A 144,179-nucleotide genomic window follows, 5' to 3' on the forward strand; every position below is an offset into this window, starting at 1 on the left:
GCATTGTGCCTGTGTTACTCTGTCAGTCTGCATATGTGTAATTCCTTAATGGGAGTTGCATCTGTATTTCCAAACATCTCATTTCATTGTATGCCATAAGATAGGTAGACAGTAATTAAAAATTTGTGACAAGAAAAATCAAATCACCAATAACACACATTTTCAAATCCATGCAGAATACAAGGTGCCGTGTCCAGATAAATGAACCATGAAAAGGATCATGGATAATCTGACTGGGATGAAAGTGGCATAAGAAAAGAAATAAGGTTAGCAAAGATGCTGCATGCAAAAAAAAAAAAAAGTAACCACAGAATTCAAATAAAATATCAAAATAATTTATTCTTTGTATCTATAATGAGCTATTGGCATGACATGAAAGCGCAGGTCTACAATTTTTGTGTATGTCATCATTGTACAGTGCCTTGAGCTAGCAGAGCCTGAGTTGAATGCACAATGCAGTTTTGTACCTTCACACCTTCCCATGTTGGCTGCCCTTAGACTAGGAAATACAAGGGCCAGGTCATAAGGCTGAGCACCATCCCATGGTAGCACACTCTCTAGCCTGTTCCCTAGCAGGATGTTGCCTATAGTGCCTCACCTGCATCAGAAAGCAGCACAGGTTAGAAATCACACTCCCCATGGCAGTGCCAGCTTTTCACCCACACAGAGGGAGGAAAGGATTTCAGCGTGAGGATGTCAGCATGGCCCTTGGGCATTAGCATGGGGCAGGCTTATCTGCTTCCTTGCAAATTCCTGCCTTGCGAGCATAGCCAGGCCGGATCCTGACACCACTGTGCTCTGGCCTGTTTCGAGCTCACGTGGATATTTCTGCAAAGCATTCCCTCCAGCTATTGTTCCTCAGTAAGCACGGGTACAGCTGGATCAGATTTAGCTACCTCCTCTCTCTCCCTGTTCTTCAAAGGTAAAATCATATTTGCTCAAAATGGATTGGAGGGACAGCCACTCGCTGTCATGTTTCATAGAGTACATAACAAGCCTAGATCTCTTGTCAAGAAAATGAAATGAACTTACTGTGTCTGGATGACCTTCAGGAAAATGAATAACTATTTTGTAAGCTTCTCGTGACATATACCTAATATTGAAGAATAGTGGATATTCCATCAAAAAAATCCCAAACCCCTCTGCTGCTGTTCTTCACATTTTTCTCCAAATTCTGTTTATCATTTGGATCATTTGAAACACACGTGCCTACATATACCCCTGACTTTCTGTTTCAATTCTATGACTCACATTTGTTGGATAATTGGTGAAATTATGGATTCTACTGGACAGAAAGTAAGACTGGTGTTTGTAGTAGTTGAACTGAGTGGAATATAATGTCCACAGTTCACTATTATACAACAAACATAGGTTTTATAGCATGATTTGCAGGAAAGTATGTTATTTTAAATAAGGATGTTTTATCATCACTAGCACCTTGTGTTCCCAAGAAATTGTTACAATGTTCCTGATAGTAATACTAAAATTAGATGAATCAGACCTGACAGAAAACTGCAGTGCAGGGAGCTCTACATTAATTTCAACTACTCCTTTGCTGTGTTGTCAACCAGAAAAAAATAAAACCTACCCCACCTTTCCTGAATGTTTTAAAGAGAAAGAGAGAGGAAGTGGGGGGGAAGGGAGGAACCAGAAAGCAAGAGAACAATGAAACAATAAAAATTCAATGTTAACAGAATCTGTCAGACTTAAAACAATGAAAAGATTCAGAGTTTGGAAAGCCATTGTCTGCCATTTGTACAGAAGGGAAGAGGGAAATCAATATTTATTTCTTGGCAAGGGCCAGTCTCAGCATGTGGTATTGATATTTTCAACAGCATAGAAAGGTTTTTCACGAAATGCCTTTCACTTTTCCACCATTAGTGTAGGTCTGTGCATTAGCTTGAATATTGCCTGATAACACCACTCTTGTTTAATGTTTTCTTTTGGGGAGTGTTGTGTTATTTTTGCTAGCATTACCAATAAAACTTCTTGTATTGCCAGTGCTGTTTCAATGCAAGTGAATGTGTAAATAGAAGGCTCCAACTGCTGCACTACACAGGTGACTGCCCATGAAAAAATTTGCAACCAATGAGTGCTGCAGCAAAGTCACTCTGGCAGGGGGTGACAGGAGCCGCTCTGTCCACATCAAAAGCCTGAGGTATTTGGTGACTGCAGCACTTTATAGTGCACCCTTTTCATAATTTTCTGATCTCATCACTGTCTTGCAACCTCCAGAGACACATCTATGGATTAGAGGCATAGCAAGGGATGCTTTTTAGTTGCTATTCAACTTCGATGCAGCTGGGACCTCTCTAATAGCAGCTTGTTTTCTAAGCTCCAACTCTGAACAGAAGGAATTAATCTGAAAATTAAATATATCCTGAAATGGTACTATACCTGCCTTTGAAAAATTCTGTTTGTGTTTCTTTGACCACTGCTTTCAGTGTATCATATGACCTGATTGGTTTTATATAGCTTCTGTATCGTCACACAAGCACTGCTGTGAGGGGGTGCTATCTCCCATCTCAAGAAAGGGGGGAAAGTAAAAACTTGTGACCTCTATTCACAGGAGGAAAAATAATTGACCTCCATTAGAAAACAGTGAATAGGAAAGGATATGCTGATGTAAACCATGTGACAAACAAACTTTTATCTATTAGCAACTAAAACCTTATCCACCTTTCCAGAGTAAACTTCTACAAAAATCATCAAGGTCATAGGGGTGGTTTTCACATAGGGAGGCTCTCACAGCCTCTCCAGCTGGTTTGAGCCCTGCTAATCACTCCATGGCTCTTGTGTCCTCCCCAAGAGGGGTGTAAATTGGGCTACTGGAGCACACAGCAAGGCAGATCTTCTCCATATCCTCCTCCCACAGCTTCAAGCATTCTGTTTTTATACACTATTGTTTTATTGAGTTCGTGCCTCCCAGTGTGCTTCAGGCGCTCTTGAACATCCTTTGATTCAGGAAGATATTTTTCCATTGCTGCAGGCTTGCAAGATCAACTATGAGTTATTTTATCTTTTCTCCAGAGAGCTAGGACTGCTCTGGGTCAGACTTGCAAAATATTGTTCTTTAAAGTCCAAAGACTGTATTCCAGTTCTTGTTATTGCAATCTGCGCCAGGTAACACTAGATGAATTACTGGAATTTAAGCATATACCTTGCCTGAAAAAATATTCAGATCAACCATAAATAAATATTTCTTCTTTTTTTTCAAAGAAGCAAACAAAAAAACAAAGAAGAAAAACTAAATGTAGTCTCCTTGTGACACCAAGATTGACCTCCATTAGATTGTGTTCAGTTTATGAAAAGAAAGATCCACAAAGAATTAGCCATTTACCACAACTTTTCCAAAATTTTAATTTTCGGTTTCCATAGAAATCATCCAGTGAATTCAACTAGAATTAAAAAATAATTCCAATTCCCCCAAACATGATCTTCTGGGAGAAAAAAATCTATTTCTCCTTCCCAGGCAAACAGAGCCCTGGGAGTTTTTGACTGAAAAATGATTGCCCTAGGATATTATTTCATATGCATCTCAGGAGCAGGCACAGAATAATGCAAATTCGGAACAGGTGTGTAAAACTGAAACTAACATATGACTAAGAGCATTCATAAAGTGACCTAGAGAAACTGATTAGATTTGTGTAAATTAAATGGTCAACATAAACACTAGAACTTAATCTTCCTTTTCAGCAGACATAAAAAAAAATCCCCTAATCGTTACGGATAGTATTGTTAACAATTTCACCCAAGAAGGAGTGATCCTAGTCTGAAAAAAACTGATCAATGACATTTTGAGGTTAAAATTAGGTGCTAGAAAGGTGTTTCTGATCTAAATTAAACTAAAATATAGCAAAACTGATTGAATATTTTATCCTAGAAATAGGAGAGGAAGTAAAATCATCTGAAGGAAAAATGTGACATAAACTTGTAAGGCTGAACATCCAACCAGCCATGAACCTGGTGCGAAAAGTTCCACCTGCCCTGAGAGGTTGTTCACATATACATGTACCATTACGTGTTTGTGGGAGTGATCTGTAGGGGTTTGATTTATCTGTTCTCTTTTTGAAAAATAAAGCCATTAAGGTCTTTGGAAATCTAGTCCACAAAACTTGAATGGTCTGAAGTCATTATGAAAAATCTTGGTTGTTACCTTATTGAAGTTCATATAAATCTTTCAAACAGAAATGTTGAATTCATGTTGTCATTTGCCTTGCTAGAAATATTAGTTTAATTTCCTGATACTCTATGACTATTGATTATGTTCAGAACTGATTACATGCATGCTCAGTTCCCACCCCTAGGGTTCCCTGTCATACTACCAGTTAAGAGGTGGGAGAAAACAAGTGAAAGAAGCTTTGTGGGAAATTCATCCTTGTTCAACAATTTCCTTCAAAGATTCCCAAAGAAAAATGCCTTAGGAAGTGCTCCCTCATTGTTTCTGATCAAAATGCATCTGCTGGCAGCCGATCTTCAAACACTTTGCACAACAGACACAGGTTGCTTGTTGATTTTGTGCTACTTACTACAAGCAGCAGCCACAAGACACACACATGTTCTTTCATCAAAGGACACAAAGAATGACCACCTGTGATGTCTTCAGCAGCAACACCAGCTAGAATGAAAGCACAACCAAATTTGCTTGAAAAGCTTCCCAATAACCACAGAAACATGGTCTTTAGAGGAACAGGGGTATTTCTTCCAGGCTCACCCTTACTAAAAAATTGAAGATGGAGGAAACCTCTTTGGTCTTGCTGACATAATTTTCCACTGCTACAGAGTCTCCTTGTCTCACCTCAGATTTGCGTTCTCAAGAACTTTGCCATTACATGTGTATCTTATCCACATTGAACAACATACACTTTATGTACAATTTGTTTACAGCCTGCAAGATGCGGACCATGGATGGGAAAATGCTGCCACACTTCAGAAATCTGATGGTTGTCTGCCTGGCTGCTATCTCAGCACAGGAATAAGTGGTTTCTGACCTACTCCAAGAACTCAGAGAACCAGTCTTCCTGATGTTAAGTTCATGCCTTCATCTGGTGACATTTTAAAACTGCCATCAAAACAGCAATTTGTCAGAATGAATATTCACCTCACAAAGTCTTCAGTGGGTGACCCTGCCAAAAAGGAAGAGTAACTCATGAGAGTGGTTCTGTCTGTTGCCCTTGTTGAGGTAGCCAGGGTGATTGTTCATGACCACAAGGCCAGGAGAAGATCAACACAGGGTCAAAGGCAATCAGGACCTACAAACTATTACCCTAGAAGTTCTGCAGAATGTCAGAATTACATGGTAGTTTTATGCAGATCCTGGGCTTCACAAGACCTCTTTGTACAGCAAACAAGTATGAGTGTGTGCCAGGCAAGAGCTTTGGCCTCTCTAGAAAGAAGCGATGTGGTGTGGCAAGACCACATCAGGACCAAGGCTGGAGGCAGAGGTCAGGGTCAGACTGGTCATGCAGTGCAGCTTAAAAGTTGCTCACAAAGGAAAACTGGGGTCCCTCTCTCTTAGTGAAGGTAAATGGAGGGGAAGCAAAGACAAAAGAAAAAAAGAAACCCATCTGTTGCAAGCCACATTAGCTGCTCACTCATTGTACCATCTTCCACATGCCAGATTACCAAGAAGTATGTATAATATGGACTTTGGATGCACATTTGTGCTATATCTCAGTAATGTTATAAGGCTCTGAAAAAGGTTCCAGCAGAGGTGTCATCATTACTGATTTGAATGTCTTACTGTTACATTTGTCTGCCTCACATCTTTAAATACTTCTGAGACCTCACTATTGTAATTAGAGGCCACTTGCAGATCTTTTTAAGGTTGAGGATTGGAAATTACCAAAGATCCATTTTCTGATTTTATTTTATGCCTAACTGTAGCTCAGGATCTTTTTTCTTAATACTTTGGAGATCACAGAATCATAGAATCACCAGGTTGGAAAAGACCTCCAGGATCATCGAGTCCAACCATTCCTATCTGCCACTAAACCATATTCCTGAGCACCTCTTCTACCTGTCTTTTAAACACCTCCAGGGATGGTGACTCAACTACCTCCCTAGGCAGCCTGTTCCAGTGTCTGATGACCCTTTCTGTCAAAAATTTCTTTCTGATGTATCTAGTTTGATCCTCACCTGGCACTGCTTGAGGCCATTCCTCCTTGTCCTGTCCCCTGTCACTTGGGAGAAGAGGCCAGCTCCCTCCTCTCTACAACCTCCTTTCAGGTAGTTGTGGAGAGCAATAAGGCCTCCCCTCAGCCTCTTCTTCTCAAGGCTAAACAACCCCAGCCCCCTCAGGCACTCCTCATAAGACTCGTTCTCCAGCCCCTTCACCAGATGAATAATTAAATATTTAAATATATACTTTTGCATACAATTGCTTGAGGGATCTGTTATAGTTTATTTCTATTCTTGATCCATATCTAAGATACTGAAATAATTTTGGTAGTACAAAATCTTTTCCAATGTCTTTCAATGGCCTCGAGTATTGCATTCACATAATTCTCACGCGTATTATATACTTGTCAAAGCAACCTCAAGCAAGGAAATCTAATGTTTAAAACATATGAAAATATTAAAAGATTTTAGGATAAATAGGACTGCTCCTCACCCAGCAAACTGCTTGCCTAAGGGAATTTGGGTATACAACTTCACTCATCACAGAATCACAGAATCACTAGGTTGGAAAAGACCCATCGGATCATCGAGTCAAACCATTCCTATCAATCACTAAACCATGTCCCCCAGCACCTCGTCCACCTGTCCTTCAAACACCTCCAGGGAAGGTGAATCAACCACCTCCCTGGGCAGCCTCTGCCAGTGCCCAATGACACTTTCTGTGAAAAATTCTTTCCTGATGTCAAGCTTGAATCTCCCTGGTGGAGCTTGAGGCCATTCCCTCTTGTCCTGTCCCCCGTCACTTGGGAGAAGAGGCCAGCTCCCTCCTCTCCACAACCTCCTTTCAGGTAGTTGTAGAAAGCAATAAGGTCTCCCCTCAGCCTCCTCTTCTCCAGGCTAAACAACCCCAGCTCTCTCAGCCATTCCTCATAAGGCCTGTTCTCCAGCCCCTTCACCAGCTTCATTGCTCTTCTCTGGACTCGCTCCAGAGCCTCCCTAGCCTCCAGCAGATCAACACTTCCACCCAGCTTAGTGTCATCTGCAGACTTGCCAAGGATGCACTCAATGCCTTCATCCAGGTCTGTGATAAAGACATTGAACAGGGCTGGACCCAGCACTGAGCCCTGGGAGACACCACTTGTTACTTCACCTCCAGCCGGAGTTAACTTCATTTACCACCACTCTCTGAACTAGCTTTGGTTAGCTTTGCTTAACAAATCATTTGAAACAGGGTAATTGCAAAGACTAGGTGCTATAATAAATATTACGGTGAATAAGAAACACTAACATGTATAAGAACATTAGCATAAATTTTAGGACCAGCTCCTCAGAGGAAATTTAAACTAGATGATGCTTCCCTCCTACATATTGACTTAGACTTTCCAATTAAAAAAATTGTTGAGCTACACTTGGGGGGCTTCTGAATATTTCTTGATTTTAAATTGTATTTGTCAAGATAATTCTGTCGTTTGACACTTGAGCAAATTAGACTGTTATGTGCTTTCTGAAGTATGTAAATTGGAAACATATGAATGGGTACAGAGTACTCATTCATTGAATAGAATTTAGACTGTAATTAACTAAACTAGCATTTATTTATTTTTAGGTGCATACCTTCTAACAGGATGCTTCACACATAAGTTATTAAACTTAACATTATGTCACAGGGACTAATGCAAGTATTTGTGATTCATTCGTTGCCACACAGATTTTTCTAGTGACAAAAAATATGGTGTGTCTCCTCGTATCTCTATTAGAGTTTCTGCTTTCTATGTTCTGTTTACTATTTGTGGTAAATTAAACAATGTCAAACTGACAAGCTGCAGTTTTTTTCCTAAATTTACTGTCTTGTTAGGGGTGGAAAAAGTTTTGGAAAAAAAAATGAATGTGCTTTTTCTGCAGCAAGACTTAAATGAAAGCAATTCTCCATGCTGTTAGCATAAACAAATTTGGCTCAAGTGAAATGCAAATTAAAGCTATTGTGTACACTTCTTTTTTATTTCTAGAAGTTGTAGATGGTGTTTCCACTTATTTATGTTCATTTTGCTATCCAACAGATTACACTGAGTTCAATGGCCTAATTCCAACTCCTTTTGCATCAGTTCCATATTAATTCAAATCTACTGGGTCAAGTATCAGGTTACAGTAAAGAGTATTGAAGCATCTTATAAGCCTAAAATCCCAAGGATGGGACAGGACAGAGCAACCACTCCTTTTCTGTTTAAGGCATGCATTTGTAGATTCTAGTGGTATGTTAGTGTTGCATTTTGTGGTTATATATACAAATCCATTCTTCCAGTTTTCTGACTTGAAAACAAAAATATGGGACTGTATTAATGAAGTAATCCATGCAAGTCACAGGAAGACATGGAGGAGAAAATGTTTATTGCTATTGCCATTAGGACACTTATTGTTTTTGGAGTCGATTCAGGATAATTGAATTGCTGTGCTAATAAATCTCAATAGAAGCTACTGATATTCCAAAACACTTCCTACAATGATGGTTTTACCTGAGATAGTGACATCTGTCTGAGGTCAAACTCAAGTCCCTGACATTCAGATGTTCTCTGATTATTTTAGTAGCCTCATCCCACAAATACATATTGTGTCTGGTCCCATTTGTTTCTGCTCATGCATTCAGGGCCAACTCCACCTCATTTGCATGGGGTCTGTGCCTTGCACTGAGTCACTGTTTCCCATTACTATGCATTTTGTAGTCTATTGGTCAGGGGCTTTGAAAGCATCTAGGATTTAGCAACCATTAGAAACAGTCAGCTAACTGGGGTGTGCCACATAATCCTTGCCTGTACAATTGAGCGTGCAGATCTTTCCAGACACCAACTGTTATTTGTTTTTGTTTTGAGGGGCTTTGTTTTCAACTCATAAAGAAATTCTTGTTTGACTGTCTGATGCTGTGATTGGTTAATTTAGTTCTGCAGTTGTGGATTGCACACATTTGCATTTCTAATGTTAATTGCTCCTTCCAACAGCATAAGGAACACTAATATGAATGTTTTCCTATGTAAAATGTGTTGAGTGGTGACTGTTGGTCTGGGTGCCTCTTCCTTGATGTCCCAATTCATTAATAATAGTCTCAATTAATTTAATTGAGAAAGTGAATTGGGTTCAGGCAGTAAAAACATTTTGTAGATACTACAAATCCGAAACTGTAACCAGCAGATAATCAAATGAATGGCAGATGTTTTTAGTTCCTTCCTTCCCAAATATGAAAGGCTAGTTTACTAACATCCTCTAGGAAAGTGTTGTTCCATTCTAAAACCTCTTGGTATTGAAAATTGTACTAATAGATATATAAAATATTTCTTCTGAACTTTGATGTGTCTCACACATTAATCATTAAAATTCTTATTGAAATCTTGATGGACACTAGTGTTGAAATCACAGAATTTCCCTGCCAGTCCAAATACATTTATTTGCCTAAATGAAATTAAAATTAAATTTGGAGCAAATCTAGACAGGTCTATATAGAAAAGAAAAAGATAAAAAATTAAGATTCTTCTACAGTATTGATAAAAAATGTCACATGATCTAATCACATACTGTGACACATCATGTTTATTAAACTTCAATATTTATATATTTTATCAGTTTCTTATCAAAATGTTATTGATGGATACTGGAAAGAAAATGTATAATGTTAATGAGTCAAAACAAGAAAGACAAACAAAACATTTGGATATTTTTCTGACAAGAATTTTTAAGGTTCTCTGGTAAATACAATCATCTTGTACAAGAACGTGATGAAACTGCATTTTGCTACAGAAAGCTGTTTAGTCATAGTATCTGACTAGCTCTGTCCAGTGATTTCTAGATAATTACTGTTGGCTCAATTAAAGTAGTTTTTCCAGACACAGTGTATGAAAACTACTAGTGAGAGAGAGAGAGAGAAAAAAAAAGTGAAAAGGCATTTACAGATCCTGAAATTTGGTTTACTGAGGTATTTAGAAATGTGCATAAGCACATGAACTGCACAGATCTGTGTCAGTATTCATCTAACGAAAGGATTGAAGTAAGCTTTAAAAATATGACGGCTACAGGGAAGAACTAGTGATAAAGTTTATTCAGAAATCAGAAGAGAATTTGTTTTTTTCTAAAATTATAAAAGTATATTTGCTTGTGTCTAACCTCTGCCTAAGGCTTTCTGAGGCTCAGCCTGGGGAATCAACTTCAGTCAAATCCAGACGCAGATGAATCTTTCAGATAATCACACCTCATCCTCTCTACTCCTCTGGCTCAGTGAGCTGGTAGAAGGAGTTCTCTCAACCTGACTCGTTATCCATTGGGAAACCATTGCAGATTTTGACTCCTATTGCTATATTTGGCAAAGGTCATGTGCTTGGTGCTCTTTGTCTTACTGAGCTGTGAAAAAATAGATATGCATATATGCATATGTTTGGGTGTGAAGGCATGTGAACAGGCGATTCATCTTGTTCACTGTGAAAGCAGGTGTGAAAAATTTGAAGAAAAACACTACTTTTATACAGAAAATTCAATACTAATTGCATAGAAAATCGGTAAAGAGCTGATTAACGAGGAAGATTACTTAATGCTTCATAATTAGATTGATGGAATTTACCCTGTGCCCTTAATTCATTGTGCATTAAGGAAAAATGGCTACGGTTTTCATTCAAATGCTTTGTTTATTCCCAGTCCTTAATTTCAATGTTGTCATCTGTGCAGTGTAATTTCCTTTTGTTTCTTTGTGTTAATAGTTCAGTGTAAATAACTTATCTGGTTAAAACCAAAGGAGAAAGAAGTCTCCAATGGTATCATGGTAGAAATCAATGTGCAGATATAAAATTAAACAAACAGGAAAAGAGAAAACAGCATTGCTTAAGAGTTGCAGTGTTGTAAGTCTAAAATCAAGGGAATGAGGATGGTGGAATCCAACAGTGGCCAATATGATTTGATGATTATGTAATTGCTGGAACTTATAAAGCCATTACAAGAGGTGGCAAAAATCTCAAAGACATAGATTAAATGCTTCTGGATCTGAATCTTGATTTCACCGATGCACAGCTGCTTACAACCTCTGTTCTAATTCACATCCATCTAAAACAAAAGATGAAACTACCAGGATGGCTCAGAATGGCTTTCCTTCCAGCCCGATTAAATGGAGCAGGAAAACAGACAACATAAATGGTAATATATTATAATTAGTAACTTGTTTCAATGTAATAATCTAAGGCATAATTTGTGGTATAAATCCTATTTCAAGAAAGCACTTAAGCATGTATTTGAGACCATCTATATTGACACAAGGTATTTAAACACATACTTCAGTTAAAATGTGGGCTTACGTTCAGGTTAAGATTAAGCATCATATTGAACTATATATACAAACTCACAGTATTTTGGGGGGGAAGATTTTCCAAGTGATGGTAACTTTAAAAGCTTTTTATTTGGTCTTGAAATAACATTAATTTCCTTAGCAAGAATCAACATAAGCAATTATCTACGGCATTTCATTTCTATCTTTCTAGAGAACTGTTTGGATGGACCAGTGTACTAGTTTTTAGCTTTGCTTTCAGTGTTACAAAATTTTATTGTCTCCTCTTCTTCGAAAAAGAAGAGCTTCTTTGGTCTTTACATAAGTAAAAGAATCATGCACAAGAATCATACATCACTAGGCTGATAGCAGGAGCAAATAAAGTTTCCAGAGGATTATTAGTGTACTTCAAAACACGTAATTTATACCTGTGTGCAAACTGGTAAATTCTTTTTATTTTCTTTGGTATTGATTTCTATACACCTTTACAGTAATAAGACATGAGTTTGAAGATTTGTGTTGCTGAAATTTTATAATTCCTGATAGATGTTTTGAGGTGTGTATTTAATTGCCAAAAGATTTTGCTATTGCTTGTTAAATGTCTTCCTCTGAAAGGACAGAAGAAAGCATAAGACAAGTATATTATTTAGAAATCAGTGCCAAAGACCCTGACAAAGGTTAATTTGTGGATGTATCCATGAAGGAAATGTCTAGTTACCAGTTTCTCAGCACTGCATAAAATCAACATTTGCACAGCACATTGCCAGTAGCAACTCATGCCTGCAAGTTCTTAACAAATAGTTCCAAATGCAGGTTGTTTCCATGAGTCCTTCTTCCTTGTGAACAAGTGACATTGCAGTGCTTTCCTTATCACTCCTTCTATCCCTTTCTTCTGTAACTGCATTTCCCCAAGTTTTCATCAGCTTAAAAATATTTTAAAGACAATTGGTTAAATGAATAAGGCACCTAGTAATCAAAAATACGCCCTCAATCAGTGTTGTTTTTCTTCCAATAGACAGATAATTTATTTTCTATTCAAACCATATTATATCACGAATCACATCAGAGGAAAACTCAGGCAGTATATTATCCTCAGCCACTGAGCTGACTACAATTTGTCTATCATTCCCTCAAAGATGTGATGTTTAATATATTTGTGTCTTGACAATTACTCTAATACACTTATCTGTCTCACACTTGGTTCCTTTCTGATTCTACTTCTCTGATCCTCCAGTAGAAATGAGAATGAAACAACCTCTGATGACAAAAAGAAAAATAAACAGAAATTAATAATCAACTAGGATGAAATAAGATTAATAAGTTAAATACTGCTTATTTTAATTTGCAACAAATACTCTGCTTGTAAATAAAGACACTACTTACCACACAGAAGTGTGTGAAAATATTGCTTGTATATAGGAGAAGAGCTAAAAAAAGACATCAATTTTGTAATTATAAAGGTTGTCTTGATTTTATTTTCTTTCTTTACCATTTTGACTTTTTTTTTTAATTTTCTTTTTCATGTTATTTTCCACTTGAAACAGTAGGAAAACTGACTGAAAAAGATAAGAAATGAAAATGCTACTGATAAACAATCCCTTTTAAAATAGTTATATAAAAGCATGAGCTGAGCATCCAAAATGTTACTTCGAAGCATTTTTTATTATAGTAGCCAGTGGGTATGACAGGAAAATAATGAAAAGCCTACATAGAGCACTTCAAAATTTGCCTACTCATTTTAATTCAACTTCTCTATGACTTTTGCACTATTAGAACTTGGAAAAAACCTTTCCCTAACTGAAAGCAGAGCCTTTATTGTACATCTATAAACCCTACGTATACGTGTAGAGACCCTCATAGATATAAAAAAATACTTAGACAAATGCATAGATATGTTTATGATATGTCTATAAATATATACACACATATGTGCATATGTGTGTGTATAAAAGATTACATACATTTAATATTTCTTTCTGTATTTAAGCATTTCTTATGTAGAAAAGAAGCAGTATGTTGAGAACTGTTCTGTCCCTGTTCCTTCCTGTGGTCAAAGTGCTGTAGCAGTGAGAGTGCACACAGAAGAGCTGTTAGAACCATGCAGGCTGTAAAAAGCCAGTCCCAGTACATCTGCACCAAACCTTAGAACTACCAAAGCAGACACAAAAAACACCCCTGCAAGGGTCTCTCAGTTAGACTCCCTGTCAGAGGGAGCATGGCTGGCTTGCACACTGCTGACTCCCTGCTGCCTGGTTCTGATTGATTTAATAGATATTGAGTGTGACAAGGTAAGTCTCATGGACCAACCAGTTCATTTTGATTTGATATAAAAAAATCCCTATTTCTGCCAGTACTGAGCCATACCCTTACCTAGTTCTACCAGTGTAGATCAGCTGAAGTTACTGAACCCGAGCTTTACTCAGTTAAGGAACTAGAGCCTAGTTTCAGAAATGCTTCATTTTTCTACCTTTTGATACAGCTTGTGAACCTCCCTCCTCAGTAAAAATACAGGTAAAGACTGAGAGAGCATTAAACAAATCACAAATATTATGCTTTAAAACACTCTCTAGGAGCAAGCAGTGTGAAGGGCACATTCAAAGAACAAACAATTTCTGTTAGAAATTGATCTAAAAGATCTATCAGAACTTTCTTTCTAAAAATATTATAAATAATTTAACTATATTTAATTATTCTCATTAAATAATTTGTAATAACTTGAAAGACTCTGCATGAAGATAACACTTTTGCTTTTAAAATATCAAACAGATTTAGAGTAATACTTCAAAAGTCCTCTATTCAGCAGCAATGTAATGTGAACAACATAGTTCAATAGTTCTGTGAACATAAAAGTATACCATTTGTAAGCGTGTCTCATGGTAGAAGCTAAGCATTAAAATAGTATAGAAACTTAAAAATAAAAATAATTAGGTAAACAAGTGATCAGTTCTTTATTACATAACAAAAATATCTCAAAATTTTGTTTAAATATATTTGCTTCTTTACAAGCATATGTGCATGTGTGCATATAAAGCAAAGAACATGGACTCTTCAAATGCAACAGATGTATGTTTCGTGTCTTTAGTATCTAACCTTGCTAAATTGGATTGAGTTCTACCATTGATTTCAATAGTACCTGGCTTAGGTACTATTGGATTCAAGATTTAAGTCTTTCATAAAATTCAGACTTTAATAACTTTAATTCCCTGATGGCTGCAGAGTTGCTAAGGAAGCAGCATTTGACTTTATGTTATAAAATGCCTCCGGATCAGCAATGGAACTTGAAGGATTCTGAGCAGAGAGCGTGGGGTTGCCTACCTATCATATACATTCACCCCATCTTCTGTCATATCAGCCGACCTCATCTCCAATGAGTCACAAATTTCAAGAGTAAATGGTTTTCTTGCCAGTGTGACAACAAACAGAACTCTGTGAGAAAATGCTAATTTTAAATATGAAGACCTTTAATGGATATTCAAATTTCAATTTCTGTTGGGGAGAAAAGACTGACATGCCAAGAGGTTTGTTTATTACTTGACACACATATATAGAAAGGCTCATGTCTGCTGTCTAGAGGCTAAATAGTCAATCATCTTGCTGGTGGAACTCTAACTTTCTATAAATAATTCCACATTCTGAATAGAAGAGAAAGGACTTGGAGGTCCTGTGGTTAGGAAACTTACCTGGCATGCAGGTGGCACATTGAGGTTCACATCATTGCTCTAACTGGACTGAGATGGCTTATACAGCCTGAAACACCTCTGAAATAAATGAAGAGGTCTGTGATTAGAACAGTTACCTGGAACATGCAAGGTATAGCATAAATTGTCAGAGTGTGAGGAGTTCATTTCTTCCTCTGAGCCATAGTGAGCCACAGCCACTGCATCACTGATGTTCTGGTGTGGGGATCAGTCTCTTGCTGTATTGTAGAAGCCTGTTTTCATTCCAAAATGGAAAACAAAGAAGGTTGTGGGATTTTTTTTTTTAATATTACACTTTCTTCCCTAGTATTTCCTTCCCATGTCTTGTAATGATCCCACTGAGAAACTGCTAACTCTGTGCCTTTGTAATCCTTGGCCTTTCTGAAATATGTGAGGTGAAACCTATATTGGAATCAGATCAGCCATCTCTAATCACACAACTATAACAAAAACTTACTGTGAACCAGACTGACATTGTAACACTCATGCTCTGCTTGAGATGCTGTATGATTAGTTTTCTATCCAGGCTATAATCATTTGGCAGACACTTCTTACACTGTAATCAGTTCAAAATTTGATGCTGTAATAGCGAAAACTTAGAGCAATCAACCCAAAACAGAAAATGTTCAGAAATCAAGAATGAGAAAATTAATGAGGTGGTTCTGTTTTTCAGAAACTAACAGTATTAGAAGTCAAAACAGCAAGGAAGATGTCTTGTGGAAAGAGACTGTTCCTAGGTTCTATCCAGTACTTCTCACATCCTCTTCCTTTTGGCTGTTATTATATTGGTTTCACGAGTTCTCAGGGTCCATTTTTGTAGTCTTAGTGTCTTATACAATCATAAGTGGTCCTAAGAGCTTCAAGGTAGACTTTGTTTTAAATCCAAATGTGTCACTGGGCTGTTTGGATTCAGACCAAAGCACAATCCACACTGGGTTTTTTTTTCTGTATCTTATTTCCGAACTGGCTAAAAGCAGGGAATTGAACCACTTCAAAATGCATAGCTAAAGTAAAACACACACACGTATACTTACTTTTAGCAAGTATGAAATTGTTATATGCAACCAGAAGATGGCTCTGTAATCAAGCCGGGCAAGCTGAAACCATAGAGATGCAGCATTCAAATTTTTTATCCTTTCAGTTCCCTTCTTCCTCAATGGAAATACTTGAGTACCTGTAAGCAGGGATTTTGCAAAAAAAAATTTCTTTTTCCAATGGCAAAGACTCAGTTTACCCAAAGTCTGAACAGTCTGATGTCTTTAACCAGCTTCCACTGAAGTCAGGTGGTATCTCACTAATGATTTCTGTGGGAAGTAATTAAAACCAAATGTAAGCTTCCTTGAAGATCCTTTCTTTAAATCACTGTGAGTGGTGTGGATAGCAGATTTCTACATTTATCAGTCTGTTGTGAGCTGGTTTTCTTTTTAATGATTGCTAAGGAGCTATCAGTGACTGTTCTTTGAAGTTATACAGGGATATTGTTCAGAAATAGTGTTGAAGATGACATGGCATTATTTTCTAACTGTTGGTGGTTTAGTATTTTGTGTCACGACAAAGAATCTATATTACAGCATGTGTCTTGTATCTGTCTTTGCCCCTTTGATAAGTTACCGACAGCTGTAGTGCCATTTCAAAAGCATGCATGGAGTAACTGCTCACATCCTTGACACAAACTTCTGAACAAAGCCTGCATTTGGAAAAGCTAACATGGTTTTTCTAAACAGAAATGTTAATTGGCAAAAAAATCAGGGAAATCGATAAAGTAACTCTGTGGCGAGTCTCAGGTTGAATCAAAACAAGGTCTACCATATCTATTCTTAGCATTTGTTTTGAATTACTGATGTAAAACAAAAAGAAGGAAATTGTAGGTGCTATCTACTTTATGAGAATTTTAACATGTGGAAACAAATTGGTTGTTGTGTACATTCTCCTGCTGTGGTAATTGTTTAGAATTTCAAAATGCTGATTATGGGGAACTGCTGAGTGTTTTTAATTTCTGTGGGAGAAGGTTATACCAGCAAGAGAAAACCCCCCTAGCAATTGTTTGAATTTACATTAATATAACAATCAACATTTAGCTAGTTTGTCCATGTACCCTGTTTTTAAATATGAATATAGGAGTCTAGTTAGCCACTGTTGCTCTGTTTTTCAGCTAGTGGAGATCCACATCAATGTCAGTTCTGTGGAGTTATAAAGCTATGAAGTAATGCAGCAGTGAATGTGGTCAGTTCACTTTTACACGCATAGAGCCTCAGACTGAAAGACAGTGCTTTTATTTATTTATTTATTTTTAACATGTTCTCTGTGTAATTAAATGGACATACTTGTCTTAAAGGACAGGTGGAACTTTCAGGATCTCAAACTGCTTCCTTGTAATTTATTCATTTCATTATGAACCTGCAACCCTCCAAGGGGTGTGACACAATATTATGATACATAATGTTCCCGAGTACTAAATTTTCATTTGGCTTCCTGATTTATCTGACAGATGCGGAGGGGTGGGGGGTGGGGAAACACATGTAGCTGGAAACATCCCCATGGACTACACATATGCGACTACTAAAATGCACAGGTTATTTCAGTTAACGCTGACATTAACTTATGTTGGATACGTTCCCTTCTGATTTTACTTTCTCTGGTGAAAGAAGATGGTTTAACATTTTATTTCTGAGTCTGCTTCCTGTAACTGTGCTCTGCCCAAACAAATATATCTCAGAGCTTGATATCAACTGCTTTCACAAAAGATGTGTGCAATAATGCGTTCATGAAACTGCAGGTTGCCTTTGCTCTCACAAAAGTTACAGAAACATAGATAGGCTCTACAAAAGATAGCACTTATTTGCAATCCCAGAATACATGCAGGATAACAGCTGCTTCCCCCCCCAACCTAAATGGAATTGAATTAAAACCTTTGGTACTCTTAGGCCAATACTTTTCAAAACCCCTTTAGATTAAGCCTCTTTTCAGACAAAGTTAAATGAAGACAATGAGGCTTCTTCATTCTATGCTTTGGAATACTCGTATTAATGGAACTAGTTATTTTGTCAGTCTTTTACTACAGAAAAACAGGAACTGGCTCATCTGTTATCTTTATATCTAATATTTATATATAATAATAATGCTGTCACACATAAAGAGTAATTGCTGCAAGACTTTGTCCATTAAAATGTGAGTCAGCAATTTAGCCTTTCTATTACTGCAGTACCTTGGAAGGTGTGGTACTCGAAACTGCCCCCAGTAAGCCTCTCAGTCATGAAATGCCACTGAAAATCAGCATATTTTTCACAATATAAAATCAAACTCTGGGTGCTAGACTGAGACAATTCCATTCTCTATTTCTCCTTGTTCCCTTTGTAATTTATAGTTTGCCTTTTTCTGGAGAAGGAAATCACTGATGATAAAATCAGAAGAATACAGGGGCATTGAGTTCCCCAGTCATATCAAAGTTACTGTGGACTTAGTCTCAATTTGCATTAGAAGTTGCTTATATGTCACATGGTTTACAAGGATGCAGAATATGGATGAATGGACATGAGGCAAGCTTCAGCCTGTCAGAGCACAGAGAAATGCTGCCTTAGGCTCTCAAAAATTTCCTCAAATCACCACTGGTTGCAATTAACATGTTCACTCTGATCCGCAGAAGACAACAGCCTTACAGAAAACATTAATTTCTTCCTCTAAATGGATCAAGTTAATTTTTGGCACACAGTTTAGGTGGGATATTACACCCACTGCCAGGGTCAAATGTGACATCTTAAGCCTCATGAGCTGCTGTTTTTTACTTACCCTTTTTTACTTACCTTTTCATTCTTAATGAGGAAGAGAAAAGTGCTTATGTAAAGCAGAGAAAATTGCAAAAAGTAGATCTTACCATTACTGAACACATTAAATTCCACTCAAAGTAATATAGACTGTACTACCCACTGCAAAACCTGAGGCCTCTGTAAACAAAATATACCACAGGTGCATGTACAGCAACTCTTAATACTTATTTTCTTCTTGGAACACCTGCTCAGAAATATATTAGGGAGCTAACTTGTATCAAGAAACACAATTGCGATTTTTCTCCCTGTTTATGCAGCTTTATAGCCTAATTGGAAGCATTTAGGTCGTAAGTTGTTGCCATTACTACCAAGTCATTCTGGAAGCCTTGTTATCTCCATGGCAACTAGTCTACATGTATTAAGAATTTTGATACAACACCAATGTTTGATGGTATTCTTAATTTGACATATTCATTTAATATATTGGAACTTTACACTGGAATTTACATGTTTTATCTTTTTGCTATAATCATGGGAAAAACTTGATGCTGAATAATGTCTTGCTAAAGCACAACACCTACAGTGAAGAAACTGTCACAGGATGAATTAGTATGGACTAAGTAACACAAGGTCTTCAATTAAACAGAGTATGAAAGCACTAACTTACTCAGGTCATGTACTACAATGCTTTTTGTGGGTCTAGGTAAGGTCCTTTACTTCTAAGAGAAATCAGTAGAATCTTTTCCAGTTATATAAATGTTGCAAGGACAATTCACTGTGCTCAGGGAAATCCCACAGAAATCAGCAGCTGGGATCACTTTGGCCAGAGGTATTTTTCCTCGCAAAATATTCAGAGAAGGGTTTGAGCCAGGACTAAACCCTGCTACAAACACAAAATGTGGGATACGATACTGCAGTATATACTCTGGTGTACACAGGAGGACCTTGTGTTGAGTGTGATGAGAAGAGACCAGGCAGTAACCTAACCCTCATGGTGAGACAGAGAGGTGGGACTCGGGAGAGCATTCTTTATGTTTCCTGTGGATCAGTTGTCTAACAATTCCTGGACAAAAGCCACATCTAATGAACTGGGACAGAGACGGCTGCTGGCCCTAGGAAAACTCATTTCAATCATCCACGTGTGTAAGTGAGGTAGAGCCTATATTGCATCCATGGAGCTAAGCCAGACAAATGAACTGTACTGGGTAACAGCCCAATAAAGAACAATTTTTCAAGGGCAGAAAGAGCCTGGAAGACAGCTGCAGCCATGAGAATTTTTCTGGAGCAAAACCATTATGCTTTTGCATACAGCTATATGAAAGCCCCCTTGATCTCAAAATTACAAATACTTATTTTATCTTTATCTTTCTGAATGAACTTGAAAATAATGTGCAGTGTAGTAGAAATATGAAATATTACCCTGCTTTAAAGTGCATTAATCTTTCCTGAACTTTTCAGTATATGTGTTACTAATGCCATTGTAGAGAAAAGGCATTGTGCTGGGCTAGGCGTGGAGATGAGGAGAAAACACAGCAGTATTTACAAATAGGTTCTGCAAACTGCAGTTCAAAAGAGATGACAACTTCTGTAATTGCAGATGAGTATTTTCTTATTTGTTTACTGCCAGAAATATATTAAATTATACCCACTGCCCCTAGCTAGTCTGTAAGCCTTTTTTCTTATTGGCTGGAGTCCCATTCCCAGCAATCCTTTAAATTCCTCATTTTTCATGCAACTACCTTGATTATCTATGCTGCTAGTGTGCTCAGTGGATGCTCATTGGTAGAGAAGATCCCAAGAGTATCATTCTTTTCATTACATTTCGCTGATGTGTGGATAGAATAGTTCTTCCTCTTTAGAGGTCAGAGAGAAATGATCTATTTACTTCCTTTTAAATGGAGGATAATTCTGTTTTTGCTTGGCACTGAAACTTTTCTATCAGATACCTTCCTGGAGACAATACCATAAAAGACAGATTTTTAGCAGATTTGAACACTTTCTGCAGTTCCCCATTGAAACATCAAATTAGATCTGAAATTATTTCCTTCTGCACTAGTGTGATTTAAAGAGTGCTTTATGCCAGTTCCTTTGATGCTAAATTTCATCCCATGGTGAATTCTTACATGTAAACTCTAAAAAGCAAATTTTAGAATAGAGTTGGTAACTGGCCCTTGGCTCCAGTAGTGCTGCTTGCAGGCTGAGTTAAAAAGCAGGCTCAATGGGTATAAGGCTATAAGCACATACTCGTTTTAGAATACAAACCTTAAAGCTGCTCTGCAATTTCTACTCCCTCAAAGCTCCATTTTGCTCTTGCCAAATGTATATAATAAGATGATGACTATACATCTTATTAGCAAATGTGAATGAAATGAGGAGTGGATTGGGCTGATTAAGACATAGTCACAGATTTCTGTGTACTGCGTCTGATAAACTAAAAATTGCTTGGTGAGCTGGGGATTTGGAATGGATGAATACAGCTGCCTAATTGAGATTTTGTTAAAAAAATCACTTTGAATATACTTGTGACTCCCTCTTTTTGCCTTCTCTGAACCTTCATGCTTTTAGACAGTAACCATTTTTGACTTGACACAATCTCACTGTAATCAGTGGAGAATTTTAATTAAATATAATAGTGTTTAGAACAGGATCCAAATGCTTAGTATTGGGAAAGCAAAATAGAAATCTTTGTGCAGTCCTCAAATGAATTTTCATTCCACAAATGCACAGATACTGTGAAACTGTGGGTGTTCTCCTGATAGATCTGTAAATGGCACCATATGACCTTGGTGACCAACCTCAGCTTGCTATGAACAGCAGACAATGAAGGCAATAGTTACTCCAACTGGTGTTTCCTGAGTTTCCTATGTGCTAAACCAGATTTGAATAAATCATTCATCAAAGCGTTCCATTTTTCTTTCAAAATACAATATTATTTCACAAAGATTTTAGAATCTTCATTTCTTTTTAAAAAAATAATTAATAATAAAGTCTAACTTTGCAAGGCATGTTGTTTGCTTCTGTACATTTTTTTCAAGTGTGAGAAAACCATAACCAAAAAGCTTTTACTTTTTACCCAGGATACACTCTTCAAGTTTTATTTCTCCTCTCCTTGTAGATAGGTGTATATAAAGTTTAAGATAAAATTTTAGAAATTCAATACAAACTTTTCGGTTCCAGAGAGTACAAACATACTAAATAAATAATGCATTAAAAAATTGCAGCAAATTTATCATGGGATTGTGAGGCAGGTTAATCTATAATATGAAAGATGGGTCTCTTGTCCAGTTCCAGTAAGGCCGAACTAACTCCCCTTGCTTACAGTAACTGGGAAAGAGTAGGATATAAATGGTTAGGGTACAGCAAGATGATGTACAGTATAGCTACACAGCAGCTTATAGTATTGCAGCCTTTATCTCTGCTGCATACATTCTGTGGCTTAAAAATTATGCTTAATATTAATACAACTTCCATGGGGAATAGAAGTAGAACACTATAACTAAGAAAGGGAAATATATTTATGAACTAATTTTCTTTCCAATATGTCATATTAATAACGATAATCTTTCTTTCATTTAATATCTAAAAAGCACAAAAAAGTATGAGCAGAATTTATACCTATTAAAAATGTCTTTGACCTATACCCAAAACCAGTCATATTACTGCATTGTTTTTTTCTGTTGAAAAGACACAAACTTGAAATCTAGCAAGACCATTTTTTAACTTGAAAGTCCAAAAAGGAGATGTGTTCACAGTAAGAGGGGGGCGTATTGCCATTTCATACCAGTATCACAAAATCATAGTGTTTATGTGTATCTGGTGTTTAGAATTTACATGTTATTCTCGTTAGGGAGAAAGTTAAAGCATAAATTTTACACTTCATCTGTGCCATCGTGGGATACCATTGGCAGAGTCTTGCTCTTTTTGCTCTTACTCCTGCTGTTTACTTTCAGAAGGATTAGCAGAAATGCAACCACAAGAACAGTTAGGTTCAGCTTGTTGAACTATTGGAAAAGTATTTCCTTTTGAAAAAAAAGGTACGGTTTTGATAGCTGGACAAGGCAGGGGAAGAGAAGGAAATTGCTGAGACACCCTTGGTATTTGACTGTTATTGCACCAAACAAGGTGGGTGTAAAACCTAATCCTAAAATGAAAACAAAATGACCTAATGTTGTAGAAACATTGTGCTATTAAAAAAGACATCCATATGTTTCTCTTTAAAATGAGTGCTTCTAGAGCATTTTTCTACAAAATGGATGAAAAATCATCTTCCTAAGTGAGTCATCGTTATCCAATCTTTCCAGTATGGTTTATTTTAATACCTAGTACCTAGTGAAACAAAGCAGGAAACTTCACTTTGCAAGAAAATATTGATATTTCAAACATAGTATTTTATCCCACATGTAAGAACTTTTAGATATTTGACAGAAAAAAAGAAAGAAGTCAATAGCTCAGAGTCAGAGACACTTAGGGAGACGTAATGGACTTTGTTGTGCCTGATTCTGTCATATTCATTATCAAACTGCAAATCTATCTTCTTTAATGCAATTTTCTAGTATGGAAGCTGAATTTTTCTGAAGAAGGATGAGGACATCACCAGCAAGTCCTGCTACGAAAAATGAAGCAGATTTTTGTAGAAGTTTGACACTACAGCTGCTTACTATTTGGTACAAAATACTGATCTTTTAAAATGATTCATGCCATTGAAAGTCAAATCTAGATATAGCAATACTAGGAATACAGACGGAGTGCATACTGGCAAGCAGAATATGTAGTATTGAGGAATCCACAAAATAAATCAAACAAGTGTTTGTGAAGAAAATAAACAAAATAGTCATAGAAATACTTATAGTTATGTTTAATTCATAACTGAACCTTGAAGGTGGCTATAAAAAAATCCGCTATTAAGTATAGCAATGCTCAGGACTAATTTTTGTTGCTGTTATTAATACAAAATATTGATATACATTGCACATATTTTTTCTGAAGTGCCAAAGGGAATCAGAACTCTGTTCACCAAGTTACTGAACAAGCATGTAGAGAATTTCCAACCATGAGTAGAAGCTGATAATTATATATATTAAAAAAAACCAAACCTACCCTAAACCCAAACTTGAGCCAATGCAGTATTTGTAATTACTTGGAAGTGTTTAGGCCGTAGGTTTCGCCTTTTGTAATTTGCATTTCCACGTGGAGAGTTTGTTCATTTACTTCCATCTTCAGACTTGTGTAGTGCAAGGTCTTCTGAAAGTTGATGAGCTGACTGCTCATCAAGAGACCAACTCTATCTATTTCTCAGAGTGTAAAACTATGTTCAGAAAATACCCAAATATGCCATTTCATTGACATTGCTTGCACGCTTAAGTGACAGATGGAGCGAAATAAAGAAAATTAAGCTTTCAATAGAAAAAAATAACAATGAATATATAGTAAGGATTCTGGAAAGAACACCAGTTTGCAAGAATGCTAGCATCTGTAAAAGGACAACAGTCAGCTTGGATGGGAGATTTCTCCATCATTCATTTGATTAGTAACTGCAAGCAGCATAGTGACCATGTTTCCTACTAGGATCTTTTACAGAAGTTAGCTTCCCTCTTGTTTGAAGTATTGGATATCTTGTTTCTGCCTGTGGATTAGGAAATCTTAGAAAATTTATTAAAGGTTGAAGAAAAAAACCATTGATTACCAACCTAAGAGTAAATCATAATTCTGACAATGAGCTTCCTTTGGAAAATAGCATATCATTTCATTTTATGACTTGTTCCATCAAACAACAAGGTGATATTTGTCACAGTACATCATCCTGAGGTCTGACAAGAATCAGAAAGGAAAACAGCAAAGCAAACTAAGCCTCTGAACTTATAAGGGGATCTGCATGGGCAGAGAAAGACGGATGTCAAACAAATACACAAATGACAGTGTCAATCCTTTTGCCAGACTGGTACAAAAGTATGTTGAAATGGCATGAACTGAAGGAATTAAATGCAAAAAGGCATACTTCGGTAAAGCATGAACTATTTCTACTGCTTACTCTGAAAACAATGAGTCCTTTGTAACCTCTTTTATATAAGTAGCCTGCAAAACATAAAATACTTTCTAGCGATCTAGCTAATACTATAAATATTTATATTCAGAATGAATTTCACAAGAGAGGGAGATAATACATTATGAAATATGAATACCAGTTTCATTTTTTTATGGTAATAATAGATGAAAAATTCCATCACAAAAAAGAGAATTGATCAATGAAACTCTTGGCATATTCCTGAGCAGAAATCTTTGGAGATGCAAAGTCAATGAAGTTTGTCTTTATTTCTTTGCCTTTTAACTCTGTGATGATTCCCTCTTTATCAATGGTCATGGCAACACATCACTGTAGCAGATTTTTGTTATAAACAGCAGAAGCTTACTCAATACTATATCCACTGAAGGAGCTCTAGTGAACTGGTAAAACCATGTGGCAGTGTATTTACTGTGCATAGCGGGGCCTGTCATCTTGTTTCATCTCTTTTTTTAATCCCTTTGTGCTTTGGTCCTTCACAGGGAATTACAGAACACAGATATATGTTAAATGGAAAAAAAAATGTTTATCACTTTAGGCTGGTCACTCAACTATTTCCTTTGAGTTAGATATTGAAAGCATTGTTATATCTTGTATTATGAGAAAATATCTGTATCTGATTCTTGCATCATTCTGGTAAACTTTCTTCATTATGAACATTGATGATCTACTACTCATTTGCTGTATTTTACGAGCAGTTGTTTTACTAGAAGTTCCTCTTTTTTTGCCCTATATAGAGGGCTCTTGCCAGAAAATGGAAGAATTGATTGCATCACTTTTACTCATGCCTGTTTGGACACTTTCAAAAACTGCAAGCACTGACTTGGAGAAGATGGAAAAAATTACTGTAAACTGGTTTCTAAATAATATGGGTTTTTCTGTTCTGTGGGTACAATTTTCAGTCTGATGGTCTGATATTTAAGTAAGACTTCTCTCAATTTGTAGTCACGTGAAGCCAAGCTGGAACCCTTTTTGCTTAGACCAGTTTCACAATTTCCAATTGCTTTCATGCTTTGAAAGTGTATTTTAAGCAAGAGATTGAGGTCCACAATAGAGCTGCTGTGTGTGTGCTACCTCATTATGGCTATCAAAATATTAGTTAAATTATTGATTTGCTATGGAGTATCTTCTGTTGAGCTTTCAACAGTTTCATCTCCCCTGAAGACTGTCTCCAGTCTAGGAACCTTCCTAATTGCCTCTCTAGAGAAAATAATGCAAATAGTTAATTTAATTCTCCTGCAACCACCTTTGGTTGTTCTCTTCTCGTGTTCTTTTACACTTTTAGTCTCTATCAGTTTCTCTCTGCACAGTGAGCATGTTTTGCCATACCTGTGAGTTTACCTGCCAAGGCTTATGCCTAGCTCAGATAGGGTGCAGGTGTCTGGTGGTAGCACGGCTCATTGGAGGGTGATGTCTCCTCTGCTTCCCACCTGCTTCTGACTGTCACCCTTGCTTTCTACCTGGGTTGCAGATAGCCCTGTACCCCTTGTCCCCTGATCCTGACCTGTCAACTTGGCTTCCTTGCTTAACCCCAGATCAGTCACCTTAATACAGACTTGCAGATGATGTCTGGACATCCAGCTGCCCTGTCCCTTCCCTACTTGTATCCAGCAGGGCTATAGTCTTGCTGGGCAGGACCTTGTTTAGTCAACATGGTATAATGTTGGGCTCTTGGCATGCCCTTTATGAATTTGTCAGGCTGCTCCTCAAAATACATTTTTAGATATTTTTACTTCTAAGAATTCCGCCTGCTGTGCAGTTGACATATGCAGCATTTAAGGGAGGAGGTTTTGTAAACTGCATTGATTACTTGCCTATGACTACTTTTACACATTTCTTTTTGGGGAATGACACAGGGACTTAAAAGTTAGGTTAAAATCTTATAAGTAAGTCTGTATCTATATGTGTGCACATATATATATACAAAAAAGTAAACCATTCATAGTAAAATGTCACTTCAGTATTTTTAAGACAGATTTCATGTATTGTATTGTTTTCTATACTACATATTTTAAGTATATTTGTAGGTTAACATAAAAACTATAAATAAATACAGCAAAGCAAAAGATTACTACCATAAAATTGCTTTATTGTTTTGATACTATGAATCATACCATTTATGAGAAATCAAAATTAATTTTGAGGAATGCCTCATTGCTTATAATTATTTGTTCAAACTTTCTCTTTCTCTTAGCCTCCAGATCTAAGGACGAATTCAAGCCTATTTCATTTCCAAGACATTTTCTTGAAGAAAGAATTTTAAGACCTTAAGTAAAATTGTCATTATCATACAGACACAAATATTCAGAGGTCTCTTTATGCCATTCACACTCATATGGAAAGCACCTAAATCTGCAGGTAGACCCATTTCTTTTATAACTTTATAAATATTTAAAAATATTTATTAGTTTTCTATCTCATAAAACTTGAGTTTTGGACATGTTACCTTATAAGTATTCCAGTAATAATAATAAATCTCCCACATTTATTTAGCACCTTTCCTCCTAATGCTAAATGAATATAAATTTAGTCCTTAATGATATAAGACATTATTTAGTGCTTTCTGAATTTCTGTGATAACTCTGAAATGCCTTAAGTCACTACTAGAATTTAAATTAAATTATCCAGTTAATACTTTTATGTTGTTCAAGCTAAATGTCCAGTCAGAGTAATTTCATCAAATCATAGAATCATTAGGTTGGAAAAGACCTTTGAGATCGTCAGTTCCAGCTGTACCTGCCTACTACTAAATCATGTCCCCAGGCACTTCATACACCTGTCTTTTAAAAAATTCCAGGTATGGTGACTCAACCACCTCCCTGAGCAACCTGTTCCAGTGCTTGATAACCCCTTCTGTGAAGAATCACAGAATCACTAGGTTGGAAAAGACCCACAGGTTCACCATGTCCAACCATTCCTATAAACCACTAAACCACGCCCCTCAGCACCCCATCCACCTGTCCTTTAAATACCTCCAGGGACGAGGACTCAACCACCTCCCCGGGCAGTGTGTTCCAGTGCTCAATGACTCTTTCTGTGAAATTTTTTTTTCTGATGTCCAGCTTGAACTTACCCTGGCGGAGCTTAGAATCATAGAATCATAGAATAACCAGGTTGGAAGAGACCCACCGGATCATCGAGTCCAACCATTCCTGTCAAACACTAAACCATGCCCATTAGCACCTTATCCACCCCTCTTTTAAACACCTCCAGGGAAGGTGAATCAACCACCACCCTGGGCAGCCTCTAACAGTGCCCAATGACCCTTTCTGTGAAGAATTTTTTCCTAATGTCCAGCCTAAATCTCCCCTGGTGGAGCTTGAGGCCATTCCCTCTTGTCCTGTCCCCTGTCACTTGGGAGAAGAGGCCAGCACCCTCCTCTCTACAACCTCCTTTTAGGTAGTTGTAGAGAGCAATGAGGTCTCCCCTCAGCCTCCTCTTCTCCAGGCTATACAACCCCAGCTCTCTCAGCCGCTCCTCATAAGGCCTGTTCTCCAGCCCCTTCACCAGCTTCGTTGCTCTTCTCTGGACTCGTTCCAGAGCATCAACATCCTTCTTGTGGTGAGGGGCCCAGAACTGAACACAGGATTCAAGGAGAGGTCTCACCAGTGCTGAGTACAGAGGGAGAATAACCTCCCTGGACCTGCTGGTCACACCATTTCTGATACAAGCCAAGATGCCATTGGCCTTCTTGGCGACCCGGTCACACTGCTGGCTCATGTTCAGTTGGCTGTCAACCAACACCCCCACGTCCTTCTCCTTCAGGCAACTTTCAAGCCAGTCTTCCCCAAGCCTGTAGCACTGCGTGGGGTTTTTGTCTCCCAAGTGCAGGACTTTGCTCTTGACTTGCTAAACCTCATCCCATTGGCCTCAGCCCATCAATACAGCCTGTTCAGATCCCTTTGCAGAGCCTCCCTACCCTCCAGCAGATCCACACTTCCACCCAGCTCAGTGTCATCCACAAACTTGCTAAGGGTGCACTCGATGCCTTCATCCAGGTCATTGATAAAGACATTGAACAGGGCTGCGCCCAGCACTGAGCCCTGGGGAACCCCACTTGTCACTGGCCTCCAGATGGATTTCACACCGTTTACCACCACTCTCTGGGCCCGGCCATCCAACCAGTTTTTTTTGCAAGGGAATCTGGGAGTGAAGACAGTACCAACTCATGGTGCAGGAGGGGGGCACTGCCTGCAGCCCAGGGTCTGGGTAGCTGCATGTGCCCACTGAGGCTCTGGCGGGCTGGCTACATCCATCTTGGCCGCTTCCCCATGTCAGGAGCCCAGCGCCGCCCACCCCGCTCCCGCCTGGGTTTTCCTGGGCTTTCCCCGGCTCTGGGAAGCACTGACCACCTCAAATTGCCACCCTACTGCCTCAGATTGCCACCCCACCGCAGTATTCAGTGTCCTGCTGCTGGATGTCACCGAAAAAGCTTTGCTATTTTTTAACAAAAATTTTTGGCACCTTCTGAACTCCAGAGACCACACCTTGGGGAGCAACAGGCATTCTGGACACTTGAGTGCTTCCACCCATTTGATGCCAAGTCACAGACTTCTGTTGCACAACCCCTGTATGCTCAGTGCCTTGCTGCACCACAGCCCCTGGTTGTGGAACAGCAGCCTGACTAGCTTGTGTCTGGCCATCCTGAATTATTCCTGGTCCCTGTCCAACTGCTTCGCCACGCTGTGCTGACACCCCCATCACTGGCACTCCCACCAGTGATGGATTTTGACCGGTCACCTGCCCCACAGGAAGGCTGGAAGCCACAGTACTTGGAGCAGAACCTGCAGAGACCTGTTGAAGAGCTCCTTGACTGCATAATTGTCATGTACTGCAGGTATTCGGTCTGACCCGGAGGCTGCATTGGCAGTAGATGCACTGGTGGAACCTGGGACTGAGAATAAGCAAACTGCTGCGGCTGAGCCACTGGTATGTTGGCCTGATGTACCTGCTGCTGTGCCACAGGAATGCTGGGCTGCCCTCCTGTCACACTCGGAGGTGCCATCCCCTTCGCTCTGGGTCCAGCCTGTGCAACACCCTGCATTTTTACCTGTGGCTGCAATTGCTGTGGCACCACCATTTGCTGATTTGCTACTGAAGCCCCAGAAAACATAGGTTGAGTGGTACTTTGAGGCATGGCCCCACGTATGGGTTGTTGTGGCTGCTGTTGTTGCCCAATGACAAATCTAGGTTGCTTAGGGAGGACGGTTTCATTTTCTCTGTCTGGAGCGGTTATGACAAGAGAAGAAATACAAATTGTGACTGATTCAATAAAGCTTCAGTAAAGCTTTACTTTTAAAAATATATTGTTTCCTCCGCCCCTGACATTACAACTTAAAATACTTGGATTTTTGAGTTATTTTATTAAGATGCATTTATCTCATTAAGATGCAGTCTTAATCAAAATTGAAAGAATTTACCAATAATGGACTAGAATAGGATGATGTTCTTTTCACACTACAGATATCTCTCTCAGTATCCTGCTTAAGAAGTTGACTGCCTCTGGCCTGCACAGGTCCACCCTCTGCTGGATTAAAAACTGGCTCGATGGCCGGGCCCAGAGAGTGGTGGGAAATGGAGTTAAATTCAGCTGGAGGCTGGTCACGAGTGGTGTCCCCCAGTGCTAGGTGCTGGGTCCAGCCCTGTTCAATGTCTTTATCAATGACCTGGATGAAGGCATTGAGTGCACCCTTAGTGAGTTTGCGGATGACACTATGCTGGGTGGAAGTGCTGATCTGCTGGAGGGTAGGGAGGCTCTGCAGAGGGATCTGAACAGGCTGTATTGATGGGCTGAGGCCAATGGGATGAGGTTTAGCAGGTCAAGAGCAAAGTCCTGCACTTGGGAGACAAAAACCCCATGCAGTGCTACAGGCTTGGGGAAGACTGGCTTGAAAGTTGCCTGAAGGAGAAGGATCTGGGGGTGTTGGTTGACAGCCAACTGAACATGAGCCAGAAGTGTGCCCAGGTGGCCAAGAAGGCCAATAGCATCTTGGCTTGTATCAGAAACAGTGTGGCCAACAGGACTGGGGAAGTGATTCTCCCCCTTTACTTAGCACTGGGTCGGCTGCACGTCGTATCCTGTGTTCAGTTCTGAGCCACTCACTACAAGAAGGATGTTGAGGCTCTGAATCGTGTCCAGAGAAGAGTGACAAAGCTGGTGAAGGGGCTGGAGAACAGGCCTTATGAGAAGCAGCTGAGGGAACTGGGGTTGTTTAGCCTTGAGAACAGGAGGCTGAGGGGAGACCTCATTGCTTTCTACAACAACCTGAAAGGAAGTGATGTTTCATGTGTACTTTATAATATTGTTTATTTTGGGCATTCAGGAAAAGTAAGTTTCTTCTGCTATAAATGTCTGATCCATCAGGCAGAGCAAGCAGGCTTTACATGGTTGTTTTTTGTCTTGTGTGTGTGGTTTTTGTTTGTCTGGGTTTTTTTATTCAGAGCTAAGAACTGCAGAGAGGAAAAAAAAGGTATGTTTTTTAGTTTTCTGCTAGAAAAGTGTTTCTTGCACTGCCAAGTTAGCCCATTCAAGGTTGTCTAAAGTTTGTAATGAGGCTATATGAAAAGGTTAATTATCTGTCAAGGATGGTAATTTGTATAGAGATGTAAGATTCTATACAGATGTGCACTGTCCATCAGAAAAGCTGCTTCAAGGTGATATATGTGTCTGTTGGACAGAGGATGATAAATAAAGCACAATTTAACATAAAAATAACAATGAGAAACTCATCCAACACAGTTCATAGGGAGAGGTATGACAAATTCCCTAATCACCAGGTCAGTGCAGTCAGAGGACTAGGATAATAGTAAATAAAGAAAATATTTGAGGACTGAGAGGTTGACCTTTTAGTTCAGAGCCAACCAGTAAACTTAGAGCTTCTGGAAATACGGTCATAGACGTTCAACTTTCATGGACATTGTCCAAAGTGGTTCTTACTTGGATAGAGGAGTCTGGGTGTGCTTTTGCTGCCATGGTACTGATGGAAATCATATACCTATTCACTAAGCATAATTAAGGCCTGCCAACCACTTTCAGAGAGTATAATAACAAATGTTTAGCCATACACAGGATTATAAATAAAAGTTGTCATTGGAGATTTTATCCCATCATTATGTCTGACTCCCACCTATGTGACAGTTGCTGGAATGCTGATTTCACTGCAACAGCAGAATTCAACTTCTGCTCTGTGGCAGGGCACTTTGAAACTTTTAATTATGATGACTAATTGACAAAATACTAGAGATGTCAAAATCCTAGTTCTGAAATAATTCTGCTTCATTTTAAACCAGAAGTCAACTCATATAATTGTCTGAATGTGACATAGACAGTTGACTTCATGTGTTAAATATCATAGGGCTAAAACAATTGGGAGAATGTGTTAATGCCAAACCAAGAAAACAGCTGTTGTAGCTTAATTGTCTTCAAGAGCAGCATGATCATCTGACAGTCAAATATGGTGCTTATGTTTTGGCCTTTTGGGGAAACGTAAACTTTTGCAGTCATATAAACCTTTCACACAGAAATAACGTGTTTGGTTTTGATGCTGCACAAAGGCTAAAGTTTTTTTATTTATAATGTATACCTGATCTTTGAATGCCGGACTTCAGCTTGTGACAGTCAACTGATAATTATTTTCACAAACTGCAGGTAAAAATGCATATGTATATTTTGATAAGTAGCTGCAGACAAAATAAAAAAAAAACAACCAAAAAATAATTACTTTTGTCTTTAATTGAGTTGGTTTTACTAAAGAAGAATGTTAGACAACAACTGCTGATTTGAGAAGTAATTAACCTTCTTATGCTATATGCATTATTAATGTACCAGAGTTATCTTAATGTCCTAATGATTCTCAATTTCTAGTAATGTTTTCTTTGCTAAATAAATATAAGTGAATCGAGTAAAGAGATGACATTTGTTTAATTTGTTGATCAGGCTACTTTCTTCCCCCCTCATCCAAAACCCTGATACTCTGTTAAATAGAAACACTTAAATGGATGGCATTTCATGATAGGGTTTGAAACTAATTATATCAAATGTCATAGCATTATTTATTTAAAAGGCTTTTCAAGATTACTGAACAAGGGGAAAAATGTGATTTCTTCCTTTTAAAGTGCTTAAAAATTTCTATTAAGTTCTTCTAATTCATTTAGCACTTTCACAAATGCCCTCAATCAAGTTTACTCTTAGAATCCTTTAAAAACATTTCCTTTAAAGGTAGTTAGCCTTGTAATGCTGTTTACTGCTACCTCCTTTTATGAAAAGATCTCCTAGAATCAGAATCAGCAAAATGCCCTGGTTGCTCCAAAAACCTTTGCATGGTATGCACATATTGGATGGAATAAATGTTTTCAAGTCATAGAAGTGATGATCAATGTAATCTATGTAATTTAAAAGGATTCTCTTTAATTAAAAGACAAGTAAATAAAAAAAAATTAACCCCTATGTAAAGCATGTATACTTTGGTGAGGGAAGAAACTAATTCTTAGTATATTAGTATGTGCATTGGCTGTACCTTGGGCCTTCTACAGCTTTGAGGGAGAAAGAAAAGCCTAAGGACTGCTGAACATATAGAAACAGCAAGACTGCTGCTTCAACAGAACTGTGTGATGGGAGCAAATAGAAGGAATTCTGATTTAACTGTCTTATTCCACAGCATTTTAATTACTCTGCCAAGAAATGAGGTATTCAACTATAACTTAAGAAAAACTGGAAAAAAAACAGGAGAAAAATTGTAATTCAGCTTTTAAGAATTTTTATAGAAAGCCAAGAACTCTTCTCTTTTGAGAGGTTAAAACTAATTATTAAAACAAACATTGAGAAATAGAATGCAAAAAGTGTTTTCAACAACACGCAGACCCACTCCCAAATAATGACTGAAATTTTTCTACAAAAATGGGTTAGTGATGTAGTCACCCTCCATTGAAGACACTGACAGATACTTCACCCAGTTCTGCTGGCATTGCATAACATTTAATTCCTTATTAATCCCTAATGTTTCCACGGGAGGTGTCTTTAATAATTCTATAGTGCCCTGCTCAGAAATTTCCCCGTGGAAAAACTCAATTAACTGTAAACCACAGAAGCTTAGTGGTTTCTTTTTTCCTCTTTTCTTTGTCTGTTTTTTTTTTTTTTAGTGGGCTTCTTATGACACTAAAGAAATGCTTTTATGCATGAGCAGCCTTCTCCTTGGGACTCTCTAGCATTTAGTGAACCCCGCTCAGTATGTCTGACTTATTTAAGTAAAAACGCCAACAATTTGTGTGGCTTCCATCTTCAGATCATCAGGTGACTATTATAGTTCAATCCTGGCCAGTTCTTATTTATTGCTGTAATCCCAGAGTATCTTCAGAGAGTTAGTCTCTAAATTATTTTTCTCAGATTCCTCCTCAAAGCTTCTACACTGAAATCAGAGCAGCTTTGCTGATTTATACCTGTTAAGTCCCCCTTTCAGAATTATACTTATTATTCTACAATAGAGTAATAGTGTTGTGGTAAGCTGCAAACATAATGGTGAAAGCTGGATGAAATAAAGTACACTTTCTTAATATTTTGAGTCCTTACTTGCTTTGAAATCTGAATACTTGTTTTATTTCTCAAGTTAGCACTCATAAAAAGCACATTTAATATCATATATTTCAGCACTTTTAGTTTGTGCATAATATCTTATTTGCGACTTTGAAATGCAGCTAGAGAGGCTCCCAGCTGTAGAGAGCACAACGCAGCAATGAATGTCTATATTATTTTTTTATAGTATTTTATCATTAAAGATAAGAAAGAGGTCAAAAAATCTAAATGTCAAAATCTATCTAGTAAATTGCGCAAAGTATTTTAACTGTAGTAGGTGTTTGCACCAGAACATTTTATTTTTAATGTTATGTGTCTTTCCATTCTTAGTTGTCATACTGTGTATAAAGTCAGGTCTATTTTGTTAGGATTGTCTAGTCCTTCAAGTTTTGAGCAAATGCCACCCCCCTAAAGACTTGAACTAAGAGCTGATGGTTTGTGTTGCCATGTTTCAATGTTACTCTGTTGGGAAAAAGACAGCAGGTTTCTTAAATAACCTTAGCTAGCCTTTACCTTTCAGCTTTAAACACTTATATATAAAAGTGTTGAACTCTTTACCAGGAGAAAGGTTCTCTCTCCAGTTCTGTCTCACATGAGTCTGCTTCTCAGTTGATATTAGTACTGAAAAACTATTGAAAACTACATGTTGAAAACCATTATAATAGCTGTTGGTATTCGTTTAAAGCTCTGTGGCTAGAAATGAACAATTCATTTTGGAGGGGATGCTATTTGAATTCTTGCTAATTATGACTTGAAAGGTTCTACAGTGATCGGTGATTGTTTCCCTGCTTTCTTTCCGAACCTTCTTCAATCGTCTTTTGGTTTCATATGTTTACCCTTTTCCAGATCATACCAGAATCAAGAGTCTGTTATATCCTTAGAACATCCTGTTCGTAAAGATACTATACTTTACTGCTATTAAATTATGCTACATTTGTTCCAAATATCATAAAGACTTTAAAAAAACATGTATCATTATATTTACAGAAATACTTTAGTCTCTAGGGTTAATAATTTATGTATCATAGTAGCCTGAATGGATCTAAATTTCATGTAGCCAGTTCCTGAATACATTTTATTTTGCGGGTTGGTATTGAGATAATGAAGAGAAATAACAGCGCTTAACAATTTCCCTAACTCTTTGTGGAAGAAATCCTATCTGCAGTAGAGAAAGCAGTGGCTGTGCTGTCCCAAAGCCTGCTGATGTCAAGGGACATACCAAACACTTGTTAGAGGACACAGGTTTTGATAATTTATGATGAAGCCACACCTAATTAAGCATTGCTTCTGCTGCCTTGACCTCTTAGCCATAACACCGGATCTGGCTTCAAGCTACCTGTGACAATTTGTCCAAATCTTTGCTAGACTAGCTTTACAACTTAAAGAGGTCCACAGACATATGGGAACAAAATCTGTTCGTGAACAGGGGAGTAATCAGAAAGCTGCCTGGAGGAGAGGGACCTGGGGGTGTTGGTTGACAGCCGACTGAATATGAGCCAGCAGTGTGCCCAGGTGGCCAAGAAGGCCAATGGCATCTTGGCTTGTATCAGAAACGGTGTGACCAGCAGGTCCAGGGAGGTTATCCTCCCTCTGTACTCGGCACTGGTGAGACCGCTCCTCGAATACTGTGTTCAGTTCTGGGCCCCTCACCACAAGAAGGATGTTGAGGCTCTGGAGAGAGTCCAGAGAAGAGCAACAAAGCTGGTGAAAGGGCTGGAGAACAGGCCTTATGAGGAGCGGCTGAGAGAGCTGGGGTTGTTTAGCCTGGAGAAGAGGAGGCTGAGGGGTGACCTCATTGCTCTCTGCAACTACCTGAAAGGAGGTTGTAGAGAGGAGGGTGCTGGCCTCTTCTCCCAAGTGACAGGGGACAGGACAAGAGGGAATGGCCTCAAGCTCCACCAGGGAAGGTTTAGGCTAGACGTTAGGAAAAAATTCTTTACAGAAAGGGTCATTGGGCACTGGAACAGGATGCCCAGGGAGGTGGTTGAGTCACCTTCCCTGGAGGTGTTTAAGGCACGGGTGGACGAGGTGCTGAGGGATATGGTTTAGTGTTTGGTAGGAACGGTTGGACTCGGTGATCCGGTGGGTCTCTTCCAACCTGGTTATTCTGTGATTCTGTGATTCTGTGATTTCAGAATCATGACATAATTCTCCAGACCATTTGTTCTTAGGCTTGTTAGACCTACATGAGTGAACCACAGGGAAAAAAACTTATAGACTTTTTTTGCCTCCTACAATTTTGCCCATTCTCTTTCAGATCATACTGGCAACCTGAAAAAAAATGTTTGGATTTTTTTCCCCTCTAGTCATAAGCACACCGACAAATACCTGTACCTAAATGTTTGATTTTTATTTTGGTAGCAGTTGTCACAAGAATGAAGGGTTGAAATGTTACATTGAAAGAGAAAAGTGAAGAATTGACAGTGGCCTGAATTTTAAAAACACAACAATATTCTTTAGTTTCTGTGAAAACATCTCAGGCCTTTCCAGCACCATTCAGAAATCCTGTCATCTAAGCTTAAGCATGCTAGAAATGAAACTGCTTCTTAACTCATCTTATCATATCACTTCCTTTCCATGAAATCAAACTATTTTCAGATTGACAACTGGCAAAATATCTGTGTAACATCTGAAATATTACAAGTATTTCTGTACAACAGTTTTCTCAGGGTTATGAATTACAATGTTATTCCTTACCTAGCAGAACTGATGTGCAAGTTCAAAGAATTAATTTCACAATATTTTTAGATTGACATTTTAAATTCTGAACCACATCTGCAGATCTTCTGATTCTCAGAATCAGCACCTTTGAGAATAATAGGAAGAGGGGTAACATTAATGCCAACTAATCATGCCACTGCAGAATAAAACCAAACCATCAGTATCTCGTTGGATTATTTCTTCCATTGCATATAATACAAACATCTCCACAATCTGAGGCACCTGTTACTAGTGGAAGAATTGAGGTAAATTGCTTTCTGAAACACTTAAATAGCAGGACACTGAGTCAAAACACATCTTTTGGATTAACATTAACAGGCATTAAATGATGTGGACTGTTTTTGCGATGGAGCTTATAATCACACCAGGAGGATCAAATTTATACTATGCAGGCCCAGACACCTGAGGAAATGTTGATACCATCCTCATTCATTAGGGATGAGTACAGTTGTCAGTAAAGAGACTTTCTGTGTACCAGAACTTTTTCGTTTTACTGCATCAAGGAGAGAAAGGGCTAAAGGAGATTCTCTGCTTGTTATTCCCCAGTTTTCTCCCTGCTTTTGATCTGAATGAATTCCATGTCACCTTCTTCCATTTTCACACATCCAAATAAATTTCATCAAAGATAGTAGAAGGGCAAAGAAGAAACAGAAATTCAGTTGAATCTCAAACTTTACATGTGAAGATTCAAATGAAAAAGCATTGCTATGGGAGCATCGTAAATGTTGTTTAGTCAAATTGAGATAAAAGATATGTGTTGTATTATTTATCAATCTAATATTATTTAATCTAATGTAATTTAGGAATAGATACAATACTAAAGAGAGAAAAGGACATCTGCATTGATTCTGAATCTCCAGAAAGCATTGATTTAGAAAAGTATGTAATTTTCTGTCATCATACTTGGGGATAAAGGTCTGAACCATTCTCTGTAAATTACTGTAGGTATATTACTTTATGAATTGCAGTTGTTTGCTTAAAAACAGATGGTGCTCTGAGAATTCCAGGAGGCGTAATGGGGATCTAAAAAAATTATTTTCTTTGTACAGATATATTAGGCTAATTTATCAGAAGGGCACTCTTAGTATCCCAGATCCATGAGTGAGATCATCACATATTTGCTATGGGTTTGTGCAGATATACTGTCCAGTGACAAAGATGTTCAGGCATTGCTCCCTCAAAATAAAGACAATGAGGGTAGAACACTGCAGAAGGATAGTTCCTTTTTATTTCCTGTGGGGTCCGTATATTTCAGGACACCCACCTCCTTCTTGGCATAGAAAGACTGGTAGATTTAGCACATTTCTTTTCCAGGATACTGAAACTAGTGTTTCCCTGGCAATAGCAATAAACAATTAACATTCCCTGCCAGTCTTTGTACCAACCTATACCAAAGTGGAGTGTATATAGAAAGCAAAGAGTACTCTCCAGAATTTGATTCAGTTCATATTATTTATTGCTATTGTTGTTCTGAGTGACCCTCAGAGGTTTTATTGAGTCTCTTTGGGGGTGCGGGAAACCTCAGTGTCTCCTCCCCAGATAAACATTACACTGGTTTATGAATAATGTAATATAGTTTTCTAAAAAAGCCAAACTGCAGCATCTATTTTCTTGATATTTCAGGGATGTGAGCTGTATGTGGGAACACATTTTGGAATTTTTGGTACTGCAATTATAGCTGTCGTCTTTAAAACGTTTGCAGATTTTTCAGAGTTGATGGGTTGCTAAAGTGTTTGCATATAATAAATATGAGATTACATAGATAACGCAAAGCATTTCCAATTCTGGGCTGATGTCCCCACTCCCATCACTCACCTTTCTTGCCTTTCTACAAAGAGTGAAAATAAACAGAATGTACATATATTGAGAGATATATATATATCTGTATATGTAAAGACAGCTCAGATTTCCAGGTGATAATTCATAATGGAAGAGAATATTAACTTTTAAATCTTAATTTTAGAATTTTTTTTAGATATTTTTTATTTTCCTTAAAGTGAAGAATTCATAGAATCACCTGGTTGGAAAAGACCTCTTGGACCATTGAGTCCTACCATTCCTATCTGCCACTAAACCTGAGCACCTTGTCTATCTGTCTTTTAAACACCTCCAGGGATGTTCACTCCTTGGCTTTTAAACACCTCCATGGGCAGCCTGTTCAAGTGCCCAACGACCCTTTCTGTGAAAAATTTCTTTCTGATATCTAGTCAGAACCTCCCCTGGCAGAGCTTGAGGCCATTCCCACTTGTCCTATCCCCCGTCACTTGGGAGAAGAGGCCAGCTCCCTCCTTTCTACAACCTCCTTTCAGGTAGTTGTAGAGAGAGCAATAAGGTCTCCCCTCAGTCTCCACTTCTTTAGGCTAAACAATCCCAGTTCCCTCAGCCATTCCCCATGAGACTTGTTCTCCAGCCCCTTCACCAGCTTCGTTGCTCTTCTCTGGACACGCTCCAGAGCCTCAACAATCTTCTTGTGGTGAGGAGCCCAGAACTGAACACAGGATTCGAGGTGCAGTCTCACCAGTGCCGAGTACAGGGGCAAAATAACACTCCTGAACCTGCTGGCCACGCTGTTTCTGATACAAGCCAAGATGCCATTGGACTTCTTGGCCACCTGGGCACACTGCTGGCTCATGTTCAGTCGCTGTCAACCAACACCCCCAGGTCCTTCTCCAGGCAGCTTTCTAGCCCGATAACTTCTAGTCTGTAGCACTGCACAGGGTTATTGTGCCACAAGTGCAGGACCCAGCATTTGGCCTTGTTAAACCTCATGCCATTAGCCTCAGCCCATCAATACAGCCTGTTCAGATCCCTTTGCAGATCCTCCCTACCCTCCAGGAGATCGATACTTCCACCCAGCTTAGTGTCAACTGCAAACTTGCTAAGGGTGCACTCAATGCCTTCATCCAGGTCATTGATAAAGACATTGAACAGGGCTGGACCCAGCACTGAGCCCTGGGGAACCCCACTTGTCACTGGCCTCCAGCTGGAGTTAACTCCATTTCCCACCACTCTCTGGGCCCGGCCATCCAACCAGTTTTCCACCCAGGAGAGTGTGCGCCTGTCCAGGCCAGAGGCTGACAGTTTCCTAAGCAGAATGCTGTGAGAAACTCTGTCAAAGGCTTTGCTGAAGTCCAAGAAGACCACATACACAGCCTTTCCCTCATGCAGTAAGTTGGTCACCTTGTCATCGAAGGTGATTCTATGGTATATTCAACAGTATATTTTCTGCCTTGTATGCTATAGGAGAAGAAATGGCACAGTAATCATGCAACTTTCCATTTTCTCTTGACAGTCTGGTACCCAATAACAGAAGGGTTTTTTGTATGTATTCACTGCCTATTTGAAGAGGTTGGTTAATTCTGCAATAAAATTAAAAAGCTAGATAAATTAAAGTTTAAAGCATGCTAAAGCAGTGTTACACAGTATGTCTTAGTAACTTCCATGCTTTTAATATTACAAGGTCTGCAATAGCAGCCATGCTTCTTTGTCAGGAAAAAGAAAAAAAGGACAAAACTACCTTGATTTTTGACAAACAAGACAGAGTATATCAATCTGCCTGAAGGATATTTTGATCGCCTTAAATAAATATAGGAAAATTAAGCTATCAGTTTCCTATCTTCTTGTAGTCCCCAGTTACTGGTCTGTCAGTTTTTTGTGAAGTTCAGCAGCATTCCACTATCTAGAATGGCACCATTGTTCCTCAGCAGTGTTTTACTCCTGCACTGTAATTTGCTTCCATATGACAACAAATTCTTTTAGGTCAGCTTCAAAGCTGAATTTTGTGCAAATCTGTGTCTGATTTATAGATCAACACCTTAGGAAATTCTGTCTGGGAAGCTGTTTTGATGGATGGCATTTCAAGATAAAACAGACATAAGCACATGTAACACAAGAAGAAAAGTAAAGAACTGAGTGCTTATAACATGTCTTCTTGCTAAATGATATTTTGCTAAACCGAACCATCCATGAGAATATTGCTTCAGTTTCTCTCCACATTAGATTTCATGTGCATAATTACTTATAATGAGGATATCTGGTAATTTTTGTTTTTATACTATAAATAATTGTTATCACATTACATACTTACATTGACTCCAAATGGTGCTCATTGCAAGCCATCGAGCATGTTTAATGTGCTTCTGACATGTTAACACAGCTGCCCTCAAGAGCTGTGACAATCTAAGCATATCAAAAGCGCATATGATCAAAACCTTTATTTTAAAGAGTGCTTCAGTATCAGCGATGTTCAAAATCACTCATCTTTAGTAAAGTGACAGCATTGTACTAAAAGCTTATGTATAGGCACAGCACAGGCTCAAGTTGTTCTGAATATAAGCATGGTCTGAATATTTGAGCTTGGAAGATATCAGTAATAAGACACTTCAGAGGAGAGGGGCAAACAAACATGCTACATGCTCTTCCCCAGCTATTGATCATACACATTTTTCAAGTGTCTGCTAGAAAATATTTTTTGCTGAATCATAACTGCAGTCATAATGTTAGCTGGTCAAATCGAGTCAATAAATATCATACTGAGAGGGGCTAGAAATAAATTTACACCAGTTCTATTAGAGGAATTCCTTGCATCATATCACAATGCTTATCTTTCAGCCAAGCTATGCTGCCACACAAGGGAAGGAATAGAAGTGAAGGAATTCTCTCTTTATGGTTACCTTTTCCCTTTTCATTTTGCCTTGTTCTGTCCATTTGTCTCACCACAAATCAATATAGAACAACATTGGCTTGCTGGACAGTTAGCTGGTAGTGGATGAAAACAAATTGTATGAAAGCGGAAAGCAAAAACTAGAGGAAAATCTCTTATATGATGAAAATAATTCAACTTGTTAGCCATGATATTAGACCTCCTTAAAGAAAACAGCTGAAAAAATCATCACTGCTTTCAGATTCCATAACATTACTCAGAACATGTAGGATTATTTTAAAGAACAAATAACATTAAAAATGTGGGGGTTTTTTTCCTTTGACTACGTTAAACAAATGTATACAATCATTAGCAGTGTAACAGACTTTACCATGTTCAGCTACTACACTGGAAGAGTTGTCATATTCATATCATAAATAAAATACCCACCCACTCAACCTTAAATACCCATGGGCTTACTTTTCAGCAACTGATGACGTGTTCTATATGCATGACTACACTGAAGTTAGGTTTATTGTGTGCCATAATAATGCATATTAAAGATGTATATCATAAAAGGAGAAAGGGGGTGGTGATGTGTATTGTTTTCCTCAACATTTCCAAGCCTGAGGGATTAGTTGATGTAAAATATACAGTATCTCCAAGTTTTGTAGACGAGTTCATGAAAAGAAATACAAACAAGATCATCCAATATGAAAGTGGCTGAAGACTTTATTGACTAGCAAAATCAATTGTGTGGTTCACACTGTTACAATAAACTCTTCTTTCCTTTGTGGCATCTCTTTCTTCTCTGACATTGAAGTATTCCTTTTCTGAGTAGCAAGAGACTTATGCTTCCGTAATGTAAAGGTACCATTGTAGCATCTAGTTTGACTTCCGCTGTATCACAGGCCAGTTATGTTTCACCTAGCCCTTTTGATAGCTTCTCTAAACATGTATTCTTCATCTATTATGATCTATTATTCATCTACACATGAATAAACCTATTCAAATATTCTTCATCATGGGGCCTACAGGAAAGATGGGGAGGGGCGCTCTGTCAAAGAGTGTAGTGATAGGGTGAGGGTTAACAGTTTTAAGATGACAAAAGGGGACATTTAGATTAGATACTAGGAAGAACATTTTTATTCTGAGGGTGATGATGGTCTGGAACAGGTTGCCCAGGGAAGTTCTGGATGTTCCATCTCTTGAGGTGGACAAGGCTTTGAGCAACCTGACCTAATGAAAGGTGTCACTGCCCATGGCAGGTGGGTTGGATCTAGATGATCTTTAAGGTCCCTTCCAAGCCAAATCATTCTGTAATTCTGTGATTCTATGATCTTATCTCAAGCATATAATATTTGTATAAAGAATATAACTTTGGAGACAGGAAGGTTAAAAGATGTGACCATCAAACTGATGTTCCTTAAGGTATTTGGAACTGGCAACTGTGTAAAGCAAGCCGCTGAGCTGGATTTCAGTCCCCTGTGTCCTCAAACTCCAGATGGTGAGCTGAGTCCCAAGCAGAAGATAAGCATTCAAATATTCAGGTGTTATTCAAGATATCAGAATATCCCAAGTATGAAAATTCACAAAAAGTTTCCTGTCTTATGAGCTGGAGGTGATTTAAACACTTTGGAGATGATTTATACATAATTTGGGGTGATCTAAACAGAACTCTCTACAGATTTCCCACATTTTTCTGAAATGTGTAAATGGTGTTTAATCTGTGAGGCCATTTGTAAACAAAAAATCGTTATGTATGTTCAATAAAGAAGAATTCATTTGTTCAATATTTATAAAAGACATCCTAATTTCACTGAATAATGGCAATAAAATCAGAAGAATATGCTTCTATTTTTAGTGGAATTTTTATAAGTCTTTTCTTTGCTAAGTCATATTTGATAGGATTTTCAGCTGTTTCACCAGTAGCTGCAGAATGCAGTCGGCTTAGAACCCTGAGTGACTTTCCTCTAATTCAATAAGCTGTTCAACCATAGAACATTGACAACTGCCTTTGTGAAATCCAGTATGAATTGACTTGTGAAAGTCAATTAGAATTCAGTATTTGGTTAGAGATTCTTAAGCACACAACATCCAAACACCTAGTCAGTCAGATTCTGTCAACACTGATGTGTGTGGATTTATTTTACCTGTAATTTGTTTATTTACCCTATCACAGAATGAAATCCTTGCAACATTTAATCTATTGTCTTTCAACACTAGAGGTAGCTTATTCAGCCCTTTGCTGCCTCTTATTATCAGTGTGCTGAATTCCTGTTGTAGATAATTGTAGTACAATATGCAGTAAATCCACAGTGGCAGAAATAGCCTAAACCCAGCTCAGTACTTCTGTTTTCCTTCTTAGTGAGCAGTGAAGAATTGACTCCTACACTCCTCTTACCACAAGTCATTAGAAGTCAGTTACAGCCTTTCCTTGGCAAACACTCTGGATGCTTTTATAGGCACATAACAATCATGGAATGGCTAGCGGAGATTCCATCAGTGCAAACCTAACGTGCATGGGGATTTCTGTTTTGTGATAAGTAATTTACTATTGTAGATACAATGTGGACCACGAAACAAGATTGAAGCAACGTTCTAGATTTTCTTAGATAAGAAAAAAATGAAAAAAAAAAACCAACAGCAAAACAAATTGATTCCAAGTACATCTTCTCAGGATTTCTTCTTGAGAAGCTGTGTGTTAAGACTGTATTTTCAGACTGTTGAAATGTTTTGTTCTCTAGACGGTGTTTCCTGTGTTCCCCTCTTTCTGTTTCTTTGCTCCCATTTTTCCCTTCAGCATGGCAGATGAAATTGCAGCATGCTTTGAGGTCATCACTGTCACTAACCTTGTTTCTTTTGCTTTTGTATTTTGGGAACAGAAATTTACCCCTTCTCAGCACTGTTACAAAACAAAATCAGCTGAATATTTCTGAAAGCACTGCTCCATACCAGGAAGCAGCCCCTCAACCATGGCCATCCCACCCTCCCAGACAGGGAGCACAGCCAGCTGGAGTAAGCCAGGGATAGCCCCAGCCCTGGGCATCAGGCGCTTTTGCTAGGGACAGGCATGGGCCCACATTTGGATCATGGTACCTGACCCACTGACTAGTAGTTCTGGAAGAAGACTTATTCCAGGGCCATAAAGGTACTTTTGAAAGAGCACCACAGCAAAATATTTCCGAAATATAGGGGTACTAGCTTCAATAGTATATAAATAATGTTTTTGAAAATCAACCTGTCTTCCTCTGGTGTCCCTGCCTCTTTTTGAGTCTGACTGAGAATGTCGTCTGAACTATTGCATTAGGTATTTTAATAAGACCTGAATATATGCTATCTACCCACAGAAATAGGAATGACACTCTCTTGATGCAGACCCTGGTTTCACATAGCCTCTATTGTGGTGCAGATTGTCTTAATTTCTACTCTGTTGATTATACTTGTCAATATCTCTTTTAATTTGCTCTCACATTCTTCACAGATAAAAGCTTTTCTTATGTCTTTGATATATCTCTGCAAACCTTAATAAATAACTTCAAGGCACCTAAACTTATCCCATTTCTTCTCCCATTTTCTTGTAAGAAAACATCAGAATTACAAATGTACATTGTAAAGAATCCAAGATTTCCTTGCAAAAGAAATATGAACAAACCATAGTACAGCCCAGTCTAGTTTCCATTTATCTGTTACTGAAAACACCAGGTATTTTTAAAAGTGCAGCTTTGCTTGGCAATGTTACAAATAGATGGGTGTATTTCCAGCCACTATGTTTTTGCTCTTGGGACAGCCATATTGTGCTTTGTTGAACTAAAAAAAAACATTTGTGCACATAGCTGCACAAACCTGTCGGTTTATCACTGTCTTTCACAATGGAAATTGCAAAACTTAATACAGACAGTGAAGAAAACTGCATATATATACACTGCATGCATCTGATTGTGTCTCTGTTTTCTTGTAACCACACCATCTCCAATAAAATGCAACAGAGAAATTTTATGATGGTAGTCAGAAGTGTTTATCTAGCTCATCAAGGATCTTCATGGTGAATTTACTTCCTTTTTTTTTTTTTTTTAATCTTCCTCAAGTGTATAGGAACCACACATCATTTTTATAGACAAAAATCTTCTTGGTAGAAAGCTGCCCAGAGGCAGAATTTCAGTTATAACCTCTAGCAAACATTTGTGTTTGCAAGTTGCTTAGGTGCAGCTCTTTGTCTTGTGGCAAGAAATATTATTGTAAATGTATGGGTACAGAAAGAGAGAGGGTAGAAGAGAAACACTTATGTAAGTGTTCCTGTGTGGCAAATGCATAGAGTCAAGGTCAGAGTCTTCAACTGGATACGAGGGAGTCTGGCTAGACATCCTCACCAAGGGGGACTATTTTAAGAAGTGTTTTGTTATCTTCATAGTTATCACAGAAGTAGGCAGATGAAGAAGAAGATGGCCTTGCTGAAGATAAATAAGATGGGTAAATTTCTCCTGAATTACTTCACAGGAAAAGTCTCAAAGAAAGAGCTTAGGAAGAAACCTCTGGTATACGTGTAGCCTTGTTAGAAAACAAACCAACCCCATCCTTTCACAGTGGAAAGGCTGTTAAGATACACATTGATAAGTCCAATTGGAATAAGAATTACAGGTCTTGTAGATGCCCTGGCAGGGCAGGTTAGGAGTTCAAGAAAAGCGTGGCCTAAGCAGTGAGTGGGAAGTATATGAAACAGCATGTTGCTGCAGACTGCTGAATAAAGTGGTGAAAAAATTCTACTCAGGAATCCTGAGGTGACTGAGATGTTGCTCCAGCTGACACCTTGTGGGGCTTTTCAAAAGGTCTCTGGACTGAGTGCCTTTGTAGCAAGCAGAGAAGAGAGTTTTGTGATGTTTTCTATTTCTATTTTGCACTGCCCGGCACCCCTAGGTTTTTGATGCTAAAAATTATATCTATTTATGTTCTGATAAAACCTTGATTTTGCAATACAGAACTGCTCTTGTCTTTTTGATGTCTTCTGTTTTCACAGAAAAGGTGCAGGCAAATCCCCACCAAATCTCACCATGTGCTCCAAGATTTCAGAGCACCTTCCTCATGGAGGTTTCTGCCATACTAGGAAAAGGGTTAGAAGTTTTTTGTGGGATTTCAGACGTAAGACAGCAGAACTGCAGAAAATCTGAGGTGCCAGCCCCAGGCTATCTGAGGTTCCCCACTGTGACATCAGGTTTCCAGATGACATGTCCTCCAGCTTCTCTTTTGCAGCTGCAGTCTCAGGGGACTTCACAGACACTGGCCCTAAGCTCCTCCAGCCCCAAGCTCCTCCAGCCCCAGCTCCCACGTCTGGCAGTGACAGGGGAGGGAATGCTCTGCTGCAGCTAGGGCACAGGCTGTGCCTGGGCAAAGCATGGAAATAATTCACTGTAACAGTAACTCAGCTGATTTTAATTATCTGTGCTTTTCGTTGCATGAACCTGAGCCACTCTCACGTGGGGAACTGACCTTTCACGTGAGTGCAGTGCCCCATGCAAGACCTGGTTAGGAGAGTGGGGGTGCTCACTGGAGCTCATGAAGGAGAAGAGGGGCAGCTGGAGCTGCCAGGTCTTGGGGCCTCTTGGTACCAGCCTTACTGAGAGGTCTCCACGTCTCCACAAGTTGACTCTTCTAATCTGGTAAACGAAAGTTTTGATAGGCATGGACTTTAATGGTTGTGGATGGGGTGATCTGCTTGTTTCCTTCCTCATGAAGTTGAGGCAATGCACTTTCCTGCTTGTGTCAGGCACTTGCTGTACAACCTGAGGCCACTCTCCTGCTGGTTTGGCTGGAATAACTGCAGTGCAGCGTGAGCAGCCACAGGAGAACTGAGCTGTAGTTCCTGCTGCCTTGTGCTGTGTATGGAAAGTAGAAGGTAGGAGCATCGGTGTTTGACTTTATTATTATTTAAGGTTATAGCAAATACTGAGCATGTGCTGAGATGCAAATTGTAATTGTTTACCTTCCCAAAATACATATATAAATACTATTAACCTGTGTCCTGTTTATTTCTTCTAACTCCATAATTTACTGCACTGGTTTTATAGTGCCTTTTTATTATTATAGTGTCTAAGTGTAGTGGGAGAACATATATTTTGGTTTTTTTGATAATGAAATTATTCTCCCTAGCATGGTGATGGTGGAATCTGCTTCTCTTCTTTTAAAGAACTCTGGTTTTGTTTATATGGCTTCCCTCCTCCCTCTCTTTTCTGCCTAGGCTTTCTCACCTGCTGCTTTTAGTAGGAAAGCAATGTACACCTGAAAGGCTAAAACCCAGCATAGTTTTGACCTTTAATCAATATTTCCTTCTTTCTATCTCTTAAAAACTCTTTTTTGTTGTTTGGTTGGTTTTTTTTTTTCCCCTAGACACTGTGTGCTGCCTCTTTCTTGAAGTTTTATGTCTGTCTTGGATGCTTATGGCTAAAAAGGCTATCCCTGATACAAGCACAGCTCTCTGCCCAGATGGGGACTGCTGGAGAGGATCTGGGACTGGGGGTGGAGTCCTGGAAGTTCTTCCAGGAAATTAATCTTATTTGAATCATGATAACAGGGATAGGGCATGCAAGTCAGGGTGGTGAAGCTCTAATGTGCAAGTACTTGCAGTTTTCCCTCAGCAACTTACAGTCAAAGGATACAGTCCTTTCTTATCACTGTCTCTGAATCCTCTATCTGTGTCATGCTCCTTCAGCATGTTTCCTGTTGTAAACATCGATATTTTTTCCTTGCTTCCATGTTCATGATCTTTCTGTGACTTTCCGTACATGATAACCTTTCTGGAACTCTGTCAGCACATTCAGACATCCAAATAGTGATAATAATCATATTGAAATTGTAGGTGCTGAGCAGGCGAATGAGAGATGCTTATGCCTGCCCTCTGTGCTCAAACCTGCTTACCAAAGCTTCACTCAGACTTTGCAGATAGACATGTCATTAGTGGTTTGTTGTTGTTGGTTTTGCATTGACAAAGCAACACTTCCCTCTCAGCAGACTTAAGCTGCTGCAGAGCAGGAAATGTTGCTTTAGGAGGAGATGTGCCAGAGGGTACTTACATCTATATAGGATGTGCCTGTTCTAGAACAGATATCTGCATCATCATGCAATAAAAACTTATAAACTGCCCCAGTGCAAGTCATGCAGTCAGTCAGATGTATTTTCAAGCACAGATATTTATATACTGAGTGGTGACCTGCGGTACAGGCCAGAAGGGAACAATGAAAGAGATTGGTCTAATAACACACACAGTAGCTTCTGTTGAATCTGCTGGGTGAGAGCAGCACAAAAACTCTCTGCCCTTCATTGAAAAGCGTAATTTTTGTTGTTGTTTTTGGAGTTGCTTAATGGGCATAAGCAAGTCTCTCAGTATCTTAATACCTCTTTTACTAGTCAACTTAGAAAAGTTTTAGTGTTTCTTTTTCTAGTTGTCATCTGCACTTTTGAACTGTTGTTCAGGCTGCCAGGAACCTGCACAAGTGTCATGGGTAGAGCAGCTGCTCACCTGTTAACTAGCAGGAGCATCTCACCTTGTGCAAGTTGTTAGAGGAGGCAGGAAGTCAGCTGCTGTCTGGTTGAGGGCTTGAGGGGATGAAGCTCAGAGGGATTGTGATGGAAGAAGGGACAGGGTAAAGTGGACAGGCTTTCAGTTACAAAGGTAGGTGTCTGGGGGTGTAGGTGGGTATTTAATTGCTTTAGGTGCTAATGGAAACATCCAGATCTTTTGTCTCTGACTTACTCTGTAATTCCCTGGACCAACACCAAGTAACTATCTTCATCTGCAGGTGTCCAAGTAAATGAAAAAAAACTTAAGCAGTCCTTAATTGCTGATGTGCAGTTTCTCAAACTAATTTCATAATTAAATGGTCAATTTTTTTGTAAATCATGTGATCAAGTGTGTGTCATGCAGTCTCCCCATATTCTGCTCAGAAACTGTCTCAAAAATATTGAAGACTAGCTACAAACTTCATGAACACTAATTAGTATGTTACTGCTTCTTGTTAAAAACAGAAGCCCAAGAACGTGGCAGTGGCAAATAGATCTTACACTCAGTAAAATGTAAACACATTGTAAAAGAAATGGTACTCTCCTTTTCATGTGGCTGGCTTGTCTCTCGACTTCAGGCTAGAAAACATTTCCAGGAACGTTTCCCTGCTGCTTGTATTTCTCTTTCTCTCTTATGTTTTTGAACCTGATGCTAATACTGTATTCTCTGGTGACTTTCATTTTGTACTTTACACTTACCACTTGAAAAAAGAGGTCTGATGAGGTTTATTTTCTTGTAGTCTTCTTGAGCTGCAGCTCTTTGTATTTGAGACTGCAAAATCCTAAATCATGCTGACAGGATGCCTGAAATGGACACTAGTGGAGAGGATAAAAAAAACCAAAAAACAAACCAGAAATGGAGCTGATACAGATGGTATCTGCTATTTTTAGTTCCTGACAGCCCAGGATTGCTCTAAACCAAGGACCATTCACGTTTCTTTCTCTTCTTTTTGCAGCTATCAGTTCTGTAATGACTTAGAAACCAAAATTCAAAATAAGGGTATCCACGCTAGATGGACATTACTAGAATTAGAAAGCAATTTGACAGGAAACTGATCTGCATGATTGTCCTCCTCTGCAGAAACTGTAGTAGTGTGATTGCAATCCTTTCTCCTGGTCAGTGTTTTTAGCATTAATGTAACTACCTAGAAGCCAGCCAGGCTTTATATAAGACTTTCTCTAGAATCGAAAGAAAAATAGGAGCATAAACTCTCTGTGCTATTTTACTTGAGCAGTTTCATGTGCTATTGGTGGCACGCAACACAAACAGATTTCATATTTAGTATTTACTTGAGGTGCTAGTACTGTAGATGTACTAGTTGTGAGAGCTGCTTCTATAGAAAGCTGATTTTTATTATTTCCTGGTTAATGCTCCCTGTATTCTTTTTTTAAAAATAAACCTCCTAGTCTTTTACAGTTGTTTGCAGAAATATTTGTATCCCTGTTGTGAAGTTCATCAGTGTTATACAACACTAAATATGTCCTAGATGTTTCAGTTCTGTAGTCAAGGTATGCATGTGGTACAATAGCTGTATACAAAGCAGGGTATGGTTGGCTGGTACTCTGGGAAAAGGAGGGTGTTCTGCCCTTTGTAGTGAGTATAGCTAAAATTGGTCACATGTAACTTTTTAAATGACAGGCATCTTTAGTGGAAAAAATACAATTTAGAGGTTTGGGTTTTAAATCTTTTAAATACATAATGTAAACATTTAGCATATTTTACAAGCCCACATTGGAAAACGGTGCAATTAAATGCTGCATCCTGAGGAGAAGAGGAGTTATCTCTCAGATTGTATGTCTTGTGTTTAGTGCACTGGGTCTGTACATAACAGTAAACGTGGACCTATGGGTGCAGGTGGGATCTCTTTGTCTATCTTGGAACTGAAGCTCATAAGGAGAAAAGTCAGTGGTGTGCACTTGCCTTACATTGGTTTAGTGCATGTAGTGAGCATCTTACTTGAACTAGAATTTGTGAAATCTTCAAAGCTCTTTCTCTTTTTCTACTTAGAGAAATGAATTGCTGAAGTCTCTGGAATGCTTTGTTTTCATACTTATGCATGATACTGAGGGATACATTCTTTTCAGCCCTTAGGTAATTATTTGCTTTATTATGGCACTGTAGTGAGATAGGATTAATGTAAGTTACAAGTGGTAACAGAATATGAAATAAGACAACAATAAGAACAAGACCAAAAGATAAAAATAGACTCGGGAATTAACCTAGTATTTTGAGAATTGTATGCATTTGTAAAATGCTTGCAACTGTGCTTAAATGTATTTTTCTTTCTGATAAAGGCTGTGTTTTTAAATATTAGGCATACAAGATTCACCTGGGATATAAAAACTTGGAGTTCAAGTGTTAAGTGACAGGAATGAAAAAATAAATCTTTTGCCCAGGTGATTTTTTCTTCCCTCCTTCCAGTTGGTGACATTGTAAGAATCAGACAGGTCCAGTCTATTAATGCATGGTTCCATGGCTGCTGTCACCATAAAAACTTTTGGGTTTTTTTGACAAACAGATGGCCTACACAGCACCAGGTTTACAGATATCAGGTCAAAGCCATCTTTCTCAAAGTGGGAGGAGGGTCTTTACTCAGGGGCTTGCAGGGCTCAATCATACTGCTTTAAACTAGATATGAAAGGGGAGGGAGATAGTATCAGGCTCACCTATCACAAGCTGTTTAGAGGACACACAGTGGTTGGAGGAATGGGGTGCTGATATGGGCCTTCCACCTGCTGCCCCAGGGCGTTCCCAGGCTCCTGAGGTAGTAGGTGCCAGGAAGGAAACTTCCACAGAACACCTTAAAAGAAATAAGGGGTCTTCCACTAAGAAGGCAATGCAGCCGACAGCCCAGCTGAAGTGCCTCTATACAAATGCAAAAAGCCTGAACAACAAACAGGAGGAGGTGGAAGCTAACGTGTTACTAGAAAGCTATGATCTGATTGCCATCACTGAAACTTGGTGGGACGAATCCCACGACTGGACTGTGGTTAACGATTGCTACAGGCCGTTCAGAAGGAACAGACCAGGAAGAAGCGGTAGAGCCATTGACCTCTATATCCGGAGACGGATAGAGTGTGAAGAGCTGTCTTTCAACAGACTGAAAGTTCATTGGTGAGACTAAAAGACCAAGGCAGCAAAAGGAACCTTGTTGGTGGTGTATACTACAGGCCACGTGAAGAAGGAGAGCCTACTGATGAAGCCTTCTTCCTCCAGGTACAGGAGGCTTCATGCTCACAAGCTCTCACCCTACTGGGGGACTTCAACTACCCTGACGTATGCTGGAAAAATAGCATGGCAAGCTGTAGGCAACCCGGGAGACTCCCAGAGTGCATTGAAGGTAACTTCTTAACCCAGATAATAGACACCTTCCTCTGAGGGGATGCAATACTGGACCTGATGATCACTAATACAAGTGAGCTCATCAGTGATGCCAAGACCAGAGGCAGCCTGGGCTGCAGCGATCATGCACTGGTGGAGTTCAAAGTCCTGAGGGATATGGGACAGGGGAGGAATAGGGTCAGGACCATAAATTTCAGGAAAGCAGACTTCCAGCTTGTCAACAAGTTAGTCAGTAAGACCCAATGAGATATGGTCTTCAGGGGACAAGGGAGCAGAACAGAGATGACAGATATTTGAGGATGGTTTCCATAAAGCACAAGAGTGTTCAGTCTCCAGATGTAGGAAATCAGGCAGGGAAGGGAAGAGACCAGTGTGGCTGAGTCGAGGCCTGCTGGTCAAACTGAAGAGCAAGAGGGAAGCGCACAGGCAGCGCAAACAGGAACAGGGAACCTAGAAGAGTATAGTGTAAAGGTAAATGTAAACGTAAACCCCCTCCCATTGTAGGGGAGGGGGATCACCTTCATGAGCACCTGAGGAATCTGAACAAGTATAAGTCTATGAGTCCTGATGAGATGCATCCCAGTGTCCTGAGGGAATTGATTGATGCAGTCACCAAAACACTCTCCATGATACTTCAAATGTCATGGCAATCAAGAGAATTCCCTGGTGACTGGAAGAAGGGTAAGATTGTTCCCATTTTTAAAAAGGGTAGAAAAGATGACCCTGGGAACTACCGACCTTTCAGTCTCATCACTGTGCCTGGGAAGGTCATGGAGCAGATCCTCCTAGGTGATAAATGGCAGCCAGCATGGCTTCACCAGGGGCAAGTCCTGTCTGACCAACTTTGTGGCTTTCTATGATGGGGTAACCACATCAGTGGACACAGGAAAACCAACAGATGTGATCTATCTGGACTTCTGTAAAGTCTTTGAGAGTCCCCTACAACATCCTTTTCTCTAAATTGGGGAGATATGGACTTGGTGGGTGGAATGTTCAGTGGATAAGAAATTAGTTGGTTGGTCGCATTCAGAGAGTAGTGGTCAATGGCTCAAAGTCCAGATGGAGATCTGTGACAATTGGTGTCCCTCAGGGGTCCATTCTGGGACCGGTGCTGTTTAATGTCTTCATCAATTATATAGACAGATTGAGTGCACCCTCAGCAAGTTTGCAGATGACACCAAGCTCAGTCGTGTAGTTGACACGCTGGAAAGATGAGATGTCTTCGAGAGGGACCTGGAGAAGTGGGCCTGTGTGAATCTCACGTGGTTCAGCAAGGTCAAATGTTAGGTCCTACACCTGGGTCAGGGCAATCCGTGGTTTCAATACAGGATGGGGGATGATGTCATTGAGAGCTGCCCTGTGGAGAAGGCCTTGGGGGTGCAGATTGATGAGAAGCTTGACATGAGCTGGCAATGTGTGCTTACAGCCCAGAAGGCCAACTGTATCCTGGGCTGCATCAAAAGAAGCGTGGCCAGAAAAGCAAGGGAGGTGATTCTGCTCCTCTATTCCACTCTTGTGAGACCCCGCTTGGATTGCTGTGTCCAGTTCTGGAATCCCCGACATAAGAAAGATATAGAACTGTTGGAATGGGTTCAGAAGAGGGCTGCAAGGATGATCAGAGGGTTGGAGCACCTCCCGCATGAGGACAGGCTGAGAGGTTTGGGTTTGTTCAGCCTGGAGAAGAGAAGGCTCCGAGGAGACCTTATAGTGCCTTTACAGTGCCTGAAGGGGGCCTACAAGAAAGCTGGGTAGGGACTTTTTGTGAAAGCATGTAGTGATGGGACTAGGTGGAATCAATATAAATTGGAAATTGGAAAGGGGCAGATTTAGACTAGGAGGAAATTCTTTGCAATGAGGGTGGTGAGGCACTGGAACAGGTTGCCCAGGATTGGATGTCCCATCCCTGGAAGTGTCCAAGGCCAGGTTGGATGAGGCCTTGAGCAGCCTGATCTAGTGGGACGTGTCCCTGCCCATGGCAGGAGGGTTGGAATTAGATGATCTTTAAGGTCTGTTCCAACCCAAACCATTCTATGATTCTAGGTAGGTTGCCAACCTGAATAATCTATTAGCTATATGTTATAATAAACATGGGATTGTTAATAAAGGTGCAATGAAAACACAAATTCAGTTGTTCCTTTTCCCCTTAAACTTTTCCCACTATTCTTGTAAATTTATTTTTCTGCTATTTCTTTAGTTTGTTTTCCAAAGCATTCCATGTCTTCAGTAAATCTTAGACCATTCTCATAAGTATCTGTGAATTAACAACTTTGGTTGTAGGCAATATCAGAAAGTATCACATTTCACAAACTAGTGTTTACAGATTGAGAGCTTTAGATAATTCAAGCAGATGGTGGTGAATGTCCAGCCCAATCTCTAACAGCCTCCAGCCTCCAAAATGCTGGGAACTTAAAACCTAATGTTTTCTCTGAAAGACAAGGTGTAGGAGAACAGGAAACTGACTCTGGCAAGCTTCTTTCCTGGGTGTCATCTTCAACAGTTGTTTTCTTCTAGTATTAATAGTAAACCAGGCCAATGACCTTTAAATGTGGCTTTTGTTTGGGGTTTTTTTTGGGTTGGTTTGGGTTTTTTGGAATTTATGGTCAGTGCCCTGGGAGGTGACTGTGACTGCGCAGTAGTATCCCCAGGTCCTGCCAAGATCTGCTTTATGTGAGCTTGGCTGTACGTGAATGCTGCTGTATATTGAAAGAAACGTTAACATGAAAAGAAAATTGTCACAAATGCAAGCCAAATATTCTGGGACATACAAGTGTTTATATAGCACTCTAAAGGCAAATATAACATCAGCATTTAACCACATGCAAGGGAGCATACTCTGCTTCTGCCACGTAAAAGCTTTGGGATTAAAATGATTTGAATACATTAAGGGCAAATACAGTCTGGGGTGATGTTATATTGAAAAGCCTAGGATGCATTTTGCAGCAGATACTGTAATGTTGACTGATAGTTCTAGGAAAAGTTCTTCAATTACACACTTCTGGGAATCTTCGTTAAATCTGATAATCAGGGAAATGGTGTGCTTAAATATAAGCAAACTGTATTAACAAGGGGATTAGAATGTTTTTATGTAGAAACTTTTTTCACTAAACTGCTATAGAAGATTAAATTTGTTTAATCTCATAATTTACGTGGACTAGACATTTGGAAGAGCTGAAATTCAATCTGTTTATTTAAATGGCTTGCTTTGTGACAGACTGCATCATCAAAGGGACTTAACATTGAAACTATTTCTAAAACTCTGAATTTTCTACATAGCATGGTCAATTTATAATTTCCAATCTAAAACTTCTTCACAGAACACTCTGATTTGAACTGTTAAATTAGCTGCATCACTGAATTCTTATCTGCAGCTGTTTCTGCTTCCTCATTGGAAGAAGGTCAAGGGACAGAAGCAAATGTTTTCAATGACTTCTGCAGTTCCCTGCACAGAGGTTGCTTTGTGTTGAGATTGTTTTCATAATAATTAGCCGACTGTTGATGATCATGATTAGCTTGCAGAAAATGAGAACTAGAAAGCCTAAACTATGAATCTACTTCTATCAGTATTATTGTTACACTTTCAAGGGAAGGGAGATAACTTCAGTCAAAGCACTGGTACTATTCACTTTTTAGTCAAACACTGAGCTTGGTTGCTTTGTAAATAAATGACATTTTCATTGCAGCAAATGATCAGTGTTATTTGATAGCAGTTATTCCTTTCACTGTTAATTAATAAGTTAACATGTCTCCATTAGAACTGACTTTTGTACTCAAGAATCTCTCCTTGGCTTATTAAATGGATGCTTTACAGCATCAGTCCAGATTCTTTCCTTTTAAGACCTGAATAGTCCTACTGACTTGAGTACCATTTCCATTTTGTGAAAGAGTTGTTACTATATGGGGAATGAAATTAGAGGAGAGTGGGGGAAGGTAGAACTTGAATGAGGCTACTTGCGGAGTTCAGGTTAGGTATTTCTTAAATACTTGACTGGATGAGGGTTCAAAATTGGTAGAAATTAATGGATTGCTCAGTTCTACAGACTAAACAAATGCAAAATGTTCCTACTTGGTTTAGCCACTACATACACAACAGGGAGAATTTACATTTTGATTTAACATGTGTTCCCATGCAGAAAAACTTTGAGCTGTCAGTCCTGCTACTTTTACAGAAAGTAACAGCATATTTTGGTTTTAGTTCCGTCCATTACTTAAACCAAGAGACACTATGAAAGCATAAGGCAGTTACATCCCTACTGCCTATTTGTTTATTTTATTCTTGCTTCCTTCCTCATCCATGCTTTTTTACGAAATATAGTAAAACATCCTTCTATTTGTTACAAGTTAAATAACAGCAGTTTATGCTGTGCATATTCCTTTATGCCCAAGAACCACCAAGACAGTATTTCTACTACAAGCTATCTTCAATTTTTCTGCCTTCCAAACAGTAAAGAAAGACTGGAATGTTTCCTGGGGAAGGGAAGGCAAATGACTTCAGGCAGTTAAGTGAATGTAAACCTCAGTTTATTCTTATATGCATTCCATGCTTGAGCAAGACAGAGCTATTGTACTGGTGCTTATTATACCAATAGCTTGATGAACCTAGACACATTGCTTGAATCTACCTATCCTTGAAATTGCCTTGTTTTTATCAGAAAAAAATATTAAAACTAAAATATCCACGTTTAGTGCTGCAGAATCATGCTCACCTTCCTCTTGGAATCAGCAGGAATGATTATTTGAGTAGTGTGGGCACAGGGCACACAATGTGCCTCTCATGGAAACTTTGGTGCAAGTATTCCCTATTCTATCGCTGACAATGTCAAGGGTGTGAGTTGCTCCTTTTATCTTCAATAAGACCTATGAACAGTTATATCCTTTGGGGAAGTTGCATTTGGTGAATGTTACAGCTAGATGACAAAGACTTTGAAACTGAGCTGATAGGGCTTAAGTTGTCAAGTCTGATGTACTTTTCTGATTTGTTTCGCATGTTGGGTTTTTTTTTATTTTTGGTTTCATGATCTTTCTTTAGTTGAGCATTTTATCATTTTAAGTGTGCGTTTTCAATTTGATTAACCCTACCTTTGGACCATGAATGTACCAGTAGTTTCCATAACAGTGACTAAAGCTTTAAAATCTGTTGATTTATAAATCAAAAATATCAGCAACATCTAATCAATTCCATGCTTTCTTTTGAAATATTAATTTCATTTATTAAACTCCCACCTATTTCTACTAAATATGAAAATAAGCATATAATTGATCAATGGCAGATTATAGAAGGGTGTAATTTATGTTTTAACAGTGAAACAGTGAAAAATAACAGTGAAACAGTGAAAAATATTACAAGGCTGTGTATCACAACTGGAGTTTGAGGAAACATCTTCTTTCTCATAGCTTCTATCCGGTGTGCTCCTTGGTGCATTCAGCGTGGAATGAATGGCATCACCAATAGATGCGTTTGACTTGCTGACAAGTAATACCATTTATAAACATCTCAGAATGAAATAGCCCATTATCCTTGTCGCAGTGCTTATGGCTTTCCAGTTCGCACAAAACAAAAGCAACTTCAGGGAAGTGAAATGTGTGTGTGAATGTGTATCTTACAGATAGCTCAGGAGCTCTTCCTGTACAAGTAAGGCCACTGCGATCATCGATACTGAGGCAGTATTCTGTTCCACTCAATTTTTTTTTCATAGTAGTTCTCTCAAGTGAAATTTTTAATGAATTATTATTTTTGGAAAATAGTACACCCTTACCTCTTCCTTCCTATCTCCTTCAATACTGCCCTCATACAAAGACATCTGACTGCAATCTGTTGTGCATTGATTAGTAATGACTTTTCTTGCTCCATGCTGCTCTAATTCTCAATGTTGTCAAATCTGGAAAAAGCTTGCAGTTGCTTATACGCGACTTCAGATTGTTTTCCTGGAGCTGGAAGCCTTGTTTATGTTAGATTAGCCTTTGGTTTTCCCAGGATCAGATCAGTACTGGCTAGGAATAATATTTTTTTTTTAATGTGGGTGTTTTATTTGATGCACTGTAGGGTTCACACTAATTCTTGTCTAACTTTTAAATTGTTTTTTTAAAATGTTTTCTTACATTTTGACAGCTAATTAGTATATTGTGGTTGGTTATTTCATAAACAGAAGAAAACATTCCTCATGCTAATCTTTCTGTGCCTAGCAGACCATATTTATTTTGGATATACACTGATACCCTCATCTTTTCATATCTGATACTTGATCTCATTTTGCATAAGATAATGCCTAATATATGACTGCAGAATTTAAATAACTGCTGTAGAAATTAAGTCATTCAATTTCTGTGTAATGAGGTAACAAATAATTAACCCAAACTTGGAAAAGTATTACTTATTAACAGCAATTATCTTTCTTAAAATAACATTTAGCAGGCCTAGATGCCTTGATGGATAGTTAAATATGCAAGGAAATTGAGAAGTGTGGGAAACTGGGTTATCAAAATCAATCCTGATTAAACAATGCTTTCAGGAAGGCGGGTAGGTCAGGCTTATGCTACCAATCTGCCTTCATTTAGAACTTATAACAAGCTGGTTTTCAGCCCCAAGAAATAATTAATTATTTAATTAATCCATTGCACCAAACAGTCCCCTAATATCATATGCTGCTAAGGCTTTCCCAGGTACACATATTGACCACTGCTAGTTATTATCCTAATTGAATGGTGGCTCCCTTCTGCTGTTGTCTAAATCTATTGTTACTAATTTAGCTAACACAGTACTTCCAGCCAAAACTGTTAAATAATGATTAGTTTAATCATGAATTAAGTCTGGAAAGCTGAAACAACATAACAAATGGTATACATAGGGCTGCATAGCCATGAAGTGTCTTAACTTCAGTGTGAGATGAGACCCATTCTTGGGTCACCTTATTGAAGCCCCAGAAATGCTCACCTGGCAGAGGGTTATAAACCTTCTCCATTTACTGCATATGACTGGACAGGCATATGGTAGGGATGGTTTACAAACAGATAGAAAAGGATGGAAGGATAAGTACTTCATGGTTCTGGAGGGCTTCTATTATATCAAATTGGATACTTCTACATTTTTTTCCCAAACTCTCAGAAAGGCAAGTGATGCATCTCCAGCATGACATTTTTACGTTTAGATGTAAAAGGTCATTTATCTCTTCTCTCTCAGTAAGTGAAAATATATTCACATGTCAGATCTTTCATGTCGGGGAGAATCCAGATTGTGGAATCGAAAAGCTTTTCATGTCATGTTTTTAATTAGGTTTGTGACTCATTCTCATGAATAACATATCAAGCTGAATATTAACATCTAATCCAACTTACAGTAAACTATGGCTACAGAAACTTTAGTAAAAAAGTCAGAGGATGCAACATTTTTCCAACAGCTATTAATACTTCTGTAGTGTCTCTGGGTACTAAACCTGCAAAGCAAATGATTAGATTCAAGTTGCTTTACTTGGGGGTAAATGAATCTGATTAAAATCATAGCAGTAAATTTCTACAAAGGACTTTGCAGTTAAGGCCAAGAAAAATCCCTTATTAGGTACAAATTGTTTTCCTTTATGATCTGAGAAAAAGACTATTTGGCCAGGTTCAGATCAAAGTGTTGGTATGGTTAGAATAGATTTTTATTTTTTTTTGTAAGAAACTTATTTATGTTACATCTGTGAGTGCTGGAACAAATGGGTCCCAGCTAATAAATTATTACAAAGATTTTTAACCTGAAACAAAATCACTTATCACTTGGCCACAATCTTGCAGCATATTGGAAGGATTGTCCCAGCTCCCTTATTAATATGTGGAATAGTACTCATGTGGATGTAACTGGTGCTGACAGTTATTGTCAAACAGCTTCACTTCATCATGTGGTGTTCATCACCAATTAGTCATTTGACAGGCATAATTTCTCAGTGCTGCAGATCACTATTGTAACTGTAAATTATCTTGGAAAGTGTCTTTAAAATGTTGTCTTTTCTCACTGTTATCTATTTTCCATCACCTAGTTCATAATAGGTTTCTGGCACTGGCAAGTTTCCTTCCTAGTTTATATTATAGAAAGGGAGCGGAAGGAAAATATCGTTCTTCCCGTCTTTTCCTGCTGCTTCTATCCCTTCTCCAAAGAACTGGGCTTATAGGAGACTACAGTTGGTGGCTGTTTGTCTGTATGTCAGAGCAGGGAGAGAAAAATGGTCTGTGCTGGTTTTTCAGTCTTTCCTAATGTTATATCCTTGCCACATCTGTTGATTTTCGTGCTGTAAGAGCGTCTTTGAAAAGGATACAGCTTAGATGTATCTTCTGTCAGACCACATCAGAATAACCAGGTTTGAAAAAGACAGGTACCATGTGCTCAGCTCTTCATGCATATGTATTCTCTCTCATGCACATGTGTTAATTCTGAGACTGTGATCCAGTCTACTAAAAAATACCTCACTGGAGTGAGTCCAAATGCTTATGACATATAAAGAAAATAAGAGGATTTTGAACTTAGTGTGTAGGTCATTGCTGCTCAACTTAACCTAGCCAGGTTTTCATATGTGGTCTGATTGTGCATGTACAACTGTTGCTAATAAGGGTCTTGTACAGGAATGTGAGGTGTTAAGCTGTTTGCTTTTCTGTTTTGGCTCGCTTCTGTATAAGATCTATCAGCAAATGCACAGCAAGCATGTTTTGAGTCAAAAAGTTTCAAAGGGAATGACTTAAGAATGGGCTGTTACCAAAAGTTAGTGGGAGAGAGTGGACAATATTTTTTTGGTTGCCTTAGACTTTCTGAACAGCAGCATGGATCTCAAAGCACACTAAAATGGGGAAGTGACTACTTCATAATGTTCTGTAAGATCCCCTCAAAACAATGTTTTTATATTTGTAATGCAAAATTAGGAAAAGAAGGAAAAGGATTGAGTAGATGTCATGGATTATTCATTTAGGATCAGAACTTCAGCTATGAAAGAGGAAGGATGGGGTAATCCTAAATAACTGACGTGTGCTTGTCAAAAGTATCAAAAATTAGAATATACAGGCTGTGTTTGGGTGGTACACTAGTCAGCATGGGTTGATGTTTGTTCTGTATCATATTGCATTTCTCTATGATCTGCCAATATTATTTGAAAACTTGGGTTTGTGATGATTTCTTAACGTATGAATCTGAGTGCTTTATACACCTGACAATGACATTTATGTACCTCAGCTACCTCAGCATCCCTGGAAAGTTGCATTTAACTTTAAAATTGTTTCCTTTGCTCTTAAGGATCAAAACTGGGTAATGAAAAGGAGATAAAAGGGATAGCCTGCGTGTGGGGGAAAGAATCACAATTTTACTGCTTATGTGCACACCTGTACAGACTTGATACAACTTCAGAATTTGCTTATAACAAGCCCCAGGTGTAGGTCAGTATGATTTGAGCTAGTTAGCAAACTAAAATGTTATTCTGGCAATTAAAGATTTTCACTTAGATTTATGTTCCATTCAACTTACAGATCTTGATGCTGTAGATCTTCAGAAGGCATAAGTTTCTCCAGTGGACTTTTTGCATGAGTAGGGGCCATTTCTTGAGTCTTTTTATGTACTAATAATGAAACCAGTTACATTGTTAGCTTGTTGTGATCTTAAACAAATGGGTGAATCAAGTTCATGGAGCTTAGGAAGATAAATGATGCTTCCAAGGATGCCAGCATTTTTGCATAAACAGCTGGTGATCTAGTTAATCAATGGCAAAGAAAAAAATGTATCTGTGCTTGACTTCTAGAAAAAGAACAGGATACACTGTCACATTCACTATTTGAATGAAATACTTCGTGTGACAGTTGATTTTTCTATTTCAATTACACCTTAAACTGCATCACATTATGAACTACACAAAAATTAACAAGTATATTAGATTAGCATGCTGCTGAATGCGAAGGATAGCTTCCATTTATTTTGACACAGTGATGATGACAAATACTTTTCCTTGAAATAGTTAGGTAAAGTAGCTTTGAATATACAGATTGAGAATTCCATCTTATCTTGTCATTTAAATTCTGGCATGTTTTGCCTACATCTTGCTAATTCCTGCCTTGTTTTGTAGGCTGAGTTGAGCTGATGTTTTTTTCTTAGTTAGCAATCCATTTTCTTTGCATCATTGTTATATATGTGTACTGAGATTTGTTTTTCCTTATTCTCTTTCTGGAAGCTATTGTAGTCTGTTTGCTTTGAGTAGCTGATTTAAGGAAATTGAGAGATTAGGACAGTGGACAACTGAGATGAATTGAAGTAGTTCATCTTTGTCAGAAAATTCCTGTCTAGCATCTCTCCCTCTTGCAAGAAAGAGGAGAAAGCAGGCAGAGGGCTGAACTTCAGAGTCATAGGAAAATTATGGACAAGCAAAGGGACAAAGTTTCCTGAAGAAAGCTGGAAAAAATGTGTTTTCTTTGGAATGAAGTGGGAGCATGGAAGCATCTAATTCTATATGGTCCTGTAGCACATGATGCATTTACTCTGAACCCATTAACAGATCTCGAACAAGAAAAAGTTCTTTGGGGTATGCTTTCCAAAAAGTAGATGTTAAACCTTTTTTTTTTCCCCAGTTGATAAGGATAAGAGGGATATCCTTTCCCAAGAGAAATTGAAAAGAAATTGTTTTAGCAGAAAAATGTACAGAAAAGAGAAAAATGTCTTGTAGCTCAACTATTACTTTTTCATAAGCTGGAATAAAAGAAATATTTAAACTCAGCTTTGTAGGTATTAAAAATGTAAGTAGTTAAATACAAGTAAACTGCATGGGGGGGGAAATGATGTTATTCATATTTGAAAGGAGGAAAGAGAATACCAAGTGCGATAAAGAGATTGACTAGGTAACGTATTTCAAAGAAGTATTGAGCTAGCTAGGATCAAAGTCACTTTTACATGCAGGGTTTCTAGCTAAAAAGCTGTGGGAGGATATGGGTCTGATATAGTCGTAAAGTCTCAGAAGCTATTCGTTATCTGGAAACAGCAGAATAGCCAGCATTGATCACACTTCAGCAGAAGCGGAAGTGATCAAGGTCATAACAAGGTATGTTAACTTGATCTGCTGAAAACCTGAGGCTGGAAGAAATGATTGCTAACTTGAAAGCAAAGAGTCTCTTGGTAACTTGCTCCAAAAAGACAGAAGGCCCGTGGACTTCTAAGGGTAGGAAAACTTTAATCAGCTTAATCACTTTGAGATTTTCACAGGCATTAGGTGAGATGCTCTTCTGACCCTATGCGGATGTGGTGCCTCCCGGCTTGCCTCTTCTCAGAACACATTGATTCAGCCTCCTCTGTGCTGAGGTCTTAATTCTGTGTTGAAGCAGCTGCTGACTGGTCTCTGAGTCATGCAGGAGTACATAATTTTGGTGTGATGGGATGAGGAAGAGGAGGAAGGGTGCTGGAGGAAATGGTTCAGGCACATATGTACAGTGGATAGTAATGGTGACTCCTCTGGTCTGTCTCACAGCCACTCCAGAAACCAAGCAATGTTAGATGCTGGAGCAGGCTTGTTGTCCAGCCTGTGTTTAGCATTACAGTTGCACATGTAGGCACATAGACTTCTTATGACTGGATTTGGGGACAGACATTCAGCTGAATTTAGTGCCTAGACAGAGATCTTTCCATGTCCTGGATGAAGACTGTGTGCTGTGGGCCACGTTTAGCTGTGCCAGATGCTGCTCCCAGCCTGTCACTGAGGTCGGCTTCGTTTAGGGGGAGGGTCCCCACCTGCTCAGGTGGTGCACTTACACAAGGTAACTATAATGACATAATTTAAGGAATAAATTAAAAGCAATTGATAACACTTCTTTAATACAGCTGATCGATTTGGCCAAGTTGCAAATATTAGTGACTTGAAATTTATCTTTTAAGAAAAATGCGGAACACCCCGTAATTTCTATTTTTTTTAAGAGGTTACCTATAGCACATTTCTCACTGAGTAGTGTCTGAACTACAAAGCCTCAATGTTTTCTTTTGGTACTGCTGCAGTTTCACTATGCAACACTTGCAAGTCTGCAACATATGGCATGGCTATATTGTCCTATGAAGAAGGAAATAACTGTGTATGACTTTTATTTGGATGGTGAAAGCTGAAAAAAACCAGAATCCCAAGAGTTACTCTTCTAAGTCTAAAAGCCAAGGTGTTTGATGTGATGTCAAGGGCTGTTGAAATATGTAATTCATTCCATCTGCTGCCTTTGGTGCATGAGAACAACGCACTGGTGCCAGCTGCATATGCCTAAAACTGAAAGAGGAAAAACCTTGGCAATCATTCTGTTTATTCTGCTACTCGTAGATTGCCAGAGAGCCACAATTTCTATTTTATTTTTATCCCGTGTGTCCTGGTTTGCCTGGCAGACTGAGCTTAGATGGAGGCACACTGTATGCACTCAAGCTCAGGATTCTTTCCCTAGATTGCCAATGCTGGAGTTTGGAAAATTCATACCCATTCACCAACTTTCTATTGCCATCTGTCTAGGAATTAGGTAGCTCTGGCTGTCTTAGTCTAGGCTCAGTATTACAGAATTTTTATTCCTTTCATTGCTCCTTAGCTGGTCCAACCAAGCTCAGCTATCAGTTATTCAGAAAATATAGTTAACAGTGAATTTAGTGACCGTAACAAATATTTATGAAATAATTTGGATTTTTGACAACAAAAATCCTCTAATGCTGCTTTCCTAATTAAAATGCAAGGTTTGCAAGCATAGCTGTCTAATCAACAACTTCAAGGTGATATTTTTTTTACATCTTGGCATTTATAGTCAAGGATTAATATCTGATATCTCAGTCTTTCTTGTCCTTTAGGAACTGGTTTCTCCCCTCTTCTCTTCTTGAAGAATTTCTGAATCACCCCATTATGTCTCTGGTATATGTACTGTATGTGGAGTGCAAATTCAATATGTGAAATAGCTGTTATCATTAAATCATTCTCCAGCCTTTAGGGAGGCTTACCTTGGGTTGCTTTAGTACTATTGCATATATACACACTATATGTGTGATAGTGGTCTGATAACACTCAAATGGAAGTGGAACTTAAAATTCTCCTTGAATATTTTATTCATATAAGTAGTAACACTTTCCTGAGCAGCCTTAGTTGTAAAATTTTCAAGTTACCATTTAATAGAAGGATGAAAAAATTGAGTATCAATAAAATCTTCCTTTTTAAATTTATCAACCCCTTATTAAGGGAATAGAACATTAATTCCACCATAAATTACATATAGCCCTCTCCCTCTTTCCTGTTATTTATGGAACAATGGGATCTGGTAGCTGTGCTCTCTATAACCTGTAGCCAAATGGATTTGCATGTACAATGAAAGACCACATGGTGGGATATCATAAAAGAATTATGAAAAACATAACAGGATTTAAAAAAAGAATTGTCTAAATGATTATGGACAACAAGATGGTTTAATGTAATAGAGGATACATTAATACAGGTGCTGGGTCAAAAACCCTTATTTTCTTAATATTTTTTTGAGTGGATGAAGTTTCTCATTCAGTCATGTATACATAAATCTGCTTGTGCTCTGCAGAGGAGAAATAGGAATTGAGATGCTAAATAACTTTGATGGATCTGTGTCTCTCTACTCAAATATAAACATGCAAGTAGTCTCAAATCAGTGTGCCATTTACAGGATTGAGGACTGCTGCATCCTTGAAGCCAAACACACCATATTACATGAATCCACATTAGGGAAAGAGTTCACATGTTATTTGGTGTCTTTTACTAGAAGCCTTCCTTTTTTTCCTGGATTTTGCACTGAGAGCATGACCTTTAATTTAATTTGCTTCATGCATCTGGTGTTGTTCAGTAGTGACTGACAAATACATTTCTGCACCATGTTTTGCTGTTATAAAGATAATAAATGCAAAAGCACGTGTGCAAAATCTTAATCTTTTCATTATATCTTTTGCATTCTATAAACAAAGATTGTGCAGATCTCTGCAAATATAAACCATTTGACACAGTACTTGTATAATACTTGTATAATAAGTGTAATGGATTTCTGCTTCATAACTGGATTCTTACATGGAACAAAGAGTAATGTTTTACAGCTGATATCCAGTCATCTCTGCCACTTTGCCACTGTACCAGAGTCTGTCTGGAAAGAAGTGAAGATGGATTCATCTAATGACAAATGTGTGGGAAACTGGATCACAACAAGTAAACTTTACATATCTAAGTCGGATCTTAATCAGAAAATAAAAGTCAGCCATCACCCTTTTGCAAATGTTCTACAGGTTCTTTAATAACCATGTGGTGGTTCAAAGACACATTTTTCAAACGTATTTTTGCAATTAGGAATTCTATAATATATTCAGATATGACAGTGAAAAGTTTTGGGTTTGTGTGTCAGCATATGTTATTGTAAAGGGGAGTTCTTTATTTGTATGTTTTCGGTTGTCAGTCATACCTCATGTAGCTAGAGTGCCTTACTATCAGTAAGGTGGCATTACTCCAATTTGCTTACAAATTTGAACACATTTATTTGGGAAAGAACACCTTCACTGTTCATCTAGATTAATCTATATATTATTCTTATATTTGATATATATTTATTTTCATTAGTATACCAAAGTTAGTATATTGTTGACATTATGTGAAACTAATTTCATTCTGTGATAAAGGATTGGGGAAAAAACCCCCACAAAACCTAAAAAACTTAAATTCCCAACAAACCAAACCAACAAAATCATTCAGCCCCTCAAACTCTTTGCCCCTTCAGCTTTGGGCTTTTTACACTTAAGATCTAACACGAAATATCTTTTAATAAAGGGTGGTAGGATTCTAAGACAAAATTTTATCCATTGTTTCCTATAAATTGCTCAGTTTACTTGAGTAACTTTTTGCAACGTGATAATTACTCCCTGGAAAATAAGAATCTGTTTTCAGAAAGGGAGAAGAAAGTCTTGTGAAAAGACTACCTCTGAAAAGAGGTATGTGTTGTGCCTGCATTGGTTAATTGGTGTCAAACTGCTTAGAAATTATAGTGTATTAAAGTATGAGGAAAGGATGTTCTCAATATCTTTAGCTAGCCCAAATTTACAGAAAAATCAAGAATGCTACTATTTGACTTACTATTTCCTTAAAATATTGAATGAATATCTAGAAATTCTTGCACAGGCACTGCATGATTTTCCTGTGAAGACTGCTGCCCCTCTGAAAGAAAACCCAAACCAGCCCACAGCAGCTCATTTAATTGCTATAGGACCATAGGAGTCAAAAATCTGTCTTTGGGAGGAAAAATCATAACTCAGGTCGATCCCTCATGATGTGTTACAATATAGAGATACTGAAACTGCCTCTAAAGGAGCAATGAAAAGCTTTCATTGGCTATTTGCCTTCTTTGGGAGGGCTGAAATCCTTTGGACTAGAATTTCTCTGTGTGTAAGTGACTCCCCATAGGACTCCCAAGGGCTGCCAACAGTGAGTGGTGTGTGCAGGAAAATTGAGGGGGCGAATTGGTTATTCTCTGCTGTCACAGGCCAGAATGGTAAATCTCCCTATATTGTTTTACTGTTAACTATTAACTAATAATAGATTTTTTGTGGTAGGTTTCTCTCTGTGAGCAGGTGATACGATGTGAATCACCAGAAAAGTGTTCTACCCACTTAGTGATCGTAAGAGGATATGCCTTTGGAGTTAAATGTAAGCAAGTGGTGCAAGTAACACTTACTATAAAGTTGTTTGCTTTTGTTGTTAGTGTGTCACCTCTGCCCCCCCATGGGAATATATACATTCTTTTAAAATAATCCATCATTTTACCAGCTGCAGATTTTTCTATTCACTGTTTGGTGCAGTGCTTACCAAGTTGTTTTCAGAACTTAGAAATAATCTACACAAAATGACAATGTCTTCCAATATTTATCTAGTCTTACTCTTACTAGAACTACTTTTTGTGAAATAATAGATTGAAAATATGTATGTCAGATGTACTTTTGCAATCTATAAATTGCTCAATGTGAAGAAAATACGTTTTCTGTAAAAATAATGGATTGGTGGGACTTAATGTCTTTCTGCTGCTGGTAGAGTTAAATTTTCTTTGAAATTATTTAATTTCTTACTGTTTAAGGTAGGTACAGCTTCCATAAGGCTAGACAGACAATAAAAGTGCACATCTGCAACTGAAATAGGGCAGCTGTAAAGAATCCTGATGTTACATAGTGTTCGTATTTACTTCTATTCTTTTTACTCTGAAACACATTGGAAGATTCTGAATGCTGTCTCTTTGTAGAGTATTACGTATAGACATGACTTACGTATACTTGAGCATTAACACTCTTTGCAGTTAAATGTTCATGTATACAAGTAAAAAATAACTGAAACGAAGATGCTATTTTGTTTTCCTCCTACAACGAAGACTTGAAAATAGGATTGAATATAATTATCATCTGCAATGACACATGATGGAATGCATTTGTTTTGAACAAGATGCTGGAAAGTCTGAATTCACAAGAGTGACAATTGTGACAACTGTAAATTGCAGTGATGCTGCCTCCATCCTTTTCACAGGTAATTTAGTTTTGTTCTCCTTTATTAAGAAATTAGGTGGCTGCTCAGCTGAACTGTCCCTGTCTCTTCCAATGGAATTACTTGTTAGTGGCCAAAGAGGGATTTCACTGCCAGGTAAATGAGCAGTAAGCAGCATTCCATGACAACTCCTAAGACCTCTGATTTCACAGCCAACATGCATATTGGCAAAAGCTGAAGTTATTACTGTACCTCTTGAACAGTGAGAGGAAGAAATTTGAGTTATTCGTATACCATGTGATAGTTAAAATAATTTTCTACACAATCTCTGATTTTTACTTTGCCTTGTACTGGTGCTTTCCTGCATAATTGGAAGGAATTGAACACCTATTCCAGCTTCATCACCTTCTGCGAATGTTGTTTTCATCAAAAAATACCTGTGAAATTCAAGTTGTCTTTATGTCTCTTTTAAGGGAAAATCCAGTCTGAAGAGGTCCTAGGAGAGTTAATGGATGCTGAAATGATCATTACGTTTCTAAAGAGTCTTAAGGTGGTAACAATTAGTGTATGCTATTGGAGCAGTCATACCTTTATGGATTTTTGCCTCAGATGATAAGTTTTATATTGATGAATGTTACATGCCAAAGAGTGAAACAAGAGGTGCACGTAGTGAAGAGGGAAGGTAACTCTCAAGCCTAAGTCTTCTGTGAATGTGAAACTTTGTTTCAGAACTGGAAAGATGTGATTTATTTTGGCTAAGGGTTTTCTAGACTGATGGAACACCTACTGTAGGAAGATCTCTACATTGTAATGTGACTTTAACACAGCCTTTTCACTGGTAGAGGTGAAAGATTTGTCTGTGTGATCCATGTGATACAGTACCAGAATGCACTGCCTTGCAGTAACTTCTGATTATCTGTTACTGTAGGACAGTAACTTGGAGGACAAGTTGTTAAAATGAACTTCAGATTTCAGGTACATTTCACCCCAAAATGCAAGATTTAGTTGTTTTTAAACAGAGTTAAGGCCTCAGTCAGAACTCCCAATTCAATTAGGAAGGACTTGAATACCTGTGAAACAAATTCTAAAACCTCCAAACCATAATTTAGTTATCTCAGGAATTTGGTTTTTGCTAGTGTTGATAGTAAACGCTACAGTTCTTTCAAGTAGTCTTACTTTTTGGTCATGTAATTTATTATCTCCATTGTACACTAAAGGAACCATTCAGCATAGCAGACCTATATAAAGAAGCACAGAAAACTCACGCTTGAAGCTTTTATTTACACTAGTAAATTTTGGGAATGAAAATGGTTGCCTCAAGGAGTACTGAAACGTAATGAAAAGAATTTAGCTTTTCTTTTGCAAGACTACAGAACTATCATGATAGCATGGATTTAACATACAATGACACGTTACTTGGACATGATTTTTTTTTTCCCTGGAATAGCTTGTATAGCTTATGCAGTACCACTGCAAAGTATATTGCACTTAAGATTCTGTGAATACGGTTCTAAGTGTACTCTTTCTGATACGTATATAAGAAGCTATATTGAAATTTTTGTTTTAAGCAGGTTGGAGTGAGCAGTATCCTTTTCTGACCAGAACCTTTCCTTTGAGATCTCCTTGATTAAGAATGAGAATCCAAAAGGCACTGCTGTCATTCTGATATTTAAAATAAGCAAGCTGGATGCCTGGGGCAAATATAGTCTAGTCAGTTGGTATTAGGATTAAGTGAAATAACAGAGAAGGCAATATGGATTAATGATGTCTGTCAATTTATGGAAAATGACCTTTGAAATAAGCTGGGTTTTATTCTCTGACACTTTAATTGGGGCAAATATTTCTAATTGTGAAGATGTGTGATATATTTTCATGTCATGCTGCATAATATTCTGGGGAAGAAAGGCATTTACTCCTGTACATTATCACTTAAGTACACCTGAGAAGAGAAGAGATTTCTTATAGTTCAAAACAGCTATCAAGAGGAATCTTATCTGAAGAAGAAATAAATTCAGGGAATTTTGGTGGAGGCTGGTACTACGTCCATTGTCATTCAATATCATCTAGCAATGATCTGAAAATAAAGCAAAGGTGAAGGTGATATGGGGTTAAAAAAGGAGAGTGAATGAATAGTGAAGCATAAGTAATTCTGAAGAGCCAGTCAGTTTGTGCAGTTTAGGTTGCTCTGAGGAAATGGAGCCAGTTAAAGCAATTCATGTTAGTAAAACCCAGCATGGGGTTATGGATGTAAAACCCCACAGCACAGAATAAAGATACTCAGTCACTTCTTATGGACAGAAAGCAGCTCTGGGCTTCATAGCTAACCATCATCTTGATTTCAATATCAGAAGTTTGCTCTTATCCTTGAATATACAAACAAATATGAGTACAAATACAGAGGTAACTTACCTTTATGACTGTGGTGAAATTAATAATGAAGCTAATGGGAATTTTAGCATCTGTAGTTCAGAATTAATGATAGACTTGAGGAAGGTAGAGAAAGCAGTTTCCTTCTGGAAGTTCTGGATAGAGAAAATATTCCTATAGAGAATCAGATTTGAGCTGTTATCTGTCTATTTATCTAATATAAATATATTGGTATGTATATAGTTTCTCTAATATATGAAAAATCTCAAGTGGTTTTCGCAGTGCATCCTGACCAGGAAAGCACTTGATACTGAAGGATTTTAAAAGCGGATCGTTTGCCAATGGACAGTGGCTGGAAAGAAACTGAAGCAAATCAGCATTTGGACTTTTTCCATGAGTGAGATAGTAAGATTGGAACATATTGTCAAAAATAATTGGTTGCCTTTCTGGTTTTTTGATGTCTTGGTAGAAGAAGAAGTATTGGTACCTTCAGGAGGATAATCTTTATAAGAGTAACTTGCTGGATCTAGTGAGGGAGGGATAGCTGGGTAAAAGTGCAGTGGTTTGTAATACACAGACACTCAGATTATGTCATCTAATCAAATCATCTCACTTCAAGCACCTTGAATTTGTGCAGGTCTGAGGTTAAACCCTTTTAGCTCAGAAAAAAGAAAACCCAACTATTCATACAAGCATCTTTTAATAAATCTCTGCCACGTTTTTTTCTTTTGTCATTGATATTTAAATGTTTGAAGTAGCACCACAGTCGGCGTTTGTGTTTTAGTGGAGTGGTAGTGGTAAAATTTTAAGACACACAGAAATGAAGGAGGATTTGGTAAATCCATTCTACACATTCTCCTACATGGGAGCTCCTTGGCCACTTTTCCCATGAAAAAATATTCTTAAGGGCTTAGGAGAATCAGAAAGCACACCTCTGTTTGTTGTGCTGAGCATTACCTTGTATGTAAAAGGCTGATTGGTCTCCCTTCATGTTACAAGTTTGCCCTTTAAATCCTTTTGCAATTAGACTCAAAGATACAGCACTAAGTGTAGTAATTATTTTTACATATGTTCTCATAATGTTACATTAGCAATTCTATGAACGAACTATGCAAAGTCAGGTGTACGTGCCTTTGGAGCGTTGAAAAAATACAGTAGACAGAATGAACGATTAAGCTATCTGTGTAGGCATCATGATTGTTTGGCTTTGTCCTTTTTTTCATTTCTGTTGAAGTGGAATGTTTTTGACCAGTTTCTGGGCAACTTGTGCATGAATATCTGTTTCCTTCAGCATACTGTGCTTGTTATGGTTTAGCACCTGGCTTTATATTCCTTTCAGGTTATATTGTATAATCATAGTTATTCCCTCCCCCTCTGCAGTCTTTCACAAATAATTGAAGAAAACGTGATAGGGTTTTGCTTGACCATCTGTTGTGTGTGGTATCACATCCACAACAAAGACAGAGTGGTCTCATGATAAACAAGTAGACAGATTAAGGACTTTATGTTCCTAAACCTTGGAAAAAACAGCTTTTTCCTTTCTTTCCATTCCAACTATGTTGGCTGGATAACATATTCACTTTTAATGTTTCAGTATTGATGACAGCTATGTCAGAAGTTCTGAGTAAATAAAGTAGATGACGATCAGAAAAACTCAACAGGTTAGATATTCATAGTTAGTCTTAGTGGTTTGGTGACTCTCCTGGGTAAAGTGAATGGTGTTTGAAGTGAAGCAGGGAAGTTTTCACAGTAAAGAAATTTCTTCTGCAACCAGTTTTATGTTTTTAAAAACTTCTCCAGTTATATGCAAAGGTAAGTGTACTTTCTAATTCCTATTAGAAAAATGTTTTGTCATCAATGCAAATAATACTCCAGGGATTTTGTATTTCAGTCTTTCATTATTCTTAAATAAGGCTTTAGTCCAGCAATGTAAATGAAGCCTATTAAATATATACTTAGTGGTAAGACAAAAATAGAACATTTGCAGTTGTCAAGAAGAAAAGTTCATGTACTTTGCAATTGCTGTGGCAGGCTTCCATATTTGTTTTGAAAAGTTGAGTTTACATCATTAACTTCATCTTTCTCCTCAAAATCATTACATTACATACAGGGCAGTTAACCCTAAGCACGACAAGATGATTGTTCATGGTAAGGAAATCTTATGTGGCATTTCCATGCAACTTGTAGCCAAGCCAGAAATACAGCTTTATTTCACCCGTTCCCCCACTTGCACTGAGAAGCAGCCACAAAACTGATTGTTCAGCTGAGATATGGGATGCTTTATTTTACGGAGGCAGATGATGTGTTTGAAATTTGAAGTCATCTTTGTATTCTTCATCATGAATTTCTGTTTGTGCTTAAGGAAGAACTTCATTTTACAGTCTATACATTCTCCATAAGTCACTACTAGAGCCCAAAGGTGATAAATGGGAAAATCCCCACAGGCTTTTCACTCCATATCTTCCAGCTCCTGGCTCTGAAACACATTTAATGTATCAAAGAAAGGGAAATAGATCCCTGGAACTGAAGGAACTTATTGAAAGTGCTCTGTGTTACCTAAAATGTGTTTTGATATTATGACCTAAAACACAAATTTGTCAGCCACCACAGATTAGTGAATTTTAAAAACTTCCATTAGTTAATTAAATATCTCTTGATATTTATGATATCCTCTGTAAATAGCATAGGTCATATTTAGAAATGTTGCTGTAATTTTGGTATTGGAAGAGAAAGCTTTTTTGTGACCTGCTGAGCATATTATCTGCTTTCATTTCATATTCATGTTTGTGAAAGTGCAAAATTTATTTCCCTTACTGTTTAACAATTTCTATTCTTAAGTTGTGGTCTACTTATATTATTCTAAGAACACACTGTTTTCTGTTTACTTGCCATGAATATTTTTTGAAGTATTTGGAACATCCTCATCATTATGTGATTTCAAATGAGGAGCATGTGTGAAATTCAGAGTCTTCTATCTCATTTCTGCAGTAGGACTGCAACCCTGCCATGCATTCCTTTTGATAAAACATCAGTTGTAGATAAGCTACCCTGTAACACAATATCAGACCTAATTTTGCAACTCCAGGTCCTCTTAGTTTGTTTTTTTTTGTTGTTGTTTTTCTTTTTTTTTCATAAGACCCTGATACTTGGTCACTTTCTAGCCTTTGGTACGATCCTCGGTTGCATTTCTGTCACTGTGCATCTCCATGAGCCCTCAGCAATTCTTAAACTGGTCTATCCAGCCACTGAAACCAGAATGAATCATTTTAATTCCTTCTGACAAACTACAAAGGTAGAACAGAGATTTTATAGAGTTGAAGCTTCTCTTGGCCTCCCTAAAATCTTCAAAGAGCCTTTTATTGCCTCTGCTGAATACTGCTGTTCGGCTGTAGCTTAATCTGTTGGCCTGGGACTTGAACAGTCCCAGGTTAGGGAGACTTTGTCACTGAAGCAGCATCTATTTTGCTGAAACTTGGCATTCCTAAGTAACATACACATTAGATTCTAAATAATTTAAACACAATAGAAAATAGTTGTCATAAGACTTGCTGCACTTCTTTCTGATGTGTGTCACCTTAAATACATTTTCTTGTCCCCTGCCCTCCCTCCAGAAAAAACCTAATGAAACAATGTTATATTTAAGCTGACCCTTAGGCTGGGCATTCTAATAGGTTTCTCTTGTTTCTTTGGGGAACGGGTGAAACCAACACCTGCAGAAAAGTTTCTTAAGATTTGTCAGAAAGTATACAGCAATCAGCTTCACTTTCCAGTTGATTCCTTGTATTGATTGTATTATTTCACTTTAACACCATGGATGTACCATTTTGTGCTCCTTTTTGAGGTGCTATTTTTGTCTTCTTAGAAGCTCCTTTTGTTTCCTTCTGAGTCTAGTGCACTACAGTAACTCTGAAACTTCTGGATGCTTGAAAATTATGCTCAGGGTTATACTAAGAGGGCGGAAGAATTTCTCTTTTGTGTTATTCAATAATAATTAAAAGGATTCTGAAGAAAAGACTTTGACAGTTCCAAACAGAAAACAGCGTAGTTACTGACATAAAAGTTATAAATTTTCTTTATATTTTTACACTGATATCACAGTCTGTGAAAAAACACTTTTTTTGCCCCTTTTAATTTTGGGTCTGACCAACTCTTCTATTTTGTAGCATCTGTGTTCATGACTAGTTTTTACAGGAATTTATCTATAGTGGAGATGTGGAGAATTCTTTTCTTATTTAGTCAAAGTTGATTAGGATGTGTCTAAAGTTGTTTGTTATTGTATGAAATGTGCCTATCATAACCTCTAGGCTGATGTACATAAATTAATACATAAAAATGATCTCACTGTCAAGTAAAGAGAACTTACCAGCCTTCCCTTTGCTTCTGCAGCCAACCCCTCAAGCAAAAGCATGAATAAAGAGATAAGCCCCTCAGGATGCCCTGAAGGTTTGTAAACGTGGGCTCTGCCAGACTGTTTGGGTTATGGAATTTGAGAGAACCTTGCCATTAGGCAATAAAACATATGCATTTAGGGTTGCTGATGAGAGCAGATCAGCTGAGCTCAACTTCTGGAGTAGGACAGAGACTGATTTAATATGTCAGGGATTTCTAACTCCAAGCAGCACCTTGAAAGTTGACAATTTACACTGTTACAATGTGATGCTGCTCAAGGATTTTTTTAATATTTAACTTTTCCCCTGCTGAAGGCATGGTTGTCATAGTACACAGTATTTTTCAAACTTTTTACACCTGGAATAAAAATTTAGCATTTTGGGAATAAATTATCAGACCCAAATATAGGGAGGTGATGACTACCCACTCTGCAAAATTTACATATTTTTAAAATTCAAACCTATATGTGGTCTTTATGATTCAATATTGGTATAAAAAGGAGACTGAGAAAACTCCTTATGATTATTTACCCAGGCAAGATAGAGTATAGGACTAAAGCAACGAAAGGAAAAGGAGTTCTGTATTCATGGAGCTTTTTTCAATTATTAACATGGAAATGTCAATCTGCTGGAGGATGGGGAGGCTCCAAAGGGATCTGAACAGGCTGGACTGCTGGACTGAGACCAATGGCATGAGGATTAATAAGGCCAAATGCCAGGTCCTGCACGTGAGGCACAACAACCCTGTGCAGTGCTACAGACTAGGAGAAGACTGGCTAGAAAGCTGCCTGGAGAAGAAGGACCTGGGAGCGTTGGTTGACAGCGACCTAACATGAGCCAGTAGTGTGCCCAGGTCATCAAGAAGGCCAATGGCATCTTGGCTTGTATCAGAAATGGCGTGACCAGCAGGTCCAGGGAGGTTATTCTCCCTCTGTACTCGGCACTGGTGAGACCGCTCCTTGAATCCTGTGTTCAGTTCTGGGCCCCTCACCACAAGAAGGATGTTGAGGCTCTGGAACGAGTCCAGAGAAGAGCAACGAAGCTGGTGAAGGGGCTGGAGAGCAGGTCTTACAAGGAGTGGCTGAGAGAGCTGGGGTTGTTTAGCCTTGAGAAGAGGAGGCTGAGGGGGAGACCTTATTGCTCTCTACAACTACCTGAAAGGAAATTGTGGAGAGGAGGGAGCTGGCCTCTTCTCCCAAGTGACAGGGGACAGGACAAGGGGAGTGGCCACAAGCTCCGCCAGGGGAGGTTCTGACTGAATATCAGTGGGCACTAGAATAATCTCTGGGCACTGGAACAGTCTGCCCAGGGAGGTGGTTGAGTTCCCATCCCTGGAGGTATTTAAAAGATGGGTAGACAAGGTGCTCAGGGACATGGTTTAGTGGCAGGTAGGAATGGCAGGACTTGACAATCCAAGAGGTCTTTTCCAACCAGGTGATTCTATGATTCTATTCAAGTTTGTGTTTATTTTGGCTTGCTATCTTCCTGATATCAAGAGTTCAACTCTAAAAAAGAATCATAACAGTGGACAAATAACTTCCCCACGCTTACCATAGATTATCTACATTCTAGATTTTCAGTTTTAGTGTAATTTTTTCTTTTAATGTGTTTCATTAGATACATAGTGGAAGGCAAGGAAAAGAATGTGATATTCAAGACCCTTGCTCTGCTAATTCAAAGTTCTCTCCAGCAAAATTTTTATTCAAATAAGAAATAGTATGGCAATATTATGGACCTTATGGCGAATAAGAAAATTAAAATTTACTAGATACTCATGAGTATGAGCATGCTTTTAATGAACTGAGGTGACAACACTGAAGAAAACTGGAAATAAAGGAAGAAAACAATCCTTGGTTATTTGGATTGTGATGTGCTGGACATGTCTGTAATGTGGTAAAGAGTCTCTTGTGCTTTTGAGGCTAATGGTAAGTCATCTGTTGATTGCCAGGGAAAACTTATCAACTGAAGATAATTCCATGATTTTTTCCCAGTTACTCTAGAGATTAGTACAATTTAGTATCCTTCAAGTTTGTACATATATTGCTATTGCAATGCAATCTCCTGCTGGGAAATATAGGAATAAACAGAATGGTAGAGAAAATCTCTTGAAGGAAATTTAAAACAGTAAGTGCTTCATATTCACCTAGCCAAAGTGATAGGAGTCTTACTGATTTAATTTGTCTAGGAATAAGTTCTGTGTGAAGGACGTGGAGTGCCTTTTTAGCTATCTTTATGCAGAGCATCTTAAAGAAAATGGGACTTGATTTGTTTATTCAGGGCAAAATATTGGTACATAAGTATTGAGACCTTCAAAGATTACTTGAAGTGCTCAATAGAGTCAAGTATGTGGTATTTGGATTAGATTTCTGAAACAAAATAGTAAGTTTTTCCAGTTTATTACTATTGAGGAAAACAAAACAAATCCAATCCTATCCAGTAAGCCAAGTTTCTCTTTTGCATAAGGCCGACAGAATAGTGTCTTTTGATTACCAGAACCTGAACAAGGAATTCACATTGAGCTATTTCTTCCAAGCCTTAAGATGAAAACAGGAGGTGAATATCAAGATGTAGAAAACACATCTTGAAACTCAACCTTTTTTTTTTTTTTTTTAAGATTAGGTGAAGAGTAAATCATTGGTAATAGAAAGAGATAAATGTTTAGTACTTCAAAAGTGAGTAATAGACTTTTCTTAATCTGTAAAATCTAATGTGAAATGACATGTGCTTTCTTGGCACATAGAAACAGCAGAGTACTTTTGTGGTATTTTTAGCAAGTTGAAAGCTAGAAAGCAATTTATCCCATTTCCCAAGGAAGTAAATAGTTTGATTTTGGGGTGACTTCTGCATAGGTCAATATCTAATTATGGTTATGAACCAGTTGCTTTCTTTAAAAATTACAGTCTATTTCAAAAAATGATGCTAGAAGATTTGTAATAGGGGGTTGGATCCATTTAAAAACTGAGGCAAAAACCTGGAGACAGAACCAGTAGGCAGTAAATTAGGTTTTTTTGTGTGAGCCCTGAAATTTTGAAGCACTGATTTGTGCTATTAAGAAAAAAAGCAATGAACTGGAAATATTTAATAAAAAAGAAAAAGGTGAATCCATCAATGCTATGTATGTTAGAAGACATTGATGAGCCTAGTGCAGAAAATTAGACAAGGAGCAAAGAAAAATGCCCCCAAAACATGTTATATCACTATTTGATAAACTAAGCAGCAGAAGGAAATATGTGCCACTGTTTTTTGGTAACACTAAATTATGCTGAATCCTTAGCATGTACTGGAGGTCTAGTTATTTATAGTGTGTATCACTCTCACTGGAAAACTTTGAGTCAAACTATTTTTAGTATTTTTTGGGTCAGTTCTTGCTATAAATGGCTAAAATTAATAGTTCTATAATACCCTGTTAAGTATCTGCTTCTAAAAATACATTGTAAAACAATAGCTAGTTGTGCCTGTTATACATGAACAAACCTTTTCTTTTGTTTGGTTGCACCTTAGTTTAATTTGGAATCCTGTATTTACTATTCCTATTCTTTCACTTTTAAAGAGTCTGTGGTTCCCATCCTTACACTAATTTTAACATCTGTGTGTATGACACTTTATCAATGTCTTGGACATCTTTTAAAGGTAAGTTTAACTTGGTAAAACATGGTGATTAATCAAAAGTTCTTTCCCAAAACTTGACCAAATTCTTCTTCCAATTAAGTAACTTTTTTTACAAAGAAATATTTTCACTGTCTTTTTAATCCATTTCCTTTCAAAAAGTCTTTTCTGCAGTTCTATATTTAAATAGCCAACAGATTATAGAGTAATTTTTTTTAAGTCTCATTTTCCAGGAAAATTTATTTTCCTTCAGTGCAATACAGCAGCACAGAAGAATGTATTATCCAAGTTTTGTCCACAAAGGTGGAAGTCACTGAGATATGTCAGAATAAAAAAATCTATATTTAGATGTAGTTCTATCCACTAGTTTTTCTTTAACTGATTTGCAAACTTCCTTCATTGAAGTAACTCAGAGTTCTTTTTTAAAAAGCTATCTGTCATTAGTAATTCTATTTTAATCAGTTATTAAAAATAATATACAATTGGAAAGGTACCAGCTTTTTTCTTAAAGTTCAGGTAGCACTTAAAGTGCAAATCTAGACAATTAAAGAAAAAACATTGTTGAAAACACTACTATATGTTCATGGGCTTGACACTCTCCTTTTCCGTTTACAATCATCTACTTTCTAATCATATTGCAATTTAGAAGTGTATTTAAATTTAAGATGGAAGACAATTTTTATTAAAGCATCACTTTTTTTTTTTCATTTAAACATGTTGCATTAAGTAGAAATACTGTAAAAAAATTATTTGCCTTTGGAATTTCGGCCATGAGCCCATGTTTTATGTGTTCAACAAGAGCACTTCTCAGCCAGATGCTGAAAGCTGATTATCTAGGTAGAAAAAATCCCAAATTCCTGCAATAAGGCTTCCCTGTTAAAAGTCTCCAAATAATTATGTCTGCAAAGTTTTATTAGGAGAAAGTCAGTAATGTCAGGGATCTTTATACGTTTTTCTTTTTATCTGGGAAATAAAATATATATGTACTTCTTTGGAAACTCTGGGTGTTTTCTGGTGTTATGTGACTGTCTCTAGCTGCAAGGAGTCCTGGGTGGCTTCTAAGTGAATGAACTTTGTGAATACTTGCATGAAAATTAACTGTATAACTTGGATTCAAACATGGGACCTGATTGAGCAATACAGAGATAATGATGATATGGAAATTATTTTTAAGGTTAGCCATATTACTCTCCTGTGGAAGCTGACTTTTGATATCCCAAATGAGATGACACTGGGAACTACTGACTTGTCAGCCTCGTCACTGTGCCTGGGAAGATCATGAAACAAGATCCTCCAAGAAGCTATGTTAAAGCACATGGAGGACAGGGAGGTGATTAATGGCAGCCAGCGTGGTTTCACCAAGGGCAAGTCCTGTCTGACCAACTTAGTGGCTTTCTATGATGGAGTGACCACAGCAGGGGATGTGGGAAAACCAACCATGTGATCTGTCTAGACTTCTGTAAAGACTTTTACATGGTCCCCCACAACATCCTTCTCTCTAAATTGGAGAGATATGGATTTGATGGGTGGACTGTTTGGTGGATAAGAAATTGGTTGGATGGTCGTATTCAGAAAGTAGTGGTCAACAGCTTGATGTCCAGATGGCCAAAAAGTCATGTCATGGATTCTTGTCCCTCCTGTGCCCCTATTTGGCTTTGTTGTGATCCACAATTGAATCGGGAGGGTTTTCTCTCCTACACCTTTAACTTTTTTTCAGTTCCATTTTTTTTTGTTGGAGCAAATGTAACTCACCTCAGACAAGTTTCTTTTGTTGCTGTCTGTAGAGTCTCTCTGATGAAAGTATCAGTAGTGTGTTTCATTGAAACACAATTGTGCATGCAAATATGATAAATAGTTGGTTTTTTAGTTTGGGATTTTTGTTTTTTTTATTCCTAAATCAAGAGAGTAGACTTAAAATGCTATTTATATCATCAAGGGAAGTTTTCATTTATGTTAAATACTTGCATTTCAAAACATATGGATTTCTTGTAATGACCTTAGAAGCTTGGAACTAATCCTATACTGTATTTCTTTCCTCCCATGTATAGAAGTTTTCCATTGCCCTCAAAAATGGATGGCAAGATTTGGTACCATTCTATGAAAAATGACAGTGGTACGATGTTTCATGTATTAATACTTTTTCTACTTACCTGTCAAATAAAAGAATAATGCATGGATACGTGTCTTCTGGTTCAGTTTCAGAATATAACAAGTTTCAGAACACATTCTGATTTGCTTTCACCAACACTGAGTATGGTGAGTATATGCAGCTTTTCCACCACATATTTTGAAATATATTAAATATTTATTCTAATATTCAGAACTCAGTATTCAGTAATCCAAAACATGAAATGCTGGCATGGTTTTACCTTGCTGTTTATTCTGAAAGCTTATGTTGATTCTATTTTCTCACTATTCTACAGAGGATTGTTTTAAAATATAATCTTTACCTGAAAGTCTCCTTTGTTTTCATAAGCTAGAAGAACACTTTCTGCTTCATGCTGTGACTCAAATGTGCAGAGTTCATGATACTTTAGTTACCATAGTTCAGCAGAATGTTGAAATGCCTAAACGTATTTGGATGTTTTGCTGAAGATAGTGGTCATCTTCTGCATAATGTTCCTTACTTCGGAAGAACTTGCTTCTGGGTAAATGTGGAGGCTGTGGGCTTCATCACTGTTATTATCCCCCATGGGTGATTTCTGCAAGTGATTATAAATACCAGATGATGAGCAACTTCCTGGTTAGATAATGTGCAGTCATCCCAAGCTCATATCCCAAACCCTACTATTTTAGTAGTAGAAAATCAGACCAGGCAGACCACTTCATTCAGAGTAAGACTTCATTTACAGATTGTTTTTAAAAGAAGGATGAGTGAGCTTCTAGAAACTCTTTTCCATCAGCCTCTGGTTCTGTTGACTCATACGTTTTTGGAAGGGAGTATTTTAATTAAACACATTTTCTTCAATTGTGTGTCTCTTCCCTGGTACTTATCATATTGTATGTTCACCCTCTCAATTGATCATGTTGCTGAATATTGTCTGATCCATGATTTAAAGATTGTGTGTCTGTAATAATGATAGTGAGTTAGGTAAATTAAGTAATGGGTGCAATTCTTTTTTGCTTGTTTTTATCCAAGTTCTTTACCAACTTAATCTCAGGAGGCTATACAGTAATTTTTCCAAGTTTTGTAGAATGTTTTATAAACAGAATCCAAAAGTGGCTCTGACAATCAAGGGGAAAACTCATTAATGCCACATTACCTTTACTCCTTCCTCCCTCTGCCCACCTCTTTCCTCCTCCACCCCACCAAGAAGAAAAACAAAAACAAAAACCCAAAAAACTGCAGCAAAAACCACTCAAACAGCAAAAAAAACTAATAAAAAAATCTCCACCACACCCCAGAATCCTCACACCAGCTGTTTGGGAGGACATTTTTAGGTTTTTGGTATCTCCAAGTTTAAATAACATTAAACAGCCTGGAAGGCAAGAACATAAACAAATAGTTCAACTATACAGAGAGAATATTTCCATGAGTAAGTAATTTAGTTTATAATGTGGAAGAAAAAAGTGACTGAACAGTAATTAGCTTACTGTATTGTTTGTAATAATGTTAAATGATTAACAGGGCATAAATGGAAGAAGATGAGTGAAGGATTTTGCATTAGCACTATGGATTGCTGCAGCCTTGAGGAGAGGATTATCTCTTTATTAACATGCCTGTTGGCAAAAGATGAAATATTCCTGGTGTTGGTCTTTATAACATCCAATTTTCCAAATAAGAAAATGAATTACTCATTTTCCAAGAGCCAAAGTCAGCAAAGAAATAGCAGAAATCTAGTTTCTTGTACAATAGCACCTGAGTCTATGACAAACGAGGAATAGTGCAGATCGGCTTTTTTCAGGCAGTGGCCCAGCTACAGCTGAGCCTAGGAGAAAGGCTGAAATATTTATATATTTTAGGGAGAGACAAGTGCTGTGGTAATCTGCACTAGGTAAGTACTTAGAAAACCTTGCTGAGGATTTCTCAATGCCTTTTTCACAGAAAATTTTAAAATATACATATGTGCTAAATTTTTTAGAAAAAGTTTAAAATTGAAATTCAAAACAGAAAACCCAAGAGTTTTGAATTTGAAATATTTGTATTTCCTATTTGTTAGTAGCAAAGATGAAGAACAAAAAAAATCAGTTTGTATAAGTTGTTTCGTGTTGACATTTTCTATGGAAATTTGCCTTCAGTCAGAAAGATTGTTTTTAATGTAAGCTTCTCAAATATAACACTTGATATCCAACTGAATGATATTACATTTTGTATGTCATTGAGCTGAAACTGGTAACCTGAAATAGTGATGTGGCTTTGTAAGTTCCTAGTTGAAGAACCAATAGAGACAAGACTCAAAGTCATTCAGTAAGAGACCTTGGAAACCCAACCTCCTGCTCTACATAGGTCAGCTATGAGGTCAGCTCAGGACAATCAGGGCTGATGGGTTTTGTAAACCTCTAAGGATGGAGATTGCATGACCTCTCTGGCTCCTATTATAATTATTTTTGCATAATTGTTTTTGTAGTGAATCTTTTCCCCTTGTATCCAGTCAGAATCATTCATTTCAGTTTATGCCTCTTCTGGCTATTTTGCTATTGTGCATCACAATGAAAAACTTGGCTTTATCTTATTGATAGCCCCCTAGTACTGAATAGTACTGGAAGGCTCCATTTAGGTCCCTCCATAAGCCTTTTATTACTTTCCAAGCTGAACAAGCCTGGTTACCTCAATATCTCTTCAATGCACATGTGCTTCCGTTCATGGACTATTTTTGTGGTTCTGTGAACTTGCCTGAATTCACCGATACCATTCCTGTACTGGAGGGTCTAGGACTGTGTGCAGTAAGTGCAGACTGTCTGACAAGAACTAAGTAGAGTAATTGATTCCCTCAAACAGCTGGCTATGCTTCAGCCCAGGATGCTGTCAGTCTTCACTGCTTCCAGGGTATGCTGCTGATGTCTGTACCTTGCTGTCCACCACACTTCTCAAGTCCTTTTCTTTTCAGTAAAAATGTTTTCCTGCCCATCTGTCCCTAGCCTGTAGTATTGTTGGACTTAGTCTTTTCCAAGGGGAGAACTTAGCATCTGTGCTTCTTGAATTTCAGGAGATTGATCCGTTCTGCCAGCTTGTTTAGGTCCCCCTTAATTTATTTTATTTCTGAAAGGCCAAGAACAGCATTTGCAAAGATTCTGTCTTAGGTTATTTGTATGTGTGCAAGTGAAAGAGAAGTAATTGCGTCTTACTGCCTCTAGTCATCTGGAAACCTTCAAGAGTGGGTAAGGCAGTAAGGACCACCAATGATCAATAAATATTAATAGCAGGTTTGTAGCTCTTTTCTGCATCAAATACTCCTTAACTTTCTCCTGGTGAGAGGATTTCATGGTAGAGTGGATCGAAACAGTAATTATTCCCTGATGACTTTCTATCTGCAGTAGATGGTGGCTTGTGAAGAATAGATGTTCTTTGCATTCACATCAGATGAATTTCTTCCCCACAAGGTGGAGGTTGGGGGTAGATCTGTGGTTAGTCTCTGAATACTCATATGAGAAGTCCATGCTCACCTCTACCTTTTCTCTTCCCACAGAAGCCATACGGAAAATAGTCTGTTAACAATGAGTTTCGTATTGGTTGAAAAAAACCATAACAAATCTCCCAGATACAGCAAGCATGCTGAGTAGCCCTGAATACTGAGGGGAAATTTCTCTTTAGGGGATGACAATACTATGTTTTGAGAGCAGGAGAGAGTAATGGATATCTTCAGACTGTATAAATTAGTCATCTTGATTAAGGTAAGATAACATGCTAGTTATTTATATTTCTAACAATAATTCCGTAGTTATGTTTCTCCTATGCATTTAAATTGTAAGATAAGTAAGAGTTCTTCTGCACCAGATGTTCTAAACTACTTGACATATCACATTAGGGGAAAAAGTCAATCCATGTACTTGCTTTTAACCTCTGATACAGCAGGTGTTGTCCTTTGGAAAGTGCCATGAAGCACCAAGCACTGCTTCTATAATACCATCGTTAAGAGTGAGTCAGTTCACTCAGAAGGTTTTATTCTATCCTCATTCATTTTCATGATTTCTGAACTGGAAGTTACTTCTTTGAGATCTTTAGAGCTTTAACAGCAACTTGTAGATGATGGCTGTCATTTGATGTACTGCAGAGATGGGTAGGTCTAGCTGTGGTCCTGAAATCTTCAGACTAGTTATAATATATCTAATAAGGCTAGTTGTTATGCACTTGTACACTTGGAACACAGCTCATTTACCGAAACAACAAATTGCACTACAATGCACATTGAAAAAAAAATTTTATAATTCTTTTAGGAATTTGTAAGACATTTAAAGGGTCAAGGATAGCTATTTGCTGGATGAAAGTATTATGACATTGCACAGAAAATTAGTTAGCCATTTAAAAATTCAGGTAATGGATTGATGCCTTCAACATGTAAGATGTGACTATTCATTCAGATTCTGATTTCTCTTGACTCTCCTACACTTCCATTAAAAAGTTATTTTTCTCTGATAGGCATATTTTCCTTTAAATCTGAAGAACAGTCTGTCAAAGCAGCATCATTTTTGGTAGTGTTGAGAGTTACACCAAGTTTCTATCTTCTTTCTTTATTTGGAAAGAAGTCACTTTGCAGTGATATGTAAGGACTTTAGATCTTTAGGCTTCGGTGTGTTTAGTACAGTCCAAAGTCTTGAGCTAAACGAGGATGTGGATGATGAATGTCGGCATCCGCAGCTTAGAGAATGTTACCTTCATTTAACATCAGAGATCCCCAAGTGATTTTTTGCTGCAGTCATTATATGAAAACAAAGTTTTCAGAGTCTTGAGGGAGAGGTGCAATATTATCATCTCCAAAAGCTGGAAGTAACTGAAGAGAACTGGAGTGGGTAGATACTCAGCATGCCCAAATCACCTGCAAAGATTAAGCTTTGCCATTTAACTGATAGTCTAGATCCACAAAGGGAGATAATGTTCAAGATGTGGGTGGGGAGAGGGTAGGGTGATGTTGACACAACTGCCCCAAATCTCCACTGTCAAATTATTGCCTGTCTTTGATCCAAATCTGGCTTTTAGCTTAGATGCACTTTATCCTTGGAGTCTTTTATGAACTGTTTAATTGTCTTCCACTCACCTGACTAAATTTTATGCACTGTGAACCTAGACAACTCCCATATGTTTTTGGAGGAGCTAAGGCATCTACTTGTTATGAAGATGTAGATTACAGTAGGAAATGAAAGTCCCATCTCACGTTCCATAGTAGTTCAGTATAAGAAAGAGCATTGCATCTGGTTAGCATTTTACATGAAACTTTGCATGGGCAGGATTTTGCAGAAATCTAAGAGCTAAATCACTTCTGGAATAAAATGAATGAAGTGAATTGGCCAGAATCTGTTGCTTTAGGTGAGGAAAAGTGTTAATTCATTCTGTGTATGTGCCAGTGAAAGTAGGGATTTTTTTTTTCTTTGGCTATTCAGATGTTTATGCTCCCTGTAATTGTATGTTGTTGCCTTCATCAGAGCTTGGCAGTTACTAGATAACCTTGAGGAAGAAGAAAAAGTGGACAGACACCTTCCAAAGAGCAGAGGTTGTCTCTAGGGACAAACAACCTGGGTGTTAAGCTGAAGCAGGAAGTTTTGCTGATTTAGGCTGGAGTCCCATTGTCAAGAAAGATGTAAATAATGACTCCGTCTTGGCATGTATAGCTCCACTGTTTTGTGTATAGCTCCACTTGGCATGTATAGCTCCACAACATTAATGATGCAGCTCCATGCATAGCCCAGTGCATCATGTCCATCAGCTTTTTCTGCCAATCTGTGGCACTCGCAGATGCTAAGTGGAAGTGCTCAGGCGCCCATACTGACTATTCTCCCTCATTCATATACAGGCTCTGAGTCTGCTCAGTCCCATCTGTTATCTCTAGTGACAAGATGTGTTTGTAATTTGTTATACCTATTCACTTAGTTTAACAGTAGTACAAGGCTATGACCAAGCTTCAGGCTATTTTTTTATGCATCTTTAATATCATTTTTGCTTTGCGTAGCTCTTGCTTAGAGACAGCAAATCTAGAGAGAGCTTGTGTTTTAAGCTAAAAGCGAATGGCTATGAACAATTAGCTCACTGCAATGGTTGTCTTGTAAAACTCTTAATGATGAATCCAATTTGAAGGACTCATTTGCTGTTGGAGACAGAAAAATTCTGAGAAAAATCATGCAAAAATGTAGGGTTTTCTGTGCCTGTTTAATGTTTATGGAACCAAGCTTCACCACTTGTGTTTTGAGAAAGAAGCTGTTGGTTTTGTCGGCAAGGTTTTTTCCATGTCAAATCCCAGGTGATGGAATATTGAGTTGCAACAAGAATGCTATTGTAAGTTCCTGAGCAGAAATATTTCTATGACTGTTCCATGCTTAAATGACCTGTTCCACATTTCTATTTCTTCTAACTGAATCAACGTGTTTAAATATGGTCTGATGACCTTTCCTGAATATGGCTACACACAGGGTTCTTGGAAGTGTTTCCTCATTCATCAGGACTGTGTCAAGGGCCACCACTTGCATATGTCAAGTGACTAATTCACATTTCTTACGTGATATAGAATGTGACTCTTCTAGGTAACTTCACATTTGGAAATTGGTGTTGATTTTTGATACTTTTAATTTTTTTTTCTCTATGGCACTGCTTAATCGAGAGTAGAAACTGAAAAAATGAAAGCTTTTTTTATTCTCTATTAGATGTCTACTGAGAGTCTATTCAAGTATATTTATGTAACATTTTAAAACAAATTTTAGTATTTCTATCTCATGAAAGAGTGTTGAAAAAATGTCTACAAAATTAAACAACTTACCAGCCCTGTGTGTCCACAACAAGTCCTCCCTTGCTTTTCAAATTATATACGTTGTTATAGCGACAATTAAATTTCAGTGCAAACTGTTCTAGGTAAAGACTTATTGTCATTGCCAATAATTTATGACACCAGGCACCTTCAGTTTTTCTTATAGGTACAGTATGGCTCGTCTCTTGTGATGAATCTGTACAGACATTTAAAATAACTTATTCTCTTGATTATAAGAACCAACAACTTTGTGGGTTTTATTCCTTTGTTATACGAAATAAGCTTTGAATGAATTGCCAATGTAGTTACAGTTCTGGAGATGAGAATTTAGTCATTGTCAGCTTGTGATGATACAACATGAAAAGACAATCTCTTATTTAATCAAATAAGAATGCTAGATAGTTTTGGGTTTGTATTTTAAAGATTTGTATTGCTAGCAGTATATTTCAGGGTAAAGCTTTTTAACATGGTATATCAGGGACAAATGCATTTCTATTGTGTGAGCCTTCCAAATTCCATGGGTGAAATGATAATCATCAAAACACTAGCCAATGGAGAACAATACAGGCAACAGCAGTGTCTGTACTGCAGAAGTATGAGGTATATTTCTTCCTGTGTACCTTAGAACCAAACATAAATGTGCTATTTCTCCACTCATTCCTTTGCTTTTCTGTGCAAGTAAAGCTGGTCATGTTAGCTAGGGATTAGGGTCAGCAGGAATCATAGAATCATAGAATAACCAGGTTGGAAGAGACCCACCAGATCATTGAGTCCAACCATTCCTATCAAACACTAAACCATGCCCCTCAGCACCTTGTCCACCCATGCCTTAAATACCTCCAGGGAAGGTGAATCAACCACCTCCCTGAGCAGCCTGTTCCAGTGCCCAATGACCCTTTCTGTGAAAAATTTTTTCCTAATGTCCAGCCTAAATCTCCCCTGGTGGAGCTTGAGGCCATTCCCTCTTGTCCTGTCCCCTGTCACTTGGGAGAAGAGGCCAGCACCCTCCTCTCTACAACCTCCTTTCAGGTAGTTATAGAGAGCAATGAGGTCTCCCCTCAGCCTCCTCTTCTCCAGGCTAAACAACCCCAGCTCTCTCAGCCGCTCCTCATAAGACTTGTTCTCCAGCTCTCCACTTCGGGTGCTTAGGAAGTGGGTACTGCAGAAAGACCTGCCCTGAAGATCAGGTGTAGGTTAAAGTATCTGTAAGAATGTTTTGGTGTCCAGTTTTGATGGGTCACGTCTTGATCAAAGTAAAGCAAGGAAGGACAGCTAGCTGGCTTACTTATTAGGAAATGTCTGGGAACAGAAAAGGGCACTTTTCTGTATTTCATACCATACTTCAGTGACATGTGAAAGCATATTTTGCTTCAGCTTTTAGCTGCTCTCCCCATCCAAAGTACAGTGGTCTTCAGGTTGTTTTAATTTGGTAGAAAAATCAGACTATTTTTCCCATTATGTCATGAATGTTGGCAAATATAAATTTGTAGCCCAAATTAAGATTCATTTGTCTGTAGTGAGTGACAGGAAAGGAACAGGGAAATGAGGTTGCTGTCCTCATAGTACCCTTTCAACTTCAATTTATGTTATGAAAGTGAAAAGCATTGGGCAGTTGTCTGTGTGAATGCTGTAAGGAAATAAAAGGAAAATATATTCTCTGAAGTATTTCTAGCCTAATGTTAAGAGTAAAGAAATATAATACCATGTGAGAAATAGTATAGGATACCTGTTTTATGACTCTATAAACGTTGTAGTTCTTCTTTCTCTATCCTTTTCTTGTCTGTTTTGATATTGGTATCAGTAGCCCTGGAGTCTCCTAGCCAGTCAGTCCTCAGCCTGTACTGTTTCTTTGGTTGTACTACCTAATAAGAATAACCATCATGTTTTTGTCGTGTTTCCTGTGCAATGTTCCTTATGGTGGAATCGGCACCACATGATCCAGTTAACTTCCTGTGCTCATAATTTTTCTCAGACCTCTACGTATTTGCTGGTTTGGTCTAGAATATGTTAACCTGGTGGAGCACTTGGGTTTTTGAAGGGCATAGATGTTTGGAGGGTTCTCAGAATGAGGACATTTTCTCTTTCCTTTTCCTTGCCTGAAGTTTGGCATCGCAAAAAAAACCCAAACCAAGACCTTGCTTTGTGGTCATCTGCACTTTTGGTAACAAAGTTAGCAACTCTCTGATTTGAAACAAATACTGGTTCATGGTATTGAACTCTGTGTAGTTCTTTGGATGCAGTTTGAGCAACCATGTAGCTTTTTTCAGCCATTGCTTTGTCAGTAAGCAGGTGACTTCCTTGACAGCTTTGTTTCTGGATGTGCAGTCAAGGTCAAAGTAATGCAGGAAAGCCATAAGATAAGATTTCTTGTCATCTGTCAAGACTTGCCAAAGTAAAATTCTCAAATGGAGAAAATTGAAATTATATACATTTAGACAAAAGAATGAAATACAAAAAATGTAAAAATATATAGTAAGATATATATATAAATGCATAAAGATGTATAGCTGTGTATGTTTCTGGAAAATACTGGGGGAAGGAAGATGTGAACTGAACTCACAACGGGTTCATAAAATTATCTGATGAAATGGAAGTCTTTGAAGGCTGATATTTTTCAATTAGGAAATTGTCTAGTGACAGCTTATTTTTGTCCTTGATAACATCTATATATTGGCTCCATGGATTCAGAATGAAGAAAATTTGTTTGTTTAAAATTACACAAACCAATATACAAAACTAATAGGATGATGAAGTCTTCAATTATGCCAGTATTAAAGTGGGAGGTGCTCCACAGTCTTCCTTCTGGGCAAACCCACTTGATGTAAAGTCAGGGGGGAATAAGACAAGTAGTCCAGGTTATTACTGATATCTTATTTTTAATATTTGAGAGGTGTGATATTAATCAGAAAATAAATTAGGAAGAATGTTAAAGAAGGAAGTGAAACTATGATAAAAAAAGGATGCTACCAGGAGTACTGAGATGTACTTGAGCTGAATACAAGATAGTGTCTGAAGCCTTGCTCATTACAAAGGCAGGGAAGAAGATGCAAGTTTTACATCCCTGCAGTTTTTTGTTTATTTTTTTTATTATTTAAAATTCAAATTAATTTTCATGGAATGACTTTGTGTGCCTAGATAAAATATTGAAGTTTAGCGTATAACCCTAACCCAGACAGTGTGACACTTTTGGCTTTCCCCTTGAATTGGTGTCATTTATGTAAAGAATTGAATGAACACTGCCAACTATTGGTAGATAAATTGAATGCATCACTCCCACAACACTCCATTTAACATGTCATATGCAGGATATTCACATATTTAAGCTTACAAACTTGCCATAGAGGATGAGATAAAATACAGTAAGATGTCACCAATTGCATTATTACTTAATCTACACAAATCTTAGAAATCAGTATTTTATTCAATGTAATTCCACATGACACAGCTAAGAGTAACAAGAGAAAGAAAATGTTACTATACGCAGGAAGCTTCCAAGTACAACTGATGGCATAGGGCACCTGTACTGCAGTTTGGAAATGACAGCATGCTTCAGATGGAATAAGTACAGGAACAGATGCTCATACATTAAGCTCTCAGCCTTACATACAGTTAACGTTTACTTTCATTCTTGGGAATTTCATTCTCAGACTTGTAGGGAATCTCAATGGGATGTGTGACAAGTGGTCACCTTGCAGGAAGCAGGACGAATTTACATTGTACTTCTATTAATTCCAAGTGATTGTGTTTTGGTTTTTTTAATATGAAATGGAAATTGATGTAATGATCATAGCGGATAACAGGATGACAGCTTTAAAACCAGAACCCTTTTGTTTATCAAGAGCGTTAATGTTCCTCATTTGTAAACTGGAGAAGATCCCATATGTGAGAAGCAGTTTTTCTTCATAGTTTTTTTCCTTTTCTGGGATTTCTGTTTATGACTAACCAGAAATGCTCCTTATATGTACCCCTCTGCTCTCTTGGGATAAAAAACATGTAAAAACTAATCTCATGGATGCTCCCTTTCATGTACCTGGTATTTCTATGAGTTGTTTTAGATTTGTACTATTGTTTTCAGACACAGTAGAAGTTCTACTTTTGTATACTGTTCTTTGATTTGTTCTAAACTAGTTTAGAATTCACAGTGGTTTAGCAGTGAGTTAAGTATATTTGCTGGTGGCTTAGGATATCATAATTTTTCTCAAATACCCAGGACAAAAAAAAGAGGTTAGTGATTTCCACACAGAGTGTGAATTATTTGGGGTGATATCTGAATATTTAGTTTACTATAAAGTCTTTGAAAACAAACTATAGGAATATTTAGTATGAAAATGAACCAATACCATATACTCTGAATTACTAGCATATAAGGCAATCAATGGAGTGAACTCTTAATTGAAGTTGGGTTAGTAATAAGTTTTTCTGAAGAAATTCATAGCAATCCTGCAGTGGTAAATCCTACTGCACCCTGAGCACAGTGCTTTGCTCTAAAATTATACCATATGTAGGTAAAGAGATTGCAAAATAATTGCCATAAGAGCTGTGAGCCATCTTTTTGACTCTTCTAAGGAGACTATTGATTGCTTCAAGCAGGTGGCCCTGGCCTCTGTGTCTCCTGCTTAATCTCTTTGAACATTTTGCATTTGCTTCTGTATGAACAGTTGACCACACCTGTGTGCAGTGTGGTATTCCCCACCCAGAACCTATCTCCTTCAGAGAGAACTGTTAATCAAAACAGTGTCTTAAATAACTGTTTTACACTGGAAAATTAAATGAAGGCATTGAAACTTAAATTGTGCATGTTTCCAAAAGGAAGTATTTGAGAAAACGGTCTTGCCAAAATATTGCTTGTAGCTAAAGCAATGTCATCTTTCTTTCAGAAGGTACTCAGTGTGGATTTGTACTAGTGCAATTAATAAAATTTACACCCTCTTCATGTTGCCAATATGGAGCTGTATACTTGTGTTCTCATCTGTCTTGTTACCTCTAGTGTTGTTCAACCTTACATCAATTAATAGCAAAGACGGGACAGATTTCAACTGCATGTACATTTGCAGCCTAGTGTTTTCTTTAGCAGATATAGAGCTCTGAGGAAAATGAACGTGAAATAACAGGAAAAGTCTCAAGCAAAAGAAATCTTTCATTGAAGGAAAACAACCAACAGGCCACAAAAGCAACCAATCACTTGTGAAACTAAAGCTGCCAAAATTGCAGTTTAAAAAAGAAAAACTATGTACCTGTATAACATTTTTGCTGTTTACAATATGTTTATAATTAAAAATATAAATTGCCATTGGGACAGGCAGTTCAGGAACACTGATGCAAAGTAAAACCAGTCACAAAGTCTTGATTTTTTATTATTTTTTTTTAAATGAGATGGTGTGCATTGCTTCAAACTGTTGACTTACCAAGTGATGTATTTACTAAAACATTCTGACATTTTCTCTCAAAATCTGGAAGTCTGAAAGGTCATGCATATCATATATTAAAATATTTTTAATATGTTCCTGACAAAAATAGGTATTCTCTCCCTTTTCTGAAATATTTTTTAGAGGGTTTAATTAGATCGTATTTTCCCTCAGTATGTAATTCCCTTTAAGGCTCCTCTTCTATGTAGTTAGATATATTTTGCAGGCCATTAAAATACCTACCAGTGAAGATAGATTATGAGCTTCTATTCTTAGAATGACTAGGCTAAATATACTCCTCACCATATTCTCTTAACCTGAATGATGGCAAGTACTTTTGTGTTCGTTTTTAGTTTTTATTCCCCTCACTCCCTCACACCCAACCCTCTGAAATCATATGTATATAATCAAATAGATAAATAACAAGTATGTATATAGTTACTACATTAATAAAAACTTCATCTCCTGTAGATATGCAAGCAATCCTGCAACTCAATTTCATTTTTTTTTATTGTGAGCTCTGGCAGGCTGTTGGTTCTCTTAGCTTTTATTTCCCACTTTCTTTGAGTGAAAATACTTAACTCATTTTGGAACAAATACAGAAGAGTTAAACTGGTGTTGTGTTCACAATCAGTCTCTTTCTGGGGTTGTAAGTCCAGTTAATTGAAGTTGCTTGAGTAAGTGAAATTTGCTATGCTATGGTACGATGCTGCACACTGACAGTGCCTAAGGCACGTCCCAGATGCTCTGTCTGGCTCCCAGGTCCAGACATGTTCCTTGGCAGCTTCTTCCCATGTATGCGGATCAGATCAGTGTGATCTAGACTCCTGTAGGATTTTAGCTGCCAGTGGAGGGAAGTCTTTGCCTTGAGCTAACAGGTCTGGGGAGCAAGATTACAGGGCATTCACTGGAGCATGCCTGCAGTGCAGCAGATTCAATCGAGACTCTCATATAGATACAAGTCGAACACTGACAAGTAGCCTTTAAGGTTTATCTTGCTTTGTCCCTCAATTCTGATGTAGATTTTCAGTTTTATCACAGGTTTTGAATAGCATTTAGATAGCCTCCAGTTAAAACAGTAATTCACATATATATATTTTTATTTCTAGGACCATATGATGTGTGAAACAATGTTTGTTCTGTAAGACCACTCTCACTCTCACTGAATGCCACTTGTCTGCAGTGCTACAGACTAGGAGAAGTCTGGCTAGAAAGCTGCCTGGAGGAGAAAGACTTGGGGGTGTTGGTAGACAGCCTCTGAACATGAGCCAGCAGTGGCCCAGGTGGCCAAGAAGGCCAATGGCATCTTGGCTTGTATCAGAAATGGTGCGACCAGCAGGTCCAGGGAGGTTATTCTCCCTCTGTACTCGGCACTGGTGAGACCGCTCCTCGAATCCTGTGTTCAGTTCTGGGCCCCTCACCACAAGAAGGATGTTGAGGCTCTGGAGTGAGTCCAGAGAAGAGCAACAAAGCTGGTGAGGGGGCTGGAGAACAGGCCTTATGAGGAGCGGCTGAGGGAGCTGGGGTTGTTTAGCCTGGAGAAGAGGAGGCTGAGGGGAGACCTCATTGCTCTCTGCAACTACCTGAAAGGAAGTTGTGGAGAGGAGGGTGCTGGCCTCTTCTCCCAAGTGACGGGGGACAGGACAAGAGGGAATGGCCTCAAGCTCCACCAGGGGAGGTTCAGGCTGAACATTAGGAAAAAATTTTTCACAGAAAGGGTCATTGGGCACTGGAACAGTCTGCCCAGGGAGGTGGTTGATTCACCTTCCCTGGAGGTGTTTAAGGGATGGGTGGACGAGGTGCTGAGGGGCATGGTTTAGTATTTGTTAGGAACGGTTGGACTCGATGATCCAATGGGTCTTTTCCAACGTGGTGATTCTATGATGATCAGAAATGCTTTTGTGCTAGAAAGCCCACAAAAAATTCTGCGGCACCTACCTACAGTTTGCTATTACATTCTGTACCTGCATTTGACATGCAGAATTTTGCTTATTTCCTTTGAAATGTATTTTGCCTGCCTTAGAGTTTATTCCTGCAAATGGATCTGTATGAGTCTATAACCACTAAAAGCATAGTTTGGTGTTCGAAAAGAATAAGAAGAGTCACAAGGGACCAGATGCCCAGATCAAAGTACAAGTTCTCCACTACAAATGCCATTTTTTGAGAAGGAGCAGGGACTAAGTCATTGTAACACTGGTCGCTAACACATCTTGCTTAGAGATTCAAGCAGTGTGGTATTTCTCTATTTAGAATGTGGTTTCCTCTGACAAACTGCAATAAAGTAGAGTTTATAAGATAATTCAGTCCAACTCTTTTTTTTCAGTAGTCATTAAGGTTAACCACACTTCTAGAATTTATTCTAAATTTAATGTGAGGAGTATTAATGAACATTTTGTTAAATTAAAACATGGATTTGCCACAGCCTCTTCTAACATTTATTTTCTACTTTAGTTTTTATTTAGTTAGACTTCATGTATACAGTGGAGGGACTCTTTTCTGTTTGTAGCAGGTTTTTTATGGTTTCTGTTTGTTTGTTGAAAGAGATATTAGTCATGGAAATATCTGACTTTCCAGAAGTTCATTCATGTTGCAACTTTTTTTCTTTTTTCTTGCTGGGGACTGTCAAAACTTAATGCAATATCAGAACTGAATGTACCTCAAAGTCCATGAGTTCAAAGTACTCTAGCTGCCAGCTTGTTACTAGAGGCACGTTCTCCCAGTGTCATGACTGACACTGAAAATAGTTTGTGTGTATCTGGCATCTGGCACGAAGAACATCTATGAAAATGAACCATGCTTTAAGGAATTTGTATCAGTTTGTAAAACACACACTTCCACAGCTGGTTGACTTCCTCAACTGTTGCTGAAGTTATAAAATGTTCTATCCTAGGATAGGCACTGTTACGTGAGCAAGATATTTATTACTGTGAATTACAGCAATATAAGGTTTCTGTTTAGTGTTACATGAGAACAAAAATGTAATTGAAAAAATCTGTAACTGAAAATAACTTCCCATCTCTATTCTTAAAATATAGTTTATAAAAATGTGTACTTCTTAAAGAAATGGAAGTAGATCATCCTTAGTTAGGTCTGTTGGGGTTATGAATTTTCTTCGAAAAAAATTGATTTATTGACAATTTGAATTAAAATTTATGTTCAAAATATGTTCAAATTTTAATATCAGCTAAAATAAAATAAATTCCAGATATTGTGCTTGGCATGTGACTCTGTCTTTGTGCTAAGCATATAGGTCATCATTCACCAAAGTAACACAGATTATATTTGGCTTCACACACTGTGATAGCCTAATTTAGCATTTGGACAGCTAACCGGTTTGCTTACGCTGAAAGGCTTAGAAATACAATTATCTGTGAATTGTGTAGGAGGAGATGAGCTCTTAGATAATTTAATCAGGACTTACAGCAACTTATGGTGATCAGAAAGGATAGCTGGGTCATGTAGCTATATATAGAGAAAAAAACCCCTACTGAAAACAAAATTAAAAAGTTTAAAAAAAAAATTGTTTCCAATTTTTAGTTCATTTAGGAATGGAAAACAAGATGAAGAAAAGACCTACAGTAGTTTTGTGTATGGTAGGATAAGAAAATTATAAGATATTATGTTAGAGAGATAAATGAGATGAAAGTAAGGGAGAGAAGAGATGCAACAGGAATAACTTAGATTTCCACATAAAATCCAGTATTTACTCATGATCTTGAAAAGGAGACAGCAGAAGTTACAATAAAGTCTAGAAGATTATTGTTTTGTTATTCTTTGCCAGACAAGACTGTGCACTGTTTGAGACCTGTGTGAGAAAGGATGTTCAGTATTCATAAATGCAAGGTCAAGCAGTGGAGGGGAACATTTACATTGTATAGCTTAAATGATGTATAGTTATGAATACTACCTGGGCATCTTAGTAGACAGCTCAGTGGAAACCTCTGCTCGGGGCACAATTATGATTTGCGAATTTACAAAGTTATACAGTGTAGTGACCATCAGTTTCTTAAGGTCTCTTACATAAAACCATCTGGAAGAGCAGCTAGTACTAACTGACTTATATAAAGAGATATATATATATTGAAAAAATTGAGTCAATTCAGAGAATGAGAGTAGGAATGCATTACCATAAGCTGTTCAATGTGGTATGTGGAAACTTATAAAATGGTGAATGGTGTGAATGATGTGAAAAAGAGGAGTCGGGTGTTTTTCTTTTCTCTTTATGCAGGAAAAAGGGGGTGGATAGCCATTTTAAATGTAATAAACCAACAAGAAGAAACATTTTCAGGTGCAATCTCTCATTTTCTGGGAAGAAACGGTGTTCTTAAGGTCATAAAAATTAAAAAAAAATGTCCGATTGGGTCAGCGTTGGTTATCTAACCCAGCATTATGTGGCAATAATATGCTGCTTAGGGGGAACCTGCATCACATGACCAGTTTTTGATGTCTGTATTCTCATACTTTACATATCTGAAACTGTTGTTTGGGATGTCAGAGAATACTTACAATTGAGTTCTTTTAGCATGTATGAATGCATCTGTCATCCCTGAATAATTAATTTTTAATGTGTTGACACTGGTTGCCTCCAAATCTGCCTCTCAATTTCCACAGAAGAGCACCACTTGTAAACCTTGACTTTCTTTACTTGCTTTAATCACACTCCTCTATTAGTTGTAACAAACACCTTCTATTCTAAGTATTGCAGCCTTTTAGTCCCTGCTTGTATGGCCTCCCCTTGCTCAGTTCAGTTGCCTTTCTCTGCATCTTCTCCAACTCCATCCACTGTTTCTTCCTTGAGATAATTTGAGCTGCATAGCACACTTGGTACTCCAGAGTTCAATATCCTAGTGAAGTAATGATGCTTTTAAGAGTTCTTAAAACTCCCTCCCAGCAATGCCCAATGCTTATTTTGTGGCCTTTTTGGCTGCCACCACATAGTGGGTGCATGGTTTTGCTGTGCTGGCAGTGGTGGCTCCAAGTTCTCTGTTGTCAGCTGGAACTGTCAGATTCAGCATTAGGTTATAGTGCCTAGACACATTTATTTGCGCTAAGGCTTGTTTGTCACATTTTTGCCTGCTTTCTCAGCTTTGGGAGGTATTTCTGGATTTCCTCCTTGTTAGCTGCAGCGTTTGATTTGGAAAGGTTTGGCCTTCTCTCTGAATTTCCTTTTCTAGGTCACTGATGAAGATACTGGCGAAGGCCAGCATCTAGGGGATGCCATTGCTGACTTGCCTTCAGCCTGTGCAGCAATGGTTAAGCCCTAGCATTTGCTTTTGATCCTTTGATTTGGGTACAGTCCATAAATGGATGTTTTCTCCAGTCTACTGGATTTTAATTCCTAATAGCTTTTGGAAATACAGTTGTGCTAAGTTCATAGAATTCCTTTCATTCACACGTTGTCAGACATTCCCATATAATGTCAATTTTTTATAATTGGCAGGATTTCCCCTTAAAGGAACCATCCTGGCATTTTCATGTCATACGGTATCCACTTCTTCAGTTACCTTATTTGTTGTTATTTTAGATGTTATAATTTTACTAGAGATGAAATTCAAACTTGCCAGTCTGTATTAATTCCTCCCAGAGCATTGCAGAGAAAGGGAGTTTCTTGGGAAAAGACCAGTTCTCTTGCATGGTGACTGTGATGAGAATTCATACAACAAGGGAAACCACACAAATTTATTCACTGTACAGTCTTATGTTGCAAAAGCAGTAGATGCTGATTATTTTGGAACAGGCAGTCAGCTGCTTATTTCCTGTTCTTTTTCAGTTTTGATGGTGGTGATTTCCAAGAAGCTTCATGTGCCTTCTCATGAGACTTGGTGCTCTCTTGATCTAATCTCTGCTGGTCAGTTCTTCGTTTTATTTATTCTGCAGACCAGTCAGAGGAAAAGAGGATAGCGCGGAAGTCAAATGTGAATGTCAATCCTTTTTGAGATTCCTTAGAGAAGAATTTAAGATAAATTCCTCATTAGAATAAGGAAATCCATTATAATCTCTATTCACCTGTAGTTTTGTCTATTTTACTGCTTTTGAGCTTTTGTTGAGGTTTTGTTCCCCTTTTTCATTTTTTCCCATAATGTCAGGAAAGTACAAGACTTTTCATATTTGTCTCTCACTTGTTAACTACAAAAAAACCCTCGACAGCTCTCCTTAAGGAACTGCTGTTGTTGTGTCGGTATATGAGGCACTGGAAGCTTAGCTTGGATTATATTCTTTTCCAGTCTATTCGCTTTAGAGCTCTCTCCCTTGGGAAGCTTAGCCTCAGGCTTTTATGACACTGATGCAGTACTATGTGATACAAGGGGAATTTTTCCCCCTAACATTAATCCAGCTGTAATGATAGAGGATCCTGTGCTGTAGTTTGCAGCAGTGCCTTATCCCTTGGAAGTTCTGGAGTTCACTGGCTCCCTTTCTGTCTGCACTTTTGCACTTGAATTTTCCATGCTCTTAGGAGCATTTGTCTGTACAAACCCTCTGAAATTGGATCTACTGTACAGTTTGGGCAGCCCACGGCCTTCCTCCAGGTGATACGGTTCAATCTGTTAGAATCAAATACTTCTTTCATCTTTATGCTCTTTGCAATTCTCTGTTGCAGGAACACTTTAAAATACTAAATGGTAATTTCTGTTTGTTCTCATCATTCTGTCACACACCTGCATAAATAATAAAAGTAGTTAAAGTATCTGGAAGCTAACTAATTATGCTCTACAGTATCCTTGTCTTGGAAAGAAGCAAATGGAGAATTTCCTGTAGTAAAAGATATAAAATACTTTTTTTACAATATTTTTTTTAAAAGCATGTCTTTTGCAAACAGCATTTATATCTTTTTAAAAGTACATTTGGCTGATGATTTTTGGCTGAAAGTATTTCTGAGCGTGACTGATATTTTTCTATTGGATCTGGAACAGAACCATTCCTACTTGTATGAGCAGACTGTGCACAATGGCCATGTTGTTGAAGTTTACTGAAATATTCAGTCAGGTGCATCATTGCAATTTAAAAACAACTGAAAAAAAAAGTCACTGTACATGCTTGAGTTTTGCACTGGTGGAAATGAAATGAAAAATCTGTCCCTGGAAGGCTTTGATATTCAAAATGAGCATTCACTGAATATTGAGCGCATAATTAAATCCCACACTTCTATCACTGCTCTGGATTTCAATCTGTTCAGGCAAGCTATCACCTGCTGATGCCAGAAGTGTATCCAAAGAGAAAAAGATTTCTTTGGACCACTGAGACAATAGTCTTATTCCAAGTCTCTTGATGGAATTGCAGACATAGACGGTCTCCTCTCATGATACGCAATGGTCTAAAAGGAAAGAAATAATACATCGATATTTCACTATGAACAAAACACTTTAAGCAATTTTTCAGGTGAGGTTAACAATGCTGAAGTGTTAATACCGTCTGTCCTGGTGAGCCTTCAAAACCACAAAAACGAGTTACATACCTCCTAAAGATTGTTTTCTTCCAAATTTTATATTTAACTTTGAAAAACTTGCTTTGTTTTTTTCTTCTTTTGTGAAAGATCATTTCAAAAGGGCTCTTTGGTTCAAATCCCCATTGAAGCCAATGAAAGTTTTACTGGTCTGTGTAGTGAGGGAGATTTGCAGTTAAAGATTTAATTTAAGCTTAGATAGTCCTGACATTTCTGCTATATTGAACAGAAACATATTAAAATTGAAAAGCTAACAATAGTTGGGCTACACATGGAATCATGTTGTTTTCTGGTATATAACATACAATCTTGGTGCTCCATGGGAAAGTCAGTCTATGGTCCCTGTTCTACTTCACAGCTTTCTTTACATATTTCAGAAGTCCTTCAATTCACGGTTTTTTTTCGTGGCAGGTGCAGGAAAGAAAGGCTCATCATCTCTTTGAAACTTTCTCCTCATTCCTGAAAGCTCACAGGGGCATTGATCAGGGCTTTTGAACACAGAATTAAGAGGCAATTATCCAATTATCTCCATAATAACCTCAGTGAAAATCATAAGATTTTCCTTTTGTAAATTACTACTTTCAGTATTGATGTAAATGAGTGAAGTAAGAATACCCCAAGCAGTATTAAGTCAAGGATGACCTTTCACTTTTTACCTCTACCCATCTCCCAGGAATTCCATAAATCTCAGAAAACCTTTAGGGTTTCAAGGCCAAATTACATTGGCTGAAGCAAGGCCTTTGAAATAACTTGGACTGATTGTGTGGTAGTAATTTGTTTCAATCTGCTCCTACATATTTGAGTTAGAAATATTTGCTTGATTCTTTAATTTATGCAGATGTGAAACTGTGATCAATTCAGACTGGAAAAGTATATTTGATTAACTAATCATTTTTGTTTTAAGAATGTTGTCCAGTGGCAGAGATGTAGATATAAATTTAAAATTTGCAACTTACTGCTTCATCATGGAGGCTAATATTCAGATTTTCTATTTAACACTTGTTCTGTGTGATTCATCTATAAATGGCTTTGACTTTGCAAAGAACAGACACTTGCTTTTGTAATGCAAAATTGAGGCTTGTTCTTTGTGAAGGAGCATAGGCTGGTTAACATGGACCCCAAGCTGACTGATGGTCAATCCCCTCGATGGATTAAATACAAATCTGCGTAAAGAACAGCGACCTTTTTTTCTTGAAAATCATAAAGGAGTTTTCATTAATGGATCAAAGCCATACTGGCAACTGGAAGAAGTCAAATCTTTTTGGTGAGGACCAGATTACTTGCTTCTAGACTTAAAGAAAGTTGGGTTTTCCCATAAAATACTGTCAATGTGATTTTTTAAATAGTACTTCTTGGACTAATTGCTTAGGGCTTTTCCTGCTGGGTCTAATATTTGTGTCTATTATTTTAATTCTATATTTTAATAATTGAAACTCAGCAGTCATTACAGTTGTTCAGAAAACAATATAGCCTTCCTATAGATGGCTAATCAGGTATCCTGTGATCACCACTGAAATTACTGAAATGGTAAATCTGATGGCACTGTCAAGAAGGCAACTATCTGTACAAAACCAAATCAATTCCACTTTCCAATACTATGATCTATGCATGTAATATTAATGACAAATTTGTTTAAAACTTGTCAGATGTACATGATAGCAACACCTTTTACCTCAAGTGATCTGCATTAAGAGATGACAGAATCCTACAAGTTTGGAAGAGTCATTAAAGCATAGTTCAGTGTTTACAATGTTGTCTCTCAATGAAAATCTTTCAACTTTATATATTTCTTCTATTTAGAATTACCAATTGAGCTTGATTGACCCAAGACTTTCTAATTCTTTGCTTACAGAATTTTCTCTCATTTGTTTATCATGCTTTTGAGTTCTTCCTCACAGTCCTCCAAGGAAAATGTATTTAAGTACCTAAGCACAGTAATAATTTTTTTTCTTCTATTTCAAGTGACTGTGGGTAATTCATTCCATTCAGTTATATCTTGAAACATAAATGCCTTTTTTAAGGTCCGTAGAAAGCAATTATAAAGCTGGTAACTTTGAACTATTGAACTGCATGCCCCAGTGCTGTCGGCAATGCTAAAAATGGGAATATTAGATTAAATTTTTTCAAGCAGAAAGTTCTAATAACTCAAGTAATAATATTCATTAACTTCTATTTACACTATTTTAATCAGAATCCACATTGTATGTTTGTTTTATTTTTTTTTTCAGAAAACTATTAAAGCTTTAGCCAAATGCTTATTTCACAGTATATGCTAATTCAGATTTGGTATACATTATGGTTGAATTATCAAAGGTGGCACACTACAGCTTGGCTTTGATTTGAAGGGGTGGGACAGTAAGTGCTACAGTAAGTTATTGCTAGGGTGGGTTAGCAATTACAATTGCACAAAAGCAAACACATATTTGTTGGTGAAGAGTTGAGCCTACGGAAGTGACAGCATGATAAGGCATCCAAGCCTTGCTTGTGTTGATTGAAGTTGAGTATGAGGAGATGAACGGCTTTGCAATTAAACCTAGTGAGGCTTTCCCTGGTTCCCTAAGTAGGTCTGACAGTTAAGTGCCAGCCAAGCTGCTCAGTGTGTGCTATGAAGAAAAAGTGGGTATATCTGATGAGAAATAAAATCAGTAGGAGAGGCTATTCCAAATGCCAGTTTTATTTCAGTAAGTTCTGCTAGACTTCTCAGGGTGTTTGGTTCTGTGACTGTTCTTATTTCTGTTCAGTGCAAAATGCTCAAATCTGTCCTGGAATGAGTTAAAACCTTTCTGACTGCCAAGGCTTTGGGCATGGTGCCTGGCAGGAAAGTCTCCCTGCTCAGGAACTGATAACACTGCAGGATTTGCAAAAGAGAAGACAAAAGACTTAAATGCTGCTTTCTTGGCATCCTGTAACAGAAAACAGCAGGGGAAGAAGAGCAGCACTGCAGATGTGAACAAAGATAATGGTATCCAGGTTAAACCTGCAGCTTCTTGATTAACACAGGAGCACAGAAACTCTTATGTGTATATTGTATAACTGCATGAAAAGAGCAAGTGCCATAGTACCGAGATGTCATCTTATTAATTTTCCTTCCTCAAAAGGTTTATTAGAACATGGCTTATACTTTTGCTTGTCTTCTTACCACTACTATTGTCTTGGCTTAGGTTGTTCACTGTAATGGAGATTCCTGTTGGATAAAGTAAATGGAGCTGCTTTTCATTGCCATTATCGTTATTTAAAAGGTTTTTCAGAGTCAGATCTTGCTATCAGTGCTACAGATCAGGACATCCCTAAAAACTGATCAAAGAGCAGTGTCCCGAGAATGTGTTCATCTCTTATGGTGCCTGACCAACGTACTGTTCTATGAACTGCTGATAAAATATAAGTGTTGGGAATTGTCACTAGTAAGGGTCCTGCTTATTAATGGTATCATAACATACTGCGATTTTATTTCCCCCTCACTCTTTTGAATGTGTTGCTCTTGGCTTTTGTGAATAAGGCTGCTCTGATGACAGCTACAGCCATTTCATTTAGTAACTGCACTTGTTCTAGATGCAACAGGCTCAGAAATTTCTTCCACACAAGGAGGGGCTTGAAGGACTCCTTCAGATTGCAGATGATATCGTTATCTTTCCTTTATGCATCACACTTTATTTTCACCAGGCATGACTTTCCCGATAGGAGCAATCCTCTGATTTAGGAAGGGTCATTTTTTTTTAAAAAGCACATATCTAGAGCCTGCCTAGTTTCTTCCGCTATATGCCTGTTCATCTTGCTTCCAGATTACAATAGGAAAGATTTCAAAGTTGTGCTACTTATTGCCATATTTTTTATTCACCTGTTAGGTGTTGTGGTAAATGCTTGCTTGCTTCCATTTCGTAGCGAAGCATACTATTCTTGTCCTGTAGTATACAGTTTCTGAGCAACTGTTGTATGGGTGGCTTTGCCAACTCCTACTCCAGTTCTAATACCTTGTGGTGTATTCTTTGTCTGTGTGAGTGTGTTTCCTGGTCGTTTGTCTAATTAACATCTGCTCATCAAGTGTTAGTGACATGATGCCTGTTCAATACTTATTTTTTGTGATTTTTGCTTTTCAGCCCCATTGAGACTGTATCCTTCAGTATGTAATCTGCATCTGTAGAAGTCTTTCCCCCTTTCAAATATACACAAGTTACTTGCCCATTAATATCCACAGGGTGTCCCTGATTTCCTTTACAGGCTGCGCTTCTTCATGAAGATGTATTTTCCTTTGGAAAACCATAGGTTTCAAACAGCTCTGGAGCTGTCTGGTTTTTTTTTGCCAAATGCATACTGGAAAATAAGCAGCTGTCTGACTGCAGCCTGCTCACTTGCATCTGCACTGCCAGTGACCAACTTTCATATTTCAAACTTGATGTATAGCAGATTTCATATTACTGAAGCCATCAGTGGAATTTGTGTTTGAATAGTTGCTTTTATTCTTTAACACCATGTATTATCATAACTAGACTCTCAGCAGTAACAGAAGTAGATGGAAAAGAAGAGAAATCCCAGACCTTGTATTTGAAGCCCAAGACTTCTCTAGGTAGCTTTGCTAGGGAGGAGCAACCATTTATTTTTATCCCTGTGTTTTAGAGGCAATGCAATTCACTGCGCATAGCTATTGTGTGATAGTCACAAATAATAAAGGTAAGAAGATTCTTACAACTTGTCTTAAGGGCAGCCTGGGTCAAACCTTAATTTTGTTTGAAATTGTAAGTAGAAGTGTTATGTGATAATGTGACTAGAAAAATCATATCTGTAAATTGTCACAGAAGATGTATCAGAAATGGACATTAGACATCATTTGAGAAATTCTGTGAAAAACAGAGGATCTAGGGAGCATATGCTGAGTAAAAAAAGCCTGATATATAATGATATAATGATGTTGAGTGTATGCTTCCCCCATAAAACAACAAGCTAGGAGCAAATGTGCTTCAGTGAGACACTTCCACCACACTGCTGTGAAACAGCCATTTACAGTGGTGAGTCAGTGCTCTGTGTTCTTGCACTGTAACTAGGAGTGGTTTGTAGAGCTCCAGTTTTAATAAATCTGTACCCTTCTGGCTTCTGTTTCTTTCTCATCCTTTGGTATAACTTCTTTATCTTAAGAGTGCCAAATTATTTATAAACAGATGTAATTCTTTTCCTCTTAAAGACGAGATATGTAATGGCTTTCCATACACCTGTGTTACTGAAGGACACACAGATGGAGCAAACAGTCTCAGCTAAACTGCTTGGTGATTGCTAGTAAGTACTTTTTAATTCTCCCAATTTGCTAGATTTCTTTGAGGGAGAATGTTCTGGATTGAAAAAGTTGGGAGACTGAATATTAATCTTATTTGGTTAAGGAAGTTTTATCGTGTTTTCTGAAATGTAAGGAGATAAAGATGGGGAACCAGTTGTTAAATGGAAGGAAGACATATTGATTAGGCTGCACAGTAGATATTGCTCAGGTTAATATATTCTAAGAATAGCAGTGGTACGATGGGAAACAATATCTGAGTAATAGAGGAAAATTTGACCTAGAATACCCCAGAAATAGCTTTTTAGATTCAAATATATTGGAGAAAAGCAGATGTCAGTTGCTTGGTGATTAGTAGTCTGTGAAAACGGAGCTGGTGTCCCAGTCTGCCAGAAATGGTGATCTAAGAGAAAGTATATTGGCTGTGACTTGATGCCTTGCTAAAGATCTCAAAAGATAAAATGAAGGATTTAAAAAGTGGATTTTATATGCACAAGCATTTTCACTAGTTTCTGAACAACTGTTTGACAGATCTTTGAGGTTCGTAGGTTGTTCCTGTGGAACAAGAGCATGCAGAACAGCTTCCGGGAAAACCTCAGAGAACAGACAGAAAACAAATTATATACCCTAAACAAGCCTGGAAAGAGAATTGGAACAGACAGTAGTACAACCATTGCCCACTTGCTTCATCCTGTGACTTGAAGATTTGGTTTCCAAAGCTGTCAGCTGTCTCTCTTTCATGAACAGTATATTCATTTTCAAACAATGATAATACCATCTGTGAAATAAACTCTGAACTTTGAGTTCAATGGAGGAAGATAGCAAAAAAAGAATCTGACCTAGAAATGAGAGGATGGGAGCTCATGACCAAACAGCAATTCAAGGAGGTGTTTAGGAGCTGGATGGAGAAGTTATAACATTCAAAAACCGTGTTTGTAATAGCAACTTCATTTTTATTAGTTTTACCAAACTGATAAACTGTGTTATCTGGGCTTGTGAATTTGGACTATAGCACAAATGCAATTCAAATGTTATGGAAGTGGATCATCACTGAAATTCTGTGTTTATACTTATCAGGCATTATGTTGCATTTTTATAAGCTTCCATTCAATTTAGTTCTAATTTAGACTCCTACGCATAATGTGTCCTCTATCTGTGGGGTTTCAGAGTGGCCAATTTGCTCCCTCTCTTACTTTTTTCTATTCTCTCTCACTCTTTTTCATTATACCATTTGACTATGGTGACACATATGCCAAGATTTGAACTAGTTTTCACTGGGGAATCATAAAACAAATGGTAGACCAACAACAGTACCTTTGTTTCCTTCTCCTATTACTCTTTGTAATTAAATCCTTAGATACCCTTGAGTGTCAGCCACAAATATTTAAGGGATGTTTCTTCCATGTATACAAACATCTTCCTCATTGACTGCAGAATTGTAGCTTTACTGCAAGGAAGACAGAATCAGTCTTCTAGACCAATAATGTTTATTGATTCATTGATGCTGATGTAGTTGAACAATACAGTTATTCCATATATTGGTGAGCCACTAAGTTTGAGAATTTCAGATTTAAGGGCTGGAGCCTAAACTTGCTGTGGTTCTATTGTGTTCAGTTCTATTGTTTTTCTTTCTTGGCTTTCTTTGTGTTGAATTAAACAATTTTTGGTGTTTCATTTCTTAAATCTTTTAAGTTAGTTGCTGATGCTAGGATGATTCAGCTTTATTTCATTTCTAATATCAAGACTTGCTGGGAGAGTAAAATAAGAGGTAGGAATTAATCTGCCTTGAAACTGTACTAATATGTATTCATAACCAAGTCCTCCCAAGCTTTTGTCACATTTCATTAATGCTGTGGTTTTGCAATAAAGTTACACAATACTGTCTTAAGTAACAAGGATGTAATTTAGTAAAATATTCTTGCAACAGCTCTTCATTGTCTCTCCCATCTCCATCATTTCAAAAGGGCCTGGCTTTTCCCCTAGAGAAGAGTTGGAGAGGAGACTTGGCAACATAAACCAATAATATATTGCACTTTTATAACAAAGAATTATTAATAATTTTTTCTTGTTTCTAAACTTCAGGTGGCAGTCAACTACTCTTATAAGCAGTAATATAACAGACTTTCTACTTTGAAGAAGCTGAATTTGTTATGCAGCTCTAAGTTTCACAGCCAACAGGATGCTTCAGGTTCAGATTTTTTCTTATTGCAAAATACATTTTCTGCTGCTTTATCTTCACAGTGTTTAGAAGTTGAATAGTTATGTTCTGAAAAATGACTTATCTTTGTGATTAATTCCACTGATGGAGGAGAGAGTGGCAACAATAAGTGACATATTAGATGCTTTCATCAAATGAGGTTTTTCTTTTGATGAAGCCTAATGTTCGGCAAAGTGGCTGAGGTAAAGCAGACCTCTTAGTTTGAATGATGTATTAGACTTCTATATATGCCTGAATACTTTACTACAGAGTATTACATTTATTCTGTACTACGTAGCTCCAGTTATCTCAAGGTTAACAGAATATCTGTTAAATATATGCTTAAAATGCATTAAGCGTGCTCTTAAAAGTTAGCAAGGCAAGAATATAGTAGTAAGCAAGGTATGTGATGCTGTGGTTCATTGAGTCCTAATTGTTTCAAACTGTTATTGATCAGAAAAAAATAAGATTCTGCTGTGGTTCTGTTAATAAATACTGAAGAATATGGCTTCAGTTTTTAAACAAGATTTCAAAATGATTCTTGTTACGCTCAGATAGAGCAAGGGGTAAGAAAGGAGTTATGCTGAAAACAACTAAGAGAACTGAATAATTTCCGGGTATGATGGGAAAAGTAAGAAGCATGTTGGAGCTAGAGAGGGGATGACAGTGGGAAGCAGACCTTTTGGAGGAATGTATCAGCACAGCTCTACTGACTTCAGTGTTGTTGAACCTGTTTTCCATCAGTTACAAATGAAGATTCAGCAGCAGTTGCTGAAGTAGTTCAGTTTGCTAAACCATTTTCACTCTTTCCCAGGTTATTTGTCTCTGTATGTGTGTTTCTATAAATCACTCCAGGTCAGATATAACTTGACCTGCCTTTGACTCTTTAGGTTTGTGTGTCAGGGATATCTTTTTCTATATTAATAGTTTTTCATGTTAATGAACCTTTAATTTTATATTCTTTCTCAGATAACTATTTCTGGAATAACTAAAATATGCTGTCATATTCTTCTTTGAACAATGTATTAGTTCTGTAATATTTTTGCATTATATGTGACTGAGACTCCTCTGCTGCTTCAGCCTGACTAGACCAGAACAGTTTATTAGCATTACTGTGAGGTGGTGGAAATAATGTCCAAGATTAGCATTAAGTAGGCATTTCCTGTTGGAAATAACTCTGACATTTCTGTGTGAGCTTCTTCAGCTACCCACCTCTGAAGTACCTCATTACAAATTGTTAATTCAGAAGGCTTGTGCATTTTGGAAACATAGAGGTTCCTCTGGAAAGGCTTTCAGTATTACTGCAAGGGAACTAACTTCCCAATTTAGAAACCAGTATAAAGGTGGCCATGCCACCAATGTGATAGGAGAAGAGGGATAACTTGGAGATGGCATGAGAAAGGGCGGTTTTGGAGCTTCCCCTGTGAAAGCAGTGACAATGAGAGAACTGTGGTTGTGGAGCAGATGGAATCTGGCTCTTCTAGAGGTGCACAGGCAACATGCACAACAGAAAATAGGCAATTCAACAAAATATACTAAAAATTCTTTTCACCCCACAGGTAGCCAGCACTAGAACAGGCTAACCAGAGGATATTCCACTGGGCATGGTTCTAAGCAGTCTACTTTAGTTGGACCCTTCTGTAGAAGACCATTGGACTCCTAACCCAAATCATTCTGTGCTTTTGCAAGGTGCAGTGGCATGGACAAATAAACCTTCACTGTTTAACTTCCCTGTTTCCCTTTTTTTTCCTTTAAACTGTTTCTTTAACAATCTTCAGTGTACTCTATTTTACTTAAACTCCATACACAATCTTTTGAACAAGAGTATTTGTGTTTCACTCTAAAGCTCTTGCTGAAACAAAAGGATTAATGTTTTGAGATTTAATAGTCTCCAGTTCAGCTAAACTCAGTAAATCTATCACTGGGCTGATGAAGTGGGGAATAGATAGCATGATGACAGCATTGAATCTTTTTTCTTTAATATTGAGGAATTACTGAAGAATTTAAATGGACAATGCAAAATTAGAACAGGATTATTAAAATAATCTGCTGTTGATGTGCACACCGTAATGAAGTTTGGAAGCAATTGTAATGGAGTCAAAACGAAGTAATGCCAGCTAGCTTTTGATATAACAGTCATTTTGTAAACAAGTTGAAATGAACTTCATTACAGAACTAGCATAGAAATGTTTTGAGGGAACAAATCCCAGAATCAAGGAAAGCAAGCACAACTAAATTTATGGTAAACTGTTTTCTCATGATTTTATTGAAATTACTCTATTTTGGACAGGTTTTTTTTTATAAACTCACTACCAGAATGTTGGGCGGAGCCAACAAGTGAATCCTCAGTGGTAACCACAATACTTTGATGGACAGTTGCTAAACTAAATTTGGAAGGGATTATTGTCATTGCATGTATTTTTAGAAGAAAAAGAATGTATGGAGGCATGAGATATTTTTGTACAGATGCCATGGTGTTTGAAAGCAGTTGTTTTATTTTTGTGTATTTTTGGGGTTTTTTTTTTTCATTGTCAGTTTACTTGACTTGCTATGTATTTGCCTTAGTTGTCTGGTGCATAATTGTGGAGTGCAGATAAATTGAACATGTTTGTGATATAATAACTACAAACTTATACCAGTGTAAGGCTTCCATTGGTTTAAAATTAGAGGAAAAGCTATTTTAAGTTTTTCTGTGATAGAATTGTTTTGTTTATTACGGCATAGTTTGAATTGCTAGTCTTTGAAACAGCAGTTGTTGCTGATTACTGGCATTAAATGCTACCTTCAGAAAATGTGCCTTTTTTTCTCCAAAGTACAAGCAAGATGCATAAAAAAATAATAATTACATAGCTCAAAAAGAAAAGTATGCATTTTTCTCCCAATGTAAAGCCACAGAAAAATAGTAGCTTCATTCTCTGAACTCAAAATTCAGCTTTCAAATGAGTATGAAACTTTCCCATTAATTCATAATCGAATGGTGCCTAGCTTCTCTAATTTAAAAGGATTATTCAAGAGACAACATAATTGATCTTTTCTTGGATGTTTTGAATTTGGTTTTTTTTTCCTCAGGAGATGGCACTTTGTCCCATTTTCTCTGTATTAAAATAATGCAAAACTGTATGAACTTCCTTGATTTCATTCTGCCATAACCATGTATCCCAAACTATCTTTTACTTCAGATACTTCAGGATTCATGAGGATGGATTTTTAAATTCAGGCTGTGACACCTAGTTTAAAAAAAATGTTCGGCCTTTAGATCTGAATTTATACTTTCTTCTTAGTGTTTTTAAATAATATATAATATCACATGAATTATCATGAAGAAATCTGAAATTTTTAATGAATAACATGCTAATCCTATACTACCAATGAGTTTTTCACATCTACGGACTTACTAGCAGTATGCATAAACCACCACGTTTTGTGTGACAAAGCCAATCTTTTTGTCATTCCTACTTTGACACAATCAGTAAATCAATGAATAGTTCAGAATTACACTTTATTTGAAAAATCAGAACTATGTGAAGCAGTTATTCGAGCCTGCAAAGGACCCAATATACATTGAAATAATCTGATTAGAATGATACTGCAGACAGCTAATTCACCAAGTGACAGTTTTGCTCTATAACGTCAAAGTGAGATTGCTACAGAGTAGGAATAGTTGGTTTTAATTAAAACCTTATATTCCTAAAATAGGTGTGGAATGCATTGACAATTTGAGTACCCACAATGCATTATGTATACAGAATTCTTGGTCCAGGCTGCAGACTACAGTGCATACAATGAAGTTTTTAAATATTATCAGCTTTCTGATAATAGTATAAAAGCATAATTATTCTTTTCAACAATTACATGGCAAAAAGGCAGCAGAAAATGTTAAGCTGAGATAGTGGACAGCTTTCTGATTAAGGCAGATTAATTCATTACTGGTTTACAGACCTTCAGAACTTGATAAACTTGGAAGGCTGGACATTTAAATTATAACATCGAAATAATTTAGTTAGGCCTCTAATTTTTTTACCTGTTTACTAGAGATGAGCAAGTTGAAATGCTTTATCTAGAATCAAGACTGAAGGAGAAACTAGGTAGTTCAGGGTTAAAATGTAATTTCTGCTCTTGAACAGCACTATTAATGTTTTGAAAATATATAATATTTCTACATTTGTTTCAGAGGGAGAATAACACAATTTTCTCTCTAATTCTGCATAGATAAAATCTGATCCCTGATAATGTACATTAATCAATAAAGAACTTCATTTTGAGTACTCAGATGATGGATAGTTTTAAAAGTGAATTATGTTCCCAAGCAGAGTTTGACTGGTAGGAAGTTCGCATTGACAGTGGTTTAGGATGAAATGCAATTAATAGGTAATTAACAGCTAAAAATCTCCAGATCAGTTACCATAAATCTAAGGAGTTTAGATTTCAAAGCACGTGAAAGGCTGAAAAAGTAAACGTTATGGTACATGATGACCAGTTAATTTATCCAGGAACGTTCTTGTGATTTATTTATTTAAATCATGGCATCTTGAGAGCATTGCATGACAGATTCATTGATTGGATTGGGTTTTGATTGGTTTCATTATCTCCCTGGATTGTTTCTCCCTCAGTAACAGGGCATTTGGACCAGCGTAAGGTTTCTCTCCTTCCCCATATCTTCTTCAAGAAAAGTAGTGCTCTGCCAAATTCATATTGTCCTTCTGAAGCAATTTTCCTTTTGTCTCTATATTTCTTTTTGTAAGAACAAAACCATTCTTTTCCTCAAAGACTAGACTTGTTGCCAATATCGTCCAATCACTTCAGCTAGTTTCTTGATAATCTCAACTCCAGAACAGTAGTAAGAAATGAATACATCAAATACACCTCTTTTTTTCTTGAAAAGAGAAAATCTCAAAGAAAAATGGGAAAAAATCTCACCCAACAAACCACAAACAACTCCTGTTTTTAAAATAAGTCTTGAAATGTTTTAAGCTTGACTTCTGAGACATTGGTACAGGTGAGGAATATTTCAGATCTATTATTCAATATTCAGCACAGCATAATCCCTTGAAGACTGTGACCTTCCTAAGCTCCTTAGTTAACAGAGGTACAGTTCAGCTTGAGCATCACAAACAATAGGAAGAAAGTATAATTATAGATGCTTCACCTCCTTCTACAACTTCTTCCCAGGAGAGGAACACATCCAGGCTAGTAACTTTTCCAAAGGAAAAGCTGAACAAAAATGTCACCAGTCAGAATACAGTGTAAATCAGACTTGTTTCATTATAATTAGTTGGCTGATGGAATATTGCATACTACCTTGCTCTTACCTTGGGTGCTCTGTTTTGAATGCAAGCTGCAGTTGAGCTTCTGTATTTTTGCATGTATATATCTGTATGCATATACATAGTGTGTGCATGGTGTCTACTCTATCGGCTCTCTCCTCTTTAAAGGAGAGCTACCTGACCATGAAGGGAGTTTGTCCGCTGAACTTCTCACTTTGTGTACATTTTTTAAGGAATTTTCATCTTCTGATGAAGATTTGATGCTTAATTAGGTAAATATGAAAAAAATAGAAAGCCTGAAGGATGCTGTTTGTATAACTAAAATTGGGGCTACAACTGTTATTTCTCTTAGTTAAAGCCGATATAAAAGCTGTCAGGGTTTCTGTTTTGGGTATATTTGTCTCTTAATTGTTCTCAAAGAATCTTTGAGTTGAAGATCTTTTTATCAGCTCTGAGAATGGATACTCTTCAGCACTTCTCTCTGCACAGCACACAGACAAAAAGTAACTTTTATGTAGTTCTGTGAATGTTAACAGTGAGCCTGACTGACCCCCTCAGCTTGAATATTGCTGGGAAGGTTTCCTCACACAAACAGAACAGGGGTAAGATTGGAGATTTAATCAGTGTTTTAGCCTTGAGTCATTTCTTGAGTTATTAGGATGCAAATGAACAAGTCCAGGTTCTAGTTCTTTGGCACTGGCTCAATTCACAGTGAGTCTATCAAGAGACAACACAATCAAGAATCATAAATATGAATACATAAAGAATTAAAACCTGGACAGGTTACACTCGTCATACACACAGATGAGCATTTGGCATGAGTATTTGATGGAGCCTTGTTTGCTAAACTTTTAAGTGTACTAGCACCACAGCTGTTACCTAAGAAGTATTATCCGTTCTCTGTGCTCCTAATAATCTTTCTTCTCTAGAGAAACACTGGTGATTAATCCTGAGTACCATTCCCACTATACACTCAACAGTCTCCAGTCTCTCTATTTCTTGTGAGTTTGTAAAAATTTTTTGCGAGATATTTTCATGTTATGAAGTAGGCTGGCACTCTCAGCTAGAAGAAGGATTTGGTTTGCTTGCTGAAGAAATTCTAATACATGCTTTCAATGCGAACCCTGAGCTATGCAGTTGCTCTTCAAGCAATTCAAATTAGCCCTTCTGGAACAGGATGAGTCCTACTCTGCTTCCTGTTCCTCATGTTTTAGCCTCCAGGGTTTTGTGTGCCTGCTGGGCCTGGACTTTGTTGTCTTAGTGTTGGTGTATGTCCTTGGCCAGGGACCCAAAAGGTTATCCAGGACTTTGCATAGGAAGAACAATGGGATTGATTATTTTATGGACTGATTTTCTGCTGGTTCTCAAATTTTAGAATATTAGATGAAAGGACTACTTGACTATGACTGAAGGAAAGAACAATAAATAGTATTTTAGCACTCCCAAGATTGCTTGTTGCAAGTGGAGAGTGAAACAAAGGGAAACGCTCAGATAAGGCTTTGAATTGCTAGTCCTGCTGGGAACAATTAGGACAGTTGCTGGATTGTTCTTGCTGGTTTCCCCAAAAGACTGTATGGGAGGAAAGGGTAACAAGACTGCCTGATATGCTAACTGCTTTCCTGAAGAGATTTTGACTTCCTGGTTTGGAGAACCTAAGCAGAGATGAGATCTGCTGTCTATACCTTGGAGTACTAGGTTTTCATAATACCTCTGGCTGATACAAGTAATAAGGGAAGGTGAAGCTTTGCAACTTGGAGGACCACAGACTGAAAACACTGTACCATTTGTAAGGTCACCTCAGGGAAAAGCTGCATAGCTCAGTGGTAAACAGCCTACATCTTGATTACTCTGTTGGCAGTTGTAATGCTCTAGTACATATGATATTCTTGTTTGAACATCTTATTTTGTGGGGTCTTTTTAGGGCAAAATGTCCTTCCATGTAAGCTGGTTTGTGCCTTGAACTTGTATTTTGTTCCTAATGTTATAACAGACGATTTCATATCATTATTCATCTATGTTATTTAATTATTGATCCTTTCAATTTTACAAGAATCAATTAGAATTTGCTGTATTGAAAGAAACAAAAAAAATTAATTTTTTTGAATTAGAAGATAACAGAGACTTAGTGATAGTTTAGTGATTTAATTAACACAGCTTTATCCCAGCGCACTAGTTAATGAAAGGCAAGCATTGGGCCATCTGGTACAGTTGCAGGAAATACAGAAACAGAACTGCTTTACTCTGTACCTTCCTCTCATTCATTATCTGCATTTTGATGAGTCCAATGGTTCTCCTAGTTTGATAAGTATTTGCTTTCACTGTGAAGTTCCTAAAATGCTATAGGAACCTTTAGAATAAAATGCTTTCTATAATCATAAGGTGGTTTTAGACCCTTTTCTGTTTCACAAAAGTATTCAGTATTCTAAAGACTGAATTGCACAGTAAATATGAATGAACCAGAAGGCCTGTAGCCATCACTCCCGCTCTATCTAATTAAAAGCTGCACATCTTTGTTCAGGGGTGTTCAAGCTTGATTTTCTCAGTCCAGTTATTGTTGCAGCATGCCAGGGGACTGGGAACTCTAGATTTATTTTTTTTTCCTAAAACCAGTGCATAAATCTTAAGTAAAACTTTCCAAGTTTCCAATGAGTAACAATGCAAGATGCTGCATAATCTCAGGGAAGTCTTCCCATGAGCTTGCACCATTCTGCATTCTGTGCTCTTCCAGTTAAAAGTTTTTTAATAGAGAAGTAAAAAAAAAAGAATTTTTTAAGTTATTTTAAAATAACTTAGGCTAAATATTTTGGTGTTGAAATGCAGGCCTAGGGAATTGAGGTTTCTGAATTATGAATGCTTGAAATTTTTACTTAAGTACTTCAGAACATCATTAAAAATGTACTTGCAATGTCTGCCAAGAATTAACCAGTGACATTTGAAGTTACCTAAGGGGGAAAAACCCACAAGCTAGTGAAAATCAGAAAAAAAAATCCAACAAAAATAACCCCCAAACAAACAGAACAAAAGTTAAGTGATTCTGTTCCTGCATTTTACTGAAAAGAAGGAAAGCAAACATTGTCCTGAAGGATTTACTTTTCCGAGCAAGTATTTATTAAGATCCACAATTGTTGTGTTATGTACTTTGTCAGCTGACAAAGGCAGTTCTTTGTTACCATTTTAACAGTATCAGGATGTAAATAGAAGTAAAGGATAGCAACTGAAAGATATTGATTTTTGTGCTTGAAAATTATTCAGTTTGGCCATCAAAAGCTTCTCATTTGTGTCAATATACTCCTTTTATCAACGTGCTTCTTGTGGAAATTCAAATACCCATATATTTTCTTGAAGACCTGAGCAGAGGAAGAACTAGGATGGATGTACCAAAATAAGTCAATGATTGTGTAAGGTCTTGTGTTTTCAGAAAGATATAATTCACAGCAGTGGGTGATTTTAGTCATCGTATGTCGTCTCTTTGGCTTGGAAAACTGTATAAAACTTACAAATTGTAGCTGATAGCAATTACAACACTGTCATGTCCTCAAAGGCTTTTGCTTCACAGTTTGCGTGGTGATATTGGGACAGAGGAGGTGATGACAGCTGTTTTTCCCAACATCAAAGCTAATTAAGTTTCTGACACTAAAATATGATTCCATGACAAAACTCTTGCTTCAGAAATTGATGTTCTGTTTGCTTGGGGTTTATTCCTCTTACTTTATTCCTATAAGTGAAAAGAAGGCTAGAAGTAGGAGTGGAAGCTTAATAGCAGAAATTTCTTTGGAAAGAACATAGATGCCGTTTGCACAGTTGGAGGATGGTCTGTCTCTTCTCACATATTTTGGCACAGATTTTGAAAAGATGAATGGAAGTCAAGGAGAAACCTGAGGAATGGGACTGGCCACTTTGAAAATACAATTGAACAATTGTGCATACAATTTAGAGGGAGCTTGTTGGATCCAGCCAGAATTTTACTTTTTCTTCAGGAACTTATTAGTCCCTTCATTGGACTTCATTGGTGTGTTTTTCACTATGAAATCCAGATTAGGAAATGGCTTTATTAAAGACTAAATTTAGCTTTGAAGCTATTGCCTGCTTGGTGGGAGGGTAACAGAAATTATTTGCCTTTTGAGTCAGTGCTAATTATATTTTCCCTTGAAAACCTTTGCCATCAACTTGGTACTGCAATTAAACAGTACAGCTGAAAAATATCTGCTTTCTACCCCAGAAGCCATTAGCTAAAAAAAGTTAACTTTTTTTTTTTAAAGTTGCTAATCATGTTCACATTCTTCCCCACAGTCTGTGTTTCCCTTATATGTTGCATAGCATTATTTCAAACATCAGAATGGGTGTAATCTGCAGAAACAGTTTTTCATCCAGAAACAGTAAGGGTTACTTGATGACTGCTGCACTTCAGTTTTTATTTCTCCTGATTTTATCTTTTCTTTTATATCTCTTAGTGCCATTTAGAAAAAGTAGTGTTAGCCTAAGGCAAGCTCTTTGGCTGTGACCATATTAACCAAGCAGTGTGGCCCAGTGGGAGCAGTAGATCTTCATAGCAGGCAAGCTAGTAGTGAGAATCGAGCTCTACTAAATGTTTCAGTCATTAGCTCTTATCTGCTTCTGTAGACTGAATATATATTGGTGTTTGGAGCTCATCAGATACCCTCCAGGACTGAATGTTTCATTAGTTTAACTTGATAAGAATCCACTCCATCTTCTATGGCCATTTGCAGGGTGAACTGATGCACAGTACCAGGTGGCAATTGGAAGGCTCACTTCTCACCTGGGCTGAAATGTAAGTAGGCTGAAAGTAAAAGATCTGTTCATGAGTCTGTCTTGTGCCTCTGACCACTAATGACCATTCAGCCAGTTGTATTGAGTACAGAATTTGAAGTATAGTCTCTCAAAATGTATGTTGTGTCAGTATTGAGTCCTCAGCACCTAGTTTGTTTCTTCGAGTTTCTCCTACTCTACCGCCCTGTCTGCCCATATAGACATAGCCACTATCATCTGAACAGGAAAATAAAATTTTACTTGTCTCAATAGAATAAGAGTCACTCTACGTAATTTTGCGTAAATGCATGGTCTGATACAAGAAAAGCTTAAGCTTCTGTTGCGTTCACTCTTTGTAACATGCTATTATAGCAGGATGTGTGGGTTTTACTGTGGTATATTAAGGCCCGTACCTCTTCTCTTACTGAAAACAAAATAATCCTCTATGGAACTATAAAATGTGCATAGCCTTTTACCGATGAATGGCAAGTTATTTGGGATCAATGCTTTCAGTACTTCCTAGAAGCCACATAATTTTCCTTGATAATCACTGTTTAACTGCCATGCTTCCCTACACAAATGTAATTTCAGTTTTCCCCCCACAGCTGCAGCAATTTTAAATGTGTAACTGCAATTAGCTAAAATGCTAACAGTGAATTGAGTTTGAAACTGTTCTTTCAGCACCATTTTAGTGAAGAATTAAATAAATATTCTTCATCCTCTCTGAAGTCTGAATTTAGTGTTTTAGCTAACCATCTATCAGAGGTTCATGTGTGCTTTGTCTTACCTTTCCAGTCATATTCTGTTAGGCTTCTTTCACCATTATCCAGGAGCCTGGCAGCTAGACACTAAGGGATGCAACTCACATCTGTCATGTCTGGCTCATTCTTTCTCCTATCCCAAGGTGATAATTGTTATCATCTTGGTAGTATTTTGTTTTGTTGCCCTTTTTATTATTATTTTTATGTAGGTGTTCCTATTAGAGCAAATGAAAAATGAATCAGTGTAAAGTCTTTTATTTTGTAGATGCATGTTTTATCCATGCTGCAGCCAAGAAAAAATGGAGTAGTGATGAGTCTAAGCATCCTTACATCATGTATGCAGTCAGTCAGTAAAGAAAGGGAGACTCTGTAGTGTAATTCAAAGCAGAAATAACTTATTCTATGCATAAACTTCGTTTTAGTAGTCAGCTTAACTGTGAGGTGAAAATAAGTGTGCTGGTAAGTTATGTATTTTGAATTGGCTATGGAGAAGCATCTTACTCTGATATTGATATGGCTCTGCAGTTGCTTTGACAACTGTAGACTGCATAGTCAGACAAAGTGAGTAACCTCCCTTTTCCTGCTGAAGAAAATTAATCTGTAATTTCCTATTTTAGTGGGAAGTCCTCATTTCCTTACTACTTACGGATAGTTTTCTTTTGTATTTACAACATACACATGTAATCTCAAAGTTAAAAACTCTGAGATGATCAACTTGTCTCTGATATCATCTTTTTTTCTCCATTGTGAGTACCTGCAAATCTGTATTTCTAACGCAGGGAAAAAAGTGTGCTCTTTTTCTGATGAATAGTATCACATAAATGAACATTATTATTATTCATATAAAAAACTTCAGCAGGTGCAGTGCATTGCATCCAGGTGAGATTATTTGGTTTACAATGATTCTGGAATTAGGGGATATGAGCAAAGAAGTAGAAGTAAATTCTAGAATTTCAGAATTATTGTGTTAAAACATTGTACTGTAGGTCTTCAGCATCTGGAAGGTCTGTGAGGAAAAGTAACTAAAGTTGAAAGATTTACAAGGTCTGATAACTGCATATGGGTTTGATGCAGAGTGAGGTCTTACTGTGATAAATTATTTGCAGTATATGAATAAGATAAACCAGATGCAAGTGGTGTAGAAAGTACATCCTATGCAGATGTGAATCAGTTTGGAAAGACTTTTTTTTCTGTTCATTTTTAAAAAAACAATGAGAACTGAAGTATTTCTATGTGGAAAAGCTGTGGCTTCACTCCAATGGTAATGGATTATGCACACCTATTTTTTTTAATCTTGATGGGTATTTCAAAAGAAAACAAGAGTGTCAAAAATGTCAAGCAGGGAGTGGAAGACATTGTTATTTGTTAGGATAGATGACTTTACTCTCAAAACATTGGATTTCTTTCTACTAATCTAGTATATTTGGGATATCATTATTTTAAGCTGGCTTTATGCTGGTGTATGCAGTTTTCTATTGCAGAATACACATATAGTTTTCATTTTCACTGTTTAAGCATCCTCTAAGGTCATATCTGACTAGACTCAGGTAAATTAAGGGATAATTCGGAAGGTATTTGTGATCTAACTTTGCTTATTAAGTATTAAAAATCAGATAAAAAAAAGATTAAATTTTTATTAAGAATAATGATTTGTTGCCTGAATGACAGGAAACAGTCTGTTTGTAGTTGTACAATGTAGAGCACCACAGAATTCATGGCCAAGTTGAGGCTCCTGAAAGCTGTGGCAGTTCATATGGTGCTTAAAATATCTCCAAGCAAACTGTAGAACATCTTGTTGTAATTAGAAATGATGTAAAATAACCTCTAGTAACATCCTGGTTTGGAGGTCTTGAAGATGCTTTTCCACGTTATCGTGTTATATACTTCAGCTACTGCCTTAAAAATGAAAGTCTACAGCATTCAGGAAAGCCGGCTTCAGTCGAACAGCTGTGCATGTGTACACTCACGTGTGCACACTCTCTTATCTTCACTAGATTGTAAATCGTGGTAAAACACCATTTTGTTTGCAGTAGTTTTTCCTAAACCTAGCTGAAGACTCAATTAGAATGCACGGAAATACATCTGAAAGGAAATATGCGCTTAATGCAGTTCCCTGACATCTTTTCTTCCCATCATTACTGTTGGTTTTTCAATTTCCAAATATTTACTTTGAACCAGAATGTACACTAAGAATTTTGTGATCATTACAGTTAACAATATTCAGCCTTTTCATCTGCAGTATTTTTTTATCTATATGTTTGGTATGTAGAATTCTATTTTTTTTAATAAGGAAAAAAACTGTTGTAGTAATTGGATTTGAATTTTGTCTGAGCACAATTTTAACCAAAATCTTCAGTTCAGCTCCCACTTGTCCTTGACAATACTATCTCTGTCTAAGAATTAGCTTCATTCCTTCATTCTTTGTTAAGGAGAAATACATTTGCCTATCTCCAATGGAACAACCTGTTGGTCAAATGCTATTGTACCTTATGGATTTACTTCCATGCCCTCATATATCTTTTTATTAGATGTTGAGGATTAAATGGGATCTGAGAAAATCCTGAAAGGGATATTAAACACTCACCTAAGAGAAACTGTACCCAAGACCCACCAGCATCATATGAGCGAGCTATTGGTACTTGATTCTAGTAACTGGTGTCTCTTCCAACTTAAGCATACATTCAGAGGGAATCAGTACTGTCCAGGCTCTGACATCCTGACCAGTCTCAAGATTTGTCAATATTTTTCTCTCAGTAAGAAATACTTGAAATATATTTGAACTAATTTGTTCTTTTCTCCATCTTGCTTATGTGCACATGACTGCCTCTCCCAGCAAGACTCGTTCCAGGCAGTAATTAATTTACTTATCATTTCATGGAGCATGTTGCCCAGACAGTTGCTCTTTCAACATGGGCTGCACAGCAATTCTTGGTTCTCTCCTCCTGTAGAGTGCTTTAATTTTACCAGGAAAGGAGGACAATTTTCCATATGTTTCCAAGAAAATGCTGTGACAAGTTAGCTATATTTAAGAAATATGTCAATACTTGAGGATGTTCATCTTAAATATTCATCAAGCTGGGGGTTGTTTGTCTTTATATTGTAATTTCTACATTGATTCACTATGACTTAGCATTCTAGTTTTGTTTGTTGGTGCAACATTTACTTTCATGATTTGAGCTTAATTTTACTGTATTGCAAAAAATGGAATGGAAGACTGATGACCTTGTTACTTATATTGCCCTGTTTATTCCAAACTTCATGCTTTCTGTGTTCCATGACCAAATGTGCCATCTCACTGTCAGCATCTTAGGCCCTGCAAACAGTCAGAAATTTAAACATCAAGCAACTCTTAGTTGTTGTTATACGTTATGTAAACAGTAACTTCCTTTAATAGATCAAGACAATAAATCCAAATGTAAACTCTGGTTCTTGAAATCTTGAGTATCTTTGCAAACTGAGCCTTGTGCAAGTCTTATCCAGTGCCTTGTATAAATGGAGTACTCCAGGAAGCGAGCACAAGACCTACCCTGCAGCCCACAACCCTGTATCTCTCACAGTTGGAAATGATTGAGTGTACATTCACCTTGAAGTAAATTTCCATGGCAAGTGTGAGTAGTCTTGCATGCTTAGAAAACAGGAAGCCATTCCTTTAGGTTCTTATTCAATAACTGTAAATTCTTCTTTATGTTCTGCTTTTTTTTTATGAAGTTGTTGGGTTTCTTGATTGTTTTAATGTTATAGCTCTTAAGGACTTCTCAAAGCAAAATATAACTACTTGATCAAAGCTATTTACTAAAGCATTGTTTGTATTTACTCAGCTAGTGGTTGTGTTGTAAAATTAGAAATAGTAGGTGAGCAGATGTTACAAAATTACATATACTCATCATTTTGTTTAAAGACCACTTGTGACTTCTTCTATTTCTGGTATATCTTTGGAAACTTTTATTTTCTCATTGTCACGTATATAATTCTTTTGAGTTGAGACATATGTTATTTTTAACGACTTTTTGAATATCTCCCCCCATTTGTTATAGATAGTTGTCTTTTATATATTCAATAATGTATTCAAAAAGTATTTATGGGTAGTATAGATTTATAACATAAATTTGTGCTGTTTATCAGAATAGTGTTTAAAACATTTGTCAGAGTCCAAGATTAAGATGACAACACCTCATGATATCCTTGAGTGATGATTAATAGACCTGTTCTCGGGGACTTGGTGCAAAATAAAAGAATATGAAAGTCCTGGATGTAGCTGCTATCAACTATTGCTACTTTATTGGAGAATTGACAAACTCTGTGAATCAGAAAAAGAAATATTTGTAAGCTATATGTGGACACATAGAGTTGTATTTTAGCACTACTTAATAATGACCAATAGATTTCTCCACTATCTTTCTAGTCCTGCCACTCGAGTGAAACAGTGAATATAGCTGTGCTTCTTAAAACCTGGGTAATCAGACCATTTGTTTGTTAAAGAAGCTATCCTGGCAAAGAGTTTTAGTCCAAACAGAATAATAACTATTTAACCCCTGTTATCAATTTCTTCTACTATATTACCTGTGCAGTTACTAATTAAAGAAAGTATGTAGTTACCACTAATGGCTCTGGATCCTCTGTTGACATCTAATCAGCTGGATCAGTCTTCATTTCTGCAGTAATTAGTTACTCCTAAACAAGAAGACATTAGGAAGAAATGGTGTAGAACATAACATCATTCACAATTTCTGGTCACAGATTGCCCAAAAAGTCTTTTCAAACTTCCCCAATTCAAAGAACAAAATAGATCACTAATTAAAAAAAATACAAAGCACATTAATTCAGTGATACTGAGTGTTTGATCCTTTCAGTTTTTCAAAAATTCTATTGTAACCTCCCCTCCTCAGCCCTAGTAATGGAAAAAGAAAAGATTTTGTGACTGTGAGATGGATAGCATAAAACTTCATATCTCTGCCTTGGAATTTAGGCAGCTGTGCCATATTTCATGCAAATCATACTACTGACAGTCTCTTGCTTCCAGTGGTTTGCTGCAGACCTGGTTCTTGTAACACCCATAAAACAACGTCTCTGTTGCCTGTAAGCAAGAACCAAAGTCCTCTCACGCTTGTTTGTTTCTTAGGACTCTTGACTGTTCCAGCTTTAGGGCCCAAGCCCATTTCCACATTCTTCATGCCTGCTTTTGATTTTCCCAAGGGAACAGCCTTCAGGCTACAGTTTTGAGAAGACAGTTCTTAAAAGCACTGCACACCTTTAAAATGAACTTTACATCCACCCTTTTGGTTTCAGTACTGAGACTGCATCCGGCAGCTGGTGGGTGGAAAAATTTATTTCCTAGTTTACCAAAAGCTCATCAGCATTAGACCTGCTTGTTTAAAGTGAACATTAACTATATATTTTTATGTATTAATATGTAGGAAAAGATTAACACACAGGAAACAGCTTTTCTCTTTAGTTTGAATCTGAAAATTTTTCAGGAACCAGAAACAAATGTTTCTGTGACTAAGGAAACGTAGATGGATGATTTATGCTTAAAAAGAGGTAAGGCTTTTGAAATTATCCAGGCATCTAAAAGGACAGGAGTGAATGAACTTTAGTTATAACACAGGGATCTTAAAAATATGGGTTTAAAATACTTTTTAGTGTTTTCCACAGCAGATCCATGGTTGACACTTTTCATTATATGTTATTATTTTATGCACTTGAATTCAAAAGAGCTCCAAAATACATGCTTCCATCTATCCCTCTTCAGAAACACAGGTTCCAGATTTTACATGCTTCAAATGCTCAGCATTTCTGCAAAGGAAAAAAAGATGCCAAATTATCTTGAAAGGAAGAAAAAATGCTTTTTTCTTCTCTTTTCTCTGTATTGGGTTCACATGCCTGCTTTTAGGCACCTGAATGAAAATACTCTCATGAAGATGGGGAGAATTAGAGACAGGAAAATCTGCACTATGAACTGGACAGCTGTCCTCTGGATACCGTGTGCATCCTGTGCTTGTTGATGCCTTGTGAGAAATGGGCTATCAGTATGAGTTCAAAATCCTGTCAAATAATCTGGGTTAAACTGTGGTGAAAAAAGGTATGTGGCTGAATGAAGACTTGTATGACCCTGTATTGGAGATGAAAAATTACTTGATCTGTAGAGGTAAAGCAGGGTATTTTATTGTTGTAAGTTTAAGCAAGCACCTGAGAAAGCAGTGAATTGTAGCAAGTTTAAGCAAACACCTGACCAGTAATTGATACACCACAAGAGAAAGACTGCGTTGAGAACAATGAGGAACTATAAGAAGTGCTTACTTGATTGTGCTACCCATCCAAGTTATGAAACTTGCAGTTGCAACTGGCCTTCAACAAAGGGAAGACAGACAAAGTTGGCCAAAGAACGAGTGAGGAAGACAAAGGAAGACAAAGTAACAACCCCTAAGAGGAGGGAAAGACCCTCGACTGGGGCTTGCACATGAGCAGTAATGAGCAGTAATTATATAACTTAAGGGTGGAGTTGAGCCCACCTCCTGGCAAGTACCAGTAACTACCTGGCAGGATGCAACCTCTGTAAATAACCCTGAAACCAGTGGCAAGGTGTGGCAACAAACCATGACCTACATTGTGGTTGCATGGACACCTGCTAAGCTTTGTGCCTAACCATGTTACAACAAAGAGGCATGAAGGCTGCTTCATTATTATCCCTCATGGTTAAGATTGCTGAACTGTCTTGCTGTTTGCAAGTAAATTATTGAACTTTACTAATAAATTGTCTGGTTTTAGTAGCTTGTGTGTTTGTAACTGTTTTGCCATATCCCACAAGAACCCATATCTAATGGCAACAGGCCCGTGATAGTTATATAAATACATCTTTTTTTTCCTCATGAGTGAGAAGTTTCTCAGGCAAAGACAAAGTCCCTACTTGTTTGGAAGCTGATCACAGTTTCCCATAACAGCCTTCCACCTTTCCAGGTCTCTTTCTTGCTATGTTGCTCAAGAGTACAGCACGAGACCTTGTTTCTGCTCTGCTGTACTGATGTGCTTGGGTATTGTCTTGGAGGAGACATAAGCTGAAAAAAGACACAGGTTTAAATTTAATCCACCATTACTATGAACTATGTTAAAATAGGCAGGTGAAGCAAATCACTTGAAAGATATAAAGCCTATTAACAGAATCAAAGAATCACTAGGTTGGAAAAGTCCTCCAGGATCATCAAATCCAACCATTCCTATCAACCACTAAACCATGCCCTTGAGCACCTCATCCACCCATCTTTTAAATACCTCCAGGGATGGTGACTCAACCACCTCCCTGGGCAGCCTCTGCCAGTGCCCGATGACCCTTTCTGTGAATTTTTTTTCTCTGATGTCCAGCCTGAACCTCCCCTGGCAGAACTGAGGATCATATAAAATAAAAGTTTGAGAAATTAGTTTTGGATCAATTAATACTACTTTAGATTCCTTTAAACTAACAGAAAATGGAGGAGTGTTTTCCTATTACTTAAGTAATTATTTAAAAAATACTTTCTTGGAAGAAGCTATAAAATATATGTAGTATTTTTCATTGAAATTATAAGAAATCTTTAAAAACTGAACCGCAATTCTCCCATGTGCCTTTTGGAATATAGAAAAACAACACTACTACAACTAAAAGTTGGGGGGTTTATATCTGTATCTTGGCAACCCAGTAAAATTCTCTGTAGCCGGAGGATGCAATCAGATGCTGCTTACAAAGAGGAAACTCTTGATCAGGCTTGCTCTGGCATCCTATCGTGACTGCCTGGGCTTGTTGGTGGGGAAAACTTTTGGCACGTGGAGGGGGCATGTGGCTAGGATTCCGACCTTGCATGTGGAGGTTGCCTGCAAGGAAGGACATGTTGGCAGGGCTTGGAGAAAGACAAAGCTGCCTGGCCCTCATGCTGCTAAATCCTGCCCTTCCACTGCTAGCCGTTGCACAAAGGCACATGCATCTTTGCTGCAGACTAAGAGATTAACATAAATAGTCTTGACTCCTCCTTGAGACAGTCAGACTGTCTTTTCAATTGGGCCTACTTTTCTCCTGATAAAAATGAGATCAGAATGGTATAGCTTAAATATTTTCTCTTCTTTAAACAGCAGTGGAAGTACAGATAATTTTTTTCTTTATTTTTTCAAGGAAACCTTTAGCTATATTTCTCAATATTTAAAACGAGAAACTGATGAAGACATCTTTGTGAAGTAAGGTTCTTTCTTTGAATTATCTTTATTCCTATTTATTTACTCTGTTCGCAGTGTTATTTTACACAACCTTTTGGTAGACCAAAATCCATTAGATTTTTAAGATTTCCTCTGAGGCTTATTCACCAAAGATGAAGAGAGTTTAATTTTTCGCTTGTGTAACCATCCCAATAAAAATATTAATTTTAATTTAGAGTCAAAACAGCATTAGACATGGGAAGCCAAAAACTGAAGTGCTGTAACTTGAAAAGTAGAAATAATCTCATATATCATCCCAGGAAATTTCACTATTTGCTTCATGATTTTTCTTTTGTGTTATATCCTCCTGCATACAGACATAGCAGAGTGCTTTTTTTTCCTCCAGTTCCTGAAATTTTCAGCTAAATGTCCTCCAATATTTCAAATTTCTGACCTTATTTAACTGAAAATTAATTAAGAAAAATGTGGGTTTGTTTTTTTACTACCATTTCCTTACAACTCTGAATGTTTTTCTGGAGGAAGTCTTTCTGCTGTTTCATAATAGCTGCTTATACCCAAAGTCATGCAGTTGGGGAATGAATATTCCCCATTCTTGAACTGTTGTAAGCACCTGTTTCTCATGCTTGTTTGTGTTCTTCAAAGACCGAGTGTGAAGATAATTTCTTCATTTTCATTTCATGGACAAACTCGTACTGATATTCATTAACTCTGGGAGGGTGTGTGGTGTAGTTGTGTTCAAAAAAAGGTTTGAATAAAGCTCCTAAAGACCTTTATTACTTTGCTCTCGTGCTCTGACAATAGTTAAGTTGTGAGGTGAGAATGCTTCATGGCTGCAGCAGAAACAGTAGTTTGAAGTATCTAATCCTGCTGATAAGTTGTATGTCAGCAAAGCGCATTCCTAAGAGAATCAAGGAAGAATCTATGTGCGGTACTGGGCATAAGCACACATATATGTAAAGCATATACATATATACACACACACAGAGAAATCACGTATATGTTTGATTACTTTATAGCATGTGTTTTTGGAGAGAGGAGGAGAGAGGAATGTACACTTTTTTTGATGTAGGTCCACTTATGAGGAGATTTGGGATTGGCCAGAGCAAATCATGATGTAAATACTTGTCAGAGAATGAGACTGAATGTGAGCCTCATGAAGTTATCTTCCCTCCTGACAACAATAAACATTTTAAAGTGGCCCAGCTTAGAAAAAAAAGTCTATTGTACTCATGCAAGTGAAAAACCCAAATTATGTGAACTGTTTTAATAAGATGAGTTGAAATCCCAGGCTTCAACAACATCAGTAGCTTAAATACAGTTTCTGGATGTTTCTAAAAAGCATACTATATCCCATTTTACAAGGGAGAGTGGATTTACCCTTGTGTTTCAAGAGGAAATGTTGAGCTCTTCTGGATAATGCTGAGATTTACAAGCTAGTGTGTTTTGTTCATTTGTGTTAACATGTACATTTAAAATGAAAGCTTCAAATTTTGATGGGGAATGAGTCACAAAAAACTGCCAGCAGCAAAATGTCTGTTTAGATATGGCAGAAGCTGCCATTCCTGCAGCAATTCAAGCAGCTGATTGCTGCTGGCCATAACCACAGCTATAAATTAAAAGGGCACTCTCAAGAAATATTTTGTAGTATTTACCTAAAGTCCACAGCTTCAGCAAACATTTCTGCTAGTAATTCATTTACTAGGACATGCAAAAAGCAAACACAAAAGGGATGCAAAATTGAATTAAAAGCAAATGTGTTTTAAAATTCAAATGAATATTCATGGATAATATTTTGCAGCATTGGCTTAATTCTAGTGGCAGTTCTTTGAGAACATGCTGTCTTCTCCTTCTTTACCTACTGGAAGTATCATTTGTGTTAATAATGGCTAAGAACAAGCGCTCTTTTACCAATGTTCAAGGAGAAGCAAACTTCTGATCCAGCTTTGACTCAGCCCAAGCATTTCCCTGGTCTTTCAGTAATCGCCTGCTGTATTGAGAGAACATAAAAACACATCTCCTGAGAATTGCTACAAAAACAGTAAAATAATTTGCTGGTGTAAAATAATTTCTGCCAGCAGAGAGGCTTGAACTAGGACAACTTTGATCTTAGAATAAATTATGTCTCAAATTGCTTAGATCTCCTGCAGATAGTAGAGGAGCAAAGAATATGCACCTTGATCTCTATTTTATTACCTTTTTCAATTTCTAGATGTATAGTGAAACCAATTATTTCTTTCTTTTTATCCCATAATATAGGCAGTATTTCAGTAAAGGGCTCTTCCATCTGCCACTTAGCTCACCTATATCATAGTTTATCCATTACTGGTATATCCTGCAGTTATATTCTTAGAAACAATTAAAAATTAGAACAAGCATTGACTGCATTTGAATCTTATGGATATTTGGGTTTTGTAAAGATAGAAAAAAAAATTTATATAAATGGCAATTCTCTGCAATAAATAAAGCTTTGTATGTTAAATTATTACAACTAGTGAACCTTTCATAGTTGATTTCCAGGAAGAGGTTCTGCATAAATTCTCCTTCCCTTGTTTCCATTTTCTTTTTATTGTCTCTTGTGCTGAATGATTTGTTTTGATGATTACAGATACTTTGCATTGCATAGACTACAGATTTATTTTACATGCAAATATTATCTAATTTCATGTCGTCATTAAACTTTAATAAGGCTTTATGAACATAGTGCATAAAAGACAATATTGAATCAACAAAGCTTGTATAATGATGATTGAAATACAAGATCCAGGAAAAGCAATGACAAAAGTAGCTCAAGTACTAGTGATGCTGGTAAGCCTGCAGATGCATTATATTTATTTTTAAGTTCTAATAGTTAAAAAAGTATAAAGAAAGAGTCTGGAGAAAAAAAAGCGGGAAGATGAGAATATTACTATTGCTGTCAGTGGCATACTTGAAAGTAAATGCTAATGATGTTCATGTATATGTAGCGTATGTCATTTCTTTTAGTGTTTTTAAGATGATAAAATAATCACAAAAAGATACTTAGTTTGTGGGTTATGTCATATGATGAAAAATGTGAGTAAAAAATGCCGTACTGTCGCAAAAAGGCAAAGATGATGATTGATCTTAAATAATCCTGAAACAGAAGGCATCAGGTGAAAGAATCTGCTCCTAACGAGTTGCATTAAATAATCAAGCATAGAAGCAAACCAAGTGCTCTATTCAGTCCTGTATTCTGACTTTATTGCAGTGGAAATAAGGCGTTTGTGTTGCTTTCTCTGTTTTGGTCGGTACGTCTTAAGGTCTTTCTGAGGGGGAGTGATTTACTTGACTAGAACAGAAAAAAAGACAGTAAACTGTGTTGGTTTAGTAAAAAGTTGCAACCCCAGCTGAACTGTAGTGTTGACGCTTCTCTTTTTCTAGTTGTGCATCCACAGCAACAGACTCTTCAGACTCATCAGGTACACTAGCAGTCAGCCTGCAGAGGGAAAGTATGTAGCTTCTTTCCTCTTATGATGCATGTGGGAAACCAGTGTGTGACCTGGGCCGGCAAGAGTGAGTGTCCCCTCAGAGGCTGCTGCTTGTGCATGGCTGGAGGGAGTGCATGAAGCAAAGTCCATTTGGAGTGTGGAGCTTGCCGAGGTCCAGGAAGGCTGTCTCTGCCTTACCAGTGTCTGTGGTGCTTAGTGTTTCTCTCTGCAGAGGTGTACCTGTTGCTACCAGCTTTATGTAGCTGCCATGGCAGTCTAGGGTAAGGAGGACATGATCTGATTGAATAAGTGAACCTATAAGTCCTCAAAAGCCAAGCAGCTTTCTGCTGCCCATAGGGCCCAGCAAGAGAGTGAGAGCTGAGGGCTGCCAAGAACATTGTGTGATGTGCAGTGTGTACAAATACCTACCTGGGTGGGTTTTATAAATGTGTGTATGCAATGAAATAGACTTGGAGTGCTGAGAAACCATATACATTCTCTTGTGGTGAAAAGTGGCTGGCCTGAAGCAATGAGATATTCCTAGGGTATCAGTGTCATCTTGTGCTGGGGAGGTTCCTGCAATAAGGGAGGCTTCCAAGGACAGGATTTGGTCATGGTGATAGATTTGATCCATATGTTCATAGCCAACATCTGAGAAAGCCACAGGCTAACCGACTTAGGAAGAATAAACTTAGAAGACAGAAGGTGCAGGAAGGTGTAGGGAGAGCTGGTGACTGTTTGCTGTGTTAGTAAAGATGTGTTTTGCTAGAAGCAATGTTCTAGGGGGCAAATCTAGATGATAGATGAAACCTAGAAATAGACAGATGATTTAACAAGATACCAAGGAAACCGACATGGTGGGAGGACCACCTACCTTTTGCTGATATGACCTACAAGGTGGACATGGATAACACTGAGTTTAATTCTGAAAAGGCCAAGGGGGAGGTGAGGGTTGGAAATGGCGTAGAAAAATGAAATATCTCTAATGGAGAAGGGCCTATCAGTTAACTGGCATGTGCATTATCAAACAGCAAGGGAAGGGTGGAACAAGCAAGTGCTTCTGTGCCAGCATTGGAAGCCTAAAAAGTGAGATGGAGAGCAGGAATGCTGGCTGTCATATGACAAACTGGTACGGTGCACATCTTGGATGTGGTAGAGGGAGGATGATCAATGGGACAGTGATCAATGGTGTGCAGAGTTGCCAGGCTACCAGCTTTGCAGGGATCAGAAAGTAATATGCACAGGCAGAAGAGGATCACAGAATGAAAAGTGTAACACTAAAAGTATTGTAGAAACAGCGAATCGATGCAAAGGCCCTGCACAGGATTTCTGCAAAAAATAACTAATAAAAATAACTAGAATTGTATCACAAACTCTCATTCAAGACTACAACACTGATCAGGAAATATGATGTAGCATCAGAAGTTGTGAATTTATGGTACTTGGAAATAGCAAAATATTTTATCTACACACATACAGAGTAGGTCAATGTTTAATCACGATAATATAAAGATAAAATTTTTGGACACTGGAATGAACTGAATTGTAATGTTAAAACAAAACCAAAAAGATAGTCTGAATTTTGTCTTAAGTGATACACAGGAACTGCTTCAAGGGGAAATAAAGGAAGACCTCCCCTTCCATAGCAGTGTTCGCAATATAATGAGGTTTTATGTCGTAGTGGGAGAGAACAAGCTATATAAATCCAGTGTGCAAATACCTGATATGAAGAAGCAGAACTAAAATTAACAGCAAAAATAAAATTAGTAAAATAAATATACTTAGTAAGCTTAAAAGCAAGATGCTTGCTAATAATCTGCAATCTTCAAAAAAGTAATATTAAAAATCCAGGTAAACCACCACCAATTTAAAAAAAAAAACCAAACCAAAAAAAAAAACAAAACCAAAAAGCAACAAACTGAAACAAAAAAAGCCATCAATGTGCTCCCTTTCCTGGGATCATGACTGCTAGGAGGTTATCATAGGGGAAGGTTTAAAAAATTCTTTTTAAAAGTACAAAGCTTGTCCAAATGAGAACTAGAAAGCCCATAAATCACAGCAGGTCAAATGTAGACAGGAAATAGAGTACTAGAAATTTGAAGAGCATCTTAAAAGAGATGCTCAAGCTTCTAGTCAAAGGTTGTTAAATCAAAAGCATGAAGTCAGGTAGGGCATAAATGGAACTACTTAATGACCAAACTGTGAGGAAGGACTTGGGAATTATAAAGCCATAGCAGAGAGATTTAGTTGATACCTTCCATTGTTCTTTGCTATTGAAAACAGGGAGGTTTCTACAGCTGAGCTATTCTTTCTAGTAAATAATGTAGGAGTCAGATGAACCAGATAAGTTTGTGTAAATACACAGAAAGTATTGGACCAAACAGATGTACTTGCTGTCAGAAATTCACCAGGTCGGGTGGCATTCACCTGAGAAACTCACACATGAACTTTCAGAGTAGCTGGCCAAGACTTCGACGTGACCATTGCAAACAGCCACAACGCTGGAGGACTGGCAGGTTGCCAGCATAATTCCCTGTCGCTTCTTTTACACAGAATGAATGGTTTGAGTTGGAAGGGACCTTAAAGATCATCTAATTCAAATCCCCCTGCCATAGGCAGGGGCACCTACCCCTAGACCAGGCTGCCTAAGGCCCCATCCAACCTGGTCTTGAACACTTCCAGAGAAGGGGCATCCTTGGGCAACCTGTGCCAGTGCCTCACCACTCTCATTGTAAAGAATTTCCTCCTAATATCTTATCTAAATCTTCCCCTCAAAAATTTATAATCATTCCCCCTAGTCCTATCATGACATGCCTTTGTAAAAAGCCCCATCCCAGCTTTCTTGTATGCCCCCTGCAGGTACTGGAACAGTCTACCCATTAAATCTATACCTCTCCAGTTTAGAGAGAGGGTGTTGTGGGTTACAGTGTCAAAGGCTTTACAGAAGTCTGGATAGATCACATCTGTTGGTTTTCCCATGTTCACTGATGTGGTCACCCCATCATAGATAAGCCACTAAGTTGGTCAGACAGGACTTGCCTTTGGTGAAGCTGTGATGGCTGACAATATTCACCTCCCTGTCCCTCATATGCTTTAACATAGCTTCTAGGAGGATCTGGTCTTCCCAGTCACAGAGATAAGGCTGACAGGTCAGTAGTTCCTAGGGTCATTTTTTTCTACCCTTTTTAAGAATGGGGACAATGTTACCACTCTTCCAGTCACCAGGGACTTCTCCTGATTGCCATGACTTACCACAAGAAGGATGTTGAGGCTCTGGAGCATGTCCAGAGAAGAGTGACAAAGCTGATGAGAGGCCCAGAGAACAAGTCTTATGGGGAGCAGCTGAGGGAACTGGGGTTGTTTAGCCTTGAGAAGAGGAGGCTGAGGGGAGACCTCATTGCTCTCTACAACTACCTGAAAGGAGATTATAGAGAGGAGGGAGCTGGCCTCTTCTCCCAAGTGACAGGGGACAGGATGAGAAGGAATGGCCTCAAGCTCCGCCAGGGGAGGTTCAGGCTTGACATCAGGAAAAAATATTTCACCGAGAGGGCCATTGGACACTGGAACAGGGTGCCCAGGTAGGTGGTTGAGTCACTATCCCTGGAGGTGTTTAAAAGACGGGTGGATGAGGTGCTCAGGAACATAGTTTAGTGATTGATGGGAATGGTTAGACTCAATGATCCAGTCTGTCCTTTTCAAGCTGGTAATTCTATGATTCTATGACTTTTCAAATATCATAGAGAGTGGCTTGGCAAGTACATCTGCCAATTCCCTCAGGACTCTGGGATTCAACTCATAAGGTCCTGTAGACTTTTGCGTGTTCAGGTTACTAAGGTGGTCATGAATCTGATCCTATCCTACAGTGGGAGGGGCTTTATCCCATGACCCCCATCTTGTTGCCCATTGACCCAGGAGATGTGAGGAGAGCAGGTGCAGTGAAGACTGAGGCAAAAATGTTGTTAAGTACCTCAGCCTTCTCCTGGTCTATTGGTACAAGGTCACAATTTTCATCCATCGGAAGGGGCTTTCTTTAACTTCCTGTTCTGATTGACATACCCATAGAAGCCCTTCTTGCTAGTCTTCACTTCTCTTGCCAAGTTCAGATCCAGCTGCGACTTAGCTTTCCTGACTCCATCCCTACACAACCACGAAGCATCCCTGTGCTCTTCCCAGGTTCCCTGTTCCTACTTGTACTGCTTGTGCAGTTCCCTCTTGCTCTTCAGTTTGACCAGCAGGCCTCGACTCAGCCACACTGGTCTCTTCCCTTCCCTGCCTGATTTCCTGCATCTGGGGACTGAACGCTCTTGTGCTTTATGGAAACCGTCCTTAATTGCCTGCTCTGTTCTGCTCCCTTGTCCCCTGAAGACCATATCTCATTGGGTCTTACTGACTAACTTGTTGACAAGCTGGAAGTCTGCTTTCCTGAAATTTATGGTCCTGACCCTATTCCTCCCCTGTCCCATATCCCTCAGGACTTTGAACTCCACAAGTGCATGATTGCTGCAGCCCAGGCTGCCTCTGGTCTTGGCATCACTGATGAGCTCACTTGTATCAGTAATCATCAGGTCCAGTATTGCATCCCCTCAGAGGAAGGTGTCTATTATCTGGGTTAAGAAGTTATCTTCAATGCACTCTGGGAGTCTCCCGGGTTGCCTACAGCTTGCCATGCTATTTTTCCAGCATACGTCAGGGTAGTGAAGTCCCCCAGTAGGGTGAGAGCTTGTGAGCATGAAGCCTCCTGTACCTGGAGGAAGAAGGCTTCATCAGTAGGCTCTCCTTCTTCACGTGGCCTGTAGTATACACCAACAACAAGGTTCCTTTTGCTGCCTTGGTCTTTTAGTCTCACCAATGAACTTTCAGTCTGTTGAAAGACAGCTCTTCACACTCTATCCGTCTCCGGATATAGAGGTCAATGGCTCTACCCCTCCTTCCTGGTCTGTTCCTTCTGAACAGCCTGTAGCCATAGTTAACCACAGTCCAGTCGTGGGATTCGTCCCACCAAGTTTCAGTGATGGCAATCAGATCATAGCTTTCTAGTAACACATTAGCTTCCACCTCCTCCTGTTTGTTGTTCAAGCTTTTTGCATTTGTATAGAGGCACTTCAGCTGGGCTGTTGGCCTCATTGCCTTCTTAGTGGAAGATCCCTTATTTCCTTTAAGGTGTTCTGTGGAAGTTTCCTTTTTCCTTCCTGGCACCTACTACCTCAGGAGCCTTCCTCTTATCTCTGCAGGATTTCAACTGTGCAGGGGCTATCCCCAGCATGCCCTGGGGCAGCAGGTGGAAGGCCCATATCAGCATCCTATCCCTCCAACCACTGTGTGTCCTCCAGCAGCTTGTGATAGGTAAGCCTGATATTATCCCCCTCCCCCTTTACATCTAGTTTAAAGCCCCATCAATGTGCCCTGCAAGCTCCTGAGCAAAAACCATCCACCCCCTTTGAAAAAGGTGGCTCCCATCTGATACTCTTATACCTGGTGCTTATAGGCCATTCTTTTGCACTAAAGGGATTCTGTGCAGAACTACAGGCTGAGTTCAATTTCTGAGGCTGGTGGAAAGACAGAATATAAAATAATGACATCTTTGAGAATGTGAATAAACACAGCCCATTAGGAAAGAGTCAGAGTGGTTTCTGTAGGGGAAAATCATGTACCACTGAATTACTATACAAGTCAACTTATTAATGAAAGGGATTCTCATGAACGAGCGCAGTGTAGCTCATTTTCCAACAGGCCTTCAAGAGTGTTACTGAAAAATAATTTTCCACCAGGCTTTTCTGAAGTAACTTTCCTCCTTAGAGCAGAAGACAGGAGGAGAGACTGCTGGCATTTTGTCTTCTTAACAGCATTCATGACTTATTAATTTTCAGTATATTGTGGTTTGCTGCATTCAGACACCTAACTAGTTATTTATTATAAATATATATCTATAAATTCTGAAAATCCTTTTGTGAACTGTGTATAGTGAGTAAAAGTAATAATCCCCTAGACCACTCCTTAGCCATGTATGGCCCAGCAGATGGGTACTGTGAGGAGAAGGGGAAGTGTTTGTTTCTGACCAGAATGCAAAGGTCCAAAGGGCACAGAGGAAACAGAAACAGTGCAGGGCTCAATAAATAGGAAGCTTTGAGATGCTCTGTACTTTCTGGCAAAGACCGTGCAGAATTGCTGGTTACCCGGTATCTCTGATTAGAAGAAACTGGTTTGGATTTCTATTCTGAAACAAGATTATTTTCAGTGAAGGAGTTCATGTTATGACTTCAGCCAAACCCTGTCTAAGCTCTGTCTAAGATTTATTCTGCATGGTCAATTTGCATAACTGCATAAAGAAGTTATTCAATTTTCCCCTGTTGACTGAATGCAGGTATGTCACATCATCTGTACCCAAAGATATACATACAAATGGTTTTAGAAGGTATTCCACTACAATACAACTTTAGTAGTTCAAAACCATGATAACTTTTCTGAAATAGAACAATTTTTTTTTGACCTTATCAGCTTAAGGTTCTTTTCCTCTGCACTGTAACCCATCACTTTCACAGAGGCACTAATTCTTTCTTTCATATCCCATTTCTGCTCCCTTTTCACTGAGACCGGCGGTGTTGTCCTTTTTCTCCTACAACAAACTACAAACTACAACTGTCTATAAGCCTGTGGCTCATATGCAGTGTAAGTTATTTCCATCAACTTCTTCTATGGTAACGGAGCATTTTTGTATTTAACACTGAGGGGCTTTTTCAGGCCAGCAACTAGACTTGGCATCATATTGTTCATAAATATAATATTCTTGAAGGTGTCATTTCCCAGGAGATGTCAAAATTATTATCTGCTGTAGGTAGTGGTGGCAGGTATCATAGCTTAGCTTTACAGGATGTAATGCAATCTGAAGAGTAAACAGGGTATCTCTAGCAGTGTTTGTAATCGCTTTCATTTTTATGACTTCACATTTTTATTATATCTTCATTACACAGCAAGATATATTTCAACTTTGACCTTCATCTGCAGAGTGAGTAAAAAATAGGGTTTCAATAGGTGAAAACAATCTTTCACTTACAAATACTGCCTTTTGATGATAATACCTAAAAGCCCTTGGATGATTTTTTTCTGTCCATTCATACTGAAAAAACACTTTGGCTTTTTTTTCTTCTGCAAACACAAAGGAATCCTCTGAAATTGTCAGACTGTATGTGCATCTGGAACGTATTTTGCATGTAAAAATTTGCATCAATTTAAACCACAACCTGCTCATAGAGATGTGATTAAGCACTTAAAAACTGGTGAGAATATACATATGTCAAATATGATTTGAATTGAAATGATAATTTCAGAGGCTTGTCATTGTATCAGTTACATTTTACTGGCTGTATAAATACGAGAAAAGTAAGCAGAACTAAAAAAAAAAATCTGTGATTTGGTTTTGTGTCTTCATTATGATAAAGGACACATGATACTGAACAAAAGATCTGGAAGCATTATTACTTGAGCCATTGTTTAGTTTTTTGTATTATGCATTCCCTAGTAATGTTCTTTCTAAAACAACTCAACCTTTTTTCATCCTAGCTGTACAACTGTCTATGTTTTATAAGTTGTAGAGATATATCTTGTAAACTGTTTCTGACCTTTCATTTTTAGAAGTCTGATTTTTCAGGAAAACTGACAATATTTTCAGAAGTAGTCTCAAAAATATCTGTAGGTCAGTATGTCAGGGGAATTATTGAGTTTGAAAATCTCAGTATCTTTTATCTTGGGAGGCTTCCTTTGTATCAGAATCTTAGAATATATGATATATGAAATCAATTGGTTCAGAAGAGACCAGTGAAAGATTTGCATGAATTTGAAGACATACTTGAAAATTCGCAGTACTGATGTCATTAAAAATGTGAATAAGTAGACAAACAGTGAAAACATGAGGAGCAGCTGAGGGAACTGGGGTTGTTTAGCCTTGAAAAGAGGATGCTGAAGGGAGACCTTATTGTTCTCTGCAACTACCTTAAAAGAGGTTATAGAGAGGAGGGAGCTGGCCTCTTCTCCCAAGTGACAGGGGACAAGACAAGGGGGAATAGCCTCAAGCTGCACCAGGGAAGGTTCAGACTGGATGTCAGGACAAAAATTTTCATGGAAAGGGTCATCACATCCTGGAACAGGCTGCCAGGGAGATGGTTGAGCCACCATCCCTAGAGGTATTTAAAAGATGGGTAGATGAGGTGCTGCGGGGCATGGTTTAGTGACTGGAATTGTTGGACTCTATGAAAAGGTCTTTTCCAACCTGGCGATTCTATGATTCTATGATTCTATGATTCTATGATTCTATGATTCTATGATTCTATGAAAGAAGGTGAAATGGCCGCAAGTCCAAGCTGCTGTAATCAAAGTTGATTATTCTTGCAAGCAGAAAGTATATTTTGGAGACTGGGCAAGAAAAAGATTGTGAGACTGTCTAATGAAAGTAAGAGAAAATCGGGCACTAAAGCATATGACAAAAAAAGTTTAGACTAAATGTAGGAGATTGTACATATACAATGACTGCAATCACATTTTTGACTTAACAGAATTGCATTTATTGCTACAATGCTCAGTGTTGTTATCACATTGATCATGGCAAAAATGAAGTGCCTCAAGGTAGAGACACCTTATTCCTGTTCATACTTGATAACCACCTTGAATATATGCTTTAGTTTAGAAAAGAAAACATCACATTTTTAGAAAGTAAAAATCAGAGCATATATTTTCTTTAGGGAAATCTGAATGAGAGTTTCAATATTGCTTGCATGGAAAGTATTTGTTCATTACTATTCTACAAGGGAAATTCCCCTGTAAGATACAGTCTTTCATATCTCCTCATTTGATTTTTTCATGTGATATTTTCCCCTCTTATTCATAATGATGAATTCAAATCATTCATGTGATGCCATCCAATATGCATTAACTTGTTTTTAAGTGACAGCAAATTCAATCCATTATCCTCTTGAATAATTTTATTAATGCAAGATACTCTTGAAGCAGTCCTGAAGACATGTGAAAGTTTTATAAACTTGAGTTAATCAAAGACTTTATGGCGTGGTGTGTGTATAAGTAGAAGAGAATACGCAGAAATAATACAAGAAGAGTACTTCACTTGTGATCTCTAATGGCATTTTTTTAGTCTTTCTAGTGAAATTAGTAAACTAGCAAAACTGGTAACTTTGTGGTGCAGAAGCCCATATCTGGTTTTGAGAAAATGAAGTTGTTTTGTGGCTTTTCCTTTGGCTGTATAACTATGCCATGTTTCTCTTTTTTATAGATAAGGAAATTATTTAAATCCTTCCCAAACACTTTTGAGAGAGATACTCTAGTGTAGCAAGAATCTGTTTTCACATGGCATAAATTGCACAACTGAAGTAACTTCTAAGCTTTATGATTTGCTGTTTTAAAGCCATTAACTTGATTAGGCCACTATGTGATACTTTTGGCTTCTAATAAAATATAGGACTGTTAGTAGAATAAGTTTGTATCAGAGCCATAAATGTAACCATGTGGCCATGTCTACCTTGAGCTGTAAAACTGCCATTTGTTGTGACGTTAATCTCATGGTACACCCCCCATTTTCACTGTATCTGATAAATCTGATATGTTTCCACAGCTTGCTGACTTGATGGACCATTTCTGTTGTTCCTGGTTGAGGAAAAGGAAAGAATTTTGTGTCATGGCAGAAATAAATGGGCCTTAAATGAAAATTAAAAAAATATTCAAGATATGGAATAACTCTAAGAAGAGATGAAGGTGTCCCGCATCAGGATTGACTAAACTGAGATAGACATGATCACATTTACAGGTTGTTCTTATCTGCACTGTTAAGAATAAAACTGTAGTAGGCTTTATACTCCACATCTGAAGAGGTTAAATGTGAAGAACAGACTGCCCAAAAGAAGTTAGGTGTTCTTCTCATTCTTTGGAAAAACTGTATGTAAACAACAGGGAGGATACAGGAAGCCAGTGCAGCTTGTGAAGTTCCATACACAAAAGTACAGAATCTGTGTATGCATTCTCACCATGAGAAGTTGTCTTAGAAATTGGTGCTGGTTTAACTCTTACAGAGCTGATGGGTTAAGAACAGGTGGATCTGATGTCTGGATAAGTTCAGAGCAGATCGGTGTTCTTCAGGAGAACTGGGTCCTATCAGCCTGCTGAGGCTTTTGGTTTTGTGAATTCTGTTGTAATACATTTTATTACAAGGTGGAAAAACCTTGTAGTGGAAATACCTCAGATCTTGTTTTACCTCTGTGTAAAATATCTAAATTTATCTTTGTGTGAAATACATCAGTACAGAGGCTTATACACAGAAGTTTTCCAGGTTTTGTGTCTTGTGCAACCTGACAGAAGTCATAATAATTTCGGAGGAGACAAATGTTGAGATATTCCTTATAATATCAGCTCTTTGCACATGGAAGAGAAAATAAAATAATAAACTGTCAGGACCACTTTAAGATCATTATGATGAGTGATGAGATGGAAGTATTAAGGGGGAAAGATGGCTGGCCCATTGTCTTTAAAATAAGTAAGGAGTTGCAAAAAATAAAAAAGGAATATTTTAAGATTAAAGTTATTAATAGATTTGAAATTATTATTAAAATCTTATTAAAGTCTTTAGGTTTTTTAAGTGTCTGTATTATTAGTATGTCTGTTCAAGGCAACTGAGTTTTTTATAACTCGGATCATTTTTCAAGGGCAGAAAGATCTGGATAAGAAACAGCATTATGTAGTGCTTATTCTTTTAATCCACATTGTTTCTAAAAATATCCAGCTGCAGCAGTGTCGCAACCAAAATGCTTTCTGTTCTGCCTCCACACCCTGTGTGTGACCTGAAGCATCCTCCAAATCTACCTTTGGATCCATCCATTTTTGGAGCAACTCTTCCTGATATACAGGCGGTCTGTGTTAAGCATTGTGAACACAGGTAGTAATGGAGAAAATATGCAGGTCACTGACCACAGAGATGCTATAAAACAAGTTCCAGTCTCCCTTGGGTGTCCTAAACTGCTAAAAATACCCTGTTTACTGCCAGACTGAAGTATAAATATTGCCTAGAAGAGAATAAATTAACCAAATTGCTTATAGAAGTGAATTCCATCTAATTCTGTACTTAGCATTTGTTTTAGTCATTGCACACAATGAATGAAAATATCAAAATCAAAATACAAAAAGCTTATTTTTTCAAGACTAAAGTCTTAACAGGTACATCTATATATTGAAGCATTTGAATAGGTCTTGGAAGAAATAATGTGAAATTCTTTCCCATTGAAGGCAATGACAGAGCTGCCATTAGCTGTAGCCTTTAGTTTGACTCTAAATGCAGTAACCTGATTCACTGAGGCATTCAAATACATGTAATCATAGCAAAAGTGATCTGATGAATAATGGCCCTATCTGTGAAAATTTGCCTAATGAAATTGTGTGAAATTAACTTTATTCACAAAGCACACCTGTTCTACTGGGAAGATGGCTATAAATATCTTTGTGCCACCTGCCCCAGCTATAAGAGCTCCCATAAATCATGTAATTCCCTCTGACAACTGATACCACCTTGAGGGCACCCTTTTTTTTTCTTAGTGTTCATTCTGAAAATGTGTATTTGCATAAATATATATTTGTATGCCTACAAGTTTTTTCCACCAGACTTCCTTTTCCTCCTTTCCCATACTGAATAAAGTTTAGTTTATTCATAATTTCACCTTCCCTGTTATGGTTTACAGATTCACAGAATCATAGAATAGTTAGAGGTGGAAGGGACCTTAAAGATCACCTAGTTCCAACCCCCCTGCCATGGGCAGGGATGTCTCACTAGGTCAGACTGCTCAAGGTCCCATCCAGCCAGCTCATGTCAAGCTTCTCACCCCCAAGTCCTTCTCTGCAGGGTTGCTCTCAATGACGTCATCCGCCATTGCGTACTGAAAACAAGGATTGCCCTGACCCAGGTGTAGGACCTTGCGCTTGGTCTTGTTTAACTTCATGAGATTCTCACAGGCCCACTTCTCCAGCCTGTCCAGGTCCCTCTGGATGACACCCCATCCCTCCGGTGTGGCAACTACACCACTCAGCTTGGTGTCATGCACAAACTTGCCAAGGATGCACTCAATCTTGCTGTCAATATCATTGATGAAGATACTAAACAGCAGAGGTCCCAGTACGGACCCCTGAGGGACACCACTCGTCACGGATCTCCATCTGGACTTTGATCCATTGACCACTACTCTTTAGATACGGCCATCCAACCAGCTACTCATCCACTGTATGGTCCATCCATCAAATCCATATCTCTCCAATTTAGAGAGAAGGATATTGTGGGGGACTGTGTCAAAGACTTTACAGAAGTCTAGATAGATCACATCCATTGGTTTATCCTTGTCCACTGCTGCAGTTACCCCATCATAGAAAGACACTAAGTTGGTCACACAGTATTTACCCCTAGTGAAGCCGTGCTGGCTGCCATTAATCACCTCCATGTCCTCCATGTGCTTTAGCATAGCTTCTAGAAGGATCTGTTTCATGATCTTCCCAGGCACAGAGGGGAACCAGACAGGTTGGTAGTTCCCAGGGTCACCTTTTCTACCCTTTTTAGATATGGGCACAAGTTACCCTTCTTCCAGTCACCAAGGACTTCTCTTGATTGCCATGACTTTTCAAATATCATGGACAGTGGCTTGGCAACCACATCTGCCAATTCCCTCAGGACTCTGGGATGCTTCTCATCAGGTCCCATAGACTTATGCATGTTGAAGTTCTTTGTAGGTGGTCACGAACCTGATCCTACTCTATCGTGGGAGGGGATTTACCCCTATGAGCCTATCTTGCTATCCATTGAACCAGGAGGGGTGAGGAGGACTGTTATCAGTGAAGACTGAGGCAAAAATGTTGATAAGTACCTCAGCCTTCTCCTCATCTCTTGATACGAGATCACCATCTCTAGCCATCAGTGGAGGTACGTTCTCTTTGACCTTCCTCTTTTGATTCATG

Source organism: Phaenicophaeus curvirostris, chromosome 7 (assembly GCF_032191515.1).
Source record: "Phaenicophaeus curvirostris isolate KB17595 chromosome 7, BPBGC_Pcur_1.0, whole genome shotgun sequence".
NCBI lineage: Eukaryota > Metazoa > Chordata > Aves > Cuculiformes > Cuculidae > Phaenicophaeus > Phaenicophaeus curvirostris.